The sequence below is a fragment of the Primulina eburnea genome, chromosome 2, assembly GCF_022965805.1.
Source record: "Primulina eburnea isolate SZY01 chromosome 2, ASM2296580v1, whole genome shotgun sequence".
Taxonomy (NCBI): domain Eukaryota; kingdom Viridiplantae; phylum Streptophyta; class Magnoliopsida; order Lamiales; family Gesneriaceae; genus Primulina; species Primulina eburnea.
Window position 1 is genome coordinate 42,391,188 of NC_133102.1, and position 140,250 is coordinate 42,531,437.

General features: G+C 34.4%; 18 protein-coding genes, 1 long non-coding RNA gene and 1 pseudogene across 35 annotated transcripts; 10 read left to right on the forward strand and 10 right to left on the reverse strand.

Annotated features, from left to right (window-relative positions):
* Positions 1-5,387: 5,387 nt before the first annotated feature.
* Positions 5,388-7,406, reverse strand: LOC140823322 (gibberellin receptor GID1B-like). Its single transcript, XM_073184602.1, has 2 exons — positions 7,088-7,406; positions 5,388-6,627 (listed from the first exon to the last, which is right to left on the reverse strand). Exons 1-2 carry the CDS (start codon positions 7,124-7,126, stop codon positions 5,635-5,637), a joined length of 1,032 nt encoding a protein of 343 aa, XP_073040703.1. The 5' UTR covers positions 7,127-7,406; the 3' UTR covers positions 5,388-5,634.
* A 5,955-nt stretch (positions 7,407-13,361) lies between these two features.
* LOC140823323 (histone H2AX-like) lies at positions 13,362-14,113 on the forward strand. Its single transcript, XM_073184603.1, has 2 exons — positions 13,362-13,715; positions 13,789-14,113. Exons 1-2 carry the CDS (start codon positions 13,512-13,514, stop codon positions 14,014-14,016), a joined length of 432 nt encoding a protein of 143 aa, XP_073040704.1. The 5' UTR covers positions 13,362-13,511; the 3' UTR covers positions 14,017-14,113.
* An 827-nt stretch (positions 14,114-14,940) lies between these two features.
* Positions 14,941-15,721, reverse strand: LOC140823324 (uncharacterized). Its single transcript, XM_073184604.1, has 2 exons — positions 15,356-15,721; positions 14,941-15,275 (listed from the first exon to the last, which is right to left on the reverse strand). The coding sequence occupies exons 1-2, from the start codon at positions 15,461-15,463 to the stop codon at positions 15,015-15,017; spliced, it is 369 nt and encodes a 122-aa protein (XP_073040705.1). The 5' UTR covers positions 15,464-15,721; the 3' UTR covers positions 14,941-15,014.
* A 10,573-nt stretch (positions 15,722-26,294) lies between these two features.
* LOC140823326 (protein TRANSPORT INHIBITOR RESPONSE 1-like) lies at positions 26,295-29,866 on the forward strand. Its single transcript, XM_073184605.1, has 3 exons — positions 26,295-26,858; positions 28,021-28,513; positions 28,774-29,866. Exons 1-3 carry the CDS (start codon positions 26,404-26,406, stop codon positions 29,584-29,586), a joined length of 1,761 nt encoding a protein of 586 aa, XP_073040706.1. The 5' UTR covers positions 26,295-26,403; the 3' UTR covers positions 29,587-29,866.
* Positions 29,867-32,217: 2,351 nt separating this feature from the next.
* Positions 32,218-35,027, reverse strand: LOC140823327 (zinc finger protein CONSTANS-LIKE 13). The gene is made up of 4 exons (XM_073184606.1): positions 34,302-35,027; positions 33,297-33,512; positions 32,912-33,195; positions 32,218-32,610 (listed from the first exon to the last, which is right to left on the reverse strand). The coding sequence occupies exons 1-4, from the start codon at positions 34,836-34,838 to the stop codon at positions 32,520-32,522; spliced, it is 1,128 nt and encodes a 375-aa protein (XP_073040707.1). The 5' UTR covers positions 34,839-35,027; the 3' UTR covers positions 32,218-32,519.
* A 3,855-nt stretch (positions 35,028-38,882) lies between these two features.
* On the reverse strand, positions 38,883-41,196 carry LOC140824732 (membrane-anchored ubiquitin-fold protein 3-like). 2 transcript variants are annotated; one of them, XM_073186277.1, is made up of 4 exons: positions 41,039-41,196; positions 40,127-40,347; positions 39,426-39,590; positions 38,883-39,214 (listed from the first exon to the last, which is right to left on the reverse strand). In XM_073186277.1, the coding sequence occupies exons 2-4, from the start codon at positions 40,257-40,259 to the stop codon at positions 39,180-39,182; spliced, it is 333 nt and encodes a 110-aa protein (XP_073042378.1). In that variant the 5' UTR covers positions 40,260-40,347; positions 41,039-41,196; the 3' UTR covers positions 38,883-39,179. The 2 variants fall into 2 exon arrangements, with proteins under 2 accessions (XP_073042378.1, XP_073042377.1); XM_073186276.1 differs by having other exon boundaries at positions 38,883-39,218.
* A 1,463-nt stretch (positions 41,197-42,659) lies between these two features.
* Positions 42,660-43,487, reverse strand: LOC140824733 (monothiol glutaredoxin-S11-like). Its single transcript, XM_073186278.1, has one exon. It carries the CDS (start codon positions 43,359-43,361, stop codon positions 43,047-43,049), a length of 315 nt encoding a protein of 104 aa, XP_073042379.1. The 5' UTR covers positions 43,362-43,487; the 3' UTR covers positions 42,660-43,046.
* Positions 43,488-53,854: 10,367 nt separating this feature from the next.
* LOC140823328 (zinc finger CCCH domain-containing protein 32) lies at positions 53,855-57,217 on the forward strand. Its single transcript, XM_073184607.1, is given in 9 exon segments — positions 53,855-54,298; positions 54,426-54,571; positions 54,868-54,915; positions 55,076-55,195; positions 55,313-55,519; positions 55,522-55,611; positions 55,736-56,041; positions 56,749-56,869; positions 56,945-57,217. Coding segments are annotated over 9 exon segments (1,110 nt in total). The 5' UTR covers positions 53,855-54,231; the 3' UTR covers positions 56,950-57,217.
* A 680-nt stretch (positions 57,218-57,897) lies between these two features.
* LOC140823329 (homeobox protein LUMINIDEPENDENS-like) lies at positions 57,898-66,919 on the forward strand. Of its 2 annotated transcripts, XM_073184609.1 has the most exons (14): positions 57,898-58,320; positions 58,477-58,504; positions 58,835-58,965; positions 59,255-59,461; positions 59,552-59,604; positions 59,695-59,788; positions 59,873-59,966; positions 60,308-60,437; positions 60,513-60,564; positions 60,647-60,690; positions 60,762-60,844; positions 62,632-63,036; positions 64,488-65,023; positions 65,607-66,919. In XM_073184609.1, exons 1-14 carry the CDS (start codon positions 58,144-58,146, stop codon positions 66,348-66,350), a joined length of 2,778 nt encoding a protein of 925 aa, XP_073040710.1. In that variant the 5' UTR covers positions 57,898-58,143; the 3' UTR covers positions 66,351-66,919. The 2 variants fall into 2 exon arrangements, with proteins under 2 accessions (XP_073040710.1, XP_073040709.1); XM_073184608.1 differs by having other exon boundaries at positions 57,899-58,320; positions 59,255-59,604; positions 65,607-66,916.
* A 4,336-nt stretch (positions 66,920-71,255) lies between these two features.
* Positions 71,256-72,429, forward strand: LOC140823330 (glutathione S-transferase-like). The gene is made up of 3 exons (XM_073184610.1): positions 71,256-71,524; positions 71,672-71,720; positions 71,811-72,429. Exons 1-3 carry the CDS (start codon positions 71,378-71,380, stop codon positions 72,251-72,253), a joined length of 639 nt encoding a protein of 212 aa, XP_073040711.1. The 5' UTR covers positions 71,256-71,377; the 3' UTR covers positions 72,254-72,429.
* Positions 72,430-73,409: 980 nt separating this feature from the next.
* LOC140823332 (glutathione S-transferase PARB-like) lies at positions 73,410-74,863 on the forward strand. Its single transcript, XM_073184611.1, has 3 exons — positions 73,410-73,844; positions 73,941-73,989; positions 74,253-74,863. The coding sequence occupies exons 1-3, from the start codon at positions 73,698-73,700 to the stop codon at positions 74,699-74,701; spliced, it is 645 nt and encodes a 214-aa protein (XP_073040712.1). The 5' UTR covers positions 73,410-73,697; the 3' UTR covers positions 74,702-74,863.
* A 493-nt stretch (positions 74,864-75,356) lies between these two features.
* Positions 75,357-76,983, reverse strand: LOC140823331 (pentatricopeptide repeat-containing protein At5g66520-like; annotated as a pseudogene).
* A 330-nt stretch (positions 76,984-77,313) lies between these two features.
* Positions 77,314-78,270, forward strand: LOC140824734 (translocator protein homolog). The gene has a single exon (XM_073186280.1). It carries the CDS (start codon positions 77,519-77,521, stop codon positions 78,104-78,106), a length of 588 nt encoding a protein of 195 aa, XP_073042381.1. The 5' UTR covers positions 77,314-77,518; the 3' UTR covers positions 78,107-78,270.
* A 6,321-nt stretch (positions 78,271-84,591) lies between these two features.
* LOC140823333 (uncharacterized) lies at positions 84,592-93,812 on the forward strand. The gene is made up of 28 exons (XM_073184612.1): positions 84,592-84,726; positions 84,837-84,929; positions 85,065-85,248; positions 85,653-85,777; positions 86,772-86,894; positions 87,010-87,153; positions 87,338-87,993; positions 88,544-88,665; positions 88,739-88,830; positions 88,949-89,165; positions 89,255-89,318; positions 89,678-89,826; positions 89,923-89,993; positions 90,093-90,266; positions 90,349-90,420; positions 90,816-90,917; positions 90,997-91,086; positions 91,400-91,475; positions 91,565-91,661; positions 91,801-91,870; positions 91,970-92,149; positions 92,268-92,390; positions 92,481-92,564; positions 92,648-92,832; positions 92,942-93,080; positions 93,186-93,245; positions 93,387-93,491; positions 93,595-93,812. The coding sequence occupies exons 2-28, from the start codon at positions 84,846-84,848 to the stop codon at positions 93,706-93,708; spliced, it is 3,702 nt and encodes a 1,233-aa protein (XP_073040713.1). The 5' UTR covers positions 84,592-84,726; positions 84,837-84,845; the 3' UTR covers positions 93,709-93,812.
* Positions 93,813-94,175: 363 nt separating this feature from the next.
* Positions 94,176-96,197, forward strand: LOC140823334 (thiamine pyrophosphokinase 1-like). 3 transcript variants are annotated; one of them, XM_073184615.1, is made up of 6 exons: positions 94,183-94,396; positions 94,484-94,580; positions 94,698-94,804; positions 95,070-95,168; positions 95,445-95,694; positions 95,819-96,197. In XM_073184615.1, exons 3-6 carry the CDS (start codon positions 94,760-94,762, stop codon positions 95,935-95,937), a joined length of 513 nt encoding a protein of 170 aa, XP_073040716.1. In that variant the 5' UTR covers positions 94,183-94,396; positions 94,484-94,580; positions 94,698-94,759; the 3' UTR covers positions 95,938-96,197. The 3 variants fall into 3 exon arrangements, with proteins under 3 accessions (XP_073040715.1, XP_073040716.1, XP_073040714.1); XM_073184613.1 differs by having other exon boundaries at positions 94,732-94,804; XM_073184614.1 differs by lacking the exon at positions 95,070-95,168 and having other exon boundaries at positions 94,176-94,396; positions 94,732-94,804.
* Positions 96,198-98,241: 2,044 nt separating this feature from the next.
* Positions 98,242-103,808, reverse strand: LOC140823337 (serine/arginine-rich splicing factor SR30-like). 8 transcript variants are annotated; one of them, XR_012116191.1, is made up of 16 exons: positions 103,702-103,808; positions 103,252-103,349; positions 102,666-102,731; positions 102,518-102,592; positions 102,334-102,442; positions 102,209-102,255; positions 102,052-102,109; positions 101,429-101,478; positions 101,288-101,344; positions 101,069-101,196; positions 100,874-100,972; positions 99,945-100,581; positions 99,402-99,491; positions 98,860-99,325; positions 98,638-98,714; positions 98,242-98,552 (listed from the first exon to the last, which is right to left on the reverse strand). XR_012116191.1 is itself a non-coding variant. In XM_073184622.1 (14 exons), exons 2-14 carry the CDS (start codon positions 103,342-103,344, stop codon positions 98,549-98,551), a joined length of 897 nt encoding a protein of 298 aa, XP_073040723.1. In that variant the 5' UTR covers positions 103,345-103,349; positions 103,702-103,808; the 3' UTR covers positions 98,242-98,548. The 8 variants fall into 8 exon arrangements, 3 of the variants coding, with proteins under 3 accessions (XP_073040723.1, XP_073040722.1, XP_073040721.1); XR_012116187.1 differs by lacking the exon at positions 99,945-100,581; XR_012116188.1 differs by lacking the exon at positions 99,945-100,581 and having other exon boundaries at positions 98,638-98,726.
* Positions 103,809-105,056: 1,248 nt separating this feature from the next.
* On the reverse strand, positions 105,057-109,292 carry LOC140823336 (caffeoylshikimate esterase-like). Of its 3 annotated transcripts, none has more exons than XM_073184617.1 (9): positions 109,057-109,292; positions 108,290-108,411; positions 107,993-108,083; positions 107,808-107,840; positions 106,561-106,707; positions 106,077-106,207; positions 105,838-105,975; positions 105,654-105,752; positions 105,057-105,551 (listed from the first exon to the last, which is right to left on the reverse strand). In XM_073184617.1, exons 2-9 carry the CDS (start codon positions 108,308-108,310, stop codon positions 105,156-105,158), a joined length of 1,056 nt encoding a protein of 351 aa, XP_073040718.1. In that variant the 5' UTR covers positions 108,311-108,411; positions 109,057-109,292; the 3' UTR covers positions 105,057-105,155. The 3 variants fall into 3 exon arrangements, with proteins under 3 accessions (XP_073040718.1, XP_073040719.1, XP_073040717.1); XM_073184618.1 differs by lacking the exon at positions 109,057-109,292 and adding an exon at positions 108,530-108,981; XM_073184616.1 differs by lacking the exon at positions 109,057-109,292 and having other exon boundaries at positions 108,290-108,981.
* A 4,281-nt stretch (positions 109,293-113,573) lies between these two features.
* On the reverse strand, positions 113,574-115,681 carry LOC140823338 (outer envelope pore protein 16-4, chloroplastic). 2 transcript variants are annotated; one of them, XM_073184624.1, is made up of 7 exons: positions 115,483-115,681; positions 115,348-115,399; positions 115,221-115,252; positions 115,084-115,117; positions 114,891-114,958; positions 114,019-114,176; positions 113,574-113,643 (listed from the first exon to the last, which is right to left on the reverse strand). In XM_073184624.1, the coding sequence occupies exons 1-6, from the start codon at positions 115,552-115,554 to the stop codon at positions 114,042-114,044; spliced, it is 393 nt and encodes a 130-aa protein (XP_073040725.1). In that variant the 5' UTR covers positions 115,555-115,681; the 3' UTR covers positions 113,574-113,643; positions 114,019-114,041. The 2 variants fall into 2 exon arrangements, with proteins under 2 accessions (XP_073040725.1, XP_073040724.1); XM_073184623.1 differs by having other exon boundaries at positions 113,574-113,894; positions 115,483-115,679.
* Positions 115,682-130,501: 14,820 nt separating this feature from the next.
* Positions 130,502-131,932, forward strand: LOC140823340 (uncharacterized). Its single transcript, XR_012116193.1, has 2 exons — positions 130,502-130,687; positions 131,626-131,932. It is a non-coding gene; the product is annotated as an uncharacterized lncRNA (long non-coding RNA).
* On the reverse strand, positions 131,539-138,534 carry LOC140823339 (gamma-tubulin complex component 4 homolog). Of its 3 annotated transcripts, XM_073184625.1 has the most exons (17): positions 138,392-138,534; positions 137,923-138,190; positions 137,509-137,800; positions 136,846-136,982; positions 136,477-136,575; positions 136,275-136,392; positions 135,676-135,954; positions 135,364-135,444; positions 135,211-135,294; positions 134,137-134,223; positions 133,567-133,622; positions 133,291-133,479; positions 132,865-133,087; positions 132,615-132,703; positions 132,330-132,483; positions 132,012-132,134; positions 131,539-131,930 (listed from the first exon to the last, which is right to left on the reverse strand). In XM_073184625.1, the coding sequence occupies exons 2-17, from the start codon at positions 138,090-138,092 to the stop codon at positions 131,865-131,867; spliced, it is 2,247 nt and encodes a 748-aa protein (XP_073040726.1). In that variant the 5' UTR covers positions 138,093-138,190; positions 138,392-138,534; the 3' UTR covers positions 131,539-131,864. The 3 variants fall into 3 exon arrangements, with proteins under 3 accessions (XP_073040726.1, XP_073040727.1, XP_073040728.1); XM_073184626.1 differs by lacking the exon at positions 138,392-138,534 and having other exon boundaries at positions 137,509-137,590; positions 137,656-138,065; XM_073184627.1 differs by lacking the exons at positions 137,509-137,800; positions 137,923-138,190; positions 138,392-138,534 and adding an exon at positions 137,137-137,500.
* Between the last annotated feature and the right edge of the window lie 1,716 nt (positions 138,535-140,250).

Consider the following 140,250-nt stretch of genomic DNA (forward strand, 5'->3'; position numbering starts at 1 on the left):
CGCCAAGTAAGTATGTTGACGTGCAAGAAAATATTTCAAGTTTTTGAGGTATGCTAAATGTCTTGTGACCAAATTATGTTTAGGATTGGAAAGCGTTAAATTATGAATGGGGACCAATCCGCCCGTTAAATTATGAACGGGTTAGATCATGGTTGGAAAGCGTTAAATTATGAACGGGGACCAACCAGCCCGTTAAATTATGAACGGGGATCTTATGTATGTGGCAGTGGATACGTCCCTGTCAGCCCAGTACTGTGGTGTGTCTGATCAGGCGTTTATTATGTTATGGGTCACTTGCTTTGAAACATCCTCTACGCAAAATGATGAAGTTATGTATGTTCAAGTATGCAGTATGTTTATGAAAGTTTATGTTGATGGCACGTCTAGTTATGTACGTACGTATGTTCAAGTTTATTATGCAAGTTCAAGTTTCAAGCTATGTATGTCCTATTTTAAAGTTGCATGTGATTTTATTATGTACTACTCGTTACTACCAGTTTATACGTGTTGAGTCTTTAGACTCACTAGACTTGATCAATGCAGGTGAGTATGTTGATGAGGAGACAGGAGGTGGCGACCAAGGGGCAGGCTTGGACTGAGCGGGAGGCTAACCCGAGGACCGCAAAGTTTATGTTTTTACGCAAATGTTAATTAACTCTGATTTCTTGGTTCGAGGGAAATACTTTGAGCAAAACTTTTGTGAGCAAATTTTATTGTAGTACTTTGAACCACCATGTCTTATGGGGGACTTGGTTGGGATATTTTTATGGCAAACTTTGAATGTTATTTTATGTCTAAGAAAATTTTTAATTTTTCCGCAAATTTTTAAGTATGAAAATACGGTACGTTACAGTTGGTATCAGAGCGGTGTTCTTGTAAAGGGTTATGCCTACTGCCAGTCGCAAGAAGCTCACGAAGTCACACCTCAAGTCTGTAAGTTTTAAAGTTTTGCATTATGTTATGTAGTAAGCATTAAGTCATGATTTTTGCATGTGCATGTTTTAATGCTATACATCACCTGTGTGTCTACATGACATACGTTTTACAGTACATGGTTACCTAATTAAAGTGCATCTAATACTAAGTAATAGATGAAATTAATTAAAGTGGTGAAATGATTTATTATAAAGCTATTAGTTATTTTATTTAAATGAAAATAAAATAAATAATTGAAGTGACAGTGAGACCCATAAATATTTGATTGGTGAGATATTTGATTGTGAAATATGAAATATTTGAGTAGTGAAATATTTGATTGTTGATGTGAACTATGAGACCCATAAACATTTGGAAGAAATACATTTACTATTGTGGATGATCTAAGGGTGTGTTTGGTTGGGTGGATTAAATAAGGATAGATTAATAGTCCAATATTTATCGTTAGAATTTTAAGATGTTTTAATAATCATTTTGACCCGGTTTAAGATCCAATTTCATTAATCAAATAGTTATCCATAAAATTGGATCTTAAACCGGGTCAAAATGATTATTAAAACAACTTAAAATTTTAACGATAAATATTGGACTATTAATCTATCCTTATTTAATCCACCCAACCAAACACACCCTAAGAGTATTACTTTTTATTGTGAATATGGATAGGGTTGACCCGTCTCACAACTACGACCCATGAGACAGTCTCACACAAGTTTTTGTCTATATGTATATACACACGCATTGTCTGTTAACATACACTATAGTTTTTTTTAAAATAGAGAATTATTTTTGAAAGAATCATATTTTAAAAGAGAAACGGTAAAACAAGAGATTTTAAAATGATAGAGTTGGTGATTAAAACAATTTTTTAATTATTAAAAAAAAAATCACCAACATAGCAAATATTAGTTACTTTATAATAAAACATGAAGTAAATTCGCTTAAATTTATCGATTTTGACCATTTATGCAAATGTCCATTTTAGGAGACAAATTTTGAATATATATTTTTTATTTTATGATAAATCAACTTTTTATTAGGAAAGAATAAATTTCCGCCCAAGCAACATCATCTTTTATGTTGGTTACAGAGTCAACAACAATAATCGTGTGGTTGAAATTTTACACGAAGAAAATTAAAAATGATCATGATTTTAAAAAAAAAAAAGAAACAAAACAAAATTTTTTATTCTCTTAGGGTGTGTTTGGTTGAGTGGATTAAATAAGGATAGATTAATAGTCCAATATTTATCGTTAAAATTTTAAGTTGTTTTAATAATCATTTTGACCCAGTTTAAGATCCAATTTTATTAATCAAATAGTTATCCATAAAATTGGATCTTAAACCGGGTCAAAATCATTATTAAAACAACTTAAAATTTTAACGATAAATATTGGACTATTAATCTATCCTTATTTAATCCACTCAACCAAACACACCCTTAGTTTATATATTTTAAAATTTTATGAATGGCAACCTTATTAATAATTATATACGATGTTGCTAAAATCTGTCATTGTAAGGTGAAGCTGACTTAGATGGTGATTGGGACCTAATAATGATCTGAAATCATAAATAAGTAGAGTTGTCAAATTAAGTCATGTATGTCGGCCGACCCGTTTTATTATAAAAATTGAGCAGGTTGAATTGATAAAATAGCAGCTTGTTTGGATGCGGGCCAAAAAAGCTGAGCCCGTTTAGGTTGCAGGCCAAGATGGGACGGGCCTAAACGGAGCGAACTGACTCGTCAAATTAAGGTAAAATTTTATATTTTTAAGCTTCCTTATTTTTCTCTTACGCCTTGCCTCCGTCACTCTGTAAAATCTGAATTTCTGTGCTTCTTTTTTTTTTTGAAGATGTTATGCCCTCCTCTTTTTTCTGTAATGTTTAACTCGAATTAATCCAGTCAATCAAATAGTTATTGGTTTTTAATGCATAGTTAATGACATAAATGCTAGAAATAAGAATATAATAGTTTGGAAATGTTTTGTATGATTTATGACATTTAAACACTCATATTCGATCGGTTGCTCATTGACTAAGATCAAACTAATTTTTTTGTTTACCTGACTAATTTGACTACGTTAGCGGATCAACTTGGTCTGCTGGTTTGACCAGCTTGGTCTGGTTCGAGCTGGTCCAAATCAAGCTAGTCTTTTATCTTGATTACAAATCTTGTTTCATCGATTTCTACGCAAATTAATGCACATGAAAGTTGAATCACGAAAAAGAAAGCTTATAAAAAGTCGAAAGGCTCGGTATTTGTAGAAATAATTTATATCTATAAAATGAAATTTTTTATTAATCAATTATATAGTTTTCAATCTAATTTATATTTTTCATAAATTTATCCATACATGTAAACAAAATTAGAAAAAATCTTAAATATATACAAACTTAGCCCAAATACGAAGTGAAAAGGTAAATATTAAAAGCTTTTTTTTCATGTTTGGGCCTGAAAAAGGTTTGGGCTAGAGTTAGGCCATGCATCACTTCTTAATTTATCCAATATAAAATATTTGGTCCACGGTGAAAATCGCAGAATCCCAAGCATCAAGCCATGCTCTTCTTCAATTCTCATTCCAACTTCAATCTTGCATTTTATCTGCTGCATCGTGTTTCATCTAATATTTTGCCTCACTTTCTCTTCTTCACACAACTCCAACACATGAGATAACAAGGAGCCATGCTTCTTTAATCGTGCTCCCTCGTTTCTTCTTCCTCATCTTTTTCGGCGAATGACACTATCATGACGGTAAGCGACGTCGAGCTATCGAAATTAATTAAATACTTTTAATTTTATAGGTTTTTTGTGCCACTTGCTCGATTACACCTATGTGCCCATAAATGTTGATTAAAGTGTTACGGAAGTCCGTTTAATTAAAATCATCACACACCGAAAGATACGAGCAAAATTTGAAATTGTCATTGTTAGATGAAAATATTATATATTTATTCAATAAAAAGATGTTTATCAATTTCATTGTAGCACAGTCCTACTCCGTTCAACTCGGTCGATAATCTGGTCGTATCGATATCATGTTTTAATCTGTTTCATTTTCAACCAGCATCGAAAAAGTTTTTCGATATAGTCAATCGGACGTCGAAGTTTACAAAAAAGGAATTTCATAACGTCTAAACTAATTTTAAAACCTGAAGGTTATGAACTCAGCTATATATCTTCTTTGATGAAATTTCATTGTTTTTTTTTCACGCCATGTACTGCCAACGTGGTATGGCAATTTGAGGTTGATTCTCGAACTTTGTTTGCGACTCAAAAAATACAATGATTATTAATTGTTGTCTGTTGTGAAAAGTCAACACGACCCTTTTGAAATCGTGACGAAAGACCACAAAATAGATATTTTATAATAATGGTAACTATTTTTATCTATTATTGTGAGAACAAACTTTGGCAGCTGTCGACCGTGGACGAGTTCTAGCCATTGGTTTTGTCGCTCGGAATTCATAATTTTCAAACATGGAACCTCAAAAACAGCTAATCCCACCAAGGACGACACCATAATAAGACATAGAAAAAGAAATATAAAAATCCAGTGTATTATTTAATCAATGCCAAAAAAGGCACCGGTTAGGTTAGTAGACAACGAAAAAACGACACCGCTTAATAGACGTGGGTAGTGAATGCAAGTAATAAGCAAAAATTTGTATGAAACAATCTCACGGATCGTATTATGTGATACAATATCTTATTTAGGTCATCCATTAAAAAATATTACTTTATGCTAAGAGTATTATTTTTTATTGTGAATATCGGTAGGACTGACCCGTCTCACAGATAAAGATTCGTGAGACCGTCCCAAGAAACCTACTCCTCGAATATATATATATATATATATAGACACACACACAAAGAAAGTTGTGAGGGTGGACAATAATAGATGAACTTTGAATAAATGAAAGGAAACAATATTAGTTTTGTTGGCTTTAAGGTTGCTAATTAGGACAATAAATCCTTAATGGGGATACATGGGAATTTTTTATTTTTATTTTTTAGGACTTGGGATGATTCATGGTAATGGTATAAATTGAGAAAGTTATATTTTACTAATTAGGTGCATCAAAGAGTGATAGGTTTTGCCTTTTGAAAGAACAATAACTAAAGATAATTTTTTTAATATAATTGTTTGATTAAAAAGTAAAGAGACTGCATTCATGTTTCTCAAATTTTAAGAATTGCAAAAAATAACAAAAAGAATTAAAATAATCTGTCCTAATATATGACCCACATAGTCATCACACACACTCCTCAATGAGATACCAATTTTTGTGACAAACTCTGCAGCTAATGGTCAAAGTTTAAATTGGTCGCTTGTTTCCGCAACATGTGATGAGGAAAAGTCACAGAAACTCTACGTGCTGGGGAGATTCAGATAATGGGTTCGAGTCATATTAAAAAAAATACTTGGATTAACGTAAAATGAGTAATATAAATGCAAAATATTCTGCTATATATTGAGTAACAGATACAAGATCTCGATGTATTGGGATTAGATTTATTACAGCAATCTAACGGGAAAACAACTGATGAGAAAAGTGAAGTACTAAATATGATGTCAACTTACTCAAAAGGAGTAATCCCTACATGATAATATATATATATAAACTATAAGGTGGGGGGTTGGGGAAAAAGAACCCAGCCTGCTGTTATATGTGACAGCCAAGTTATATTAACAGTTAAGAATGAATGAAAGTTTTGATCTCATCCATAAGGGAGCGGAAGTGTTCGTTGTTAGGCAAGAAATAGAACCCTATCGTCGCCTTTTCGAGGTAAAGGAGCTTCACTTCTTGGTCATATTTCTTGAGTCCTTCCACATAAGCCAGTTGCCAATCTTGGAGAATATCTAATCCCGCCACGACGACGAGGCTTTTCGGGAGTTTAAGACCCTCTAAGCTTCGGCTCCTCGGGCCAAATACATTGCAAGCCGGATGGTCCCTATCTTCACCTTCTGGTAAATAAGCTCTCCAATACCAATCCCTGTCTTGAACCTTCACAAAGTACTTCCCATCCAATCTTTGTTCCGATTCCGTCCTCTCCTCCCCACCAAACAGTGGGTGTAAAAGTACATTACCCAATACTTCCACGCACTCTTCCTCCGACGCACGGACTGCAACATAATGGGCTATATTACCACCCGAACTATCGCCCGCTAAAAAGACGTGAACTTTCGATTCTTTCCCACTTCTAAGCCATGATCTTGATTGAACCCACTTAAGAGCCGTCCATCCATCATCACAGGCACAAGGGTATCTGTGTTCTGGAGATCTCCGATAATCCACCGATACCACAGCCGCCTTGCAATTGCTGACAATCCGTCGACAGAACGTATCGTATATAGCACTATTGGCCGATGAATGAACAAAGCTTCCACCATGGAAGAACACGATCACGGGAACTATTTCTGTATAATTCAATGGCTTTTCGAGTTCTATGATCCCCCGCTGAGGCTCATTTTCACCGGCAGGCAAATAAACTCGGTTAAGGAGACTCGTGGCACGATCAATTACATCAAAAGAGTAAACCCCATCAACAGGGATCGCATTCGCAGGAACTTTTCGATCGAGAAACTCGTTTAAATCGCGATTAAAGGTTCCGTCCGGCCGGCGAAGCATGTTGTAAGCAAGCTTGAAATTGGATATGAGGATCCAAGTGTTGAGCGGAACAACCCTCTGCACAAAAAACAGTCATGGCACAATTACGGTAAGGTTAGCAATATATTTAGCACAAAATTCGAGAATATTTTAAACGGAGAAAATTTTGATCCATCATCCACAAGCATCCAAATTCAGAAGAAAAAGAGAAATCCCGGATATTGATCTTATCCATTAAAAAAAACAGATTAAGAAAAATACGAGAAACCAACTGTAACATAATGAGAAGCCGAAAATCGCTTCATGGGTTGGTTCATCGTGTAAGGAAATAGCTCGGAGCCCAGACCCAGAAGAAAAGGTAAAGATTCAGCTGTTTCACAACAAATCAAACCATTTCCCTCGAAATAAATCCATCATTCTTGAATAAAAACTTCAAAAAGTGAATTAAATCTGTGAAAACGAAGCAGTCTCAACTCAAGTAGCCCGTATTATAGTTCAAGAAGAAATTCCACCTCAAGCAACAAGTATAATGAATTACCTGCGATTCATTTGCATTCACTTCGTTACTGCCTGCCATGAAAGACTTCTTTTCTTCAATAAACACTCGGTGTCCCGCTCAAAGAAGTTCCAACTTCTGGTATATATTCCTTTTGCCCTTTGATTCCTCCTGTCTTCAGCTTCTCTCCCAGCAACGGAGAAAGGGCTTCAGTTTACTTTTCTCACTCTACAGATCACCCACAAATAAGAGCTATAAAGATCAACAACTCGCCAAAGAACGAAAGGATCATAGACCAAAAGAAATTGAAAATAATATGTCCAATTTCTGCATAAAATAAGTGAAATATAGATACAGATGCCAATATATAAATGTGTTGTGTGTGTGATGAAATAAATTGGAAGCCAAGGAAACGACGGAAAGAAAGCGGTGACGACAGAAACGACAACTTGGGGAGTCCGCTTTGCGAAAAATATTTAAGTGGGTCCCATATTTTTAATTTATTAGATAATATATATATGTAAATATTATAAAATTTTGAGGGAGTATCATGTGAGACCGTCTCGTGGATCTTAATCTGTGAGACGGGTCAACCTTACCTTTATTTACAATAAAAAGTAATACTCTTATCATAAAAAATAATAATTTTTCATGGATGACCCAAATAAGAGATCTGTCTCACAACTACGACCCGTGAAACCGTCTCACATAAATTTTTGTCTAAAATTTTACATGGAATACATTTTACTAATAATTTCACTAAATTAACTTACAACGAAAATATATTTCAAAATAAAAATGATTTATTCTGGAAAAATGTAAAATAATTCATTTTCAACTTACATTTTCGATAATAAATTATGAGTAGATTTCTTGTGAGACGGTCTCGCGAATCTTTATCTATCAGACATGTCAAACATACTGATATTCACAATAAAAGGTAATATGCTTAACATAAAAGTAATATTTTTCCATGGATAACCCAAATAAGATATATATCTCACAAAATATGACCCGTGAGACCGTCTCACACAAACTTTTTTCATAAATCATTTTAATTTGAAATGATGAGTCGTATTAGATTTGAATTGAAATATATTAGTAATATTATATATATATATATATATATATATATATATATAATTGAAGTATATATTTGAGACAATATAAAAATTACAAATAAAATAATTTGAAGGATAAAAGTACTGAAAATTTAAACTCGTCCTTTCTTTAATTTAGTTGAAGTAATTTTCAGATTAATATTCTTGAATTTGAAAAGGCTAGCTCCAAACCCATTTTGATAATTCCAAGGCTGCCAAATCACGACCACCAGTCCATTTGTTAAAATTAGACATTGAGTTCTGGGAGTAGCCAAACGGAGCCCTGTCGGAGAGCCAAATAGACACGACAAAAAGTTCTATTTCCCATTGACTAAAATGCCCCTTCTCTCCATGTTTTGTGGAGTAGTGTAGAACGCGTGACGGCACGTTGTTCGTGGGACCCACTTTCTCCTAATTTTTCTATTCTTTTTTAACAGCCTAATTGTTATGATAAATAAAATATTATAATTTATTTTAAAATTTTAATAATATTTATTCAAATTAAAATATACTAATTTTTCGTTGAGATGTATAATTTTTTTTGAAGGAAAAAAATTTATATTTGAGTGTATCCAAGTTTATTTTTTGAGTGAGTCTCATGTGATACCGTCTCACGGATCATAATCTGTGAGACGGATCAACCCTACCCATATTCACAATAAAAAGTAATACTCTTAGCATAAAAAATAATGTTTTTTCGTTGATGATCCCAAATAAGATATTCGTCTCACAAATACAATCCGTGAGATCAGTCTCACACAAGTTACTTGTCTTGTTTTTTCTACAAAAATGATATAATTTAATTTGATTGTTATTTTCTTGGGAGAATTGTTTGTTTCTAATAAAGGTCGAGAGAAGAGATTGGGCCTACGTAGAAGAGTTTTGGATTTTTGTGTGTTTGGTCAACAAGTGGGAAACAACGTTTTGGCTTCTTCTCGACTATATTCCACCAAATTCCTAATTTAACAAATTCAATTAACAACACTTTCCTCCATACTTTTAAGATTTTAAACTTCCAAAAATCGTCTCCATACCATAATAGGTCTATACGACCTTTGTTCTATGATTTGTCTTTTTTACAAAAAAAAATATTTAATCCAATTTTTATAAAATCGCGTATGATATGATATTGTATATCACCGACGTTGTTTATATGTTACTATAACTAATTAGAAAACAAAAAATATGCATTCACGAATTCGAATAACATACAAGGTTCTTAGTTATTATTTCTTGGAGATACTCAGTATACTTGTACTTTAACTTTTTTATTAAAAGAATGTTTACTTCATTTATAAAAAAAAAAAAACAAAGAAGGTTGATGCGTCCATTCGATTTAAATAATTTTTACCGACAGTGGAAAGCGTAACCTATATTTGAATAATGATCGATCTATAAACTTAATTTAATTTAATTTTTAGTGGTAGTCGGTAAAGTTCATTTTTATATTTCGGTTTTTTTTCTTCCTTTGATTAGCATTTAACCTTCGATATGCATTCGTTTTCTTCTCTCATTTTAGGATACAAGTCTCACTTTAGGCCAATTAATATATAAAAATTCATCTCAATATTTAAAAAAAATTGAAAGACGTGGTGTTATATAAAATTTTTATTTTTATTTAATGTGATAGAGTGTTATGATAATTAAATATATAAAAATAATACAAAACTCAAAAGCATAACCGAAAATTAAATGAGATATTATTGCAAATGTAGACAGTTAAATATAGTATATATTTTCAAGTCAATGTGGACATTTAAATTTTTTATATCTATTTATTTAACTTTTTTATATATATAATATATAATATATAAAATTAGGTAAAAATAAATAAATCATGCAAGCACTGTCGGCGCATAAACAGATAAGAAATATGAACTCAAGAAACAAATTTGAAATCATAAAATTTATTATGATAAGGTTAATTTTATCATTACAATATAATACATAAATTTAATCACTCTTATTAAAATCATACCAAACATTAAATATATATCATACATCTTATTTATCCTTGACAGTATATTATATATCACATGCTTATCCTATCATATGTAACAAACTATGCCTTAAAGTCTTGTGTACATTCAAGAGACATCAGCTATAAGTGAGGAGTGTAAACAAATTGAGCCACCGACTCGAAAAATATATGTTTCAAAATCGAAATCATCGGAAAAATATCATGTGGCTTGACTATCTATTGCCCTAAATTTTTCTCTCGATTTTCTATTTCATAACATATTCGAGTATATTTCAATTTATTTATTCACGAAAGCATGTCACAAAATCTCCTCAATGATACTAATAAAATTACTTTATCCAAAAAATAAATTAACTAAAAGTTTGTTTGGTTGAAGAAATCAATTGATTAAAAAGATTTGAAAAGGTCGGATTTATTTAAATAATTTGTTTAAACTACAACTTTTTTACATCCAAATTCGTCCAAAATAAAATAATTTTATGGATTGATACGCATGTCGTGATCAGACTATGGTCGGAAAGGAATCTTAAGTTCGAACACTTCAATTATATATCTTGAATTTTCTTGGAAATTCTATTTGATTATATTATAAGGTTCCAAAATCGGATTTTCTACACACACAGACACGTACTTGAAAAGCCAAACAAACATTATTGCTAAGACATTTTTTATGACCAAATTAAAACCCATTTTGAAAAAAAACAATATATGACTCATCTCCTTAAAAGCAAAAACTCGTGTGATATGGTCTCACGAATCGTATTTTATGAGACAGATCATTTCTTTGGGTCATCCATTCTCACACATCTTTATCTATGAGACGGGTCAACCCTACTGACATTTACAATAAAAAATAATATTCTCAGCATGAAAAGTAATATTTTTCATGGATGACCAAAATAAGATATCGTCTTACAAAATACTATCCATGACACCGTCTCACATAAGTTTTTACCTTACTTTTTATGGTAAGAGCAATACTTTTTATTGTGAATATCGATAGGGATCGATCTGTCTCACAGATAAAAATTCATGTGATCATATAATAAGAAAGACTTACTCATCCTTAAAAGTGTTGCCTGATTAAACTCCAGTTATAACATTAAATTTGATTGTTTTTATTAGGTAATAAAGAATAGAGTGTACGACAAATATTTTTTTAAAAAAAACACACACAAAGTTAGTACAATGTATGAAGACCTGTGTGTGTTTTTTCCCTGGTAAACAAGGAGCATCTTCCCTTGGATGATATCATGTCTTGTTACAGTGAATTAAAAGTCAGCCATCCATATCAAATTAGGCTTGACTCTACCATTGTTGTCTCTTGGGGGAATTAATTCGGACAAAAATTAATGGATTTACATTTTGTTTTTTAGCTAGGATTAATTTTATTTTTGGTGGTTATGTGTTCATTTAATGATTAGACTTTCCTTAATCTATCTTATCTTATTGTTTTTATTTTAGCTACCTTGTCTTCATGAGATAATATTCTAAAAATCACGAAACACGATGAAAGGTCGAAGTCGTGATTGAAGTTTTACAAACTTAAACGGGTTTTATGCGTGAAAAAACATTTTTATTTTATCAAATTAATTAAAACATATCAACATACAAAACATATGAATAGAATCTTATAAATTTTAACAATCAACAATTAAAAAAAAAATTAGCTAGAAAAATTCTAATTATCAAACAATATTCATAACCATGATAGAACAGATGGAGTAAGAGGTTAGCAAAATGATTTCGCGTGTATTTTTTTGTTTAATAATATAATAAATTCTATTTATTTATCTTTTTCTTAGTAGATATTTTATTATTATTTTATATAGAAAGCAAATCGATTTTCCAATTACATCTCTTAGCTCGTGTTTTGGATCGAATCCCTTTGAGCATAAAACCAATCCAACATACCCATTTAATGTACGGAAGCTTCTTTATCTCATATAAGCTTTCACCGTTGTATGTCAAATCTATCTCATATATTTAGTACGAGTCATACATAATTGATAATTGGCGAAAAGTTGTGTGAGACGATTTCACGTGTCGTATTTTGTGAGACGAATATCTTATTTAGATCATCAATGAAAAATTATTATTTTTTATTCTAAGAGTATTATTTTTAGAGTGAATATCGGTAGGTTGACCCGTCTCACAGATAAAGATTTGTGATACCGTCTCACGAGAAGCCTACTCATTAATATCTGCATGGTTATGGTAATTTTTTATTTAGTATTAATTCCATGATATAAGTTTGAAGGGAAAAAGAGAGCTAATTACATCTATTTTTGGAAAAATGTTTTCTTCAATGACCATGAAACTGGTGGGGTGCGGATTGGGTAAACTCCTAAGTTAATAAAGATAAAAACTTGTGTAATACGGTCTCACGGGTCGTATTTTGTGAGATAGATCTCTTATTTGAGTCATCCATGAAAAAATATTAATTTTTATTGTTAATATCAGTAGGGTTGACCGTCTCACGGATAAAGATTTGTGAAATCGTCTCATAAGAGACGTACTCATTAATAAAATAGTCTTTAAATCATTTTAGTCAAGTAAATTGTATCAAACACTATATAACATACTTGTCTCAAAAAATATTTGCAAAGATAACTCAATTAATGGACAATTTTATCCTACTCCGGGAGATTTACTCTCTGTCACTAAATAATATCTACATGTATAGCATTTAAAAATAGCTACGATAATTTTATTAGCGTTTATAAATGAGTAGAACATAGAATTTTTTATAATAATTAAATTTTAAGATATTGATTTTTTACATTTCATATGATTCTACCACAAAAATAAGAATAATAGAAATGAAAATCTCAAACCTCAAACCTAAAAGTTTTACTATCAAAAAAATTTGACGTAATTTTTAAATATAAAATATTAAGTTTTAAATTTTGAGAATAATAATAATAATATAATGATATAACACATGTTATATATATTAAACGAAATTAGTTTAATGATTAGTTCGGTTGATTTTGGTTAAAGTAGTGTGAAATGTAATAATAATAATAAAAAAAAAAGACACGCGTAAGAAAAAAAAGTAAAAGGGAGTACCTCACCTGATGTAGGATAGAATTGGCCTCAATTAATCTTAGAGTTTGAATTAGTTGACTAAATTAAATATATCTACGACGGCCCATTTAGAAATTTTATAGTTGGGCCTTGACCATGCCCACTAAATGGGGAATAAATATTTCGGAAATTTTAAAAAATCCACGATGGCAATCCGCGTGAAAATTATCCACCAATCAGAAGAAACGTCCGAACACTATATACATCTCGATTCTCGCTGGTTACTCTGCTCAGTGGCTCGCAATTCAAATTTTCAAATCCCTCCAAAAATTTCTGCCGATTTCTTAGCACAAGCATGAACCCAATCAGCACACCATCCAAGTCCACCGGCGGCCGTGGCAAGCCGAAATCGAAGGCAGTTTCTCGATCAACAAAGGCAGGACTCCAGTTTCCCGTCGGTCGAATCGCACGTTTCCTGAAGAAGGGACGCTATGCTCTTCGCGTCGGATCCGGTTCGCCTGTCTACCTCTCCGCGGTTCTTGAATACCTCGCTGCTGAGGTAGGCACATGATTACTACACAACTTATATTCGTGATTTTCATTTGTTTTCATTTGAATGCTATTAACATCAGGTGTTGGAGCTTGCCGGAAATGCCGCTAGAGACAACAAGAAGAACAGGATTATTCCGAGGCACATCCAGTTAGCTGTTAGGAATGATGAGGAATTGAGCAAGCTTCTGGGGTCCGTTACTATTGCCAGCGGCGGTGTTCTGCCTAAGATACACCAAAATTTGCTTCCTAACAAGAATGCGGCTGGCCCACGCAAGGGAGAAATGGGGTCGGTTTCTCAGGAATTTTAGGTGTTTCAGTATGCTAGTCTTTAGCATTCGTTTTTTTCGTTGTAAATTTGTTTTTAAACCAGTGGTGTTGTTCTTGGAATACCAGAAGAATTGTTAACATTCTCGACTTACATTTATGACTCACATAAATCGAATCATCCAGGCAGTTTTAAATACACAGAAGACATTTGGAAATCACCAAGATTGAACGTATATGTAAAATGTTCCTAATATGTTTATTCAATACATAAAATAGCAGTGTGAAACATTTTAAAAAAGTTAAGATTTTCTTTAGATGAGAATCATGTTTAAGCTTTACATCTTTAATGCGCCAAAAATAATTTCCCAAGAGCAAAATTGAAAATCCTCTGGACACTGTTAGTCTGCTTACATGGCTCTGTATTTCAACCCCTTCAAAATTTCGCCGAGTTTGAAAGTTGGACGAGTCCACTATGGGCAGCCGAGATGAGCCCAAGTCCTCAGATTTGTTAAGCCTGAATGAAACCTTCTGATTCAGGTTTTGCGGCTTGGCAAGAACGTGGTTAGGGATAACGAGGAAGTTAAGCTGAGGCACGTACAGAGAAGAGTTGAGCAAGCTTTTTGAAGCGTCCCATTGCTTATGGTGGTGTATCGCTGCCCATTTCCCACACATTCTTCTGCCCAATAACTCTGGAGGAAGGGATAAAGAGATCGGATCCGCATCCGAGTAATTCTTGTGCTTATGTTACGCTGGTCAGGTTTTCCATATCTGCATCCATTTGTGAATTGGTTTTGTCGAATTCACAAATCTCGGTGACAATATATAAAATCTATGTTTTTACTGCCTACCCGATTGAGTTTTTTGTAGATAGTAGTTTAGGTTGTTATGACAAATGAAAACCTGCATAGAGATTTTTTCGGAATCGAATTCAGTAGCTTATTCGCATCTAACAACAATACTTGTGATATTTGGAAAATACTAGGTCAATTGGATATCTGAGAATGGTGGAACTAACACAAGAAAACTGAAAACCATATTCTCAGGTTTGTAATATCCGTTGAATGATTAGATTCACGGCGGCATTTGCTGACGAGAAAGCTCCATGAAAGCTCTCTTGGTAAGATATCGATTCCAGTTCGACAGCCATTTTCAACAGAATCTCCCCCAGATCGTCTCGCTTTTCCAGCAGCGATCTGTTGAAAGAAGACGCAGCCACCTTGCTTATTTCTATGTTAGTCTCCTCCGGACAATATTCGTCGTCCAACCATTTGTTCAGTGTCGCTCTTAGCCACTCCGATTCCTGCCAAAACCACACTTGACCAATATATCTCCAGCGTACCATAATTCGAAGTACCCAACACGCAAATTCAATCAGTTTACCTCAGAGGCTTTCGCTGGATCCAACCAGTGCTTCGGAACCCTAAGTTCTTCGATAAAATTCTGAGGATCTTGATCTTCTCTCCCATTGCTCGGTAGGTTCTGGGTCATAATAAATCCTCGATGATTTGATAATTCGAACCGGAAGTCGGCGAAATCGAAAGTTGAGGAGGTTCTCCCCCTTGATCACTTCGCCGAATTTACCCAAACTGGTTCGGCTGATTATCGTGCGAGCCAGCATTGGATTGTTGAAAATTAAAGATCCCATTTTTCGCAGCAGCCTCGCAATCTTCCTTCAGTAGCGAAATTTTGAGGTGAAGCTCAATTCCTGGAGATGTGGATAAGATATCTAAATCACAGTATTTGACCCAACCCATCATCATCTTCATCTCTCTTTGTTGGCTTAATTAATTTTTTTAAACCATTTTTTTTCCATAAATTAATTTTTGAGATAAATATTTTATTTAAATTATTAATAAAAAAATATTATTTATTATTACAAATATTGATATTGTTGACTCATTTAAAAATGACAAAATTTTATGTGAAATGGTTTCACGGGTTGTATTTTGTGAGACAAACATTTTATTTGGGTCATCCATGAACAAATATTACTTTTATGCTAAGAATATTATTTTTTAGGCAAAAACTTTGCGTGAGACGGTCTCACGTATCGTATTTGTGAGACGAGTCTCTTATCTGGGTAGTCAATGAAAAAGTATTACTTTTTATGTTAAGAGTATTACTTTTTATTGTAAATATCCGTAGGGTTGACCCGTCTCACATATTAAGATCCGTGACACGGTCTCACATGAGACACACTCTATTTTTTATTGTGAATATCAGTAGATTTGACACGTCTTACAAATAAAGATTTATGAGACTGTCTCACAAGAGACATACTCTTTAAAAATTTGTAAAATTGTCCTATAAAAAAACTTATTATTTGTTTTATACACGTTTTGATGAAATATGACTAATATTTATCTATAAAGTATTTTATATGCCGTACCTATTTACAAAGTACAAGTCTTTGAGTCGATCACTAATAATAATAAAATTGGATTAAGAGAGATCAATTATATTGTAATTACTAAAGTAAAATGATAGATATATAATATTTTATTTACTTTAACTGATTATGATTAAGATTGATATTAAATTAAATGATGACTTTTAATTCATCTCTTTAATCATTATAGTTAATAAAATTAAATAGTAATTATTTATATATTTAATTTTCTTTGTTTTAAACAGTTTATGATTAATATATTTATTATGTTTTTAAATTTTTTAAACATAATAATTTTAATTCAAAATAAACACATGTTTATTTTTTAAAAAAATTCCTTAATATTTTCTATAATATTGCCTTGTCTCAAATGACAATATAAGACCAAACAATTTTTTAGTACATTATTTAAAAATTATATATATACATATATATTATTTATTCTATTTCTTCTATTTTCTATATAAAAAAAATCTTGTAGATATTTCTTTTCACGCTTCAAGAATCATAAATGTAACTATTTAATTTGGCTAAATGTAAATTATAAAATGCTTTTATAAATAATGTAGTTAATAATTTATATTAATATATGAAATTTAATACTGATACGAAAAATTCAAATGTAGGTGAGATGAGTAACTTTGTTTGTTTGAGCTGAATTAGATGGTGAGATAAAATATCATACCAATTAAATTGGATTAAAAATAATTCATTAATAATAATTAAAAAGGGTCCATGTATTTATTATAATCGGTAATTTTTTATTAAAAACTTGATAAAATATGATAATTAATTGATCAAACTCTCTTTAAGTTGTGTAGACACAATCTTAGTACCAAAGTAAAAAATTTGTGTGAGACGGTCTCATAAGTCATATTTTGTGAGAATGATCTCTTATTTGGGTAATCAATGAAAACTTATTAATTTTTATGCTAAGAATATTATTATTTTATTTTGAATATTGGTAGGGTTGACCCGTTTCACAGATAAAGATTCGTGATACTGTCTCACAAGATGCCTGCTATAGTACCAAAATCTTAAGTTTTAGTACGAAATATGAAGTTTAAAATGAAGTTATGACGATTTTTTTTAAAATGATTTTTAAAATGTTTTAGATATATTATAAATGCCCGCAATATATTTGCCTTATTAAATTAGCGGACAAATATGACACATTCATCATTTCAAGGTTCCCAAGCAGTTTTAAAATTGAAATAAAAATATATATTTCATCAAAATAATAAATTCAAATACTTTATTTTAATTTCGAACTAAATTAATACATTGAATTTATGATATACCTTTGAAATCAAATCCGATTAAATATTTGAATATGTTTTTAAAATGACAAAAACTTGTGTGAGACGATTTCACGGATCATATTTTGTGAGACAAATCTTTATTTGGATAATCAATGAAAAAGTATTACTTTTTATGCTAAAAGTATTGCTTTTTATTGAGAATATGGGTAAAGGTGACCCGTCTCACAGATTGTTGAAACGACCTCAAATGAGATCCATGAAACGACCTCAAATGAGATCCACTCTTTTAAAATGGAGCATAACTAACCTTTTTGGACCATTATTATTTAAAAACTAAAAGAAAGGTCCATTTTAGTGTTGGACTTATGCAGACTAATCATTTTGGGTTGAAAGTCGTGGATTTTGAGTCAGGACCACCCACCATTTAAAATCAGAAAGGAAATATTACATCAAATAATATGTCATACAAAACTAAAACATTAAATATATGTATAAATGATCGAGATTATAACAAAAATATACAAAACTTAGGTCTCGTCTTAATCAAATAAGGTTTATCATTGTAATTTTTAGGTATGAAATTTAAATATTTTTCGAGACAGTAAGCTATATGTTGTTGAAAATAAATACAAATATATTATTTCACTTATCGAGTACCGGGCGACGTAAATTAAGTATTGATGAACTTAAATTGAACATATTCAATATATTATTTGAAATTTTAAGTTCAAGGAATTGAAACGAAATACTATCAGATCAGAGAGTTAAAACTAAATTTTTTGATACAGAAACTGAATCTTAACTCATATTTGAATTTAGGTACCTGTCCTGATCTCAGTTGACCCATGTTTCTATGTATAAGATGACGAGTAGATGATAGAGGCAGCACCAATTATAATCATTTTTATTTTTCTTTCAAAATAGTCGTGATTCATTGTTATGTATTATTTCAGTCACCGATAATAATCAAATAAGATTGAGATAATTATATTTTCGATATTGATATCACGAGATGTACCGGGTCATAGATAATGCCCGGGATGTTCCGGGCCCCGGAGCCGGTCTATGGGTAATGCCCGAGATTTGATGTGTTGTTAATCTGAAATGATTCGTTGATTAATTGATGTGATTATAGATGGAACGAATTAGACCGGGATAGGCGGAAAGAGGATTGGAAATATGTGTGATGATGAACTCCCACGCATATGCGCGAACCAGCCGGGCGCATATGCGCGAGATAGGCAGAAAGCCTCGCGCATATACGCGGAGGGTGTGCGCGCATATGCGCGAGCTGTGCGATGGTTCAAAGTCATTTCCAGAGAACCTCGCGCATATGTGCGAGCTGTCGAAGATATCATTGCCGAGACCAGTAGGTCTCGCGCATATGCTCCGGTTGAGGTCGCGCATATGCGCGAGACGCGTTGGGCAAAAATGAAGCCACTTGCCCCTTATCATGCATTGATATATATAAGCAACGTTATTCCTTCAGAACTCAGAAAGGAAAAGAGGAAAACAAGAAAGGGTCAGAAGAATTGTGTGAAAAATCCTTACGCCTTTATATTTCGATCCGTCCGTCTATTTTCGATCCGATTTCGGTACTGTGTTCCTATCGACACAGGCTTCAACTGTACGTAAGTTTTACTAAGTTTTGATATGTCTTGAAATTATGATATTGCCAAGACCAGATATGATTCATATATGATGTTCTTGACATATTAGACGTCGTATAATTGAAAACGGATTGAAGAACGGATATCGTATGAAATTCATTCGAACGAGTTTCGTTTTTCGATGTATATATTCGAATGAGTTTCATTATAATTGAATCCTTAATTCATATTAGACGTCGTATAATTGAATCCTTAATTCATTTCGTTTTTCGATGTATATATTCGAATGAGTTTCATTATGTTCCACATTTGACATTTGTATATATAAAAAAAATTAGACCATGTTTATTATAATTGAATTAAATATTCCCACAGACGATTAAAAAATAAATTAGCGTTCGGGTCCCCAAAGCCCGGGTCGAGGGTTGGGATATTCCCGGGTAGATAAGACAACGATGTGATTAGAAATCCAGGCCTCAACTGTCCGGGACACTCAGAATAGGACTTGTCAGGGGAGAGACCAGTCAGTCAAGAGGCCGGGCCGTTGGAGCACCCGGGACATAGCCCCCCCAAGACGTTGTATGCCCGGGCCCTCATAAAAAATCCCTAGAAGCATTTTACTCGGGCCACTTCGGTATGAGTGCTTCATTTAATAATGCCGACAAAGTAGGGTACGCGGCCGACCTATCTCTGACACTAGTGCAAGAGGCTGATAAAATCAGGGAGACTGGATGCAATTAATATGAGATTTGACGTGTCAGAACAATAGAGTATATCAGCCACCCTACTATAATTAATGATCAGCACAAGGAACGAGATCATCATTACATCCTCTACTATAAATATCAGGTTATCTCCTTGCATTTATTCTCTATTCACATATTGAATGCTCTCATTTATTGTTCATTTACTATTCACCTTTCGCACCAATCTCACAACCATCACTTGGTTGCATTGGTTTCTTGCTTGAGTTCTTCACTGACTGAAGCATCGGAGTGGTCACGTCGGACACCCTTTCGACATTCAGTCACGTGGTTATTCTTGGTTGCAGATCTTTATATCTATTGCGGGAAGCAAGCTCTTGATCCAGACATCCTGCTCTTATTTTTCCCAACATCTTGATATTAGATTCGATGAAACACTCGACCCGGCTCGTTCATTTTCACCCGGATCACATCAGATATATAATTGATACTTTTTCTATTTTTGCTCCTACTAATGTTTACATGGATTTTTAGAAGACAACTTTGGTACATATAATGATTTTTTTATAATATCATTCGAAAGTAAAATTGACGGATTCGTGTAAAAAAAAGATCAAAAACGAAAAAAAATGCAATTTACATGATTATAATTGTAAATGCACAGTTAACACGATAGAAAATGAAACAAACAGACAAATTAAATGATCAAAAATACAAATTTTCCAATAAAATGAGATTTTTTGCTGGTAAATGTGTATGTGAGAATAAAATAAAAAGCCTTTTTCCGCTTTCCCATTGTGACCAAAATTGCATGATTGATTATGGCCATATCATAATTGCACTTTAATTATTCTGATTGAAAAGTCTCGGTCCGAGAATAAGTATGCGGATTACAATATCTGACCATTCATTTCACTATGTTACTTGTATGTAATTATCACGTTTCAAATCATGTCTATCACCATTTTTTCAAATTCCCAATTCCTTTTTCTTCGACGTCGTTTGTTGTGTAGTGACATAAAAATATTTAATTAAGAAAAAAATTTAAATTCGATAACATGTGATAACAAAAAATATCATATAACGAATTTAGATTAGCCATGAAAAAATATTACTTTTTATGCTAAGAGTATTATTTTTTATTGTGAATATCGATAGGGTTGACTCATCTCTCAGATTATGATCCGTGAGACGGTCTGACATGAGACTCACTCTATATATTTATATATATATATATATTTTTATAAAATACCAATATGATTTTGAACTCGTTTCCTTTGCGTGGAAACAAAATTCAAAATTTATATCTACAAGATCTTAGTTTTTGTCCTCTAAAATATATTTCTACCTGTTGCTTGGAAAAATGAATTTAGGCCAAGAAAACCAAAGCTTTGGAATCTATACCCTCACACCTAAATTTCAATGGATTGAACAGTCTCAAAGTTGAATTGTTGAACATAGTCACATCCAAAATACATCTTAACTAATCTTAAATAATCAGACACTATTCAAATTCAAGAAAGAACGATAAAAAAAAAAAATCAGTTGTAACAAGACGATAATTAGGCATGGTTAACGGATTCCAACGATCCGGAATGATTTAAAATCGAATCGAGTTCTCTCAAAATTTTAATCTGATCCGTTTGAGTCCAATATCGGAATTAGTCAAAGACCGGTTTCATACAACTACAATTATTATTGAGTGGGTCTCATGTGAGACCGTCTCACGGATCATAATCTGTGAGACGGGTCGACCCTGCTCATATTCACAATAAAAAGTAGTACTAATAGCATAAAAAATAATACATTTTCATGGGTGACTCAAATAAGAGATCCGTCTCACAAATACGACCCGTGAGACCGTCTCACACAAGTTTTTTCCATTATTATTAAATAAATTAAAATTTGACATGTCTCAAAATGAATCTAAAAAAGTTGGTTTCAATTTGGTCTCAACCGGGTTTGATCAGATTTCAATTACCCAGCAATCCGGAACCGGTCTGATTCGATCTCGTAACATGCCTAGCGGTAATTTCAACAAAAAAATTTTATTGAAATTTTAATATATAATTTATTTGATTTTAATTTTTCGACTAATTAAATTTTTTTGGTGTATCTGGGAATAAAAAGACATGAAAGTGAGGATAGATATGTCAGCAGATTAGGTTTGGAGACGCAAGTTGCATGGTGATTGCTTTGGATGTGTGTTTGTCGGTGACCCCCCAATGTAATGAGGAAATGAGGATGCCACAAACTTTTGAAAAGTTTGTCACTTACATATATTTATGGCCTCATAATAAAAAAGAATCATCATATTCCTAACTATGAAAAGAAAGTTTGATTGCAATATTGATGCTTATCCATTTTTTTCAATTTGCTTGACTTTAGAGTAATGTATTTAGATCCCTTTACACGATAATAATTAGAAATTAGACATCTTTGGGAAGCTTAATAATTGAATCAACTCATAATATCACAAGCAAACTTTATGTGGATGTGTACCAACCAAATTATGGTGGTATGTTGGAGATGACCAATCTTTTGGAAAATTCTCGTGCATCAACTTGTTGATGTTGCGCATTTGATCTGGTTGGTTAGATGAGCCGTAAAAGAGTGACGTTATATTTTAATGGGTAGTATTGTATATGCTGAGAATAGAGCTGATGATAGATGAATGGTAAGACTGATAACTAATATATATGAGATAGCAACAAGAGATGTATACACGCATCTCCTTGGACTCATAAGCATAACAGTCCAACTCATTAACACCCAAGTAGGTGTACTCTGTACTGTCATAAGTATAAGGGAATAAAGTTTCGTCTTTGGTAACAACTATAACGTTTGACGTTTTGGTGAGCGCTTAATCCTAGTAATTGATATCAAAGCGAGGACATTAGTTCAAGTTTCCAGTAAGCATATTTATATACTTCTTAGGGTGAATGTTGGGTTAAATGCTGCTGACGTTGCGCTAATTGCTCTGGTTGACTAGGTTAGTCATAAAAGAGTGACGACAAGTCTTAACGAGTAATATTGTATTTATTGGGGATAAGAACATCAATAAGAAAATGGTAAAAGACCGATTTGTAAAATATATTAAACAAAATCAACAGATAGACACGCACTTCCTAGAACTCATATGCTTAACAGTCCGACTCATTAGCAGCCAAATAGGTGCGCTTTACGCTGACACATTTATAAAAAAATAAAGTTGCATATTGGCTAACATCTATAACTTTTGGTCTAGTGGTAAGCGTCTGAGCTTTACACAATATTTTTGTTAATAATACAATAAATATCTCTGTTGGATAAGACAATTGAAACATGACGCTTGAATTTTTGTATGATTTAAAATAATTTGAGAGTCATCGTTACCACCAACTAATTTTTTTGGTAAAACGGCAAACGATCGATCATATAACACCTAAGGTGGTTTGAACTCAACTACGAACGATGGTAGTAGGTGTCAACCTTTTCTTCTTTGCTATATCATATGTATGCGTTTTTAAATCAATATATGTTCGTCCCATCGGAAAACGATTATTTTTAAATTATGGAAACATTTAAAATATTTGTCAATTTTTATTTTTTATTTTATATACATACACATGAATTAATAATCAAATTACTAAAACTTGTGACTGCTTTGCATAATTTTGACATGATTAGTAGGTCCAAAGTTATTAGTCCGGTGGGACTTAGCATTTATTCATTATTAGGGTGGCCATCACTCCATTTATGCAACTCATTTCCCTGTCTCATTTATTTTGTATGCTCTTTTATCTGCCAACATCAATATTGTTTTGATTCGATAAATCTTGATTCTGAATAACTTTTTTCCCTTGTAAATTTCAAATTTAAATTAAATTTTATTTGAGTAGATCTCTTGTGAGACGGTCTCTCGAATCTTTATCAGTGAGACGAGTCAACCCTACCGATATTCACAATAAAAAGTAATACTCTTATCATAAATAATAATATTTTTCATAAATGACTCAAATGAGAGATTCTTCTCACAAAATACGATCCGTGAGACCACACAAGTTTTTACCCAAATTTTTAGCCCCGGATTTATCAATCATTTTTACACATACAACATATGTGCTTCGGCCGTTGGTAATAAATAATTAGCACAGCAAATCTATCCTTTAATTAACCCATAATTTTCAAAATATTAGGTGGACAAGTACGTACGATAATCATTTAATTTATTAACTTCATTGAAAGTAATCAAAACTAATATTTGGAATCACGTGTTCCCACTAATTTTAATATTGTATATAATAATTTAAAAAATAATATAAATGCGCAGAATCAATGGTTTACAGTTGGATTAATGCAGTTGGCATAATTAAACTAAAAGATTATGATGCTAATGGTGCCATTACCCACCCTTAATTTGTCGTTAACCAATGCTAATTTTTTCAAACAATACAGTGTTTATTGGTGCGCATCTGCAATTTGCGTAAACATTTTAAACTCCACTTTGAAATATAAAAATGGAACGACTTATTATTATTTCACCGAATCCATTATTAAGTTGGTATCACTGTTATTAAAAATAAAAATAAATTGGTCCGTTCAAATAAATTATTCTCGATCGTCCAAATTTCAAGAACCGAATTATTGTAGTTTAATATTTGCTTTAATCGATCGTAACAAAATTTTCGCTTTTTGTTATTATTATATTATTAATATTGAGAGTTGTGGACCGACAATTAATTTTGATGTCATAATCTTCAATATTTTTAAAAAAAATCAAAATAAGTGTATTTAGTACAATTATTTTAACTAATTATAATTTATGAAATAAAGAAAAATATATTATTAAAAAATCACTATAACCAAGTATAAATAAATTTGCCAAAACAACAAAATTCACACCCGGAATTAATTTTAATATAAATCGTCAATAATATATTTTGATAACTTCAAAGTGTAACACGGTTTGGAGGATCGTGTGATAAAATTTTTGGCAAAAACTTGTGTGAGACGGTCTCACGGGTCGTATTTGTGAGACGGATATCTTATTTGGGTCACCCATGAAAAAATAATACTTTTTCATGCTAAAAGTATTACTTTTTATTGTGAATATGGGTAGGGGGTTGACCCGTCTCACATCTCACATGAAACCCACTCAAAGATTTTTGTCCATTCATATATAATTAATCAAATTTTAGATTTTAATTTACGACTATTTAATTCTGTATTTTTTGTTAAAAAATGGCAATTCCAACAAGAATTGATTTTGTGGAACTCGCTTACAAATGGTAAGAGGTACTAATTCACTAAAAATATAAAATAATACACGATTATTTAAAATTTAAAGAAAAAACTGTACTTCTGAATTCGATAAGTTCTCGAATAAATGTATGTCATGTTTGTAGACAATATTTCTTGTAAGATGATTTTTCAAATCTATTTATGTTAAACACAAATTATTAAAAATTCAGTACATTAAACACAATAGATGAAAAAATACAATTAATTATTGATAAAATATTTGATTCATCTATTTTTTTAAAAAAAAATCGATGTCCCAAGTACGATAAATGATTAAAACAATATATTGATGATTTAATGTCTCAATCGCAATGAATGATGGAAACAAAATGTTGATGATTTTTAAATTTTAAATTGTGTTGAACACATTTTGTTTTTAACCATTTGTGTAAACGAGACTACTTTGAGCAAAAGTAGCTCGGTTTAGAACACCAAATGCATCAGAAGATTTCATATCAGTACGCAGTAGACTACAAACAACACTAATAAGATAAACAACATTTGACAAAATCATGTGTAGCAAGATCTTCCGATAAAGTGTTGGTAGAAAATCAATAATAAATGTTAGAGAGTTTTTAATTGATGGATCTAAAATTCATCAAAACATGTAGACTGTATTTAAATTGAGGATTTAAAATAAAAAAATACGCTTGGATCGAAAAATATAAAATATTTTAACCTGTTTGAATAAATATTCAAAGAATTTCAATATTAACTGTATTCGATTTTAAATATCCCCAAAATTATGTCAATTGAAACACAATGCTTAAAATAAGATATTTTCTTCAAAATGAAATGAATCAATCCAAATGCAACGTAAATTCTTAAAATAAATTATCTCAATTTAAGATAAATTATTACCAAAAAAACCAAAATTTGAATCCAGTTTGGATTACATTACATTACAATGTTCTAAAATTGGATTCACAAGTATAATGAGATCCGCCGTCAAATCTAACGGCTAGATCGACCTTGTGTTCTTGTCCTGCCGTTTATTTGAACCCCGGTTAAATCCTGACCAGACCGCAGTTGAGATGGAACCCTTGAATAATATAAAAACACTGAAAAAACCTTATCTGCTTTGTAATAAGCCTCTCATCCCAGGTCATTCGTAGCATCTCTGCTGACTCTCTCTCTCTCCGAAACCTTCAGATCTAGGGCTCGTAACACAGCGATTTCTATGGCGTACGCGTTCCCGGAGGAGGTTCTGGAGAACGTTTTCTCGTTCCTGAGCTCTGATAAGGATCGGAATGCGGTCTCGTTGGTGTGCAAGTCGTGGTTCGAGATCGAGAGGTGGTGCCGGAGGAGGATTTTCATTGGAAATTGCTACGCCGTGACGCCGAAGATCGTGATCCGGAGGTTCCCAGATGTGCGGGCGCTGGAGCTGAAGGGGAAGCCGCACTTCGCGGATTACAACCTCGTGCCGGAGGGTTGGGGGGGTTACGTTTACCCGTGGATCGTCGCCATGTCCAGTTCTTATCCCTTTCTGGAGGAGATCAAGCTTAAGAGGATGGTAGTTAGTGATGAGAGCCTGGAGATGATCTCGAAATCGTTTAAGAATTTCAAGGTGTTGGTGCTCTCTTCATGCGAAGGTTTCACCACCGAAGGTCTAGCTTCTATCGCCGCAAATTGCAGGTGATATGTTCGTTGATGCATTGTAGTAAACCTTTTTTAGTTTTCTTTTTATTTTTTTCGTTCGAGATTGTTTTAATTCTTTTCTTGTTTGTTTTCTGACTGCACGTTGAATGTATCTTGTTTGTTTTAAAGCAGATTGCGTGGTAATGCTGACAAATGTTTGGTTTGTTGTGTTGAGTTGGATTGGAAACTTTAGGTGTTCTGCTAAGTCGCTCGCTGTTTTGGTAGCGGGAGGTTGATAAATTTGAGATTTGTGATTGTTTAACATTTTACATGGTTGAGAAACTGAACAACGCATCGTTCAAGTAAAGGTTTAATTTTTTGTTCATCTAGCTTTGACGAGTAAATTTTTTTTTTAAAATTATACTCTAGGTCTGTTTCACGATTCGTTTGGTTTGTTTGTTTCAACTCTCGTGTTGGTTTCCTGTCCTGGAGAATGCACGAGCCAGCGCTAAAACTATGTTTCACGCCTTTGGGTGGTGCCCCTTTATGGTCAATCTTCTTTAATTGCTTGTTTGATGGGTTTTCTTTTTGCCAATTTTAAGGTGTAAATTGATTTAAAAAGTTCCTCTTTTTCTTCATTTGATCTATTTACTCGAGTTTCTTCTGGCAGAAAAGTTTTTCCTGTATTATTTTTTTTATCTTAGTAACATATATGACCTGTCTAACGTCTCTGGTTCTTTATATCTTTTTTGTATGGTATTGTGTGAACAAGTACAACACGTACGTTCACTAACATTTTCAGTTAATTTCCTTCTATTTTTGGTTGTCTATTCCAATATGAGTTTAGCTCTGCAAAGTTGTACATTTAACATGTTTGTTCTTGGGAGTAGTAATTGTGCTTGCTCTGGAAATGTGATGTATGAGTTGTGTGATTTAAGTTACTTGAGTTGCATAATTAACTGTAGTAATATATTTTGAAATTGCAACAAGCATTAATGTCGTATATTTGATTTACACAAGTTAAAGTTGGTTCAATTATTATGATGGAGATTGTTTGAGAACAGTATTATCCTTGACAAGACTCAAGAGATTGGTTGAAGCTTGTTGTTTAGGTTACCAATGAAAGCTTTTGGTATAGTGGCAAGTGTTCGCTCCTATGTCTTGTGAATAATTTTATTACTATTCAATTATATAGCCATTGATGTTTTACAAAATGCAGGAATCTCCGAGAATTAGACTTGGGGGAGAGTGAAGTGGAGGACTTGAGTAGTCATTGGCTAACCCATTTTCCGGACAGTTATTCTTCACTAGAGTCTCTTAATATATCTTGCTTGGGGTCAGAGGTGAATTTTTCTGTGTTGGAGCGATTGGTTGTCCGATGCCCAAATCTGAAAACACTTAGGCTAAACCGTGCTGTACCCCTTGAGAAGCTACCGATTCTACTTCAGCATGCACCCCAGTTGTCTGATCTAGGTACTGGTGCCTATTTTGCTGAAATTCGCCCGGATATCTTCTCAAACTTGGCAGATGCCTTTTCACTTTGCAAGCAACTCAAAAGCTTGTCTGGTTTTTGGGACGTGGTTCCCGCATATGTTCCAGCAATGTATTGTGTTTGCTCTAGAATTACTTCCTTGAATTTGAGTTATGCCACTATTCAGAGCATGGATCTCATCAAGCTTGTTAGCCAATGTCGGAACTTACAGCGACTATGGGTGAGTTATCTAATGTACTTTGTTGTTGGAGTTTCAGATGATGATATGTGACGGTATTGTTTGATATTAGAGCATTTGTGGTGGAAAAATGTTGATGTTACCATGTATAGGGACTCTTATGGTTTATGCTACATGCCTCTTGTTTCTAGACATATTTTATAGTTTCCTTACCTTCCCTTCGTATTTGCAACCTTCAATCTATCATGCATGTCACCTTTGCCTATTACATTTGTTAAGTTATTGAAGAACTGATTATACAGGTTCTGGATTACATAGAAGATATTGGTCTTGAAGCTATTGCTGCATCTTGCAAGGACCTGCAAGAGCTTCGTGTATTTCCTTCAGATCCTTTTGTAAATGAACCAAATGTATCTTTGACAGAACAAGGGCTTGTTGCTATATCAGAGGGCTGCCCCAAACTTCAGTCTGTTTTATATTTCTGCCGGCAGATGTCAAATGCTGCATTACTTGCAATAGCAAAAAATCGCCCGAATTTGATCCGCTTCCGATTGTGTATTCTTGAGCCTCGATCCCCTGATTACTTAAACCTTGAACCACTTGACAACGGTTTTGGGGCTATTGTAGAAAACTGCAAGGAACTGCGTCGCCTCTCTCTCTCTGGCCTCCTCACAGATAAAGTATTTGAATATATTGGGACACATGCTAAGAAATTGGAGATGCTCTCTATAGCTTTTGCTGGGGATAGCGACTTGGGCCTACATCATGTGTTGTCGGGGTGTGAAAGTCTTCGAAAATTGGAGATCAGAGACTGCCCATTTGGGGATCAGGCACTCTTGGCCAATGCTGGGAAGCTGGAGACAATGCGATCCCTTTGGATGTCTTCTTGCTCTGTTACTTTTGAAGCATGCAAGCTACTCGGTCAGAAGATACCTCGACTCAATGTTGAAGTTATAGACGAGAATGGTCTCCTAGATTCTAGGCCCGAAAGCTGCCCTGCTGAGAAACTTTATGTTTACAGGACGGTTGCAGGACAAAGGGTGGATATGCCTGGTTTTGTTTGGACAATGGATGCAGATGGGGTTTTTGTGAAACACAAACTCTTAGGCCATTAGTTCGACACTTGGCTATTGCTAGGAATGGGGCGGGTCTTGATAATTGTCGGGCCCAATTGTTCAAACCTATTTGGTAGCAGCTATGTGCAATATTTAGGTTCAGATTCATATTCGATTAAACAGATACCTGTGTATCTTTATTTTGTTCCATAATCCATCATCAGATGGTTCTGGGAAATAAACAGTGGAGAATGTTTCAACTTTGAACTGTATCCATTGCAGACCTGATGGTTTTCGAAGATCTTGGTAGCAAATTTCACGCCGGCAACATATTTGTTTCTACACGCATTGTGGCTTTTAACATATCTGGAGTTGTACATAGCTCCAAAACTACATAGTTGTAGACAGACATCAACAAATTGGTCAGGAAATCATGAATTCTTGAGCGGCAACTGTGAGTACCAACTTCTGATACTATTAACTAACAATAAGAGAAGTGCATACAATCTTTAATCTTTACAGGTGACCCAAATACTACTTTAACGACAATGTCACGATCTAGCAAGTCCAACATTTTCATTCCACAATATTTTTTTCTTATTTGGAGTTCTGTAATCTTGTATCTAAATTTATATTAAATAGAAAGATAATAAAGAGTATTTCGTATATATTTATAACAAGTCAAATTGTAATATATCCTTGCAGTGGATTAATATGAGACGACATGTATCAGTAGTAATATATTCTTACAAAAATGTGTGAAATGTAGTGGCTGTTCAGAACTCTGAAGTAAATATTGTGAGTTAAAGAGGTGGCTCTCGGTGTGGCATTTTTTCACACGTACTCAAGTAGAATATGTACAATTGATCATCTACGAGACAAAATGAACTTAGATTTACGAACGAAGTCACATTGTTAAGATGAATCATATACTCGAGTCGATTACCCGTTATTCATCGAACTAGCTTTTCGAACAGAAGCCGCATTGTCCAGTGGACTAGCAAACTGGTACTTTGATCGTTGTCCAAGGTTCCGCTCATTCATTCGTTCAGTCATTCAGTCGTTCAATCAATAGCTGATTGCAGTCAAAAATTAATAATTCCAAAAATATATAGAAAAATATGAACAACAAAATGTGAAATACACAAAATGATACAATAAATATGAATAAATCACCGGTTTATGAAATTTTACTATAAATTCCGAGCCGAATGCCAAAAGACAATAATTGAAGAAAAATTGATAGCGAACTCACGATAAAAACTTCACCTCAGTAGCTTATTTTTTCGTATCGATTTTCAATCCCAAGCCAAGATAATTTTTTTTTTTATAAATATAATTTGAGTGATTTTACCTCAAATAGAACTGATAGCGAGTGATAAAACTTTTAAAATCATTTTCATGACAAACTTGTGCCGATTAATTTTGTTTAAAACTTTAGAATTTATATAAATTAAAATACAAGTAAAAAAATTACCAAAATTTCAAAAAATAGTGCAAAAATATTCGGCTGTTGAGAAAATCAAGAAACGCCATAGCGCATGTGCCACTTCACCGGCTCGTGGCCAAGCTCCGGCCGTGTGTTTTCAGTGAACTCTTATTGGTCTCCTCTACGACTTTTGTGTAGAAAACATTTTCTAAATTTTGAACTGAATTCGCCTAGATTTTGAAAAACTTGAATGATGATCTGACTTTATTTGGCCATCCAAATAGTGTTTTCAGCTTACATTTTGGATGATCGGCTGACATATGTGTATACTAAGAAACATTTTTAACAACTTTTGTATTCAAACATTCGGTTGAAAACTTTTGGAACATGGTGAAATCGAAGCTCCAAAACTCTATCTTGAAGTTGTTTTCCCCTTCTTCACGGTTTCGAATTTTCTGGACATATTCCATTTGTGATCTTGTTACACCTCCAACGTGGTTTCTAGATAAAAAAAAGAGGTTTTTTTTAAATTCCTAGATTGTTGCACAAGTTTTGGAATTTTCCACCTTAAATTTTTCTCTATTCTTGTCATTTTCTCTACTTAATTTCTTCTCTACAAAATTTGAGTGGAGTGACTCATGAATGCCATGACACTTATTTTAGCCCCAACTTCGACAAATGTCATGCATATTTAAACACAACTTGACAAATGTCATATTTGAAAATTAGTATTAAATTATTACTACTATTATTATTAATATTATTTTTATTAAAACTGAATAAACCATACTAACATTGAAATGTTATTGTGACACCAAAATTTATTTGAGTAGATTTTTTGTGAGACAATTTCACGAATCTTTATCTATGAAATATGTCAACCCTACCAATATTTACAATAAAAAATAATACTCTTAACATAAAAAAGTAATATTTTTTCATAGATTATTCAAATAAGAGATCCGTCTCACAAAATACAACCTATAAGACCATCTCACACAAGTTTTTATCAATTTATTTACACTTTGATCGATCAAAAAATTTGTTAACTATCTTTGCTGATGTGTGTTTATTAGTAATTTTTGTATAACTATCTTTTTTCGATTTTTTCTCCAACTTATTTCAAATTTATCCAAGTTAATCTTATCTAATCTTAATAAAATAATATATACATTTTACACAATTTATCAAATACAAAAAAATTTAAAGTGTATCACGGTAAGCTAGTTATTATTATTATTATTATTATTATTATTCAAATGTATTAATTAAATTTTGACTAAACACGGTAACATTATACATCTCAAACTATGATGAATATACAACAACTGTATGTTTGTGTGCATAAAGTAGAGAGAGGATGAAACGAAACCAATGTTTCATGATTATCATGGACTGGCCGGTAAACTAAACACAAACTTCTTCCCATACAACCCCAGGGATGCAAATTCACCTTGGTTCATACGAAGGGAGACACCAAGTGTATACGTTTAGTCGGGTTAAGTTTCTTGACGTCTTGTCGATCAAAATCTCAGCGAAACGTGCCCTGTTCTTTTGTTTCGTTTTAGCGATCCATCTTTGCAAAACGGCCCTTAATTCTTGTCCTACCTTCTGCGCGCACCTTCCTCGATTCATATCTGATCTGCTTATTATACCTTTCAACAGATCATGCAAAAGAATTAATCATACGGACCTTCAATATTATGGTCATGATCAGGATGAAAAGCCTAAACCATGGGAAACCATTACTTCAGAAGATGTAAAGATGGGGAGTTTTGAATTATTAATACTCCCCATTTTATTTTAACCTGCAACTCAATCATTGGTCGGTTGATCATGTTTTAACAAGGGTGAAGCTCGTTTTTTTTTAAAAAGAACCAACTAGCAGTATGAGCTTGCACAAATTATTTGTTGAAGATGCACATAATTACAATATGAGAAATTATAAGTTTCTACCTTCGAGTTTTCCTTTTCTCTTTGTACCGTGAGATTGCAGTCTCTCTTTCCTGGCTGTTCATTTCCCGCACACCACCTTTAGAAATCACTTTAAGCATTTTGGAATCCGCAAGAACTTGGGGCTGCATTTCGAGGAAGCCATCTGCAGTACCCAAATTGTGGCCAACGTCTGAATCTTTGTCTGTTACTAAATGGTTTATTTCAATGAAGTTACTCGAAACGGGAGGATGAAAGCCTTGATCTCGAATTACACCAGTATAATCACACTGCTCATGTGCACTTGTCTGCAAACAAAGAGCAAAATCACGTCTTCCCTATCACTGTTTCAAAGAAGACTATCATCGATTATTTGATTATCTCGCCCAAGAAAGGAGAGTATTATTACCTCGTATGAAGTAACAAATGTTGGCACTGTGTTATTATCCATGCCTGGACTGTTGTACTTGTCCATCAACTGACACTTTTCGGGTGCTTGTGGTATAAATTCATCATGAGAGTCAATACATTCCAGGCAACTGCTGTAGTTGGGTTCTGCCTTCGCCATCTCACGAAGTTGGCAAAGTATTTCTTCTTTATATTTACCACATGTCGCATTTCGATTCTAATCAAGCAACAGTACCCAAAGAGAGGTCAAGTTTACTAAAGGCAAGATAACAATGACAACAAGATATTATTAGAAATGTATGAATGGAATATATTGAGCTAAATGTAGAGTGAACGTACCATGACAATCATGCAATCTCCAATTCTTAGTTTATATACATAATTCAAACAATAGACCTACAACTACAAGCACGCCCAAAAAATCCTACAAACTGCTAAGTCGCCGAAAAGATCAAAGAAATCACTCTCATATGTCAGATGCACAAAAACTAAGTCATCAAGTAGCACCTTGCAATAATGAAAGACTTCGTAAACTCGAAGTGATGGACATGGTCAACGTTTCAATTAGATAAAACAATGTTTTCTTTGCAGGGAAATCCAGAAGAAAGAATCAAAAGCAAGACCAATTTATCTGGGGGAAAACAGGTTTCCAGCCACAAGTGGTATCACCTTCTGCTCTACTGGATGCCACACGATCTTCTACATTCTACACTAATTTCATGTCTCATCACTAACCTAAGCTTCAATGGCAGCTAATTAGTGATTAAGAACGCGATAATATCTTGCACTCATCCTTGATAGACAACACTACTAGGGAAAACTAGTACAGTGCAACAACGCAGATCCTCCTCCTAATCCAGAAACAAATAATATAATATAATATAACAGTAGAGTTTCAGCTTCTGACTCAGTTAAACCCACAAACTTCTCCTTGTATTGAACAAAATCAAAACAACATGATAAAAACGTTAATAAAAGGAAGTGAATAATCGGGCAAGGAGAAGACCTTAGGCAGAGGTGGCACCCCCATGGCCTGAAATCTATGTCCAGAATCGGAGGAGTCATTCGACACGATCAAATCATCGATACTCACTATCGAAGGTGTTTCCCACACCAACAGATCCGACCACTCCTCATCATTTCCATCACCAAGATCCAAACTTTTCTTCCCCAACTCTTCAAACCCAAGAATATTCAGCAGCTCACTCACAGAAGGGCATCCGTTAAACCATTCAAGCGGGCGACGATCATGAATACACCTCACATCTTTGTGGGTCTCCCAATCACAGTTCTGGCAAAGAACTACAGATTCTGAGCAGCAAAATATCGACGCCGGAGAAGAGTCGCACGAATCGCAGAGGAGACACCTGCTATGTTTGGCGAAAAGCTGGTTCGTGGAGTGCACCTCACGATCGCAATTCAAGCAGAGCTTTGCTGAGTCAGCCCGACAATACAGAAGGGCCGTTGATTCGTTGCAGAAATCGCACAGACGGATTTCATAATCACAAAAGGCGTTACTTTCTTGGTCCACCATACTTCTCATACTGTGAAATTTCAAGGTCCGCCAATTCTCGGAGCCGGGTTCACAAGTTCCTTGGAAAAGAAACAAGATTTGGCCAACTGTTTGCAGTAGACGATGAATAATTCTTCAGAAGCAGTGTGGGTTCCTGTGAGAAGAAGAGAAAAGAACCTTATCGCTTTTTTCTTTTTCACGTGTGACCTAGACAAAGATTGGTCAAAACTCGTGATCTTTTTAACTTCTTTTTTTTTTAACTGTTTACAAATTCTTGTTATTGTTCATTAACAATAAATAGATTTGTTGAAAATAAAACATTGGTGTTAAAAATAAGAGTTGAAAATATTTAAATCAATGTGTGATGATTTATGTAATGATTTATTTATTTTTAGATTATTTTCAAAGAAATTTTATAAATAGTTCTCTCAATTTGCGAAAAAAACACGGCTGAGTGGAGAAAAATTTATAAAAGGGTGTAGGTTAATATATTTTGTGAGTTTGACATTTAGACTTATTACTGTAAATTTTTATTTTTAACACGTTATCAGCACGATACTCGAAGCATTTTCATATTTTTCCAAGCTCCAAAACACAAAAAAAAGGTAATAATATTTAAAACGAAAATATTTATTTTATTGTTTAATAATGTTTATTGTATATATATTTAATATATAATATCATTTTATTATATAAAAAGAGTATGTGATACTTCATTATAATAACGTGATATGATTATATTATTATACTGCTTATATAATTTTATTGTGTTACTGTTCATTTATTATATATTATATATATTTGAATCATGTTATTATATAAAAAGATTTTATGACACCTCATTACAATAACATGATATGATTATTTCTATTATATAAAAGGAGTATTTGACACGTCATTATAATATTGTGATGTAATATACATAATTATTTAAACATGATTAATTTTATATACATCATATTATTACCATAAAATTTAAATATACATAAATTTATTTTTTATGATTTTGTAACGGTCATAAACGACTAGTTTTTACCCTAAAAATATGATTTCACTAACATATTCAATAACTCCAAACTTACTCTTCTTCCCTAAAAACTTTTTTAGTCAAAATTTTCGAAAAAGAAGATGATGATTCTTTCAAAGTTATTTGGTATAATTATTTTGGTTATTATACTCACTAGTAGGGGTGTTCAAACTTCGGATAAAACCGAAAAAACCGAAAATCCAAACCAAAAAACCGAACACTAAACCGAACCGAAAACCGAATTTTATAATTCGGATATAAATGTTAAAACCGAAATTAATTTGGTTCAGTTTCGGATTATAAATGTCAAAACCAAACCGACCCAAAAAACCGAAATTTAATTAAATTAATAATGTTATTTTTATTTAATATTATTTATTGAGATGATATCAGTGAACGAAGAATTATTTTCAATAATACTTAGTTGATTATTGTTTATGTAATTCATTTGTACTTTATATGTAAATATTTTACTAAGAAATCATTTAAAAAGATAACATATTATATTTTATAATATCTTTATATTGTTAATTTAAATAATGTATCAAACCGAAATAACCGACCGAAATAATCGAACCATTTCGGTAGAAAACCAAACCGAACCGAAGAAAAATGGTTCGGATATCGGATTATATATTTGTAAAACCGAAAACCGAAAAAACCGAAATAAAAAACCGAAAACCGAACCGAACCGACCGATGAACACCCCTACTCACTAGTTTTGTATTTATCGAATAATATCTACCTCACATTTTTTCTTTATTTTTAAGAATGTTTGTACTTATAATTTATCCGTTATTTTTTATTGTCAATAGATTTAGAACTTAGTTAATAAAATATAGGCAAAAACTTGTGTGAGACGATCTCACGGGTCATATTTGTGAGACGGATCTCTTATTTAGGTTATCCATTGAAAGGTATTATTTTTATGCTAAGAGTATTACCTTTTATTGTGAATATGGGTAGGATTGGCCCGTCTCACAGATTAAGATCCGTGAGACGGTCTCACATGAGACCCACTCTAAAATGTAATGTTATTTTTCTAGTACCACCATGTCAAATTTGGCAAAGCTTGAATTTGTCACGCTGGACATTACGACAAAAAATTATATTTCATGGACTCTCGATGTAGATATATGCATCTTGAGTCATTGGACCTAAGTGAGACCAATAAAAAAAATGATATTCTCATAATCACAATATAAAGCAAAATCTATAATATTTTTGTGTTGATATCTTGATAAAAGATTAAAATGTGACAATCTCATTGAAAAATATCTCATGGCTTTATCAAAATGACTAAAAGAAATATTTGAACGTAGAAGGGAAGTTATGCTTCCGACCGTCCGTGATGAATGAAATACGTTAAGATCCCGAGATTTGAAGAGAGTCAGTTATTATAATTCAGCGATGTATAGAATAAATCGCAATTAAAATTTTGTGGACATGATGATACAGAATCAGAAATGCTTGAAAAAACATTTTTCACTTTTCAAGTATCAAATATAACTCTACAAAAATAATATAGAGTGTGTGGCTTAGCGAGATATTATGAACTTATCACATATCTTCTTGACGCGGAAAAGAACAAGGAGCTGCTAGGTATCTACGGGGAACGACAGACTTGAAAATTTTGTATTCAAAAAATATTAATCAAAGTATAATTGGTAATGCTGATGCTGAGTATTTATCTTATCCACAGAAGACACGTTACCAAACCAGATATGTATTTACCCGTGGAGGCACTGCAATTTCTTGACGTTCACAGAAACAATCGCTCGTAAAAACTTTATCAAATCACGCCGAGATTATTGCATTACGTGAAGCAAGCCATGAATGTGTGTGGCTAAAATCAATGATCGAACATATCCAAATCTCATGCGGATTATCATTCGACAAGAAGCATTTGTCACTATATGAAGATAACGCTGCAAGTGTTACTCAAATGAAAGAATGATACATAAAAAGCGACGGAACTAAACATATCCCCCCTAAGTTCTTCTCATTTATCCAAAAACTTGAGAAGAATAAAGATATTGATGTTCGTCACAATCAGTCAAGTGAAAACTCATCAGATCTTCTCACAAACACACTTCATAAGACAATATTCAGAAATCATATATATGATATTGGGATGCGCAATCTACAAAATTTGTGAAGAACCGTTCGTGTTAACATGAGTGAGAGTTTACGTGGCTGCACTATTTTTCCCTTACTATGGTTTTATCTCAATTAGTTTTTCCTAGTAAGGTTTTTAAGTAGACAATATAAAAACACGTAATGAAGACAATCATTGTATCATGATCATCGTCACAAAGAGAGTGTTGAAAATAAAAGATTGAGTGTTAAAAATAAGAGTTGTAAATATTGAAAAGTAGTGTGCGATGATGTATATAATGATGTATTTATTTTTGGATTATTTCCAAATAAATTCTATAAATATTTTTCTCAATTTTTTGGATTATTTCCAAAGAAGTTCTATAAATAGGTCTCTCAATTTGTGGAAAAAAACACAATTGAGTGGAGAAAATTTTATAAAAGTGTGTAGTTTAATATATCTTGTAAGTTTGAAATTTTTACCTTTTACCGTAAATTTTTACTTTTAACAAGATTAAATTTGTTGATGTTCAAGATGATAATTTACATTTTAACGGTCACTTTGCTTTACAAATACTCATATCATTATATTCTCTTGTAACATAATAAAAATAAAGTAGATATTTTGTGATATGATTTCACCGATGGATCTAATCTATATCTAAAATAAAAAAAAAAATCATATTGATATAGATAGCATCAAAATATTAAATATTTACTTTTCAACCAAAAAAAAAAGGGTAATGGAATCGAACAGAGTCCTAGACTTTGTGTAGGACTTGTAATATAGTCTTAAAAGATTCTTTTCACACAGAGGCACCCAATGAAATAAGAAGGCAAAAGGCATTTTGGAACCAGGAAAGAAGAGTGGCACATCATTTTCGTACTGAGTCCCAAGCAAGTTTTGATATTTATGTTTAAAGGACCCACAGACAGTACAACTCCTCCAACAACTGTATTGTAATCACCCTTTTTTCATTTCTAGCAGATTCTCAAACATCCAACTTGGTTCATGTGCTGTGGGTCATACATCTTTATTTTGGAACTATACAGAAGAATTAATAGGAAACCAACCACAATTCAAAGAAAATGTTCCCTGTTCTTTTGTTTTAAATCTTGAGATTAATTTTCCTTTGATCATTCAATCTATCTATAAAAAAAGAATATATTTCTAATCTTCGAAACTACTGTTGGAGTCGTCTACCTTCCATTCGGCGCATGCATCAAGTATATATTTGGGTTCTGTTCTAAAGCACGGGGCAACAACGTGGACCCTGATTTTCTGCCTTGCACCAAAAAAGAAGGCGGCATAAACACCAATCAGCTACTAGAGTAGCATTTCATGTGCCACCAAAGAATGAAATTAAGAGATGAATTTACTGACATATATTGATATGGAATGTGTTTGATACAATATATAGGCTCAAAATACGTAGCATCAAAAAAATATCATATGAAAACTTTTGTAATTAAATGGAGGGAACGGCACATACCTGTCCTTCGTCTAGCATCAGGAGGTTGTACAACTACATGCATTGTAACAACTTCCCCAAGAATGACGCATAATCTAGACTCAGCAAGTGTCTTTCCGTCCTCGAGAATTTCCCCAGCATGTATTATTTTCATGTCATCCACGGAAGTTGGTATGGTTGATTTATCTAAAAGAAACATAAATTTTGAACTTTAAGCGACCATAACTTAATTATAAGCAGTCAAATGGAAGTGTCATGCTCGGAACCAAACTGAAAGCCATAAAAAAGTTCAAGATATGTTTAGCACAGTGCACACAACAGAACTTGATCAAATGGCCCAAAGAACTTCCACACTGATACACATAAGATAGGTTTTGACCAACTCTAACCATGAACTTGTTCTTTGAAGCCTCTAGGCATATGCAACTAAATAATTATGCATCCAGAAAAAAAGTACAAAATATCCAAACCCATATGTCGACTTAGAGAGGCTGAGAGAATCACAGCACCTTGTATCTATTGAAAAAATAAAATTACACAAGCCACATTGCAGGATCACATTTCCATGACGCATCGATCAGTCAATAGTTCATTCACTCTCTTCAGTAAGAAACTATAAGGCACATAATACTGTTAGCAACAAACTAGACACTACAGTGAGTGTACTAAGATTCTTTTTTGCCTCAAGAATTTATAGAAATTTAGAGCAGAAGAATCACAACCTTGAGGCCACTCTGACATAAGCCTTTCTTTTATAGTATCAGTATTAGTTGACAATGGGTAGTTTCCCTGACATATATCTGTTCCATCAGAAATTCTGAACCTAAGTTCAAGTTGTTGCACTCCCTCAGCCATAGTAGACCTTCCTTACTATATTTTCCAAATCCCAATGCGACACGGACTACTGCTCTTCGAGTAAACAAAATGAACTCACAAAACGTACCTGTCAACAATAATTTCAGAGCAATGTTTTATGCATATAGATAAATGCCACGGACTATGAAATTAAGGTTCGAATTTGTCGAGAGGAGGTGTCATTCTCTGCATTTTTTTAAAACTTAGCATCACAGCATTTCGAAACAAACATGATGGAAACTGACGAGCAATATTCAATCATACATACAAATTCAAATTCGGAGGTTCAAATTCAATCAAAATTTACACGCCTCAGTCAATTCGCAAGAAACATCAAGAACATAAACAGAAACTGTGCATTTGTTTCACCAATTAGAGGGCAAGAAAGCACTTCATATGATTCAAAAGTTTCTGCTAACGAAGAAAACTCAAAGAAAGCTCTGCATTACGGAAACCATAGACTCCTACTGTAAGACAAGAAAACGACGAACAAATCATCTCTATAATAAACCGAACAAGTACAAAAACCCCCCATGTTCATCAAATTACATCTCCAAACCCCCTCATTCTTCAGAAGATATTCAAGATGAAATAAAAACTCGGAAACCCGAGTAACTGCAACTTGAGACTGAATTACACAAATCATTTACTTTCTACTTCAAAGAAAGACAAATTTCCATTAATTTTCTTTTAACAAAGACAGAAAAGCATCAAAAGAAATAAAAGTTCGAAAAACAAAATTTGAAGGGAAAAAAAGGCGGGGAGCGCAACCATTTTACCTGATCAAAGACACCAATCCAGTGGGAGATCAAAACGATTCGTAAGGTTGGAAATAACTCTCCGGCTGGAGATGGAATGGAGATTATCTGAATAATCTCCGGTCCGATCAACGGCAAGGATGGGGAGAATTCGAGTTACGGCCGGGTTTGACTATGTGAGTTTTGGTTATCAGCTCCCCGTCACTTTCTGTATTTGTACTTCTCCTTTGCGCCTATGGCTAACAAAACACGTGTCATACGGGTCGTACACAAAGAAATCGGGCTAAGAAAAACTGAACCGGGTTAAGATGAATATGATTTGGGCCTTTGAATTTTGATCTCATGACAATGTAAAAGAATATATATAGTTTTGATATTCTGCACATCTATCGTGCATATTTTTGTGAGCATCGATGATGTGTCACTCATCTATTGAATGTGTAATTTTTTTATATTTCATCACATCCAATAATAGGTGAGTGACACCTCATCGATGCTCATAAAAGTGTGCAGGATATATATATATATATATATATATATATATATATATATATATATATATATATATATATATATATAATGGCAAATGTACAAATAATTCGTTCAAAAAAAAAATAGTCACGAAAATATACATGATACATTCAGAATCCAAATATTAAAAATTGGTCACATTACACGTGGAAAAACGACGCAGATGTAGCATAGAAAAACACGTAATTTCTCCCGAAATAACCCATAATTCATGATGATAGCACAAGGAACAAAACACTATCAACTCAATTTCATAATTCAACATAATCTTTACTTTCATGAATAAATAAATATATATATATATATATATATATATATATATATATTATTTATCAAACATTTCCTCAAAAAAGTATCATAATTGGACTTTTATTTGTTATTCGAATATTCCGAGTATATGATCAATTTATCAATGAATTATTATTTATTTTATGTTATTTGATATATGTAACAAAATATCAGGATTCGAATTAAAAAAGGGAGCATTGTAAATAGAAAAGGCAAGAGGAATTGGATCCCTCCCTATCTTTCTTTCCTTGTCGAAGATAAAGCGAGTGAATCTGCATGTCTTCTTATTCAAAAGTGGGAACATTATTTTGATGTGTCCCCTTCAACCAAATTTTTAATTTAATTAAATTCTTGAAACCATTCTTTTTTTTTTCTCTAGAAATTCTTGTATATACTTTTCTAGGTTGGCTACGTGTTAGTTAATTCTCACATCTTCGAAGCCACAAGGTAACGTGCTTTAATTAGTTGCACTAAATGCAAAAGTACTTAATTTGAATGTCAAATCATTTTAAATTACATTTAATTGTTACCCAACTTCTAAAGGGAAAATTTAATCATGCAGAACTTTTAAGTATACAATGAACGATAAGGGAAATGCATCCAAGATGCGAAAAGTATTGAGCAACGTAGATGGAGAGATTATTTGTAATATATTCCAATTACGGAGAAGGAACACAACTTTCTGGATACGAACGCAACCTTATGTGATAAGCCAATTGACACAATGTTTCCGAATGGGCACAATGGGATACAATGTCTTCGAATGAGGGCAATCTTTATTTCCAAGTTAAAAATTATTTTCCAACTAAATTTCGTCCAAAAATATTAATACAGTCAATAGACCACACCACACTACATCGCACCGCATGCATCCTAGAGATGTGCGACAACTTCATTTATTTCAATATTCCAACAATACATTAATTTAACGATCTACGTAGTTATAAATCATATCGACATATCATAGCTAAACTTGTAAACAACATGCCCATGCTAAGTTAATTACACAAAACCTACTGCATTATCTATGATTAAAACACGTACGTACACTAGCTAAGCTAACAGTCATGCAAGAAGTAAATCTTATTTATTCTGCTACTATATATATATATATATATATATATATATATATATATATATATATATATATATATATATATATATATATATATATATATATATATATATATATATATATATATAAGACACATTAATTAGCCTGGTAATAAGGTTTGAGCAGTGGAATCAAGGAGCCACTCAAGTGGAGAGACATGACTTCATTAGTTGAACCGACCATCTTTCCGTTGATGAAAACTGCAGGTATAGGCCCGCTGAATCCCATCCTCATCAAGGCCTTCTCGATTTCCTTCCCCTCGGGGTCGCGGTCTATTTCGTAGATGTTAGGTTTTACGTGGAGTTCTTGGAACAGTATCTGCACCGCGTAGCACAAGCAGCAACTGCTCTTGCTGAAGATCATGATACCGTTTTCTGATGCCAGTTTTAGTATCTTCTCGGCCATATTCATTTCTTGAATCCGATCCGACGTAGATTATTTATGTGTGATGGGAATTCAAAACTGAAACAAGAGCTACAAAATTTGATAAAATCAATGCATGAGACTTGAGAAGTTTGCTGCGCTCTATTTATAAAGGAATTAAGACCGTGTTAGAGTGGAGTGCTTTTTCCCTTGAAAAGAAGGTAAATGGTCTCTGCTAACTGGATCGGATGCCCCAAAAACATCTTTAAAGGCACTTTTTCAAGAAAGACACTAAAGTTATGTTTAGATACTGGATTCCAATTTCTAGAGTGGAACCATATTGGCGATCAAATCTCACTACAAATAAGCATATTTTTTTAAATAAGTTTTGAATTTCGAGTTTTGCATTTCTACATTTACCAGACTAGTGTTTATATGTCTCAATAACATTGCTACGTCCATTTCGCACGTTTTCGACTATAGGAAAAAGCCTGCATGCACCATGAAAACTTATGTTTTTTTGCTTGAAATTTTTTTTTTTCCAGCCTTTTCTTTTCCGAACTAATTGTTAATTAATACTGGATCCGAACTAAGCATTTTACATGAACAGTTTATTGAAGTTGCTATCTTTTTCACCTCTTTTGAATAGATTCTGTTGTAATGGAAACATTCTTGACCGTGCATGCAGCTAGCCATTCAGTGTCATCTCCAAAAACTTTTGCTACTGATAAATTTAATAAAAAAATACATGTATGTCAAGATCAATCACTGAAAAGAATCGGAGTGGTGATTTTTGAAACCACGTTGCACGCCTACTCACCTTACAGTTAAACAAATCATTCTGCAAATGAGAAAATAAATGTCACCATTAATATTGCACCGAATTAAAAAGAACACGGTTTTCAAAAGGGCTTCTGTCAAATCCGTGAATTTTAATATTTTCCACCATCCCTTTCCAGTTGATGTAGAATATATATTCTCCTATCACTGCTATATATCGAAGAACCAGAATATCTGAGAGTGCTTTCGGTGGTGAATCTTGGTAATAGTTGCACTCATATGATGGACTGAACAATGGCAATTTTCTTGAATTGTTTCTATTTTTATATGTTTTAAATGTAATTTTTTTTATGAATACATGCTCTTTTCCTCCTTATAATTGACATGAGAAAATGTGTGAGAGCTGGAATTTATAGCAGCAGCTAGCATTTTGCAGCAGCTAGCAGTATTCAGCATCAATGCAAAAATTCCAGCAGAAGTTAACAATTACAGGAGCAACTAATATTTCAGAAGCTGATAATTTTCCAGCAGATAAAATCCAGCAGGAGTTCAGTAGCACGAGATTCCAGCAGACAGTTACTGATTCAGCTTATGACTTGTAAATTTGAGAGCAATGCCAGTGTCGACAAACCCGGTTCCTGGGACGTGACAAAATGAGATAGATGGGTCACCCGAATTTTATTTAATATACAAAACTAAAATTGTAGTTTTCCCTAACATTTTATTAATATCAATATATTGCATGTGTATATCATGAAAATGAGTTCTATCGATCTTCAAAAGTTTTTGGAATTTTATCCCATCCTCTCAGGAATGGCGTGCAAGATAATAATGAAAATTATGGAGACAATTTTTTATTCTTTTTTAATGACGATAGAAGTCATGGAACCTGCATCTACAGTCATTCGATGCTTATGATAACATTTGAGTTAGTGCAATAGCTTGCAAATAACACAAATTAAACCAGATGAACTATACCAGAGCCTGAGAAGCTACGATGTTGGTGTAAGAGGAATAGAACTCTCGACTATTCGTCACCTATTCAACCAATTCGGACATCAGTTAAGAAAATTATTTTCCATTCCTACTTGATATCATAGAGTTCTTATCAGCATGTAACTTCTATCTACTTGATTTAGATCTTTACAAAAATAGAGATCTTCCCAATTAGGTAACTAAATATATCTCATTACTTTCAAACCATAATCTAAATAAATAAATTTCTTTATTTTCATTATGAGCCAACGAGCTCGAGCTCATTATTACAATATATACCGGCCAGTTTTATTTTCTGGACTTTGCGAAAAGGAAACAGACTCAAGTGCAAACAGGATGCCAATGGGGTTCGACAGGGCGTGTTTGCCATCCTCATCCTCGTCCCTGATTTCCATTCTCACTCCCATACTCGCTCTGATCCTCGTTTCTAAATATTAATGTGACAAGATATGAGTGGGTTCAAGGATTTTTTTCAAATTAAAACTTATTATTATCTATTATTATTAGTATTAATACTAATAATAATATATTTTATTAGTTATTAATACTAATAATAATATTATTTTATTATTAGTATTACTTTCAGGGCATGTTCGGAGATGAGATAATAATCTCATACCTATCTCGAACTACTTCGGAGATTTTAAAAAAATCACCGAGCCCGAATCCAAAAAATCGGAGATCTCCGTCCCTATTTCGAGCTTTTCCCACGGGACCCCAAACCCGTGAGAAAAGTTGTACATCCCGTGCAATGGTCATTTTACTACGATTTTCTAGTCCTTACCAATTAGCGCCACCATCAATCAATCAATTAAACTTGATGGTTGATATTAATGTTGGTTTGACAAACTGAATTACGATTATCACAGAGTAACCTTGAATTTCAATCCCTGCCAACAAATTAATAGCGTCTACAAAAACCTCCAATTACGATAAGCAAATATTACGATATTTCAGCTCATATATATCGAGTAAGTTTACCTTGCCCACCTCATGGCGCCCGCTCACATGACGGGATCGGAGAGCTGGTACGTTTAAGAAGATGTTCACATGAATATCTTGGAAGCATTTAATGCAACATGTTTCTCAAAAAAAAATGTGTGAGGAGACGACCGATGTGATATTTCACAATTATGTTCTCATTTGAGGTGTCCTGCAAGATGTACCAATTATTATGTTTAATTGTTCAAACGAAATTTGGTACTTGCCCGCTGGTTGAATCACACTGTCTACAGATTATTATTTTATGATCTACACTTACATTTTAGTCAAGACTATTGGAAAAGGAAAGCACATCTGTCGTCGTAATATTAAGACGATATTGTAAGTCTATTCGATTTATACTTAGAGCGAAAAATAATACTTTTAAAACAATAAAAAAAATATTTTTATCTTATAAAATGACTTAGAACGTTCTCATCGAAAATTTTGTGTATAATATTATATTATATAAACAAAATGCCGAACATGTATAAATGTTCCTATTTAAGGTTAAAAGACCCACAAATAGAAAACCATGAACGAATATTTACTTTTTCATAAATCATAAATATAAATTGTACATCTTTTCAAATATAATACGAGTATGTTTTCTGTGATCAGCATTATTAATTTATATCTGTGAGATGTGTTGACTCAATCATAATTATTATGACAAATAATATTTTCAGCATAAAAAAAGTAATATTTTTTTCATGATATGTGTCGAGTTAAATATCTATCTCATTAAATTAATATGTGAAACGATTTCACAAAAGTTTTTATTAATATATATATATATATATATATATATATATATATATATATATATATATATATATATATATATATATATATATATATATATATATATATATATATATATAAGACACACACACACACGATTGTGCTCGGGAACACTAACTCACATACATTTAAATATTTATGATTATGATTTATTTATATTAGACGCATAAAATATAGCTAAATTGTCATAATCTCTATTAGTGTAACTACCTAGATCTCTCCTATTAGAACGTGAAAAAGGAAAAAGAAAAAAAAATCCCCATTGTAATAAAAAAAATAAAACATTATATATAATCTAAATGAAACAAAAAATTTAAAGAATAATTTTACGCAATAGAGAATCATATAAATGAACCTAGATGTTCAATGGTGAAAATAGGACGATCGATGAGCCATCATTAAGGTATTGCCCGAGTATCGTTTTTTCACACATAAAATGCAATAAAAGTTTAGAAAATTTTAGATTTGATTTTCAAAACATGACTTGGACGTGATTAAATCCGCGTAAGATAGCTTAGAGTTATTTATCTTTGCGTTCTAAACGTTAAACACCAAACAATTCTGGGATTAACAGAGATAATTTTTCTCATAAGTCTCTATTAACAATCAACCAGAAGTCTTTCTTCAATCCTTAATCAATTTCATGATCTAATACCATATTCTTCTTCTAATTTGCACTAGAGAGAATATAAAATTATAACTTTAAATTGAAATCAAGTCGGAAGACGGTAGGACTCAGGCTGAACCAAGACGGCACAACGACGGACATGTGGTGGTGTCACGGACGAGCGGTGTTTTGTCAAACAATGATTGGCGAAAACTTTGAGTGTTTTGGGGAAAGAGAAAAATTATAGCATTTAAATATGACATGTATTGTTATATTTATAATTTTTATGGATTAATTAGTATCGTACTAGAAATCATTAATTAAAATTCTACTAGGACTCTAACTTGAGAGATTTCACTTTGTCGAAAAACTCCAATAGATTTTATTGTCTAACTATGATTCCTACTAGTTAGATTTGTAATAGGATTTTCCAATCCTATTAATCAAATAATTCATGTTTGAATCGTGACGCTACTAGAACTCTTCTAGATCAAGTTTTTTCTCTTTTGTTAAATATCTCATGTAGTATTTTCAACTTTTGGCAACACATGATATATTCAAATAAATATTATTTAATTAATTAATTCTAGACTCTTCTAGAATATTTCTTGATAATTTTACACACTAGTCAAAACTACTTAATTAATACCTAATCGGCATGTTCTAAATTTACTAATTAAATAATTATGACTATTATAATCTCGGTCAATGATTAGACAATGTCGATGTGACGAGTTAAATCTCGTTATTATAAATAAAACTGAAAATTCAAAAGATCAGAATTTTTCATTGCCTTGTTTTTTGCTGGTGTCTATTATGAAAATCTTCCTAAATTAGGCCATTACAAACTCCTCACTAAATTCACACTCAAGCTAGATTTCACAACTTACAAATATGGAATACACATATAAAGACTTTTATAAGCTGTGTTTGATCTCTATCAAACTTTATCATCAAATCCAACTCTTTGAATTAAACTATCTCAACGGGAACACAAAATTCAATACTTGCATGATCATAAATGATTTAGGGATACAACAAGCCATGAGTTCACAACTTCATGTAATTCAGGACAAAATTGTGCTTACCCTAGTTAGCATCATTATTTGCATCAACCGCTTGATCAAAAACATCAGAACTCAGGTCTGATTTCACCCATCAGATAATAGTAAAAGCGTCTAATATCATCATTTAATCATCCCTTAGGTATCATTGATAGTCCCTGAAAGAACCACTATGTTATAGTTAGCATACAGTACAATCTCTTCAACTTTTATATACGGATCAAATATGCAAACACTGGTATATCGAGAATTGCAAATGAATTCGATAACGATATGATGTATCTTGAGTATTCATAATGACATTGCTCGTCCAACTAAGAAAAAAAATTTCCTCAAAGCACAATTCATATTATGACCAGAGATTTCTTGCTCTATGAACTCATTATATCATATAAGATATCTACACCCGTAAGTGAGTGATGAATCCTTACTACAATGCATCATCTACGTATGTCGAAACTACACTCAATCTCGCCACTTGATGACCTCATGGAATCGGTAAACGAGTCAAAGTACAATACTAGCATGTTGAGTCTCTATTTTGTCCCGGGTAAAAAGACTAATAATGTACAATTATAACCACGTAATAATTCACTTGATAAGTGATAATACTTGAAAAGTATAAGAGAGAGTTGTTCATTGCAATCATCATATTATTATCCATTTGTATGATTGAACATTTTCATTTCATATTAATGAAACATGACGTTAACATCACAAATGTTAGTCTCGAGCTTAAGAGACATTTGTCTTTATTTTAGGCCGCTGAATCGAATAAGAACAAATTTGGAATATACAGTACACATCTTAATGGATTTAGTGATATACGTTACAAGATAGACCTCATTGTACCATAGTATATTCAAGGACTTTATCTGTGAAGCTTGCATTAGTATACGATTAAAGTAAATGTCATAATTAGATGAAATCGTAAAATATTATTAAAATAATGATTATTTTTACGTAAGAGTCAATCAAACTCAAGTCACAAGTTAGCTTGTTAGACTCTTACTCTAAAGCCTTACTATTTCTCTTTAAACTTAGGATTGTCATCAGTTTTTCCAAAAAAAAAAAAAAATTGTCATCACTTTACTCTTTACGCCTTGAATTAGACCTAGTTGTATAGTTGTTCATTATCAAATTTCATCATTTCGCCTTGGAAGTTGAATCTCATCCACACTAAGGAATGTTTTCAATCAGTAAAGAAAAGTTGATTATCAGCTTTTGGCTTAAAAAAGTCAGTTTGTTTAATTGAGCATGCTTCATGTAATGCCCGAGATTATATCACTGTAATTAAATATTGATTAATGAACAGAATTGAGATTTCAGGAGCGAAAGTAAGATACGAGTGGAGAAGCCGAGCGCCAGTGTGCAACAAGTTTAGTAATCAGACAGAATGTTCGGCGCCCAAGCGGTAGAATTAACCGCCCGAGCGGTAGAAATAACCGCCCGAGCGCCAGTGTATAACAAGATGAATGCTCGGACAGAACGTTCCGTGCCCGAGCAGTAATTCGTGACCGCCCGAGCACCGCCCTATATGTGAGAAAAATAAATAAGACACGTAGCTGAATCATGCAAGTTGATATATATAAACCAATTCCATTTTACCTAATAGAATTCTGATTTTGCAAGATCCAGCCGTTAGAATTTCAATACGACTTCAGTACCGTGCTCCTCTCGTTACAGGCTTCACACAGACGTAATTTTTCTTATGTTTTGATATGATTTGAAAATATGATATTGAAGGAATCAGATATGATTCATATATGGTGTTCTTGTGATACTAGACATCATATAATCGAAATCAGATTGAATAACAGATATCATATGAAATTGTTATGACTTTCGAAATGGATTTGATTGAGATTTGATATCAAATTTGTATTGTTATTGATTATGAGTGTGGGAATTGATATTTGTTGATTTGTATTGCTGGGTATATTGAGATTGTGCAGTTATGCCGTTTAACAGAATGAGATCGAGTTCTGATTATATCTGATATTGATTGGGGTATATGTTGATATTGTATTCGTCGAATATGTTATGCCAGATTTGTATCGAAGATTTCAAAGACAGAACAGAGCTGAAACCCAACGAAAGAAAGGTATAAATCAATGTTAACCGAGAGACCGACTCGAGTTAGACTTGACTTGAGTTTCCCTAAACCACATACTTGTTTGTTATTGTTTTAATATCTTTGTATCATTTGAATGTATATGCTTATTCTATTGATTTATAGAATAGCAGAGAAAATAAGATAGATTACGAAAACGAGTCATTGGCAGATGTGTCAAGTCTGTGGCAAAGGTGCCTAAACATTGGATGATTGGTTTATATCGATGTTGCTTAGAAGTAGATATACTTCTATTGTTGAGATTCGATATATGTGCCAACGTCCGGGAACCGGGATCCCTAGACTAGACTAAATCATAGTCGAGTCAGAGATATGAGTTTGAGTTACAGTTTTATATCATTTCATGTTTCAGATTGATACATGTTATTGATGATTGTTATGCTTTCTTATATGTTTTTATATGATTGCATGTATACGTTGTTTATAATGGAAATATTATTCTCACCGGAGTTATCCGACTATTGTTGTGTTTGTATGTGTGCATGAAAACAGGTGGGATATGATCAGGATCAAGACGAGGATGAAAGATTATATTTTAGCATCAGAGATATGAGTTTGAGTTACAGTAATAGCTATTGTTGTATGTCTGTATGTATGTTTTCATTAGTGGATATGTAGTGAAAGAACAGTAGTTTGTTATGACATACTTTAGTACAAGACTTGTACTTTATTTTAAATATGTATATCAGACTGATTCCATTACGTTCTGCATTTGTATAAAAAAAATTTATACTCAGTTTATTTAATTGATCCAATTATTCTCAAGAATGATTAAGAAATGAATTAGCGTCCGGGTCCCCACACTTCAAAACGAATTTAACAAGTCGGTCCTAAATGCAGAAGTCGAGGGTAAACTATAATAGGTTGATAAGAGCATTGTCTCTGATCGAATTATATGTTATTTATATATTTATACTCAGTTATAGTTTGTACTGCAAAAGCTTATCCTTAGTCTATTGAGAAACTACTGAGTTCTCAAACGAAGAGTTTTTGAGTACATGACTATATAATTGGAGTAGAAGATTCAAGTACCCCTAGCATAATAGTTAAGTCAAGGATCATCATTAAATGAGTCAGCCCAAACAAAAATTGAAGCTTCAAATCCTTATCTCGATCCTTCAAGTCAACCATTCATATCGTGAAGTGAAGTGAGAGAAAGAGATCAATCTTAGACCTCAAACAGATAAGGAAAATCTAATTTTGATACTAATGAGTTTTTAGTTTCTCCTTTTGAAGTATATCAGCAGAATTGAGAGAAATTTAAAAGTATAATATAAATTAAACCAGTTATAGCTTGGGTTGACACATAAAAAAATTTTCCAATGATATGGATAAAAAAACTATGCCTATCATAAGGAAGTCAATACATGGTATGAGTTTGGAGCTCTGACCTTAGTATATACCACAACACCCAATTTCTTAGAAATATTTGTACTATCAAAATAAATTCAGGAAAATGTTCATGAAACATAGACAAATAACAATTATTTGTCTATAGTATACATTCTAAGCAATACTTCTTTTGTGCATGAAAAAAATCGGTTGGGAAAGGACACAAAGCTTCACATTTTGTCAAGCTTAGGAGTCTAGATATGAGTATAAAAAAATTCATCAAAGATCCTCCAGTAAATGAAACACCTCTTGTGTCTTGACTTACTAAATATGACATATCTACCAGAAGAGCATGATGGATATGGGTCTATCTCACAAAGATGTACAAAATCAAGTTTCAATTTTTTTTAGTCAAAATTCAGTTAACTGTTATTTCCTATTAAATACAATGACATGAAAATTATAGGATTTATAGAAGAAATATTTGAAAAAAATAAGAAATCTTCCATGGAACAACGAAGTATCGAGAAGTAAAGAATCTCACCAGAAATTTTGCAATATGACTCACATTGGAAGATTCTCACAAAAAATATATTCGGAATGCGCGAACCAGAATTCGAGAATGATCTTCAAGTCATCTTTTTCTCGAAGACCACTAAAAAGTAAAAGATTCGTCGACCAAGTTAAAGAAGACATATGACAGGTCACCACAAAAAGATAGGTCCACAAATTAATGAATTAAATGACCACTAAATAATAGAAGATCAGACCACCCACTACAAGACATTGTCGGTACCAACTGACAAGCAGTAATGAATAAAGTTATCTACAAGTCTGAAATTCGAATTTGAAATATGGAGAAGACTTCTATAAATAAAATTACAGAAGAAAGTTTAAGATATCGATTATCCCCTTCAATTTTTTTCTCAATAAATATTGTAATATTGTATTTCACTTTACGTGTGTTATAATTCCAGCTACTGTAAGTAGCTAAACAAATAATCTTCTTCTCTAGAAGAGGTTACTAATGTAATAACATTTAGTATGTTTGAATAAAATAATCAGATTTTTTCTCCTCTCACGTAGTAATTTAATTTAAATATATTATTATACATATTGATGTAAGAAACGAAATAAAGTTGTACTAACTGTTACTGAAGAAATTTGCGTCAAAAACCATAAATTACTGACTATATGGTTAGATTATAAGGAGCCGTTTATGAAATCCGGTGGTTGTAAATTGTCTAACTGACAAAGAAAAGAGCCGTGGTCTACCATGCAATAAATGCTTATGCACCGAACCTACTATCACTTTCAATTTTTCAAGCATCACTCACATAAAAGACACAAGACAAGATAAAACATATTTATTTATCAAAATGATGAAAAATAAATCATCTTAACCAAAGAAATAAGATTTTGGGCCCAAATATCTAGTTCAATGAAACGATCATCGCCAAATCTAAGTAATGTGTAGGATAATTCTTAGCAAGGTAAAAAAAATTAGAATTATTCTAATTAGACGAAAAAAAAATATATATATATATTATATATATATATATATTTTTTTTTCGTCTAATTAGAATAATTCTAATTTTTTTTACCCATATATATATATATATCTATATATATATATATATAAAATAGAAAAATGACAAATGATTGGATGCAATTTCGAGAAATAGGTAAATTGAAGAGAGAAATAGAGTGTCGGTCAAGGCTGATATAATACTATTGCGTTTTTAAGCCAATTTGGAGAGGAAAAACAAAAAACGCGCTTGAGCATTAAATGCTGAACCCGCTTTCTTTCACACATTTGGCGGGTACGCGAACGGACGAAAAAGTTGTAGAGAAAATACCGATGAGTGGGGGAGAGAGCGAACCCCAAAAAGCGAAAGGAAAAATCGTAAGCGGGGGAGAGCGACCGCATAAATACGATCGTACGAACCAAGACTATTATACTATACTTTCAATTCAAGAATCACACTGTGGGAATAATAATAATAATAGAAAGCAAAAAGAAAACCAAGAACTCACTCTCCACTGTTTGGGGATTTCTTTAGTACAAGACGCGAAGGCCTCCTCCTCGTACGTAGTAAAGATAGCGGGCGATTGTGAGATTGAGGCGTCATTGTAGGATAAGAGGATAGAACTTTTTGTAGGAGAGGATTCTTGGTTGCCCTTTTGCCCTTTTTTGATTGAGTGGAGTTAAGAAGAGGAATGGAGCTGTACGGGTCGCAGTCGGGTCAGCCGCAGGGGGAGTGGGGTCAAGATACTGGCGTGAGAGGTGGGTTCGGTCCGGATTTCGTGTTTCTTTCTTGTGTTTCTTTAACTTGGAATGTGGTTTTTTTTAGGGTTTTGTCGTGAAAGAAGGATTTCTTGATCATGTGGTTATCTTTTTTTTACCAATGTAGAATCAATGCGGAGGTTGAATTTGTGGGAGAGTGAAGTGTACCCGGATAGACCGGGTCAGCCCGACTGTGCGTATTATATGCGGACCGGGTCGTGTGGGTACGGTGCCAAGTGCCGGTTTCATCACCCCCGGGATCGTGGCAGCGATGTACGCCCCTGATCACACAACTCTGGTTTTAACCTTCGTTAATCTTATGTCGGTGCTTCTTGCATTGATTCAGGGGTTTTGATGCGCTATTTTTTTTATGGGTGCTTCCCCTTTTTTAATCTAAGTTCAGTATTTGGAAGCTCTTGAAAAAAGATCTCATATTTTGTTAACCTCGTTCTTGGTTCAGCCAAGCGGATGGGCGTCTTGTTTTTGATATACTGACTTTAGTTTATGGTTTACCGATAATTTATAAAGTCGCTGTAAATTCTTTAAGCTGTTTAATTCATTTTCAACAGTTTGGAGTTGGAGAGTATCCGGAGCGAGTAGGGGAGCCAGCATGTCAGGTACCCCCTGCTGTCTGTGTTTGAGCGATTGATTGAGCTAAGCTTATTTAGTTTTTTTATATTGTGTTTGGATTGTTTAATGATCTAATAAATGTGGATGACTGCACCATTCATTGTATTATACACACTCCTTACTGATTTGCTCTGGCGAAATCTGCAGTATTATTTACGAACAGGGACCTGTAAATTTGGTGTGTCCTGCAAGTTTAATCACCCCAAAAATGCGGGTGGATCATTGACCAATGTACCTCTAAATGTTTTTGGATATCCGTTACGACCGGTAATAATTCCTTGTATATATATATATACACACACACACACATGACAGTATGTGTATTTCTTGTTAAAAAAGGAGTTTTTGTACTTTTAATTTCTAAGGATCATTATCCTCTGACAGGGGGAGAAAGAGTGTTCCTACTATTTGAAATCGGGGCAATGCAAATTTGGCACAACATGTAAATTCGATCATCCTCAACCAGCTGGTTCAGCTGTGCCTGCATCTGCACGTCCATTTTATGCGAACGTGCAGTCTCTTTCTTCTGTGTCTCCTGAGCAGTATGATAGCTCATCGAGCAGCTATAGAGTTGCGAGGCCCCCTATAGTGCCTGGTTGCCTGGTTCTTACGTTGCTGGTGCTTATGGCCCCATGCTGCTTCAACATGGAGTGGTTCCCATTTCAAATTGGAATCCATACTCGGTAGCTTCTTCTTCTTGTTTTTTTTTTAATAAAAATGGAGAACTTATAGATTTTGTAATCTTATAATGTAAGTTGTTTATCCTTATCAAGTAATGCTCACATGTAGACGGTTTTGCTGGTCCAGGGAGCAGTAAGCCCTACACCATCACCTGGTGCTCAACCCTCAGTGGGGGCACCTTCTATTTACGGGATGTCACAGCTAGGTTCTTCTGCACCTGCCATTACAGGAGTTTATCCCCAGTTACCTTCTTCGAGCAACATAAATAAGGAACTTCAGTTTCCAGAAAGACCTGGACAGCCGAACTGCAACTATTACATGAGAACTGGGGATTGTAAATATGGATCATCTTGTAGGTATAACCATCCACCAGATTGGCTCTTGTCGAAAACTAATTGTGCTCTTAGCCCCATGGGGCTTCCTCTACGCCCGGTAAGTTTGGTCCCTTTTGTACGACCTGATTGATTCGAATAAAACGAAAGAACATGATTGCTGTTGCTAGTTATCTGTTTATGTGTACGCATATTTTACCTTTTATTGCCTTTATCTTTGTATTTACATATTTGTTTAGAACTTCTGATTTGTGCCTTCCTTAGTTTCACCTAACCTGCATTGGAGGGGCTCAAGTCCAATCCCAGGGAACACTGTGACGATTAGTTTTTGTCATGGTTTGTTTTGTACTGTGGACATTTTTAATTTCTCGATGAAGTGGGTATTTAGCTTTGTAGTTTTTAAGACATGGTTGGACTGGTCTTGGCTTTTAGTGGCATGAATTCTGCATTTGTATTTGAATGAATCATCTTTGGCTGGATCGCGAGTTTAGCTGGTAAAGTGGCAATTTTATGATTCTTGTCGGTGATCTCTCTCTCTCTTTTTGTTTTTTTGTTTTTTTGGGGCTACCTTATCGACATGTATATAAAATTCAGTATTTGAATTTCAAATAATTGATGAAAGGTTCTCAAGTGTTAAAAACTTTCTACCAACAAAATTGATCAAAAAACCAGAACCAGGGATGTTTCGCGCCGAATTGCTAGATAATGCTAAGTTAGATAGTCGTAAAACAGTTCTCCTACTTGACCAATTGGTGAACTAACCGTGTTTACACAATATAGTTGATTCTTGTGACTTGGGATAAACAGGGGATGCAAGCCTGCAGTTTTTATTTGCAGAATGGACACTGCAAGTTTGGGCGTACATGCAAATTCGATCATCCGCCAACTGTAAAATACAGCCCGTCTTCTTCTTATTCTGAAATGCCAGGTACTCCTTTCGGTACACGCCCGTTAGCATACCACCTCGTACCAACTTATTATTCATTTTGATTGATCACTGCAGGATAAATACAAACGCTTCCCGCGGTTCATTTGTCGACTCTTCTTCTATTCAATTGTGAATATAATAAAACCAGAAGAACAGATGATGAATGTACTCAATTTCTGTATTACCCTTTTAATTTTTATGTCTGCAACACCCTCTTTAGTAGGGGATTTGTGTAAAACTTGTTTGAACAACAATATCTTGGGTGGTTGGGATTTGGCATGTAAAGAGTTGAAACTTCATACATTATTTAATCGTTTAAGAGGAGATCTGTGCCGTGGTTGTTTTGTCTATTTAGTGCCATGTTTATGTTTCATCGGACATATAAATTATATGATTACATGCAATTATTCCACTGCTGGTGCTAGCTCCTGGGCAATCTCATCGTGTAAACAAATCGAGTTGGTTTCATTTTATATCGGAAGTTATCAAATCTTAGTCAAATCCAAATTTTTTCCAATTGTTTTTAGTCCAAATTATTTTGGTGGATGATCCGATAATTTTAATCTTCTCTTAATATAATATAATTATATTAATAAATATATTTCAAACATTTTAATTTATATTTTCAAACAATAATTTAAATAGCTAGCTAAAGTCTCGAGCTTTCCTTAGAAATATTTCCTTAGAAATAAATCCATTGTCAGATAATTATTTTTTATTGTGAATATTGATATAATTGACAGATTAAGATCCGTGATATGGTCTCATAAGAGATTCACTCATTTATTTATATAAAAAAACTCTCTTAAAATTATCTTAATTTAAAAAAATTGGTAATTCCAAGTATATATATATGTGTGTGTGTGTGTGTGTTATTCATTGATCATGTTCGTTTTCTTTATTTATCAATAAGATGATATTTTGGACGAATAATTTTGATATATTTGATTATATTTTATTTTATTTTTATTTTATTTTATTTTTATAAATGTATATTTACCCTGTTTATTAGTTCATCCGGTATTAGTTTTTACAAATGATCAGTATCTTTAAAACAAGTTTTTCCCAATGTACGAGGGCTGGTTCTCAGACAACTTTCGTTCACCAACCCTAATTTCGAAATCTCCCTCACCCTTTCTCCGTTTCCCTTAACAGTAGCCTGATTCCGCGGAATTGGAACATTCGGGCCCGTGATTGGACGATTTCGATCATTTTTCCTAATTTCAATTTTCAAGCTGGTAGGTATTTTTTACTTCTGCCGTGGAGACAGGGAAATGGAGTCTTCGAAGGACAATCAATTGGAATTGGCCGTGTCGAAGAGGTCCGCGACGTCGTATAAAGAGTTGTTGGAAGCTCAGAACGATCTTTTTCAGACACAGATTGGAAAGCTCCAAAAAATTGTTGCCACCCAATGTAAATTAACTGGCGTTAATCCCCTGTCCCAAGAAATGGTTTGTTCAGTTATCCATTTATTTAATTTCCAAAATTGTTTCTTTTTTGTTTTTGTTTTTGTTTTGTTTTGTGTGTGCGTGTTTTGGATAATTAAATTATTTTCGCATCATTTGCTTATCTTTCCTTTTCTGATCACGCTTAATTAATTCATGCAGGCTGCTGGAGCGTTATCTATTAAAATCGGTGAGTTTTTTTTTTATTATTATAGTCGTGTACCCAATTTGTTTTGGGATTCAATTAGAGGTTTCTATTCAATTATCGATTAATGAATCTATTTGATGTGCTGAAAGATCTCTTCCGCTATTCTCAATGGGAAATTTGTTTCTGATGCGGATATTGTCTGTTGTTTGGATAAATATTATTAGCAAGTTTGGTCGACCGTATGCATGGATCTACACATTCTACAGCTATGAAATCGATTGATTTTATTGTTGGTTTATTTTCTGTCCACTTTTGTTAAAATTATTAGATTTGCTAATCTTTGTTCTACCTGACTGTCATATATTTTCTCAGCAAAACGACCTAGAGATCTGTTGAATCCAAAGGCTGTACAGTACTTGAAGTTTGTATTTTCTATCAAAGATGCAGTTAGCAAGAGGGAAATACGGGAAATCAGTGCTCAGTTTGGGGTTGCGGCTACTCAGGTCTCTTCATCCTCTTTTTGGATTTCTCTGGAGTCTCAACCTGTGGGCTGGCAGTTCCTGCCATCCAGAAGCTCTACAAGCGCCTATAATGCTATTTTACCTTTATCTCATGTGCATATTGAATATAAAATGTAGAACATATACTTGTTAGGATGACGACCAAGTTTATTTAGGGTCTTATCAAAAACTTTTTTCCTTTAAAATGTATGACTGTATGCTGCTGCAGAAATTTGCTTTTGGAGATTCCAAAAAGTTACTGAATACTAACTTTATGTTTCATATCTTATAGGTCCAGGAGTTCTTTGCTGGTCAGCGATCAAGAGTTAGGAACTTTGTCAGATTGTCCGGAGAGAAGGCTGACAGGTCTAGGACCTGTGATGATAGTCATCATGGAACAGCCTCAACTTCATATCCAAACGTGTCTGCAGAACCTGTTCCAATCGACACAGTAGCTCCCAATAGTCATGAAGGATCATCTCGATTGATGCATCCTGAGGTGGTCCCATTAGGCAAAGAAAAGTCGGATATTTATTTTATGGACAATATCTTTCGCTTGATGAGGAGTGAAGAATCTTTCTCTGGACAGGTTAAATTGCTGGAGTGGATTTTACTGATTGAAAAAATCTCAGTACTTCACTGGTACTTTAAGCTTGACCTCGGTGAATCGCAGACTGATAATTTATGCAAAGGTAGTTTTTCCTGCATGATCTAATTTGCCTGCATTTCCAGGTTTTTAGTTGAAGGCGGAGTGATGATATTAGCAACATGGCTGAGTCAAGCGGCTATGGAAGAACAAACGAGTGTTCTTAACATTGTTCTGAAGGTGATTCAGTCTTATTATTAATTTAATGCATTCTTTATTTTTCATAGCCACCAATAGCTTAAAAGGATATTGCTGTATTTGCAGGTGCTTTGTCATTTGCCATTGCGCAAGGCTCTCCCCGTGCATATGTCAGCTATATTGCAAAGTGTTAACAAACTGCGTTTTTATAGGGCATCAGGTGCATGCTTTGTCTACTAATTTTCCCATATATGCATATCTCTGATAGTCTTTTATCTATGCTTTCATGAATGCAGTCAATATCAATCAACTGTCGTCAAATGTCTTTGTAACCAACTTTAGACTGTAAAATGGATGCATGGACATCAAATACAGACTTTTAGGCTTGTAACCTGTACATCATGGATGATTTGTTACTTATTGGCATTTTATCACTAGTGATTAAATTTTCTTTGCATGGATGGTTTATTGCATGGTTTACTTTCTATTTTTTTACCAGTGAAACTATTTCCCGGAATTGTTTTGGCTACTTGTCTAATTTTTTCCTGATTTGAAGACCAGACATCTCGAACAGGGCAAGAATTTTACTATCTACGTGGAGCAAAATGTTTGCAAGCAGCCAATCTTCAAACAAACTCAACGGTAACAAATCTGTTGGTGATGCACAGGATGAGATGCTATTGAAGCAAAGGCAAGTCCATTTAACTTGTATTCATAGATAGTGTTGTTTCAAGTATTTTGAAAATTAGTTTGTCGTGGCTTGCAGCATTAAAGAAGTCATGGGCAATGAAACTTGGGATTCAAATGCTAATTACTCGGTAAGTGTTCCCGTAACTTAAGAATCTTTCAAAACATGTTAACTTTGATAAAGTTGCTCACTGGTCATTCTTAATACTACAGGAAGCAGATCTGAGAATAACAAATGGAAATGCAAACAGCTTCAGGTATCTACTGACATCAATTTGTTTGCAAACTTTTTTCGGGGATTTATTTTTAGCCTGAATATCTTTCCCAGGAAGTTGGAATCTCCACAGAAATCGAAGCTGCTTACATCATCATCAGAGGAATCTAATAAAAGGAGAGGTGTCATGTCGTCTCGTATCCTTCTTATCGCCTATGAACTAAATGGAGAACTAAACTTGATTTTCTTTTCAGGACTATGTGGGAGCAGTTGGTTGGGGATTGACGTGCATTAATATTTTTATACTTAGTAATTTATAGAAAAAAATTCCCGTGCCATTGTCTCACCTTGATAGATAAAATATTATACTTGATTTTTATATAAAAATAAATTAATCATTCAATTATTTTGTGCGGCTAACCAAATTAGACAGTTATTTTCTCAGTAAAATATAAATAATCAATCTGGAATAAGAAATTCTTAAACATTGGCTAAATTATTCGAAGAGTCGTGTAAAACAATGACCTCACAATGTACCTGCTGTGGTGGTTGATATTTCACCAGAGCGTTCGTTGGGCAAGGTAGAACTATTGGATTTTATAAAGTGATAAACCACGACTTATACAATGATAATGAGAGAGGGAAAAAAGGAATTTCTGGAAAGAAAAACTGGTGGCAAAGCTGGAACATCATGGATAAGTAAGATGATCTCGGTGGACGGCCAGCTGAATTTTTTATTTATTTTTGCTTTGGGTTTTCGTGTATTGCCTCAGCTTCCTCCATGGACTGTGTTTAACCCATTTGTAGGATTAATGCAGCTTCTGGGGTGGGATGCATGGCAATTTCTTGTCTGTCTAGTTATTTATAATGGTTTGACTGTTCAGTTATCAATATCAAATATTTTAGAGTTTATACCAAATTTCTTGAAACTCTTAGTCAGGGTTCAATCACTTTTCATTGAAATTCTAGTCCCCCGGCGACAAAGCTACATAATCAAATATCAACCTTGTACTTAACTATTAAATTAAGAAAATCATTGCTTTCACAAGTTGGTTCTTGTTGTGGCTGATTAAAAAGCTATCATTTGACAGTTTATTGACGATTTAAAGCTTTGTGATAACTGATAAATAATCTTCTGTTGTATCTATAGAATACGGAAAATATGACTTAATATGTCTCTGTTTCGCTTCCATGAATTGATAGTCTTCAGTTTTACATCATTCTATCATCATTTTTCTGGATCATTCCTCTGTTATTTGTATTGTTGAGAAATCTGAGAGAAACGGAAGAAACTAATCTGCAACCTTTTCTAACATCCATTAGGCACGTCAAGTTTTCACCCATTGTGATGAAAGCCAATTTGACCCAGACGTTTCTGACTATTTATTGCAAACTAAAAAAGTTTCGATTTTTACTCCGTTAGAATTTGAGTGTGTATATTAATTATGTACATAATGTCGGCAAACGTGGAAACGGCAACATCTTACAGTCCTCTAGGGAAGGTGAGGTCTGTTAGCAACATAGTAGGAATTAGTTTGAGTGTAGTATGGATAAAAATTTAGTCATAGTTTACAAAGTAATGTATTGCACGATTAAAAATGTTGAGATCGCATAAATGATATAACTCATCCGGATATCTCACATTGTTATGCAAAAGAAATACGCCAAAAACGAAAAAAAATTGACATGTAGCTGTACACTGAGTCAAAATCATGAGCTCATGAGCATTGATATTTAATGCTGTCTAACATTTACTAATGATTTATGGTTGTGATCAGTTGCGAGAGCAATACCACCAAGCATTCATTCTCCCATTTGTTGGTATCCGGTTGATATCTTAATGTCTTTATGTGTGGTGTAAATGTACTTTTGAAATTATTTATCTTACTTTGCTTTTTTATGATAATTGCTTCCAAGGCATTCAGAGTGTCCTTTCCCTTTATTCTTCTTTGTTCTCTATATACTATGCCTTAACTAGTCACAGAAATGCGAGAGCGAAGAAGGGTTAAGATGGTTGATCCCCCTGGCCAAAGAATAGTTGCCAATAGCCCACATATTGTGAAATCCACACCTGCAACTCACAGCAGGCCACTTTCAGCTGACGATATACAGAAAGCGAAAATGCGTACCCAATTTATGCAAAGTAAATATACAAAGAATGACGATAATTCCCAATTGAGGTCTGATAGTCCACACAATTGTAGCACACCCCATTCCAATGTCCCACCATCAATACCTAAATCTGTTCTGGCGGATCTTGATGAGAGGAGGGAACTTGATAATGCCACATCCAAAGTTTCTAACATACGGGTAACTACTCGTTCAAATTTGGAGGAACCTCCATGGAAAAAGATCAAGAGAATCCCGTTCACATGGCGGACACCCCGAGGTACATTTGCCTTTTGCTCTCATTTTTGTGGTCCTTGTTTTCCTCTGATTGTTCAAGTTACAATCTATGATTAGGCCTTACTTCCAGAATTGTTTGAATATTTGGAGAGATTACTACTAACTGACTGAAATAAGAATTTTCCCTGACACCGTTGTTCTTGGTTATGCGTTTTTCTTTTAATTTTCTCTAGACTAATATTGTATTAGGAAGTTATGAGTCACTTGAGGTTTTAAATAGAGTTACTAAATTCATAGGCAGATGACCTGGCCTTTATATGGTTTATTAAGTGATTTAATCTTGGTTTTGCCAAGGACGTATGCATTTGGTGAACTTGCTGATGAAGGTTGGCACATTTTCGGTCTTTTTGTATGGATTATGGGTTTGCCATTGTTAGACCCCTATTAATTGGCACCATTTTGTATTAACTCTGTTGCACGCGTTTCTCAATCAATGAAACTAATAATTTGATTGAAAATGAAATGGGATTATATACCATCTTAATTATAGGAGGAATTGCAATACAACAATGTGCTGTTGTTTTGATGGAATACCATCCATATGTATGTAATTTCTCATACTTCTAAAATGTAACAGAACTCAGAAGAAAAGAAAGGGAAGTGCGGTGGAGCTTTTTCAGCATAAATACTGTGTTATTTTTGTTCCCGTGTTATGACTCGTCCACAGTTGCTTTGTGTCAGTTGTACAAGTATTATGTTATTTTTCTTCTCGTTTTATGCCTTATCCACTGTTGTTTCACCTCATTCATGACGTGCTATGTGTGGTTATTCCTCGTCTCATTTCTCCAGCCTTTTGTTCCTGATGTTTGCATTTTCCCTTCTGCCAAATCACGTGTGCTCTTATTTGGGATGGTGGATGTCATATGGTAACAATCGAAGTACTGCAAAAGAAGTCTCTTTTGCTCTGAGCTAAATAACCATTCGTTCCCCTCATTGATATTGAATTGCAACGAGAATCAGACTTCAAACATTTGAGAACTTGATCATGATGATACGATTATTAAAGGATCAAGGATGTGCATTATTAACTTCCACATAAAGCTTGTTCTTCGTGTTCAAGCCAGAAAAGAATTACCACTGCATTTTAAAGTATTCCATGAACAAGTTAATCTAACTACACCTTTCCAACAAATGCAATGTGTTCGTTTGATTGCTCCATATATCAAAGAAGCAATATGAATAACACGAAAATGGAGGATTTAAGCAGTGATTTGAACATGAACATCATTTCAATAGATTGACCTTAAATATCGCCAACTTAACCCTTCCTTTATTGTTGTCTTCCTTCTGTACAATTTTACTTTCCGAACTACCATACCAGAAACTTCAAGAAAAGAATTTTACTGGCGATAATATGTCCTGTGTTACTAGTTGCTATATCCTAGTTTTTTGAGTAAGCGTTTCTCATTCCGGGCATCTGTTTGTTTCGCGCAGAAGTGAAAATTGAGGAATCATGGCTTGTCGGCACTGGTGAAAGCAGCAAAGAAGTTGAAGTTCAGAAAAATAGAATAAGGCGTGAGAGGGAAATAATTTATAGGACAATTCAAGAAATTCCAACAAACCCAAGAGAACCTTGGGACAGAGAAATGGACCATGATGACACATTAACTCCCGAAATTCCTATAGAGCAGTTACCAGATGTTGAACCACTCGAAACACCACAAGTTTCTGTTAATGACTGCGAGGGAAGTGCAGCTGCGGTCTCAACAACATTGAGCGGTGCTGGTGGGAGTGTACCTGAACCAGATCTTGAACTGCTAGCTGAGTTGCTTAAAAACCCGGAATTAGTTTATGCATTGACTTCGGGCCAGGCTGGTGATTTATCGAGTCCTGAGACTGTCAAGCTTCTTGATATGATTAAGGTTAATGGGGTGACCTCTTTCAGTAATTTTGCTGGTTTAGGCGCAAAAGATGACCACAAAGTTGAGGTTTCTCTGCCCTCACCAACTCCATCAAGCGACCTTGTGCCGGTGCGTAATTTAAGCAAATTGTGTACACTACTTTTGAGATTTAATAGAATTTTATTCTTAACTATACTTTAATACATTAATCTCCCCTGGTTTTACGTGTCTACCACGCTCCCTCAAATTATATATATAATGAAAGTGTTCCAATACGCAGTAGTTTCTCAAGAACATAAATTATACAGCATATTTTTCCCTCCATTTTTTAAAATTCAATGTTAAAAACTTTGCTGTCCCATAAAGTTTTTCTTGAGTCGAGCTCAAAAAATATGTATATGTACACACTTTTAGCTCACGTAAATTTAAATCGAACCAGAGATACTTCCGATTTTTATCCTGAATTTTTCGTTTTAATTAGAAGGGTAGCGTAGGGGTCGATGGAGTATGCGTTAAAGAATGTCCTGTAGAGTTTTGAGGAACACAAGTTTCCTAACATTAACTGAACCTTGAGTAGACCATTTAACGGTGATCATGGGATGATGAAAAGCTTCTCGCGTTGGTTAATTTTCTCTTGCATTTTCATATGGTTATGGTTTCAAGTTAGTGATTATGGTAATCGTTTTTTTTTTTCTTTTTTTGGTTACTGCAGAATGGAGTGAAGCGCGACTTAACGAGAAACCCATTTTCACGGCAGCACATAACTGAGAAAGGCGGTGTATTTCAAGCCCCGGAAACTGCTCATATTCCAGGGGCCCCTGTTTTTGTCTCTCACCCCCCGCCAGTATCGACTCTGCCATCCACTATTCAGTCGCAGCCGCGTACTCATATTCCTATGCATAACAAATCCTCCAATGTACACTATCTGGCACCAGAGATGGTGCTAAACCCGAATACTGCAATCAACTCTAATCGCGCCTCACCTAGTTTACTCCGGGTCGAAAACTTTGGCAATATCGATATGTCAGCAGCATCTCTGGGCATTTCATCATCCAGGCTCTTACCAACTCCCACATCTGCACCATTACATCCACAGCTTCCTTACACACGCGAGTGTACTGTTCCCCGTTCATTAAGTACTAGACCGGGTTATGAGAAAATTAATTACCATCAAAAGAATCCAGCTATAAACAATGTTCGCACTGGGGCCCCTGTAAATGCTGCAGTGCCTACAGAGACCTGGGAGAGAAATGAACGTGCAGGAAGGCACGGATTTGAATCATGGAGCCCAGAAAATAGCTCACATAGGCGTTATGAACTCACTCCAGGCCGAAATTATCCCCAACCAAGAGTGAATATAAGAGACGGGAGAGAGAGGCAGACACATCGGAATTCAGTGCAGTCTTCTGGTTTCCGGGACCAGAGAACGGGTGGGGTACGTGACTATAGAAGATAGCTCTGAAACAAGCTCTTGTTTTGCCTACAGTTCTTTGGTTGCTCAAAGAAGTGTTGTATTTGATGTACAAAAGAGGTGTTAGCTGTCTTAACTGGACAAATATCATCTGATTATAATGTTCTTTAATTTTTCAGCAAGGAAAGACATTTCTGATCGGGGTAAAGTTTTAAGGAGTTAAATTGCCATCCTACCCTTCTTGGCCAAAGCGGTATTACCTCTTCTTAATGGTCAGGTTATGTCCACATTCCTTTAGTAGGGAATGATGATGACAGCATCCCTTAAACATGTTGATCATATATGATGATCTCTTGGCTCGAGTATTCGTCGATCTTTCTCTTTATCGCCTCCTGTCGTTCTCGCCTTCTTGTTTTTATGACAGCAAGTTTTTCTTGGGAATTCTTCCAACCGGGGCTCTATTTTGATGTTAGCGCTAGTTTGATGCTTGGGAATTCTTCCAACCGGGGACGCAGAACCAGAGGAAAAAGTTGTTCCTCCTTTCCAAAAAGAGTAATTAGGCATAAAAGACTTGATTGAATGGCCCATCCATTTGCTTCAAATTTGGCGCAAATGAAACCCTTGCTTCAAATTTTGACGCTAGACACTTTTATTTTATTTTAATTTTTTAATTTGTTTATTTGTTTAATGTTTTTAAATAATAAAATAGATTGATTAATTTAGTAAATAATATATTTAATAATGAAATATAATTTCTTAATATATAAAGATATTTTAAATCATTTAATTAATATATTAATTAAAAAATATTTTGTTAATATTATAATAATTTACAAATATTTGATTAATATATTAATTCATAAAAATAATTAGTTAGTGTAATTAATTAATGCAAATAACATAATTTATAATTATCAAACACAAAAAATTATTGAATAATATTTATAACATTCAAACACATAGTTAAAATAAAAATATGAATTCGAATTCAGATAATTTAAATGCAAATATAATAAAAGATAAACAAAACTAAATCATCAATAATTTGAAAAATCCAAAATCACCAAAATATTTTCCAAATGCGCTGCCTCTTATGTTGACGACATTCTTCATCTATTTTTTGTGTAATTCTTGCTCGTTCGTTTTGAACAATTTGACGTATTTCTGGATCGCTAATTGTGCTTAGATCCATGTACAAAACTTTATTATTCATCTTGAATTATAGCCAATGCTATTAGTTGTTGGCGAATTTCTATTCTTTTTTGATCATTTTGCAATGTTTACAGCTTAATATCATAATTTTGTTGCATATCGATAAATACCTTTGTAATACATTGATAAGCTCGCGATGTCCTTCCTTATCGTAGAAATTAATTCAAAACATGTTCTTCTCTTTTTTTCTTTAATTTGGATTTTTTCACTCCAAGAAGTCGTTGAGATGGAGTTCCACCTACATTCTCATCACTGCTTAAATTAATTGAAAATGAATTTATTGCAGGGGAACCTGATATTGGAGAGCTATGGTTCTTGAGTATTCGACTGTGATGAATCTAACTTTGTGACATGTTGTTTGGATACTGGCATTGGTGCACTGTCGTTGGTCGAAAATTTCTCCATATCTTTCATTATAGGCCAAACATGATCAAACTTGAAACTTTTAATGAAATTTTTATCTTGCATTATTAAACCTCTTTGCCATGTTCAACTGCACAGAAATATCTAACTCGTATAAAAAATAGACTTAGAGTATTCATGTAAATATAATAATAAATACTTATAATATCTTGTTAAGATGCGCCACTCGGCTTCAGCTTTTCAACTATACTAACACATTTACATAATTTTCTAACAGCACGGAGGATAACTCGCATGCGACATTACAATGATATGATATTGTGTACTTTCATGTTATTCGATTTGCATGCATTGAAATCTTCTTCAATACGACTCCAACATCGATCTTTGGATTGGTTTATACCAGTGATAGGATTTTGCGAAACGTCAAGATAAACATGACACATGAGTTTATCTTCTCAATAGCGTAATTAGTTGTTCGGAAAGTGGAGTCCATTGAATTTCTTTGAACAATGAGATTATTTGGTTGTAGATTGTAATGTTTATGTTTTAATCAACCAACAAGAGGTTTATTTATAGTAAGAATGTGACCTACCAGTCAAAAACGCATCTACTAGTATAAATACATATACCAAACTCATCTACCGGTTAAAAATGAATATATCAAAATCACACACATCTACCAAACTCATATACTAGTCAAAACCGTATCTATCAGTCCAAACCCACCTACCAGTCAAAAACACATCTATCAATCTAAAATGCATCTACCAAAATCACACACATCTACCAAACTCATATACTAGTAAAAATATATTTACCAATCCAAACTCATCTACCAGTAAAAAACACATATATCAAACTGATCTATCAGTCCAAAAATGCATCTACCAAAATCACACTCATCTACCAATCAAAGACACATCTATATAATGTAAGTAAAGTATCATAATTTCTTACAAATATTAGCTTCTTTCTAAATTAAAAATGAATTTGTATTCTCTATTTGATGCAAAGTCATCTAGCTCATCTTCATTGTCAGACAATGAAGATGATATTCAATTTGTTAAAAACTTTGAAAATAGAAGAGGAGCAATACTGTCAACTATAGCTCGAGAACAAGATTTAGTTGTTGTCTATATCATCTAACAAGAACAAGAAGTCACACACAGAGGGTCACTCTCATGTCACATAGTCATCCGACGCGAATGTGAAATTACTGATCATAAGTTATTTAACGACTATTTTGCTGAGAATCCGGTCTATAATGAAGCAATGTTCCAGAAATCTTCTCTTTCAGATAGTAGATGTAAAGAATCACGATGTTTATTTAATATAAAAAAGTGATAGTTTGGGATGGATCGGGTTATCAAATAATCTAAAAACAACTGATGCATTGAGAATGCTAGTATACGGCATACCTGCGGATGCTATTGACGAGCAGACGAAGGAGCCGAATCTACTGCAATTCAGTGTATGCAACGCTTTTGTCGAGTTGTAGTGGAAATTTTTGCGGAGCAGTACTTGAGATCACATATGGCCAAGATGTTGCTAGACTTCTCTATATTGGCAAACAATGCGGTTTTCCTCGGATGTTGGGAAGTCTCAGACTATGAGTATTGGAGGTGGAAAAATTGCTCCACGGCTTGGGCGAAACAATATGCAGGTCGTAGTGGTTCTCCAACAATCATTTTAGAAGCTGTAGCTGATTATGAATTTTGGATATGACATGCATATTTTAGTATGCCTAGAACCAATAATGACACAATATTTTAGAGTCTTCCAGCTTATTTTCCAATCTTGCACAAGGAATTGCTCCTCCAGCTCATGATATTATTGGAAAAAAAGAATATGACACTGTATATTATTTAGCTGATAGTATTGTGCAAACTTGCCATGATCCGCATGGTGCAAAGAAGCAGTATTTTGCAATGAAACAAGAGTCATGCAGGAAAGATGTGGAGTATGCATTTGATACTTTTCAATCATGATTTGCGATTGTGGCATCTCCAGCACGTGGTTGAAAGAAAATCATTTGAATGATATAATGAAAGCATGTATTATAATGAACAATATGATAACCGAAGATGAACGTAGGTCTTAGCGCATCAATTCAATGATGCTAGGAAGTACCGAATCCAATGGTAGAAATGATTATCAATGGGCATATCAGATTTTGGAATTTATCGCTCGATATAAACAAAATAAAAGAAAAAGACGCTCATTATGCATTATGAAATACTTTAATTGATCATTTATGTGATTAGTATGGTCGTTCAAATATTTAAAGTTATATTGGTAATATCTTATTTAATTTAATGTCACGCATCGATTTTATTTCACCAATTTTAATAGTTTTTATTTCAATTCGTATAATATTGATTTCAATAATATATTTAAAATAATTAAATTAATCATTTTAGTGATATTATCGCAATTATTAATAATATAATATTATTATATCAAATATAAAATGGAATTATAATTATATCATTAAATTTAAAAATAGACATTTAATAAATAATAAGAAATATTTTAAATAAATCAAACAAAACAGAATATTTCGAGAATATTTTTTTAGATTAAGATTTGAAATAGATGGGTTGGAAATGAATATTATATTTGGTGCAGAAATTACATTATTTTAAAATAGAAGAAATAGATGAGTTGGAAATGATATTATATTTGGTGCAGAAATTACATTATTTTAAAATAAAATTGTTTTAAAATAAAGTTTTTGGTTGGATATAACTAAGAAGATTTTTGCTCAATAAAAATAGGGGAAATGTGAAGAAATGCATGCATATGCTGTATTGCTTTTTGATCACATCTAAATGTCTAATCCGTCTTTGTCCTAATTATAATCTCCTATTTCCATAATCTCACGATAAGATTTTAAAAGTCATTACGTTCTTACCTGAGTATAAGTACAGAGAAACCTTCTAATCTACCAGCCATTTGTTTATCAAATAAAAAGTTCTAAAACGAATCTTGATGATGACATAAAATCAAGAAACTACAGAAAAATATCTTCAAATTCGTTCTGTATTTTCACATACAGCGTTTGACTCGATCTTGGAAATGCACCAACCTACCTACTCTTAAAGAAAAAAAAAAGTGAGCCTACCTAATCATATATGTTCCGAAAGAAATTTCTAGGAAATTCGAAATGGCCTGCCCCCTTTGCCGTAGGAGAGATCTGATGGCCGTGATACATCCTGGAAATGCGCCATTATTGATCACTTTTTCAATTATAATAAATATAATAAATAAATGCATAAAAAAATACAACTTGCCAGAGACTCACGTGGCAAACATTTCTTTCCTTTGAGCTGCAATCATGCAACCAATTTTGTTACTTTAATGGCCAAGTGGGAGAAAATTATTGGAGAAATATCATTGTCTATCAAGATAAATACCCATTCATCTTCTTGCTCATCCACCCTAAAATCATAGACTCTTTGCTTGTTGTGGTGTTTGATTAGGTGATTTTGATCATGACAATCAAGATTCATGGACACCCTATTTCTCCAGCATCACAGAGAGTTATTGCCTGCCTTGAGGAGAAAGGGGTTGAATTTGAACCTGTTCTGGTCGATCTACTAACTGGCCAGCAGAAGAAGGAGCCTTTCCTTTCCATCAACGTAAGCCATAAATCCCAAGAGACCTTTGTTGGTTCTCTGTGTATGTTGATTGAACTTTGAAAATGTTTTAGATCTTGCTTTTCTTGTGGGTGGGATATTAATCATTGATTTGACACTGTTAACTTCCATTCTACCCAATTGGTGCAGCCATTTGGTCAAGTGCCAGGTTTTGAAGATGGAGACTTGAAGCTCTTTGGTAATATTCCCTGGCTATAGATCTTATTCTTGAAGTAATTTTAATTTACTACCACCCCATTTGATTGACATATGGAAATCTCGAATACAGAGTCAAGAGCAATCACTAAATACATTGCACATACATATGCTGACAAGGGAACTCCACTCTTGTTCGAAGATCCCAAGAAACTGGGAACCTTGTTTTTATGGCTTGAAGTCGAAGTTCATCAATTTGATGCGTCAGCACAAAAGCTCGCCTTTGAGATCTTGATCAAGCCAATGAAGGGCTTGACTACAGATGAAGCTGCAGTTGAGCAATTGCAAGTCCAATTATCTAAAGTTCTCGACGTGTACGAGGCCCGATTGTCTAAATCGAAATACTTAGCAGGAGACAGCTTCACATTGGCTGATCTGCATCATCTCCCAGTTGTCAATAACTTGTTGAAAACAAAGGTTAAAGCTTTGTTTGATGCACGACCCCATTTCAGTGCTTGGTGCGCTGATATCTTGGCCAGGCCGGCTTGGAAGAAGACTCTTGAAGTGAAGTACTGATATATATAATATGCTGCTTTGTATTTCACCCGAATAAAAGGCATCTTTATGTGTTTGCAGATTTGAGTTCGAACTTACATTCGTGAGTGTCTGACTGGTTTTAAGGATTGTATCGATGTAATGAAAACAAAATTAACAGCCTGTAGAGCTGTGTTATGGATATCCTCTTTTGTAATCCATTTTGGGCTTACTGCATGCACAGACTCTCTGAATTTTTTTATCAGCACAATGTCGAACATATCTTATACACAGATCTGAGTCGGAGTGCTTATAGGACGTGCTACTTAGCTGAGAAATAAAGAGAGAAAAGAACACATGTATCTGCTGTTATGATTGTTGGATGTCTTTTGGATACCATAGGATGGATTTCTTCTCTTAGGTCCTAAGAGACTGAATATAAGGATTTGAATCTGAACTATGAATTTGAAATGAACACGAATATTTGGTATATTTCAGATATATCATAATCACACAATTGTGTGTATTTATATAAGTTAAAAGGCAAGGGATTGACTCTAAATCCACAACACATAAATTCATTCAAAAAAATCAAATAGATTAGAATTTCATAGTTTCAAGTTCTTAAATCCAAGATCAATCATAGGTTGTATTTGCTTGAATTGATAGATTTGATTTAGAATTACATAATTGATTTGAGTAAGGATGTAATAGATTAATTTCAAATGACGCTCATTGTTAACATTTCATAACTTTGTATGAAATATATATGAAATATATATGAAATCTACTTGAATTTTGTCTATCCAATTAAGTCAAAAGATTTGAAATCTAGCGAGACGATCTGAATCACAATGTTTCTGAAACTGAGAGTAAATATCATTTGGGGCAAAGACTTGTGTGAGACGGTCTCATGGGTCGTATTTGTGAGACGGATCTCTTATTTGGATCACCCATGAAAATGTATTACTTTTTATGCTAAGAGTATTACTTTTTATTGTGAAAATAGGTAGGGTTGACCCGTCTCACAGAATATGATCCATGAGACGGTCTTACATGAGACATACTAATCATTTGGTTAGAATCACAATATGACATGGAGATACTATGAATAAAGATGCATTAAAAGAGAGAAGAAAACACAAAAGGAAATATTGATTGGGAAGAGTCGGGGTCAACTTGACAATATAAAGCTGTGTATCAATTTTGATTGCATGCACAATACATTTTTTTTTATAGTTTCTCAAAACAGGTCGATGAAGTGAGCAGAGACGTCATATTCCCGACAATTACATGTGCCCATATGTAATAATCCCATAAAGAAACTTCAAACTCGCAAGACTCTGTCGTATCAGTGACATTCATAGGCAAACATTTCTCAAAATTCTCTGCTATAAATAAACACCTGCACACTGTCTTTCTACATGATCATCACATAATCAAATCCATTTCACATAATCAAATCCATTGTTTTATTTAAAAAAAAATGGCGATCAAGGTTCACGGGGCAACCTTATCAACTGCAACGATGAAAGTTTGTGTGTGCCTCAATGAGAAAGGACTCGATTACGAGTTCGTTCGGGTTAACATGAGGGTCGGAGAGCACAAAAAGGATCCTTTCCTATCCCTCCAGGTAAGCTCTTTAAACTTCGAAGCCTTCATTCTTAAATCTTCAGACGTACACGACTTTCGGAATCGTTGCTCATCTTGATCAACTTATCTGATGCAGCCATTTGGTCAAGTGCCTGCCTTTGAAGATGGAGACCTTAAGCTTTTTGGTAAGTTCCGTTAATGAAATCTCACAATATAACTGAAGAAACACAAGAAATTTAACCTTCAGAACCCCTCATCCTTGTAAGCACAGACAGATCCGACAGCAGACATTAATTTTTTATTTTTTATTTTTGAGATTTTATGTATTATCGGGCCAAAAAATACTGTAGATCGGACCACCTTCACCTAACCCCTCGCTCGGTTCCTAGGTCCGCCTGTGCAGTAAGAGAACAAGATATTTGACTTTTTATCATAAATTTTTATGCAGAATCAAGGGCAATTAATCAATATATTGCATACACTTATGCTGACAAGGGAACCCCACTGGTATTCCAGAACCCAAAGGAGATGGCAAAAGCGTTGGTATGGATGGAAGTGGAGGCTCAAAAGTATGACCTTCCAGCATCAAAGTTAACATGGGAACTCAGCTTTAAGCCGATGATGGGGAAGCCTGTGGATGATGCTGTCGTTGAAGAATATGTTTCCCAGCTGTCTAAAGTTCTTGATGTGTATGAAGCACGATTGGCACAATCCAAGTACTTGGCAGGAAACAGCTTCAGTCTAGCAGATCTCAATCATCTCCCAACATTGAGCTACCTGATGGGGACAAGTGTCAAAGCAGTTTTTGATTCACGTCCTCATGTCAGAGCTTGGTGTGAGGATATCTTGGAAAGAGCCGCTTGGAAAAAGGTTGTTGACATGAAAAACAACCAGTGAGCTATAGGGTCTTCACCTCCATATTAAGTCATTGTGGCTTCTCATCCTATTACCTATACACTCTGTTTTGCTTCCAATTTCTTGTTTTGAATCTTCCATAAGAATGTTGTGGAAAGAATCTGCCAATAATATAATGTTTAGCTTACAACTCTTTTTCTGAAATTTTAATAAGGATCTTGATTCATAAATTCATGTTCTGATTTTTCATATCTAGAAATGGAAGTCATGTTTCGTTTAATGCAAGAAAATACATAAATGATGAAAATATTAACGGCGGCATTGCCCAAGACTCCTCTACCCCTTTTCCTTCACATGTCCAAAACAGGAAAAATCATATGAAAAGTGGGAGTTACCTTGTGCATTCAAGCATTACTCCTCTCTAGAGTAACAGTTCCAACCAACCAACCAGATATATAAATTATAATGAGTTGAATTTTCTAAAAAGGCCAACTTTTTTTATGACAAAAGGAATAAACATTTCCTAGGCTGACTACCATTCACCTTCTTATCGTTGTGCCGTGGCATCAAAATTCATAATGTGGTACAAGCACGAACACAAGGTCCATGCACCCTGACGCATATACGCAATGAAGTTCCAATCACATGCCTTCAATCAAATTAATGAAAATGTTTGTTTACCACATAAAAAACTGGATACAGCAAAAAGCTGATTCTATTGTCCATAATATCCTATTCCAATGAATACAGAAATAATGCATTATATCAGACTGTTGAAATTTTGGACACATATTATCTTTTGTCCTATTGTATCGAACCAGAAAACAAAAAGGATGACCAACACCGAAGAAGGTTGTCTCTCTTTCCCAAACAGCAGAGAACGGAAACATGTCAGGCCAACCGCTGAAGACCGAATCCCTCGTGTTCATGTTCAACTGAGCTGCTACCCACGCACTTCTTTAGTGCCCTCACCCTCACTTACATCAAGCTCCTAACTTTCTCAACATCGCTCCATCTTTCCATTGCAGCATACAAGGCGACACAACATAATAAGCACTATTCTCAGGCTCCGACTCCACAAGTTTACAAGCAGCGATCTCACTTAGTTCCAGGTCAGTTCGAGCTCTACAACCAGAAAGTAGAGCTCCCGAAATACTCACAGTAGGCTCAAAAGGCATCTAAATGATCATCCTATGAGCCTCTTCCAAGAACCCAGAACGTGCTAAAACATCGACCATACAAGCGTAATGTCTAACATCTGGTGAAAACCCATACTTCCCAGTTTCCATCAACCAATGAAGAAAATATTTGCCACCGCATATGTAAAACACCCGAATGCACACAAGTGCACATCACCGCAATTAAAGTGACCTCATCAAGCTTAAAACCTTCTTGTTCCATCCTCAAAAACCACGTAACAGCTTCCTTACCATTCTTAGCTAGAGCTAGCCCTTTAATAAACATGTTCCATGTGAACACATTCTTCTCACTCATCTGGCCAAACACACACAAACCCTCGTCGATTTTGCCACACTTCATGTACATATCAATTAAAGAAATACCTAAAAATCACATCCAATTCCCATTTACTTCCCTTTACAAGCTCAGGTAACCAAACTCAAATATCCTGCGCACGGAAATCAGCACATGCAGCCAAAACATTCACCACGGTCACTTGATTAGGCATCACACCTCGCTTTTCATCCTCACAAAAGCAATCAAATCGTCATCCAACTTCCCAGCTTCCCTAAATCCAGAAATCATAACCGTCCACGACACGTCGTCTATCTGTGGCATTTCATCAAACACGTTCCCGCACAAACCCATTTCCCCAACCGCATCATACAAATTGATCAAAGCATTCCCAACATAAGTATCACCCAAAAAACTCAACTTGATCACCTGGGCATGCACCAAAGTTCCTTCTTTCACCAACTTCAAGTCCGCCAATGCCTTGAGCACAAATGGTAAAGTGTATCGTTGACAAGTTGTGGTGGAATGAGAAAACAGTCTCAGAAGGGTGTTGCAAATGAAAGTGTGCGATCTTGAGAGGTTGCTGGTGTAGAGGGGCAAGACGTGGGAGTCGAGGAGGTTTAAGGGGTGGCAGGCGGTGATGAAGCGGTGAGCGACGGTGGTGTTGATGTGAAGACGAGAGAGGATGAGCTGAGCTTGAATTTGTCGGTGGTGTGAAGGAGTGGAGCCAGGATCCAACAGGTGGATGATTCTGGTTACCGTTGGTTTCAAATTTAGTGGGTTCATTTGTTCTTGATCATCTCTTTTGCTTTATCGAAACAGAGCCAAGAATAATCAAAACACAGTCGAAGTTATTTGATCATCCAGCATGCATATTCATATATATTTTTAAGTATACACATTATTATTTTTTAATATAAAAGAGAATTAAAAATAATAATAGAGTTTGTATTAAATAATATATGAAATAATCCATAATTAAATTTTATTTTAGTTGTTTCTGATAATTTTTAACTTGATTTATGTTATAAAAAAAATTTAATTTGAGAGTACCATCATGACATTGTTCTAAATTACAAAAATATAATATAATTATTCGTACAAGTTTAGTGGTAAAATGACATGTATTTTTTTGAGGTAAAGTAACTAGAAGATTGTCGACGGCCCAAAGTGGGTAAAATAAAATGGGCAGCGCCACAGCATTGCGCCCACGTGTCCCGCTTCTCGCCATTTCGCGCCACCTCGCGTAGCCACGCAGCTCTCTCCTAATACAAAATCTTACAAGATAAACTTCTTCCCCATCGATAAAAGCCCTCCACCTGAATCTATCTAACGCATCGCATCAATTCGTTTCTCCATTCTACAAGCTTCCATCTATCCATTGCAATGGCTTCCCGCGATCTCAAACAACGAACGACTGAAAAAGAAGAGTCGCAAACCCCTAACGTCATCGACGCCACCGCGCCTTCCGATGTCAACTCCAGGAAAGGGAAGAGATCAAAAGGTGTGGCTAGGCGCGGCTTCCGCTCCTTGGCCATAGTCCTCGCCTTCCCTCTCTCCCTCGCTGTCCTCGTCATCTACCTCTTCGGCTCCACCACTCGTTTCCGCAACATAGAGAAACCATTCTACATCCCTCCCCTCTGGGCACTCCACCTCGCCTGTCTGACTTCTTCCTTCTTTTCCGGCCTCTCGGCTTGGATTGTCTGGGCCGACGGCGGTTTCCACCGCCGCCCGGTGGCGCTGACTTTATACATGGCTCAGCTGGGGCTCAGCCTCGGATGGTACCCGATCGTGTTCGGCACGGGGGCTGTAAGAGTTGGGTTGGCACTGTGCGCAGCGCTGTTTGGGTTGCTGGTCGGGAGTTGGTGGACCTTCAAGAGTCTGAATCCGATCGCCGGTGATCTGTTCGTGCCGTGTCTGGTGGCGGCGCTGCTTCCAGCTGCTGTGAATTTCCGGCTGTTGTATAGTCAGTGAGCAAGAAAGGGTGATTTGTATTGGGATGGTTTACTTTTTTTCCAACTCGTGTTTGAACATGAATTTGTGTTGTACAATAAAGAGTGTCGGACTACCTACCATGTTTTGCCGTAAGTTTTTACTTATCCTACTGGTTTATATATTTTAAAATATCTTTATGTGTATCTGGCAGTCTACACATATATTGTGTAATTAAATACACAAATAATTAGTATTTTTTGTTTCGAATTGAACATTTTTAAATTATCTTTTTTTAATTACATGATATTTTGTTGTTAAATTGATGATAAAAACTTGTGTGAGACGGTATCACGGGTCGAATTTGTGAGACGGATATCTTATTTGGGTTATCAATGAAAAAATATAATTTTTTATGTTAAGAATATTATTTTTTATTGTGAATATAGGTAAGGTTAATCTGTCTCACAGATTAGTATATATCCGTGAGACGGTCTTACACGAGATAAGTTCAAAATTGTTATGAGATCGTCTCATATACTGAGAGTCCATTTCAATCTAATTTTAAATTTATGAGAGTCTATTTCAATCTAATTTTAAAAATTTAAAATAGAACAACTCTCATAAATCACATTTCATTTCCATCTATTGTTTGAAATATTATCGCAAGTTTTGATTTTATACGATTTTGAGGTAAAATTTGACAATATCGAATATGTATATGTAATTATTTGATTTTTATAATATTAATTAACGATGTTTCAAGTTTGGATTTCTACAACTTTTGGAAATAATATTAATCAATTAGTTGAAATATTTGAGGAATATTGAAATTGTGATTATTATTGAGTTTGTATAGTTATTTTTTGATGTAGGATAACCGAAAATTGAATAATTATTGAGATTTGGAAAAAAAAATTATTTGTGGAAAAATTTTGGGATGATTATAATTTTAGTTAAGTCATTAATTCGAAAATGATGGGAAAAAAATTATTTAGTTTTTTTTTTTGAAAAGAAAAAAAAACAAAATAACTTATGTCTATCATCATAGTTAAAAATGAGTAAAATATAGATTTCAATTGAAATTGTCAATCAAACTAAATTAATTTAAAATATGGATGTGTTTTTATTCAAAATTTAGGTTTTATTTTTGAGTAGGTCTCATGTGAGACCGTCTCACGGATCTTAATCCGTGAGACGGGTTAACCCTACCCATATTCACAATAAAAAGTAATACTCTTAGCATAAAAAGTAATACTTATTCATGAATGACTCAAATAAGAGATCCGTCTCACAAATATGACCCGTGAGATCGTTTCACACAAGTTTTTACTTTTATTTTTGGAATATCAGTTAGTTCAATTTAATTTTTAATATAAAATTTTGGTTAACCAACCATCTAAAAATTTATTAAAAATAATTTAATAATATTAAATTTTCAGAAAAAATATATTAGGATATAGATATAATTATAATAAATTTTTAATAAACCTTTATGGGACAAGAAAACTAAACTTGAAAATATATATTTTTTAATAAATAAAATTTAAAGTTATTTAATCCATTTTATATATCACATTTTTTAATCAAAACTTTATTTTTTAAAAAAAATAGGTTCGATTATTGGTTCATTATGTTTTGCAGTGAAGTTCTGTGTATTCAATTTAGTTTGTCAATAATTAAAGTTTGGTTCGATTTTAGTCAAATGTTCATCTTAATTATTAGTTAACACGGGATAGAGTCAGTCTCAAGTAGTTTTGAATTCTGGTTCTATTTATATATGTGATCTCGTCTTACAAGAAATATTCTTTATAATTTTGTTGATAGTAATTATGTCTACAATTATAAAAGCTTCGGAGTATTTTTTTTCACATCAAAATGTAAGGGACATACGTAGGTCCCATATTACAGAAGTTTAAAAGTTTTGGAAAAAAATTGGGAACAGAACTCTGAGAGGAAATTTCTTCTGTTCTTATTTTGAAAAATTTTATCTTCTAATTAGTGTTCTTTGTTTATTTGTTTGTTTGTTTTTTTTTAATGATACAAACAGCTACCTATTTTTCGGTACAAACGGCAATTTTTTTTCCTCCCAACGAGCCATTTTTTTCAAAAAAAATCCTCCTAATGTTGCATTTTTTCCTTTTTGAATTAGTATTTCCGTAGACAAAACTACATATTAAGTGAACATTATAATTAAATTGAGATAATTATTATATAAACAAAACGTTTTTAGTACCATTCATGTCATTAAATTACTGATGGTGTAGATTACAATTGTTGCTAAATTAGCGACGGTTTCTTAAAAAACCGTCGTTAATTAGCGATGGTTGTTTTTATTTTTCATCGCTAATTGTTTCGTTTTTATTTAAAAACATGTTGTTTTATAATTTCTTTAAATAAAATTTATTTATACAAATATTTAAATAATCTACTCAACTCATTTAAATTAATGATTTTTACATTTATAAATAATGTATGAAACAATTAAATATTCCAATAATAAGTAAACAACAAAATTGCTTGAGAGAGAAAAATATACTACGTAGATGAAGATGTGTGATAAAATGGATCGGAATGACCAAATTTATAGACAATTTGCGACGGTATTTTTGAAAAACCGTCGCTTTCTCTGAAAATAAACCGTCGCTTTCTCTGAAAATTGTCGCCAATAGCGACGCGTCTCTGAGTTAAATCGACGACGATTCATAAAACTGTCACTATTAACGACATGTTTTGCAAAAATGTTGCTAATTATAGCGACAGTTCTTAAAACTATCGTTAATTAGCGATAGTTTCAGCAAAATCGTCGCTACAACCGTCGCTAATTAGCGACGGTTGTACTAGCGACAGTTCTTAAAACTATCGTTAATTAGCGATAGTTTCAGCAAAATCGTCGCTACAACCGTCGCTAATTAGCGACGGTTGTACTAGCGACAGGTCTCGACAGGTCTCGACTATGTCGCTAATGAGCAACAGTTTAAAATCAGTGATGTTTTATATATTGTCGCTAATACTTGCGCCGGTTGTAATAAAACCGTCGCAAATATTTTATTTGCGATGATTTTGCAAGAAGTGCAATTATTGATAAATTAGCAAACATTCAGTTTTACAATCGATATTAGAGTCAATGTCACGAGTTCGATTCACATGGTTTGCAAGAAGTGCAATTATTGTAAAATAGATTGTTGAGATACAATAATTGTCTCTGCTAGAAAAATGATCGAACCGTAGTGCATGAGTAGTTGTATACTTTAAAATATTTGAATTACACAATTATTACATAGTATACATTTTGATAAAATGGTTTGTGTTCGTCCTATATTATCATTTGCATGGAATTTGATTTAGCCTGAGTTTGATACTGCCTTCGATTTATTTTTAGTTGCAAAAGTTATACTATTATAATTTATTTAATTTGAATCAGTCCACACCATCACAATTATCATTCATTGATCTAACCTATATTAAAAAAATTTAACATATTAGTAATTATCTATGTGGAAATGACTTGGGCTCGCTTTAATATATAATTTGTTGGGTTGAGAAACAAAAACAATCTTGATTCTGATGATAACAAAACTTGTTATTGTGTTTCTAACATATTTACTCAAGTGTGTAGTTGATAGCTCAAATTGGAAGCTGGAACTCGAATATAGGCAAAAACTTGTCGAACTTCATTATTTTGATGATATTTCTCATCTCGGTAATGCAAATGACAAACCACCAAAGTTAATGAACAGAAAACTTAATTTGGGACAAGTCGTATTTTGCGTCAATTTGGCTAAATCAAATGTAATCTAGGAAAACTGATGGTTGCAAAACCAAATTGAATTATTAGTTTAGCTGAAGATCCCAACTGAATGATCAGTCTAGCTGAAGAGCCCAGTTGAACAAAAATATCAAAATCAGTTAGGCTCAGAAAAATGTTCAGCAAGGTGGATTTGATTGTTTTCATGTGATAAACTTTCCAGAAGCTTCCCAAACAGTCATTTTTTTTGTGTTCAATGTATATATCATTGTTGGAGCCTATATATACAACACCTTAAATATCAAATACAAGCTTCTGAATATGATTCAAAGCATGAACAACATACATGAAGAAATTAGCTAAATGAAAGCAAACACAATGTGTGATAATACAATTGAGATATAGATACATTGTAAATGATTAAATGATAGATACATTGTAAATGATTAAATGATCACATATATTCATGAGAGTTGAATTTCAAAGTTTAGTAGAGTGAATCTTCATACAAAAATATTAAAAATTGTGTTTGTAGTCCTGACATAAGAGAAGCGAAACATTATGCAGATTGTGAGATTTTGACCAATAATCGAGTTGTTAAAAAATGATGATGCAGAAGTTGTTTCCGAACATCTCTAAACAAATCTGTATCTGTTTATTTATCGTATTTACTTATCATTACTATTGTTTTAAAATGTATTGTTGAAACATTTTATATATATTTCAAATATCAAAATATTACATACCAAGTGTTTGATATAATATTACAACTAAAAAAGTTTTAACACATTCAATTTGCATATATTTTAAATGTTTCGCCAAAATACTTATTCAGTTTCTACAAAAATTATTTTGAGCATATTCCGTTTGGTTTGAAAATCAAGTTCGATTTAATTTATCGGTGCTCAGCATTTCAAAAATCGAACTATTGCTACTTAAAGAAATCCATCCTATCATTATAACTTAACACAATCCACTTGCTAGTTTAATCTGAAACGAAATCGATCCGTCAATATACATATATTTTATAAATACGTTAGATTTCCTTTGACTTTTTTATGTTACTAAAAAGTAAGCAATTTTAACTTTAATTTTATTCTATGTATACTATTTCTCGGTTGCTGCCTCATTATATATATATAATATTAAATTTATCCAATAACATAATACTTTTCACTTAAAATGATAAATACACGAATATATAGGCAAAAAACTAAAAGTAGGGATACGTATGTGACAATTATTGTTATTTCTTAATTTATTTATTTGATCAGCATGAACTGTAATCCTTGTGTCTTTGCCAAGTTGGGTGGCCCAAGCTAGTACACAAACTAAAAAGTACAAGGCGGAGAAATCTTTCAAGTTCAATTCTCGTGGAAGTGATTTGTATAAATAATGGTCACACCTAAATATCGAACAAATTCACCAAGTAAAATTGTATAATAATAACCATTTTCAATTTAGATACACATATTTATATATCTACGTCACTAAAAATAATGTTAAAATAGTCATTTACGTATGTAATAAATACCGTCACTACTTATCTTCAAATTCTTCGCATTCAAAATCTTTTCAATTTATCTCCTAATAATTCACATTCTTCTTTTGGAAAATTAATGAATGTGCAATATATATACTTGTATATTTATCTCAAAATCATATCATGTCAAGGAGTATGTCTTTTGTGAGACGGTCTCATGAATCTTTATCTATGTGACGGATCAACCATATTGGTATTCACAAAAAAAGTAAAACTCTTAGCGTAAAAAATAATATTTTTTTCATGGATAACCCAAATAAGATATCTATCTCACAAAATACGACCTGTGAGACCGTCTCACACAAATTTTTGTCCTTGTTAAAAGGTTTTAAATTAGAGTATACTTGCATATATTACTAGTTAGATAGAAATTTTGCCCATTTTGAAACAAATAAGTCGTTTTACTTTATATTTGATTAATATCACGAATTATCGAATTTGGATTCGAGTCCACATTATTTTGTTCAATATTTAATGAGACATTCGAAAGTTTAATATTTTATTAATATAATATAATTATATATATCAAAAAGTATTTATTTTTTAGTATTTGTTCAAATAACTCGCAAACATGTTCGAAGTTTTTGAGTCGAAATCAAACTCGAACTTTTTAATTCGAACTGAATTTGAACAAAACATTTTACACTATTAGAATTTTGAATTGAGCTCTAGCATATCTAATTTAGATTCCACCCTTCTAAAAGGATCCGAAGGAGCTCGACCTCCTATCATGGGAGGTCGAGCTTCCGAAGTTCGAGTTTCAGCAATCACCATCATCTCATTTCCGCGAAGCATAAAAATCTTCTTCATTTTCATTTCAATTCGATTTAGTTCGTCCCCAATAGATAATAAATATTTCCGAATTTCAATCTTAGATATAATCCTTAATACCAAAAATTATCTAGAGGAAGTTGAGTACAATACAATTATACAAACGTCTTACCAAATCGTTCTACTTAATTTTACAAGATTTCTTTCTATAAATTCTAAAGAAATAATCCACACTAATGTTGTATGTAAAAACTTTTAAGTATATTTTTCCCATACAACAAAAAAGATCACTTTTAGATTATTATGAAATATTTTAAAATAATAATATTGATAAGAAAATCAGATATTTAAAAGCGCACTGCGACCAAACCCCGCTTATTCCTCACGAATCGAACTACCACTGTAACTTCCAAAATTAAATAAAATAGTTAAAAATTATAATTTTACTTAATTAAAAAAATATGTGAAGACACCGAAAGCCAAAAGGTCAAAGCTGTGTGTGTACTATATATATGACCCAACCTCCGAGTGCGGGCTCCGTCTTCCTCCCCTCACTGCATATCTTCTGTGTTTCGGACTAAAGAACAATAATAGATTCATGTATATACATATCTGTTTATTGTAATTCTTGTTCATATTCGTTCGATAGCGTTCTCTATGTGTTTTCTCTCTGAAAGTTGTAATCTTTTGTGCTTTTTTTGTAAGATTAGATCAGAAACATGGTTGAGACGAGGCGGAGCTCTTCTTCTAAACGTCCTCTTTCTTCTCCATCGTCTTCTCTGGTTAACGGGAAGCGATCCAAGGTTTGGTTTTTATTGTTAAGAGGTTTCTTGGCTTCTTTAGCTTTTGGGTTTGGGTGGAATGCTTTTTTGGGTTTCTTTGTTCTTGTTTTTGGTTCGCGGTGGTTTTGAATTTTGGGGGGTTTTGTCTGTGTACAGGCGTCAGAGGCGTCTTCTTCGTCGACCAACGATTCTCCGTCCGCGAACGAAGTGGTAGATGAAGCGGTGGTGACGAAAGAATCGACTAGAGATGAGGCTGGATCTGCTGATCTGGCCAATAGTGGCAGCGTAAAGCAACCAGATGCTGTGGCGGTAACAAAACAGCCAGGAGTGGCTGTGGAAGGTGATGTTTCTGTTTCTTCGATTATATTATTGATCTTATGCCCTGCGTATGTTCTGATTTCATTATTATTGTTTCCGGACGATCTTTTGTAAATTCTTGCTCCATGTTTGTTTTTATTTTTTATTTTAAATGTTTTGGGCTAGTGGTTTGAATAAATTATTCTGTCGAATGAATTTATTTGATGAAAAGGTAGGTTCGGAATTATGTTTTGAGCTTTTCTGGGCATGCCCAAATGCAAGATTTTATCTTATGAGTACTATTAAGCTGTGTTTGATGTGATGGTTGTATAAATTATGATAAAGTGTGGTTTACACTAGGGAGAAAATGGGTTTCAAAGAGTGAAATCAATCATTGTATTGATTTTCTTCTTTTAACATCTTGAATTTTTTCTATTGTTGATGCAGGTAATTCTTCAATGGATGTGGAAAAAGGGAAGCCCAGTGGACTGTTAGTCAATCGAGGGAAGAAACGGCAAGTTAAATACAATGAAGGGGTTGCATGGGGAAAACTTCTGTCTCAGTGCTCCCAGGTAGGCTGATACCTTTATACTCAATTTCGTGTATTCTTTGTTTACAAAGGTCTGTAATGCACAAGTTATCCTTATGAGGAGTTGAAATCCTTAAACTAAGAGATACTTGTAGAATGATTTATTTTATTGGTTCATGATGGTGTAATGTGACCTTTCCATTTTAAATATTAAATAATCCCAGTGGAGTCTCCATGTTCTGGAGGCGGGGCGTGTTTGTGCGTCTTTGTAAACGAGTTTGTGACAGTGACAAAAATCATCTCCTTACTGTGACTGCCCGAATGCCTGCAGAAGTGCATGGTCGACAGAGTAAATTTTGAAGCTTTGGCTGGTGTTTTTTGGTGGTCCATCATTGACCTTTGTCAATTAAGCATATGATTTATGACTCCAAAAAGTTTATTTTCCTTAAAAAGCCCAAAGTCTACTACAATGAATAAACTACTCTCAAGGAGATTCTGCAAAATTTAGATATCCTTGATATGGAGCAAAGTGTTCTTATGTTGACATAAATTCACTGTCTAAGCTTGTGTACATGCTATTAAAGCTAAAAAAAGGAAATATGAGTGTAATACCAAAAGGAGTAGATTGAGAATTCTGCGCCCGCGCCGTGGTTTGCCTACAGTTTTATTAATCTTTATGGAGTAAAGTCCCAACTCCCTAGTATTTACGAGGCCATGCTTATCTATCCATAGGTTTATCGTGGCACCATACAGTTCATAACTATCACAAATGATCTGCTGCATCTAGCTGCTTGAAGTCTTTGATAACAACATAAATGTTTGATCAATATCGTAAATTTATTCAGTATGTAATTTTTCAAACCTAATAACTCTATAAGTTCTGTCCAAAAACACATTATTTTGGTTTGAAAAGTGTATTATTCAAAATTTAGATTTATTTGTTTGTATGTGTACCAAGTCCACTTTTGCTTGTCTTTGAGAGATGTCTATTAACCTGTCTATTTCCATGCCTGTTAACTGTGTCGGGTGTGCTGCAGAGCCCACATATTGTCATGCAGCAGACCACTTTCACTGTTGGTCAAGGTCATCAATGCGACTTGTGCGTGGGAGATGCCGAAGTTAGTAAATCCTTTTGTAGTCTGAAGCACATTGAATCCGAGGTAAATGTTGATTTTTTTCCTTTTTTTGTCTTACTGCCATGATTCTAGGTTTCAGATTTTCATCGATTTCATTACTTTATGAATCTTCAGTCTTCACTTTATTTGTTATTTCCAGGGAGGAGTGTCGGTTACATTGCTTGAAATAACTGGAAATGAAGGGGCTGTTCAAGTGAATGGCAAGGTTTATTCCAAAGATTCCAGTATTCATCTAAATGAAGGAGATGAAGTGGTTTTTAACTCGTCTGGTAAACATGCTTATGTATCCTTGTTACAGAAGCATTGATAGTACTGCATTTTTTCCTTTATTTTTGTGAGTTGAAATTTTTTGTTTATAGCTATTAGAGTCATCCTCGTATTCTAGTTTTCTTCACACAGATAAACTTGAGAAGTATACCTTTTCAAATTGTACCAGACAATAGTGTGTTTCCTTGACACACTATTAGATTTTTCAACAACTCACCAATAACGGTGATGCTACAGTGGGTGTGCCACATTCAATCAACTTGTTAGAACATCACAGTGAACCAGTAAAAGGGTTACATACAGAAGCAATATCAGAAGACCGTTGTACCATTGCCTCAACTCTTGCATCACTATCCAATCTTCGTAAAGAATTATCCCTTCTCCCTCCATCTCAAAATGATGAAGATACACGACACGGTTCTGAATTGCCAGCATTACCTTCTGCTTGTGAAGAGTTAGACAACCATGTGGAGGATGCTGAAATGAAGGATACCTCTGATCAAGAGGATGACATTCCTATATCAATTCTTGCAAAGACTCTCGCTCCATCTCCTGATGTTACCAATGGAAATTCAAATGTTGATGCAGAGAGTAGGAAGATTGTTGCGGAAAGCAATGACTTGAGGCCATTTTTGCAGATTCTAGCTGGTTCTACATCTCCCGAGTTTGATATAAGTCGCAGCATATCTAGAATCCTTGATGAGCATAGGGGGGCATTCAGAGATCAGCGGAAGGAATCAGATGTTCCTGTTTCGATATCATTAAGGCACCAGGCGTTTAAAGATGGTTTACAACAAGGACTACTTGATTGCAAAAATAGTGACATTTCATTTGAAAACTTTCCATATTATCTGAGGTAAAATAATCAAATTTTGTTGTATGCATCCTTGTCTATGTACATCTTTCATTATGGTTCACTTACCACTACTGATAACTTCTATTAAATATAGTGACAACAATTATTGAAATGGATCTAAATATACGTCGAATATGTCCTTTAATCATTTGCTTTTAGAAAGACTGAAGCATATGTTATGTGTCGGCAGCCAAGTAAAAAACATGTGTGCTCAAACACTGTTATATCTAGAACCATCTTGTTATTCTCAATTAAAAGCAGTTGTTTGTTTTGTTGTGCCATTGAACTGAATTTTGATCAATATACCTGTGTGTCTGTATGTATCAATTTGTAAATGAGCATTTATTCATTTGTTTGGTGCACATTGTTCAGTCCTATCTGTGTGCGTGAAATGAGGGATTTGTGCTTGCCAGTCCTCTGATTTCAATACTCTCTCTCTGTTAATGGACTTGAGCTATTGACTGTTACTTTGTTTCGTATTATTAAGTCTATGCTATTCATTCTTTCTTCCTTGACATAGTTATTTTTTGCAATTTGTTTTTGCTGACAGTGAAACCACGAAGAATGTTCTTATAGCATCAACGTTCATACATTTCAAATGTAGCAAACTTGCAAAATATGTTTCAGCTCTCCCTACATTGTGTCCGAGAATTTTATTATCAGGACCTGCAGGTTGTAGCTCATCCTTTTTATCTTGTGTTATGGCATATTACTTTTGCTTCCTTCTTAGTCTTCTTCCTTTTAGGTTCGGAGATATATCAGGAAACCTTGACTAAGGCACTAGCGAAATATTTTAGTGCGAGAATCCTCATAGTTGATTCTATTATACTGCCTGGTGTAAGCATCCTCACCTGCTTTCCTTTAATGTGTTCCTGGTTTCCTTGATGAAGTTGTTCGTTATTGTATCTAAAATCATGTGGTGTATAATGATTGAAAGTTAGAAAAATGTATCCAGGGAACATCATCAAAGGAACCTGATTCTGTGAAAGAAACTTCAAAGCCTGAGAGAACAAGTGTGTTTACTAAACGGGCTGCAGCCACTACATTGCAGCTAAAGAAACCTGCCTCAAGCGTAGAGGCTGACATTACCGGTGGTTCTACCATAAGCTCGCAAGCCCAGCCTAAGCAGGAGGCATCCACTGCTTCATCAAAAAACTATGTTTTCAAATACGGTAAACTCAATTTTTTTTCTTGTTGATATTCTATATTTTGCGTTGATAGCATGTACTTTGTTGGTTGAAATTCTTTGTTGTTTTGGCAGGTGACCGAGTGAAGTATGTGGGTTTGTTACCATCTGGGTTTTCTCCTACTCAAACTCCAATAAGGTAATTGTCCTACCGAGTTGATTTAGTTTCCTAGATAACAAGTTTTGGATGGTTTTCCTGATTCTTTTTCTAAACTTATGTTTATTGATAGAGTTGACCATTAGCTGTTGGTCTCCTGATAACAACTAAACTGCTGTATTCACTGGTTACACTTTCTACTGTGTGTACTTTCAGGCTTTTAGTTTCAGTTATGTTTTTGTGTACATGTTTGTGAGGAATTATGCTAGTTTTTTTTTAATACATAAGCAGGAATATGAGAGTAAAAACCACACCCATTTCTGGGACTTGATAACGGATTATCTATTTTGGGATTCATTCTTTTATTATGTAGGTGGTGTTGTAACATGTTTTATGTGCAGGGGTCCAACATATGGTTACAGAGGCAAGGTGGTACTCGCTTTTGAGAAAAATGATTCTTCTAAAATTGGGGTTAGATTTGATAGGACAATTCCAGATGGTACTGATCTTGGGGGCAACTGTGATATAGATCATGGGTTCTTTTGTGCTGGTAACTATTTATTATCTATCTATTTTCTTTCAATTAATACCTGTTATCAAACATAATTTTCCTTAATTCAGTGGTGGCTGTTTTCTTTCTATACAGCTGACTCATTACGTCTTGATAGTTCTAATGCTGATGACACAGACAAGCTTGTCATCAATGAACTTTTTGAGGTGAGTACCTTAAATAGAATTATGTTTGCTATTCTCAGAATAATTTGTCATGCTCTGTATTTGTGTTCTTACTAGAGGCAAATACTGTAATTTCTGTAGGTTGCTTCCCTAGAAAGTAAGACTTGCCCATTAATTTTGTTTGTGAAAGACGTTGAGAAATGCTTGGTGGGAAATCCCGAAGCATATGCAGCTTTTAAAAATAAACTCGAAAATTTACCAGAGAATGTTGTTGTAATAGCTTCTCATACTCACACAGACAACCGGAAAGAGAAGGTTAGTTTAGCGTTATTTTCCTTATCAAGTTGTCCCTGCATCTTTTAGGACTTACACTACTTGTGCTTGCTGCATATTCCAGTCTCATCCTGGTGGATTATTGTTCACAAAATTTGGGAGCAACCAAACTGCACTGCTTGACCTTACCTTCCCGGTATGCCAAAGAACATCTTTATTTGTCCTCTTTCCTTTCCTTTTTTTTATTTTATTATGTAAGTGATTCATTTGTTATTATTTACATGGAACTTCCTAGTTGTATGTTCAATTTTTCTTGGCCCTTTAATTTGTGCTACAATAGTTTTCGTCTATTTCAAATGATTCAAGGGGTGAGGGAACTCTACTAACTGTTTCGTCTATTTCAAATGATTCAAGGGGTGAGGGAACTCTACTAACTGAGAACACACTGAAAAGACACGTGACTATGTATCTTTTCTTCGTTGGATTCATGCATACTTGTCATTGGTGATATTTGTGCATGCATATGTGCTCTCCTGTTTGTGTTCGTGCAGAGTATCTGAACTACGGTTGCACTTCATTTTCTTTATCAAGGATAATTTTGGTAGATTGAATGATAGAAGTAAGGAAACTCCAAAAACAATGAAGCAGCTTACCCGTCTTTTCCCAAACAAAGTGACGATACAGGCTCCTCAGGTAAAAAAGTTGATTTCTAATATTGTGGTTGTCTGTATTTAGTTGGAAGCAGGCTGTAAAAGTTGTTTCACTTTTACAGGACGAAAAAGTTATATCAGACTGGAAACAACACCTGGATCGTGATATTGAGACAATGAAATCACAGTCAAACATTGCTAGCGTTGATTCGGTCAGTCACATCTGTCAACTGACCCATATGTACATATATGAAATTGCATCTAGTTTACATGATTCGCTTGGTTATATGAGTGGATTATATTTGGTTATTTCCTTGGAAAGCTTTTTTAACTTGATCACCAGTAGTGAGAAAGTGTGGCAATGACGACATTATTAGTAAACTTAGAATGGAAATGTTACGAAACTATGTCATGAACTATTTTATTCAAACATTTCTTACTGGTTTGACTCAAATGTTTACCGTATGATTTTAATCTTTGAATGATTTTACACATTTTCTTTCTATTTATTAATATGAATTTCAGGTTCTAAATCGAATTGGCCTTTGTTGCCCTGATCTGGAAACTTTATGCATCAAAGATCAAGCTTTGACTACTGAAAGTTAGTATATTTATACGATTTTTAAAAGCTTCAACTTTGATACAATGTACTTAAATCAACTGGTAATGTCGTTGGACTCATGGTGACAGGTGTTGAAAAGATTGTTGGCTGGGCTATAAGCCATCACTTTATGCATTGTTCAGAGGCTTCAAGCAAAGAGTTAAAACTTGTCATTTCAAGTCAGAGGTGAACTTTATTTGTATATTTCTGTCAACAATATCAACAGATTGAGACTAAAAGATAACTGGAGATGCAGCATAGGAAAAATGCCTAGCTCATTTTGGTTCACGTTCTTATAGTTTTCCCTTCTGGCCTCGTCTTGCAGTATCAGTTATGGGCTCAACATTCTGCAGGGACTTCAAAACGAAAACAAGAATTTGAAGAAATCTCTCAAGGTGAATCAGTGTCTCTGTTACTCGTAGTTAAGTTTGCTTCATGGTTTCCCAATGTTTCTTGCAATCCGGAGTAAGAGAATGACCCTGCTTGAGTTTCAGGATGTAGTTACAGAAAATGAATTTGAGAAAAGGCTGCTCGGTGAGGTTATTCCACCCGATGATATAGGAGTTACTTTTGATGACGTTGGTGCTTTGGAAAATGTGAAGGAGACTTTGAAGGAACTGGTGATGCTACCGCTGCAGAGGCCAGAATTGTTCAGCAAAGGGCAGCTAACAAAGGCAAGTGAATTTCAGCTGTTGTACATTTTTAGAAGTATAATCAGTCATCATTTATAGATGTATAGTAGGTTAGGTCATATATTTGGTTTTTTGTTTCTGACTCTGTCGCTCGTGGCAGCCATGTAAGGGAATATTGCTATTTGGACCTCCTGGTACTGGCAAAACTATGCTTGCAAAAGCTGTTGCAACTGAAGCTGGTGCAAACTTCATCAACATATCAATGTCAAGCATAACATCGAAAGTAAAGTTCTTGATTAGCCGTCAAGTGGTTTCATTTATTGCACAGGTCTTTTGCTGTTTAAAAATTAACATGGCCTATTTGTTCGAATAGTGGTTTGGTGAAGGAGAAAAATATGTGAAAGCTGTCTTCACTTTGGCTAGCAAAATTGCCCCTAGTGTTGTTTTTGTTGACGAGGTTGGTGTACTACCGTGATAATCCTCTACTTTTTTCTTCTTGGCACTCTTCTACTCATTTTTTTTTTACCTTTGTTGCCACAGGTTGATAGCATGCTAGGGAGACGGGAAAACCCTGGTGAGCATGAAGCAATGCGCAAAATGAAGAATGAATTTATGGTGAACTGGGATGGCTTGCGTACCAAGGATAAGGAACGTGTGCTAGTACTTGCTGCTACAAATAGACCTTTTGATCTTGATGAGGCTGTTATTAGGAGGCTTCCAAGGAGGTCTATTGTTGCTAAACCTAGTAACTTGTTTTTTTCTTCCAAAGAAAAGCTTTTAGTGCACGCAAGCGAGACCACAACTCTGAAATACTATTATATATATTTTACGCAGGCTGATGGTCAACTTGCCAGATGCTCAAAACAGAGAGAAAATATTGAGCGTGATGTTAGCCAAGGAAGAATTGGTCCCGTCAATTGATTTCCAGGCTATTGCTAGCATGACGGAAGGGTATTCAGGAAGTGATCTAAAGGTTTGTGTAGTATGCTGCATTTTATTATATGTCATCTCAACTTGGTTTCCTTTTTTGTATTTGGGATTCTAGCCATGGTTTAAATCAAGTTTTCCTCTTTTCCAGAATCTCTGCGTGACAGCTGCACATCGTCCTATAAGAGAAATTTTGGAGAAGGAGAAAAAGGTTCGTATGTGTGAGTGTGCTTGTGCTATAGTACATCCAGAATCTTGCTGTCTCGTAGCTGTTACTGGCATTCACTCTCATTCTAATCTGTAAAACTATTTATAAAGATATATGGCATGCTAATACGTCGTAAATTTATAGGAGAAAGCGTTGGCGGAAGCAGAGAAGAAACCATTACCTGCATTATACAGCAGTGCTGATATACGGCCGCTGAGTATGGAGGACTTCAGATATGCACACGAACAGGTGCGTTTATTTCTGTCGATTCATCCCTTTTCAAACTCTCTCTCTTCTCTCTCTGTCTCTCTGGGTTATAAAAACAACTTTGCTTTGCATAAAAAACCAACAGGTCTGTGCAAGTGTATCATCAGAGTCACAGAACACGAACGAGCTTCTCCAATGGAACGATCTCTATGGAGAAGGCGGATCAAGAAAGAAGACGTCGCTTAGCTACTTCATGTAGAAGAAGATCTTGTACAGATTGTCCATGTTCAGTTTTTGTTCACCTGCAAGTTTGTTTCATGTATCATATGTTTATTAGTCTATCCTCTCCTATTTTTTGCTTTACGGTTTCACCAACCAAGACTTATTTTTATGCTTTCTTTTGATTTTAAATAAAAATAAAATAAGAAGTTTGCGAAAAAAAATACATTATTATATAAATAATTAAAGTTGAAGTTTTTGTAAATAAAGGTAAAATAAGAAGCTTGAATATTATACATTAGTATTATATAATTAAAGTTGAAGTTTTTGTATAAATTTTTAATTTTTTTAATCATGTTTTTATCTATATTTATATTTATTTATATAAATTTATACGAAAAATTAATTAGTTTGAAGATTATAAAATATGTTTAAATAATTAATTCAATCATATAAAAACTTTGAAGATGGATCTTTTATTATAAAATAAGATAAATCTTTGACCATAAAAAAGAAAGTTGTAGAAGAATATTCTCGACATGTAACTGAAATTACATATTATTTATTTATTTTGACTTTTATGAAAATCGCGATGGAGTTCGCAGAATCAATGATGATCCACTCTTCTGCATTCCTCCTGCCGAATCTTTCTTCTGGTAGTAGCGATTACGCTCTGGTTTTGCTCAATCAACGTTTGCCTCGATTTACTCCTCTTCTCTGGAAGCACTGTAATTGTCATGCATCCAAATCTCGACATTGTGTTTTTTTTTTGTTTCGTTCAAATTATTCTGAGATCTGGTTTTTTGGGTTTTCAGCACAATTTCGTGTATGTGCGGACGGTGGAGCGAACAGGGTATATGACGAGTTACCGTTTATGTTCCCTGAAGCGGAGCCGTTGGATATTCGCAAAAGGTTTGTAGTTTGATTCAATGTTTCTGGAATCAATGAGATTGTGAAATGAGAGATATTGTTATAATAAGAAGATATCTTTTGATAAATTGAACTGAAAATGGTGGTGGTGATTTGCAGCATTTGCTTCTTAAGGATTTTGTGTGTGGTCCAGGTATAAGCCAGATGTGATCAAAGGAGACATGGATTCAATCAGAGCAGAAGTTTTGGAGTTCTACAAAAATGCAGTTAGTTAATTATTTGCTTTTCGCTTGAACAGTCATTTGGACATCTGATTTAACCAAAAAATGATATTTATGGATCCTAAATTGGTTTCTTCGTTTCCGAATGATTCACGTATAGCTTTATGAAAGTTGCTTTCTTTTTTCGAAAAAAGTCACCTTGACATATTTTTTATGATCGTGTTGAAATCGGCATCTTGTATCTTTCTCTAGATTTAGCTTTACATATAATACTCTGATTCTTTGGCATTTCCAAATATCTATTTTCCAGGGGACTGAAATAGTTGATGCTTCCCATGATCAGGACACCACAGATTTACACAAATGTGTGGCATATATTCGAGATTTACCAGATCGACTTAATCAAAATGTATTTTCTCATGCTCAAAATCTTGATTTTGTGGGTATTTGTTTGCTGTATATTAATTATTTCACCACCTCAAAATTGAAAACCATCAAGAACCAGGGAAGGATTTCATTTCTGATTGTTTTTCTTAATAATATGATATCTATTTTGATGGGAATATGATAGAGTTTTAATTGAAAGATCTTTGATCTCTCTTCTCTCCTTTATTGTTCTTTTTCAGTTTCACATTTCTATATCTATTTAAGCTTGCACTCGGTTATAATTGAATGTTTCTTTCAGCTATGCATTCTTGTTGCTGGTGCACTTGGCGGAAGGTTTGACCACGAGGTTGGGAATATCAATGTTATATGCCATTTCTCAAGCACAAGGATAGTTCTTCTATCTGATGATTGCCTCATCCAACTTCTTCCACATAGTCATAATCATGAGATTCATATCCAACCAAGCGTCGAGGGTCCACATTGTGGCCTCGTCCCTATTGGTGCACCCTCTAAAAGCACCTCAACCACAGGGCTCGAGTGGAATCTTAGTAAGTTTTGCTAAACTAAATACATTTTACACTGTCAAGAGTACTGCCCGAGCTCTAATTTGTTGGCGTGTGCTATATTTATTTCTGAGGTTGATCTGTTGTTTGTTAATGCATTGTGTTTCAGCCAATACGGAAATGAGATTCGGTGGTCTCGTTAGCACATCCAATATTGTTAAAGATGATATAATAACCGTGAGATCCGACTCCGACCTTCTTTGGACTATTTCCATAAGAAAGGCATGATGATTAAGGCAGCAGCACAACCAGTTTGAAGACATTCATTAGGTCCGAGTGAATAAGTAAAGGTCGGTTGTGTTTTTCATTAAGATGCTGTCGCATTGTATAGTTTCAAGATTCTTGCCTCTCGGCATTTATTGCTGGAAAGATGAAATAATTTAATAACTTGTTTGAATGTCTTTTCTATACCATATGTGTGGAATATAGCATTGGACCGTGATTAATATATTATTATTGTATAAATGAAAAATTGTTGGTTTGTTGGACTGAAGCTACTGTTAGCCATTGGATTGTGCTGTCCGTCGACCAACTTCTTCCTCGTAGATTCTCCCTTTGCATCATCTGCCTCACCTTCCAGGGTCTCCAATTGCCTTGACAAAACACAAAATGAGAGGGATTCCAAAAAGAGTTCCGGTATGAGACTGTGCAGTTGAAGAGTGATTAAAAAATTTGATAAATATTTACTCATATAAAAAAGATAATCTTCTTTTCGGCAACTTATAACATAAGAATTTTAAATTTAAACGTATTTGACTTGAGCCAATTCTGGAATCAGTGATCTTCTGAGAAATTTATAGGGTGCATGTAAGTGACATAAACATGTTGGAAAGATTCGTCTTGTTACAGCAGAGACACTCGTCGAATCTAGGACGTTACACAAACGATCAATAAATTTTCATTCCAATAGTTAAATACATTTTCATTTCCTGTCTTATGGATTCTTTTTGTGTAGACTTTGACTAATCAAAAAATATATATGCACTCTCATAAGATTTGACAGAAACTGAATACACATTTAACATTTAGCTATGTTGTTGAGAATTTAAAAGCAAGAGTCCCACATCTCAAATAAACAAATACCCGTTCAAAAATGGAATAGAAGTATGACATAAAATTTCGAATACAAACTAAAAACTGAAATATTAGTCGAATATTATTATATATTTTTTACACACGTCACTATCTATGTTATACCGTATTAACAACCATAAGTTCTAATATTAAATAATTTGATGTCATGATTCTATTATCATAAACTACTGCCAAACAAAATTATCTCGATTTCATCCTAATTTTATAAGTATCATGATAAAATATCATAAAATATATAATTTTTATTAATTTTAACATAATCTTTAAATTTTTTTGCACAAAAAATTAATATATGTGTGTGCAAATCGCATGTCAATAGACATCGTCTCACATCGATCGTGAGCTTGGATCAAAATGGGGTCCGACGGAATATAGTCTCACCCGCTCATCTGTTTACGGAACATCAAATTTACTGAGAGGGTCGTAGGAAGATCATCTGCTAGGCGTTATACGTAGAATCAATGACATTTACTGGACAAGCACGACCATTCATCTATCCTGCAGATTTGAAATGATGCTCTCGTTTTCTTTGTTTCTGCAGCTCTCTTTTACGCTAAAAAGGAATCCATCCCTTGTCGCTTTTTAGTTGATTTGAGGATTAGTGGCCATCAGTATTTCATCAATGAAAATATTATTGTGTATACTGTTTACTGCATCATACCATTATACTGTCTATGTACGCAGGGGTGGAGCCACGTGAGCCGGGTGGCCCAATTTTTTTCTAATTTTGAATAATATGATATTAGTTCAGATAGATCAATTTAAAATATTTAAAGATTTTAGATTTTAAAATTCTAGGTCAGACAAAATCACATTATTTGCTCCGCCACTGTATGTACGAAAGGACGATGGACAGAGGTAAAGACCAGAGCCTCGTTATGATCGATCACAATGGTATAGAGGGACCCCGAATATTCAACACCAGCCTCGAATCAACCAGTGACTAATAGAACGAGACATTTCGGGTAAGTACCTAAAATGACTCGCAGCAAGGAGAAGCGATGTGGCTATATCAGAAGCTGGGTCATGGGAGACCAAATACTTGTTCGCTTAAAACCAATCGAGCGCACAATTTATACCAATTAACAATAAAAGAAAAGAAGAATTTCAAGCCCTTCATCACCAAGAGTAGGTTTTATCACCATAGATGGTGAACATCGGCTGTCATAAATAATTTCTCCAGCACTGAAAATATTCAAGGACCTAACTGGAATGAAGCTCAATTGATTATCACGGGACAATTGAGTCAAAAGTTTGAATCGAAAAAAATTATCACCATCAAAATAGGCAATATCCAACATATTACATTGCGTGTTTTTTAGTCGAAAATCATTTTAAAAAAAGAAATTAACAAAGACCAGCTTAAAAACTGACCCCTGATGACCCACATCCAAGAATTCACCACTCCCAAAAATTTAAATAACAAAAAAAAAGCACTAAGCTTAAAATTGCAGCACTCTGCACGATTAATACAAGTATGAAACCACAAATGTCACAAACAATCTCAATATCAGGTGGGGGTGAACAAGTAGAAGATAGCAGTCTTCAAGTATTGGAGCTTCTCATTGCGCTTAGAACTACAAAACGGGAAATAAAACGGACGAACATTTCTTAACACACCGACATACTTCTGCAAGAATTGCAACAATTTGTCCACAGATTATAATAGATAACTCAGTTCATCTCGAACCATGATTAATTGACCAAGATAACAGCATCAACGTTCATCAGATCAGCCAATCTTTCATCTGTTGAAATAAATTAGGAAACGTATTCAACACCCAGGTAAATTAATATGTTACTGCAATGTATGGACAACACAAAGATGAGAACCTAGAAAGACTCCTGCTACTACTCTGACTGGGGCTCCTGCTTGGACTGCGTCCTTTTGGACTCTTACTTGCTAGTTTCTGGTGCTGAAACTTGTCAGAAATAAACAGGGAAAAGCAAATACAAAGAATGTGGTGGCAGAAAAGCACCAAGCGCTCAAAAACAATCCAACTGTAAACATAACCAAGGAAGACAAACATTAACCAGACTTGAGGATAAACTTACAGATGGTTTTGGAGATCTGGATCTTGATGGAGATCTGCAAAAGTTCCAGAAACAACCTAATTTAATATCCTGACTGAGCCTCTTAACAAGTTTGATCCAAGTTCCTTGATGTCACTTCCATGTCAGTGTGACCATGACCAACATAGACAGGAAGCTCAAAAATATTTAGCAAACAGTATGACAAAAAACTTGACAGAACAGAAGAAACAAAGCCCACCTAAGCAAGCAACCTACCTAACGAAAAAGAAACGAGACCTTGACACACAGCCAACAAAAGCTCTTTGAAAGACCAATACGAAAGATATCAAAGGAATGAATAAACAATCTGATAGAATGCTTTGGTAGCTTAGCAGCGTTGTAGACGGTTTATACATTTCCACTGCATAAAGGTGATCCCTTAATCAAATGGCAATTAGTTCACTGTCCAGCTTCATAATTGTAATCCATAGTCTTCATTGTTTCCAATCTATGGACATTGTGATGCTCATTAGATTAGAGTCATCATGAAGGGTTCTTAAGTTACCATCTATATAACAGCATACCTCCACAAAGAAAAGAATTGCAGCCAACTGAATCAATATCACCCAATCAGATCCTAATATGCAATCCCCACATAGCGCAAATATCCATATCTAAAAAGACAAAAAGGCAATCCCATGTTCACAAACAAAGAATTAGAAACATGTTGTTTGAGAGTGGGCACATTTCTTAACACTCAGATAAAAAAATCAAGAAGGGCAAGGTATATTATTCTTTTCAGTGTAGGTTGGGGTGGGGGTTGTAAGAAGACACTTTTTACCATGTCCAGTTTGGGCCACAAAAAACGTGAAGGACTCGTGATTCACTCAATTAAATAGGTTCAGATATTTTGAATTGGCATTTTCTAAATTATTCCCATAGTTAGTTAATCCCAGGATCCAGCTTGAACCTAGTACTTCACTTGTTCCAAAAAAAAAATTTGCCATTATCCAGCATTAAGGTCCTTGAAAATTACTGAAAAACATAAATACAACTAAAAAAAGTGGCATGTTTCATACATACAACAATTTCATGTTAACAACTGCAGATGCCTGCATCAATTTTACCTCTTACTAAATCACAGTTGCGCCCCACCCCTCAAGAGGCTACTCCCACAAGCATCAAGATAGTATATGCATGAATCACTATTGCTAGTAAAAACTCTCTTGAACCAAGTGCAGGAAGATTCAAAAGTGACTGGTGGGACTGTAGTAATAATTGTTCAAATAAAGTTTCACTGAAATACTTTTTCACATTATTAAAACAGGAATCAATAAAACTTCCCGATCTGCCAATCATAAAAGAAGCATCCTCGATAATAAAACCAGCCTTCCGGCATCTGTCTAGTCTGTTTACACCACATCGAAACATTTCTTATTTCTAAAACTTACTTACAAATGAATCAGTTAAAATATCCCATTGAAGCAATCTGAAACGAGAAAGCATCAATAGAAACCCATACATGACAGAAAGCCGATCTGAAACTTCCAACTTTATAGGAACAGGAAACAGGCTTAGAACAAAATTTGAATCAAACAAAGATACACCTCAAATACATTTATTTTAGGTCCCTTCATCATCAGGAAATTCTTTACCAGACCAACAACAGTAAGATTCCAACTCTAGAGATTACCAACCCAAGTCACCACAAATATATACCAGGACAGCTTCTTCCATCGATAGAAAATTTCCTATGTTTGAGATCTACAAGGATGAAAATATACAAAATGTATCTATCATCATAACATTTGGTCGAGAGTAGCGAAATCAGACTATGCTGGCAAAAGAATTGACATCTAAGTATCTAACCAAATGAGCATAAAAATTATTCAAATGAACCATAAAGATGCATCAACCAAAGAAATCGAAACTAGTAGTAAATGAGATTTACAATGTATAAAGTCACACATATAGTATCAAAGCGAAGAAAGGGTGTGCCTTCTCTAAAGAGACATCTGTTACTAGCACTAAAAAATAATCATAGAAAAAGGTTTACCTTGACACAGAGCGTGCTTTTGACCCAGAACGCGACCGAGAAGAGACAGACTTTGAACGACTTCTTGAGCGGCGTGATGTTTTTCTTTTTGGTGACTTGCTGTAACGAGAAACAATGAGTAGATAGATTTACCATAACTGTTGAAGCCACCAGACCAAGAAGCAAAAAAGAAATCACATGGCAACAAAATTCAACCTTTTACTCCTGCTGTGGTTCAGACTAGCGCTCCGGCCGCGACCATTGCTCTTTCCTTTTGAATAAGAAGGGCTGTGGCTGCGGCTGCGGCTGCGGCTTCTGGAACGGGTTGAATCATATTCCTTTACCTTTGCACATGAATAAAGGATATTGTGAGACTGCTTGTAATCATAGTACATAAAAAAACACCACCAACGCAACACTTAGACATCATCATACATGAATTCTAGCCCTAGAAAAGGCATTCCGAAATTCAGAGTCGTCGAGTTTCTTGATCTGCATGAGAGAAAAAAACAATTGAAGGACTTTCAAATGGATTTCTGCAGATTCAACAGCAAGAATCATATAATTTTATCTCACAGCATATTTCATGTCATCGTAATTTGTGTAGTCTGCTATCCCCGTTTTGCCTGCAGGACAAAGTAAAGAATGATTTAAGAATACTCCAAAAAAACATGATTCCAGCTTCAAGGAACCAGCACAGATTATCAGAAAAAGTAGGAACCAAATGCTCGCAGCAAAAAAAATGTAATGACTAGCATAATCGCCTTAAACAGATAAGAGCAAAAGTTTTATGCCCGGTAAAGTTGCGGCCTCAAAAAAGTCCAAGAGACAACAATAACACTTTAACAGCGAGTACGTAGGAGTCCATTCAGAAGCCACATGTTTTTCAGCTATCTGAAAGGCCCGGAACACAAAAAAGAAGCCCCAACAAAACTTATTCTTAGAGGAAGTGCAAAGCTCAGGAAAATATTCGCGATCGAATAATAGAACCCTCTCATAATTTTCTAGAGCCGTCGATTGTCGTCCTAATCAAGGATAAGGATGAACTTCCTCTCCATCCCCAACCCCATGCCCAACCAAACTATCCCAGCACCACAGGTGTAGCAACACAAAAAACATTTACTTACTCGTACTTTCAAACACCAAAATAAAATGAAACCCCGAATTATCATATGATTATGCAAGGTTAATCATCTTACCGCTTCCCTCATTGAAAACTTGGGAAAAGCAAACATCACCAGCTCGACGCATGTGATCCTAAACATGAAATGCACAAGACAACCATTATACAACAAATTAGAGTAATATGAATAATGTAGCTGGTCGTAGTAAAATAACATAGAGAATAACGCTTACTTTGAGGTCTTGCCATGATGCAGAATGGGGCAGTCCAGTGATCAAAACTGAACAACAAAGCAGGTGAGAGAATATCAGAAAAATCGTAACATCCTGAAACATTCACAAGAGGATAATACACCAACCTCTGTAGTCAGAGCGCCTTGAAACTCCACCACGAGGACCCCTACTACTGCTATGGCTACTATGACGATCTGTTGATGAATTGCCACGGCCACCATGTGCAAGTTCAACCTGTGTAGATATAAATCACAGGTAACTTAAGCAAATAAATGAAAAGCAAAATAAGTAAGTCATAACACAACTAACCCGTAGACGATGTCCATCAAAATCATATCCATCACGTCCTCGAATGGCATCTTCAGCATCACGAACATCTTCGAACTATCGATGCATGGTGTAGGTTAGAAAAAGTCTATGCACTGAAAAAATGGCACCAAAGGCAACCTACACTTACCTCAACAAAGGCATAGCCAGGAGGCCTTGGAGGAACCTTCAATTCGATATGCACAATAGATCCATACTGCAACAATAATCCCAATCATAAGATGTTGGGCAAAACGTAAAGTTTAAAAAGTTTTCATGTTTAACTGAGACAACATAAAAAATACCATGTAAATAGTAAGCCGGATTTATATATCGTCAAAAAAAGAAAACTATGACGATTGCAACTTTTGCTAAATGTATGTCCTTTTCTCCCAGTGAGTCCTTTACCTTGGAGGACAAAGAAAAGGGTAGCAGAAGCTTGAAGTTTAAAGTAACTCCAACTACAATAACATTTAAACAAGTTATTCTGCAAATGCAGAAGTTATGTTAGCTTATCTATTCAATGTAGATTGTTCACAGGAGGTCCAAGTTCGCTTGAGTTAGTAGGGTCACATGAATGCATATCCAAGTAAATTCGGACAATTTGGGATATAGAAATTTGATTAAACCATATTTCTGGAAAGAATTCAGGCTCCACAAACCCCCGTTCTCTAAAATTCATCCAACTTATCTCTATTGAATTTCTTCTTCTGTTTATCACGAAATAAAATAACTACCTTGTAAAATAAATCTTCCACATCTCGCTCGCGAATGTCACCAGGAAGGTTACCAACATAGAGAGTTCGATCACTTCTGCTTGTGCGACTCATTCTTCCTGTTGAAATTTAAGCAACCGGTCCACAAATCAGACGAATGACATATATATAAATTACTAGAGCATACAAACACCAAAATGGTTCAGGAGTACATGTATGTGCACCATTAAAAAAACCAGGAAAAACTTAATACTTATAACATGCCGTTGAAATTGAATTACAATCAATAAATCAACATAATTAAAAAAAAAAAACTCAACGCTGAATCAAGAAACTCTTCAAAAAAAGAAAAAAAAAACCGTCGGTAACGATTTCCATCTCGACATTAATTACAAATACACAAGCGCATAAACAGCGGGTCAAACTCAAACAAAATCACCAAAAGGCGGCTGGAATGGAGAATTTACTCACCGGCAGCAGTAGACAACCGAGACACAAGCGGATGGAAAGGACTAAACTTAGAAAAGATTAGGGCTTCCAGGGCAATATAGGAATTTATAATATAAATTACTTGTTTATAAATATAAGAGGAAATTGCGCGGTGTTTTGTTTTCTTAAAATAAATATAATTTATTAGGTTCAATATAGTTTCAATAAATCTATAAAAGTAATATAAATACTATAATTAAGCTTGGAATTTTATAGAATTTTTACAAAAATATGAACTTTAATATTAAAATTATTGTTTTCAATGCTACATTATATATATTTATATATTATGTGTGTCCTTAATTATAATTTGTATAATTTCAAAGTACTATATATTTTTTTTGATAAATGTATAAGAGTAGGTCTCTTGTGAGACGATATCACAAATCTTTATCTGTAAAACGGATCAATTCTACCAATATTCACAATAAATAGTAATACTCTTGACATAAAAAATAATATTTTTTCATGGATGACCCAAATAAGATATATATCTCACAAAATACGATCCGTGAGACCGTCTCACGCACGTTTTTGCAAATATAATTACAGAAATACAACAAAGTAAGTAAATATAATTTTTCTACATTACATTGAACAACAACCACATTCTCGTGCCAAATTTATTGAAGTTGGAACTGAGCTGTTAGGTATGGAAACATGTACTAGAGCCTAGCCCACAACTTTGTTAAATGGCAATGGCATGGCTCCAACTTAATCAACAATATCATCCATGGTATGAATCGAAATCTATATTGGAATACAAATGTGTTTGCCGATTTACAAGAAGCGTTTGAATTTATACAATCGATTTTATAACAATTTGGTTTAATCATTTTCAGAGTGATAGTTAGACATAACACATTGTGTGATTGCATTTATGATAACTTAGTCCTTCTAAGTACGTGTGTGACATTTTACTTCAAAATTTCGAAATTTTTTTAATAAGGGGATGCCATAATTAAATAAGCGGAGTGACATCGTACTCAAAAAATGACACCCTAAATCTATAAAATAAGAAGGAGAGATGATTATATTTTCACAAAATTGACCGTTAGATTAATAAAAAAAGAAGAAGTTATTATCATTTTTACAAAATATCTATGAGCCAATCTCATGCATTAATTTCTTGAGACAGATTTTCAATCCAATCTTATTAATGAAACATATTATTTTGTATGTTTCATTTTAAATATGAAACGAGTTGACACGTCTTACGAAAATAGCTTCTGATGAAACCGTCTCAGGAACGACCTACTCATAATTTTTCTGGTTCTCAACGTGTTTTATCTTGACATCATGAACTAATTTAATTAGATTAAGGCCATCTTTATCACCTTGATAACATATTTATTTTTCTAAATTATGCCAGAATACAGAAGACAGAAACTTGGAACAAAAGTAACATGTATGTCGTTCCAACAAAGGTAATAATGCTACATTGCTGAGTGAGCGTGCGTGCTACGGCCTTTCCAACCACATATTATATATTTCACATGGGAACGCTTTCTGTTCTTCTTCTCCCTGATTACGGTTGTTCGCGATGCCATGGTTTTTAAATTATCAGATATCATGCTATAACTAAAATCCTGGATCGATCTCGTGTCTCGAGTGTTGTCGTTTGTGGATCGTTTGTCAAGCCAGGATATGATGTCCAAGAAAACAATCTCAATGTTGTCATCTGGTTCGCCTGATGTTAAGCCATGCCACATCCCGGGATACAGTTTTATGGTCTTGTCTTTGCTGCTGGATTGTTCATACAGCACCCTGCTTACATCTGGATCGGTAACGATGTCTGCTTCACCGTGTAAAACGAAAAATGGTAGGGTCACCTATCAGCAAGATGCAGTTAAACAGGTTAATAATTAATACACAATGTATTTCTGAAAAGAAAACTTGTACCGGAGTCGTGAACCGTAGCGTGTATTATTTACCTCGTTCAGACTGCTCTCAAGGTTCATGCTAGTTCTCAGCATTTCCAGCGCGGTTTTCAGTCTAGGCTTCTCTTGATATATCAGTTTGTTGCCACGAATCTGCAGGCGAACTCGCGATTTTCATATTGAAAGAAAATGAACAGAAAATGAGAGGATTGGAATAGCACAAAAAGGAAAAACTCACCTCTTCTCGTTTGATAGGGTCCTTGAAGGCTGAATCAATAACATCCTTGGTTGGAACTATCTTCCATTTGGGTATCACATCTTCAATCTGAGTTAAGAGACTTATAACTACAGGATGTGGCTTCACCTTCTCGGAGATCTAATGCCAATGATAAACGAAGGATTCGAATAATTTCAAACATGAAAATTACACACCAGACTAAATTTGATTTGCGCGTATCAAAATCGAGTCACTACGACCTTACACATCGGGGCAACTAGGACAGCACCATGCCAGAAACTAGGATCTTTCTTGTGGATTAATAGAGCCACTGCGCCTCCCATTGACTCTCCATATAAGAACCTTTTCTTTCCCATGTACTCTTCACGGGCTGAAATTCAAGAAAATATAGAAATAAAAAGGTGGGCTATCAGCAAAGTTTTAGTATGATTCCACGACAGTTTCAACTTTCAAGAATGATAGTTTCGTCTCATGACTATTTTAAACACAAAAGAACTGCCTTGTTCGGTTTTTGTTTTCAGGAAAAGAACCATTCAGAGTTATAGATTGGGCACTCTGTTGCCATGGTTTTGCCTTCACTGTCGAGAACAGTTTTGGCTTTTTTCCATTAAATATTTCCATATATTTATAAGTTTTTTACTTTTATTTTAAAAAAGAATCACGACAGCCGCCACGACCATTTCAGCAAATGTCCATGCTTGCTGGGCGAGTTTGTCAACTTACCGGAAATTGACTTGAAATGATTGTTACAGTCGTCCACAATGTTGTCAAACCTTTTGATGTAACAGCGAGAACCCATTGACCATCCGTGCCCTTCATAATCGATCCCAAACACAGCATATCCATGACTAGCTAGATTGACTCCCACACCTAATCACATATAAATGTATGAAACGCCTTGTTTTCGTGCATTTTCAGTGTTTGCCAGTAAAAACCAGTACAAGAATCGGCAAAAAGACAACACATAATCCATCCGTCTCACATTGGACTTGGACTCCAATAACAACTTGAGCTAATCATTTCTGTATGTTAAATACAAAATAATTGCTAGTGGATCCCATTACGCTCAGCCCCGCTTGATTGCACAGTCATATTCAAATTTTTTGAATAAACAAGTTCACCCTCAAAAATAAATTAAGCCGTTTCCTAAGACGAAAATGATGGGTGGGCCTAGAGACCATAATACTAAATGACTCAACAAACCAGTTCTCTCCACTGTTCTTGTCCGTGAGTTGTAGGGACAAACAAGTAGTTGCTTGCTAACCTAATCAAGCTAACAAGTCACCAAACCTTTTTTTCCTCAGAATTCAACATTTGACTTCAGACCAAGATTTCTTACATGTAGAAAAGAATGAAATAATACATAAATTATAGGTTGAGATACTTTCTATCATATTTAATTTAATTCAAGTTTTTAAAAGTATGAAGACAAAGAAGTCCCCCACCCCAGAAAATGAAACAACAATAGTTAAATGAATAAATAATAGGTGTCAGAGTATGGCCTCACACAACAGCACAAGCTTTATCGGTTGGGATAAAAAATTTATTGACTCAGTGGATAGTTGAGTGTTCAAATGTAATAAAGGAAGGGAAAGGTGCAACAAGAAACGGGCATACAGCATACTGCGCCTGCCCTCAGCTTTAATGATATACCATTTAAAGGCTAATGCTAGAGTTCTTGTTTCCGTTTACTCTACCTTATCATTGTTTTTAAACAAAGAATATGGGAAAATGTAGCAACTTTCCATAGCAGCCAAGATTTTAAATACTAGGTTGGCAATGTGGGCCAACAAGATTTTAATGGCCGAATCAATGCTTTCAACAGTACAAAAATAAAAGACACAAAGTTCATAGATCTATGTTTTTATTTAATCCGGGAGTTAGATTACAGATTACACAATACCATAATGAGTTTATAATCTCAAACAGCAAGAAGCAAAATAGAAAAATGTGTGGTTAGAAAATGGTACCTCTCATGAAATTACTGCATTCCATGCCATAACCTGCAACCGCAGTAATCAATGCCATTTAATTGAAAGACAGAGGTGGGGTGGAAAAACTTTATAGAACGCGGTCCCAAATAGTGAAAAATGCAAAATTTTATTGTTTTTTCAGTAATTTCCATATTCTGAGAGGTGGGAAACAAAAGAGAGACCGTGGCAAAGGAAAACCAGAGCTTTTGGAGAAGAAGAAGGCAGCCATCTGCAGGTGAACAGCTGCACCCCTCTGGAATTTTTAACATACGCCTGAACATTACCAAAACCGAGTTGAAAAAAAAATAAAAATCCTTTGTTCCAACTTCCAAGAATGAGAACCAAAGTTTTCATAAATCCCAGAAAAAGGAAAGCAACAACGCAGTAGCACGCTACTCCAAGAGGTAACCAAAAAAGGAAAAAGGAACGAAAACGAAATAATAATTTTATTTAAAAAAAAAAAGAAGAAGCAAACCTACCTCTTGATATGCAAAATCCATGCTTGATTCGAAGGAGGTAATGAATCAACCAGACCAAACAGTGAGGATACACATCACAAAAACGTCCTCACTTGAACAAAAAAAAACTCGTGACGGCAGATCTGCAATTAAAAATGCCAACGAGCACAGTGAAGAAAAATGGGAAATAATGGCTAAAACAGAGACAAGACTGATATTTATTTTCTCAAGAATGGGACGATTGCCATCTCTGCTTCTTACATTCGTCTTTTTCAAAAAGATCCAAACTTTGCTGAGGTCTATTTTCAGAGTTCAGACTATGCCAATAACCAAGGACTGTAGATAAGAGTCACAGATATAGATAGATAAATAGATACACACAATGCCTGCAAAACAAACACAATCCCACTTTTTTCTATGAAAAAGATGCAAGTCCCGTGAATAGTTAATCTGATAATAATGATGACAATGCCCTTAGGAGAACGCAATACACAGAACTTTCAGGAAGTTACTCCTGTTTCGACCCTTTCTCATTATGTCCCTCAATCCTTATCAAGAATCTCGGTATTTATAATCTCAGCTAATGTTCCATCTTCCCTTCTCTTTTTTTTTTTTTTCGTGTGTATATCTTTTGGGTCCTCTGCTGTCACTGGTGCAACCATTTTTTTCATTAAATATATGTATAGTAGCTGAAATGGGAGGTGGGATACATCATACATCATCTACAAGAAAAGTAAACTCATGCTGCATGGCGTCGCAAGATTTAAAAAGAAAAAAAAAAAGAATACCTCCATCTTCTTTTCTTCTGGATCAAGAAAATATCGTCCAATCTAAAGATTAGTAGGGAGAAAAACTTAAAGACAACATGAACGTCACAAGTGTAGATGAACAAGCGAGAAACTGGATCATCGTCCTACCCGGAAGAAAAACTTATTATCTTGATCACCCAAAATAAATAAATTAATCAAGTTGGTGTGGCCTAGCTATTTCCATTCACCATCTCCCCACGTCTAATCGGAATGGAAGCTTGTGTTTTGAAAAATGGAGGAGTTGTTAACCTATAATTTTTAACTAGAGGATGCATGTGTGTGTGACTAGGACTTGTCGTTGTGTTTTCCCGGGCATGGCGTGCGTGACCCGACCCGATCAGGTCGGGTATTTTTTTGGGGTTTGATTATGACACGAACCCTAAATAATTAATTTTGGGTTGGTACCGGTTTTTCCGTACCTAACAATTTTTTATTTAGTACCTCACTTATTAATAATTAAATACGAGATCTTTAGTCTATATCTATGTAATTTAATCTATATAATATATATATATATATAGAAGGCAAAAACACAAAAACTTGTGTGAGACGGTCTCACGGGTCATATTTTGTGAGACGGATCTTTATTTGGGTAATCCATGAAAAAGTATTACTTTTTATGCTAAGAGTATTACTTTTTATGGTGAATATAGGTAGGGTTGACCCGTCTCACAGATTGAGATCCGTGAGACGATCTCACATGAGACCCACTCTATATAAAATTGTCTAGTAAAATTATGCCAAATTGCATTTACTTAAAAATATTATATCATATAAGTACTCGTATAATGTATTGAATATTAGCAATTAAATACTTAATTACATGTGAAGTCATTTTAATTTATTTTATAAAATTTAAATTTGAATGGAATTTGTTTGAAAATATAAACTACATTTAAATATCTGCATTAATTGTATCATTTCATATAATTTTGATAAAAATTTTGGATTTTGTGCTGCTTTATAGGTAAATTGCCTTTAAATTTTGATTAGTCTCTGTCCTGAAAAAATATTTTGCACTCTGTTATCTATAGAAAATTGTTTTTCACTTCTCGAACTCATGTGTTATTTTATATATGAAAATATGTACAAAACATTGAAAATTGGTACAAAACAATTTACCGTACTTTTATATATTTATTTATGTTTGATAAACAAAATAATAGATGATTTTAAAATATCTTTTTATAGTATTTTTTTATTATTAATTTTTTTCGACCAAAATATCGAATACAATGATAAATAAATCAATTTGACTTCAAAAAATTGTTATCTTTCTTCTAGGGTTAAATTGACTATGTATTAACCACGTTAAATTTAATACTCCACTTTTAATCACAAGGTTTTTTTGTGGAGGATTTTTATTTTGTTTCTATACCTAAAATTTTTGGGTAACCGACATTACCTGAAATTTTTTCGAGTCAAGTTCGGATAGACCGATTTTTTCGGTTACCCAAACCCAAAAAACCCGAACAGAAGAAACCCAACCGATGTCCATCTCTGCTTATCAAAGGAAACGTTTTATCGCTACATAAAAAGACAGGGAAGAATTGTAATGAAAAATTCAACACATTGGGATGATTTTGATTACTCAAATTTGGTGAACAGTTTTGGAAGAAAAAAATTATTTTCTCCCTTTGATGGAAGAAAAATAAGCATAAGAAGAAGTTAGTTTATGCTACATCAAGAGTGTTTCTCCTTTATTTCAATATCATTAGATCAGGTGAGCTCCTCGACATTTTCATATATATATTGATAATCCAAAAGCTAACATTTGACCACAAAATAAGGAGAGAAATACTTAGGGCCTAGGGATGTCAATTTGGGCGGGATGAACAATAATACTATTAAAAAATTGCTTAATCCGAGCCCAATCGAACATGAACCCGAGTCAACTCGAACTTGAACTCGCTCAATCCGTATAACCTGATTTTGAATTTTTTATAATTTTTTTCAAGAAAATTCAAAAAAATAATATTAATTTTAATTTAAACACATAATAATAAAATCTCCCTCGTATATATGATTTAAATTTGAAAATCTAGTTGTAGAAAAATAAATTATATTTACTAAATCAAAAAAAAACAATTGTTTAAAAAATAAAAAAAATTCAAAATAAATATTAAATTATGAAAATTATGACATAAATAAAGTATATTTATTAAATCAAATAAATAATTGTTTAAAAAATTAAAAAATATTTAAAATAAATATTAAATTATGAAAATTTATCATATAAATATACAATAAATAATTTTTCAAACATACAATATATAAAAATGTAGGCAATATTTATTAATTATATTTTCTAAAAAAATTAAAATTTTCGGGTCAACTCGAACCCAACACAACCCGATCATATTTTGCGGGTCAGCTATCGAGCCCAACCCAAACCCGAAAACCCCAAACCTTATTTTTTCGGGTTGAATCGTATCAAGTTGATGGGTTGTGTCTGATTTTGACACTCTCAGAAATACTCCAGATATAGCAAAGAATAATCCCATGAGAAGCTTCCATTTCCAGCTATACAGTGTGTCTACGATATAAGAATAGAGGTAAATTTTGGACAATATTCAGATGTAACGTGTAGGACCGAGAGCTTGCCGCTTTACCAAAAGCTATAGCTAGTAGTAATGGTGCAACTCAAATCTTTTAAACCGCACAACAGCTCAAGCACCACGATTCGATCGCTCTACCAAGCAGGGATAATTATTGCACCCAACAATCTCCCTCCCAATAATTTCACTCCTTGCGATCAATGGGAATCGAACCCGTGACCTTGGCTCTGATACCAATTGTAGGACCGAGTGCTTGCCGCTTTACCAAAAACTATAGCTAGTAGTGATGGTGCAACTCAAATCTTTTAAACTGCACATCAGCTTAAGCACCACGGTTCGATCGCTCTACCAAGCAGGGACAATTATTGCACCCAACAATCTCCCTCCCAATAATTGTAGGAATGGTGCAACTCAAATCTTTTAAACTGCACAGCAGCTCAAGCACCACGGTTCGATCGCTCTACCAAGCAGGGACAATTATTGATACCAATTGTAGGACCGAGCGCTTGTCGCTTTACCAAAAGCTATAGCTAGTAGTAATGGTGCAACTCAAATCTTTTAAACCGCACAGCAGCTCAAGCACCACGATTCGATCGCTCTACCAAGCAAGGACCCAACAATCTCCCTCTCAATAATTGCACTTCTTGCAATCAATGGGAATCGAACATGTGACCTTGGCTCTGATACCACTTGTAGGACCGAGCGCTTGCCGCTTTACCAAAAGCTATAGCTATTAGTAATGGTACAATTCAAATCTTTTAAACAGCACAGCAGCTCAAGCACCACGATTCGATCGCTCTACCAAGCAGGGATAATTATTGCACCCAACATAACGTATGCATGAAATATGTATGGCATCCCATATTTAAAAAATACTTCTAAAAACACATAATGCGATAGTTTCACTATGCTATTTTAACCAGGGGCATGCCATCTGGTTATAGGGTATATGTACTAATTTCATGTGCATTGAATATGAAAAATTAAAACTTTGGTCATTTATGTTAGCATATATTGGATTTTAATCATGTAATTTATCAAATTTTAATTTTTATCGACTATAATTTTTGTGGGTTTTTTTGTTCCAAAATCATTAAATATAACGAATATTGTTTATTTGATATTAATGTTTCCAATGTGGCTCTTATGAGGATATTAAAATATATATTAGATATATAAAAATCTACCCAAGCAAAACGGAAAAAATTCCTCCTATTTTAAAATATTAAGTGTCGTATTGTTTTTTTCTCAGATAAATTTTAATGTATGTAACATGATTTTGTTTGCGTCATATGTGCTGTGTAGGAGAGAATTGGTGCTGAATAAGTATATCAATTGGGTTTAGTGATTTCGAAAAAAAAATACAACTAGATGAAAACCAAAAAATGATAAATTATATGACTAAAATCTAAAATAGACCAACTTAGAAATCTACAATTATAATTTTTCCATTCAAATATTTTTTAAAAAAATTAGGCATGCTTAAAAAAAAAAATAGAGATATTTTTTTCAAATACATGTTATTTATTTTAAAATCATTTATCATTAATTAAATATTTAATGAGCTTGGTTAATATTACTAGTATATACTTACAAGCATAGCCTATGTACGTACGTTTTTACATGCAAACATATAGCAGTGTTAGTTTTTTTTATTAAAAAAAATATGATAGCGTTTGTGTTGTGTGACCATGCATGTGTTTCGTTTCGAACAAAGAAGCTTTTGAAAATGCAGTTTTTTCCACTGTCAACTATCCGGAAAAAGGAAATGATCACTATTGAGCAAGGTGCAACTTATGCTTGAAGTAATCAAGAATTGCAACAACACATGCATATACAAAATCATAGATTGAGTCAAATTTATTTCGTGTCGGGTTATTTGCCTCGAATTCGAGCCTTTGGTTCTTGCCCCTCCTCAAAATACAAAATCAGAAACTCAAGAAATGTCTCCATCAGTATATTCAGGAACTGGTTGAAAGAAACATAGCATGGGAGGCCAACCATATCCCTACCAAAGTGATGAACAAGTTAAAATTGCAGTAACTTCTTGATGGAACAAAAAATATTCAGTTCAGTGTACGCTATACTATACCGGGAGAAACACTTTCAGTATCCCGGCATATATAAACTTTTTGTAACCGCATATACTATTCCAAGGGCTTGATATCATTAGAAAGGAAATGCAGATAGTACTGCATTCTTCTAGCAATCTTAAACCTCATTTCCCGCATAGAAATCAGCAGAACAAGGAGAAAATAACTGAAATGAACAACAATATAAACTTGATTATCTTTCAATTTTTATTTTTATTTTTTTAAAAAAGCGAACAAAAACGAAGTCCTGGAAATTCTAATGAGAGCAAGGATTGGAATTGTTGACTCACCTGCAGACTTATGATACGATGTATCAAACAGATTTGGAGTTGTTGGCAAACTGGAACATTGTACAATAAAGACCTGTGATACCGGCAATTTGTTTCCATTTCCGGGTTCCAGCACCATAAGCTGCCCCGGCAACAGCACCCGCAGCTAAGGTATTAACCTACATAAAAAAGTAGTGTAACTACTTATCCATGCATTCTCACAGCAATATTATTGTACTTCATAACTTGGCAAAACAAATTAGGCGTCTATTAAACAACATATTTGCAATCTCTCAAATGTCCATTCAAACAAAAATATACCATATCATTCACGGAAAAATAGTACTAACAAATTAAATAAAGTATGAAACCTTATTTCCCATCCATGATCAATTATAGCAACTATGACAACTTCAGTACTAAATTCATTCAGATTTTTTTTATTTATTTTTTGACATTTCGATAAGTGCCACGAGGGTGAAAATCATTCAGGTTAACCAAGATATCGTGAAAGTCCAGAAAAATACTCATAAGAACTTCTTTGGAGAATCTTAAAAATGAGTGTGGATCGTAAGCATGGGGATTGGGGAATAGTTTTTTCCTACTAAACAATTCACTTATACAGATAATCAATGACTAGTTCGCGAAAAGAAACACAAATTTACCACAAAACCGAGGCCTTTTTTAGTTTGTATTTTAAGATTATATTCTTATATTTCTTCTTACTTGAACAGCAGAATCCCACAAATGGTAAATCTGTACACTATTTGACTTCCCATAGAAGAGGCACTCAAGCCAAACATGAATCAGACAATCAAAATGGAGTTGAATGTTTGGATTTCTGAAGGTGTCATCTTAATTTTTCACAAAGCCGCTGAAAACAATTTACTAACCCAATCTTTCCGTCTCCGGTATCTTTGAATTCCACAGTGAGCAAAAGAGAAAATAGCAGCAAACAGCCCTGGAGAATCCAAAAAAAGGACGAAAAATAAATAACCATGGTTTCAAAATCAGAGATTTATTGACAAAATGAGTTCAAAATCAATATGTTAGTCGGTAAACAAATTTATGCACGCAATATATTACCCCACTGAAATCCGTGCTGGCCAATGGACTTAGCCTGCAATCAATTATCAGAACGCAAAAACTATCAACTTCATTTACTGAAACCCAAAAATTAAGAAAAAAGAAGAAAGAACAATTAGAACGATCGAACGACTTACTATAAACCTCGCTCGAGCCATGCCCGAGAGACCTAAATGATTTGACAAAATCAAACGAATTACTCGGTGGTTTTAGCTCAAAAATGATAACTCGAAATACATAATTAACTGAAAGCAAAGATTTTACCTAAACTTCTAGCATCAAAGGGACCAACACAAGAACCCCAGATCACTCCCGCCTGCATTGCAATTAATTACCAAGTTTTTTTTTACATCAGTGGCCGTCGTGAAAATAGGTATTTTCTAAAACGGCGAGGCTTACCGAGCTGACGCGTATCACTGAATTGACAGCTATGGAGGAGCAGGGAACGGAGTCCGACAAATCACCCTCCATTAAATTTATTTGAAGGGTTTCGTTTTCCGCCGCGATGATGAATATTGGCCGTCTTCTCCTCCGCAACCGCTGCAAACCCCGAGTAAATGGGCTTGGGCTGAAACTTGATGGTTCGGTTCTATTTTATTAAATTTAGTAGGGTAAAAATGGTTACGCGGCTTTGAAATAGTGAACCAACTTTTGACTAACTAAACTATAAACTGGATCAAGGAATACATATTCCTTTGGTATTTTATTAAATTATTTTAATAAATCGTCGTTAAGTAGAATTTTTTTTTAGTGGCTTGAGTGTGAGATCCTAGATCGTGAACTGATCATAAAAAAAACTTACAACCATCTCAGTTTGTGCGATGAAAGAAGTCACAAAAAACAAGTTGAATTTAAATTCCGGGACAAACAAAATGTCTAGTAGATTCAAATGGTCATTTACCCTGACATCCACACATAAGTTGACTACATTATGTGTATGGTTTGGCAAGGTGAGCAGAGAATTCTACATAGGCCTAATGGAAATGAAATCCATAACATTTGGGCAGATGTGTTGTGATGCTCTTTGATACCCTGTAAGGATCCGGATCACATCAACTCGGCTTATTATATGGATAGTCCGGATCAGAGCCAATATACCGGATACTTTCCTCGAAGACCCCGACACTTCTTCTCTTCTCAGGAGATCACTATATAGTCCGGGCCCTCAAACATATGCCTGCGTATCTTACTACTCGGACCACTTCGAGAATTGCATCACACTCGAGTGTGATTGATACATGTCGTCTAATCTGTCAGAACCACTTGGGCTTAGAGCGTCCTAGAAATCATCAGAAACTAGAGTATGGACAACTGACTTGCCATACTTAGTAGGTGGCACTGGAATCAAGGTACCTACCCCATTTTTTTACCATAAATAGCAGGTATTCATGTCATTTACTGATTATGAAATCTTTGAACTCTCAAGCACTGACATATTTTCTCTCAAAAATTGCTTGTGTTCATTTGAAAATTTGCTGACTTTAGCATCGGAGTGGCTATGCCGGACACCCCTCCGACGCCCATTCACGAGTTCTTTTCATTGTTTGCAGATGCTATCGCAACCATTAATTTCACTCAAATTCCCAAACACTAAAAATTATTGATTTGATTCATTGAAACTCCTTACACGGCTCATCCATCTCAGCGTGATCACATCACTCTTGAATACAAATCCAATCGTGAAGACAACATAGAGAAGCATGTACATGTGGAATGTCATGGAGCAGAACCCTCGTAGGATCTTTTCATGTTAGACATGTGATTGGAAAACATAGTCATCAACTGAGCATATTGGTTCTTATCCAAACTCTGAAAGAAGTCTCCATTATTGTTGGTAACAACATTGCTGTAATTTTCTGCTGAATGCAACTTACTAGAGACTTAATTGAGTTTGGTAGATTGATTTTGAACTTTAGGTTGAGGCTTTGACTTGTAAGAGTAGATGCCCTGCAAGCCAACGGTTGGCTAGGGAATTTATTGACTCAAGTGAAATAAACAATCTTTATTTTAATATAATTTACTTTTTAATGGTTTCGTTATACTTTATCTGTATACCCATGCAAGCAGCATGGATAAAGTCCTTGATTATGCTTTAATACAAATGAATCGTAATTCGATATTGAAACTCATTTGTAAACACTGCATATTCTAAATTCGTTCCTAGTCAATTCAGTCGCCTAAAACATGGATAAAGGTCGCTTGAGCTTGAGACTAGCATCTGTGATGTTGTGTACTGCGTTTCTTGGTAAGGGCATAGAGATGTCCAAACATACAGATGGGTAGTCATATGATGATTATACCGAACAACCCTCCCTCGGACTTTCCAAGTGGTTATCATTCATCGAGAGGATAAGTTCGTGGTTATGATTGTACACCATTAGTCCTTACGACCCGGGACAACACTGAGGCTCTATATGCTAGGGCTGTGCTTTGACTCGTTTACCGGCTCCAGGAGAGTCATCAGGTGGCGAGGTTGGGTACAGTTGCGACACATATAGGAGCCAGTGCATTGTAGTCGGGGATTCACCGCTCACCTACGGGTGTGGATATCCTATGTGATCTAATGAAACAATAGTGCATGGAATCTCTGGCCAGAGTATGAGATGTATGTTGGAGAAGGAGTTCTCCAATAGTACACGCGATGCCACTATTATAGTGATCACATAGTTATCGAATTAATATGCAACCCTCGATGAACCAATGGTTGCAGATTCGATCGGGATATATGAGATGAAGAGACCGTACTGTACGTTAATCATAATCGACTGGTTCTTGCAGGCACTATCAGTGATACCTAGGGGATCATGGGGCGATGCTACTAGACGCTCTTACCATGATCCGATGGGTGCAATCAGAAATGAGTTCTGACATTCTTGATCAAGGTGTTGATGAAAAGAATGGGGCTAACTAGGGTAAGCCCGAATAAATGATTATGTCCTGAATCACAAAGAGTTGTGAACCCACGGCTAGCTGTATCCCTGAACCATTGAGGGTCACACAAGCACTGGATCGTTTGTTCTCGTTGAGAGAATAAATTCAAGGAGTTGAATTTATATTATAATATAGTAAATTCAAAGAGTTGAATTTATATTATGATAATTAAATTTTGAGAAAATAAATTCAAGGAGTTGAATTTATGATATAGTAAATTCAAGAAGTTGAATTTATGAAATTTGGAGAGAATAAATTCAAAGAGTTGAATTTATAAAATTTGAGGATTTAATTTATTAAACTCAAATGTTAGGTTTATTAAATATTAAATTTTGGAGGTGATAAAAATTCAAGGAGTTGAATTTATAATTTAAATAATATATTCAAATGTTGAATTTATAATGTAGTTAATTTATTAAGCTCAAAAGTTGAGTTGATTAATTAATAAATTAAATATGGTGGATAATATGTTTAATGGGCTTGTAGGGGTACAAGTCCAACATATTAAAATAATTAAAGTTTTAATGGACTTTGATTAAATTAATTAAACTAGTTGGACTAGCCCAATTAATTAAATCAAGCCCATTAATATTAATTATGTAATTAGGTTATAATCTAATTATAAATAAAGGGTTGAAAAGTCAAACTCTAGCCTCCACCACCTCTCCCTAAAGTGATTCACGTAAATCACTTTAGAACTCCCCCAAAATTTTGGCAATTTTTCCAAAGAAAAGAATTTTGAGTCCTCTCTCAAAATTTTGATCTCAACGTAAAAACTTCTTTCAAATATTCTAGTGCCATTTGAAAGAGGAACAAATCTTCTGGTCGTAGACCTGATTAGAAGAAAGGAGTCTCTTGAAGAAAGTTCGTAGGGATTCATCAAGAGCTACGTCCGCTAATACCGGTGTAGTTGGAGCCACGTGATTTATTCACCAAAGGTATAACATTCTTTACATCCTATGAATGTTTGATAAAATCATACGAGCGTCCAAACATATTTTGATTGTCAAAATAAATAAAAATTTTAAAACTTCCGCTGCGTTTGGGCGTGTAGAAAACCGGAATCCAACAGTGGTATCAGAGCCAGGTTCTCTATATCGTATGATTTTAAATCATATAGAATAATTTATTTCTAACCACACAAGAAAATTTTTCAGAAAATTTAGCACCACGAAAATTTATTTTTCAGATTTTCGAAAAAAAAAAATAAAAAAAATAAATCTGCCCGGAACTGTTCCGGGCAGTCCGTGCGCGCAGCGTGCGCGCAGGCGCCGGACGCCTGCGCACCCCGCGCTAGCGCACGCGTCCGACGCCTGCGCGCCGCGCGCTAGCGCAGGCGTCCGACGCCTGCGCGGGGCGTCGGCGCGCCTGCGCGCACAGGGCCGCTGCCGCTGCCCGAAACATTCGGGTCGCGGGCGGGCAGTGGGCGGGCGGCTGCCCGGGAGCGTCTCGGGAAGCGCGCTGAATAATGGGCTTGAATTGTTTGGGCCTAGGGTGCGATTTTCTGATTTTTCAAATTTTTGGGTAAAATTAATATTTTTGAAAATTGGTTCAATTTTTATTTTGAAAATTAATTTTTGTAAAATTAATAATTTTCTTGTGAAATAAATAATTAGAATATGATTTTAATTATTTATGGTAAAAATGAGTTTTTTTACAAGAAATCAATTATTATTGATTTAATTGGAAATTAAATAAAGGGGTTTATTTAATTTATTAAATTCTTTAATAATTATGGTGGTTTGTGATAAGTTATTAGATATATGATTTATCAATTAATTAAATTGTTTAATTAAATTGATGTTAATATTTGATATTAAATGCATGAAGGATGATCGAGAGCCTTGACCAATGTGTTAGGTGTATGTTAGGATATTTTACTGTTTTTATTCATTTTTATAATATTTGATATTTTTAAAGTGGGCCTAGTTTATGGCCCGTTCCCACCCCCATGAGATGTATCCCTTATGTGCCATGGCTATTCAAATGTAATTATTAGAAATAGTGGGAGATCAAGACTGGAAGATGGTGGACCCGATGATCAAGATGAAGACATGTAAAATATTGGAAGCTCTTGTAATAGTTGCATTTACATCCCTGCATTCACCTAGGTTTGGACCTGGATCCATGTATGGCTCACTTGGATCTAATAGTGTTGGCGATCGACCATCCTTATTTATTGTTGAATGTAATATTATGATATATGCGATATATAGTAGTATACATGTATGTATATTATTAGATAATATAGTTGCATGAATCCGGCAAACATACAAACTCGTGGCACGTGATTTTAAATTAAAATGATGAGACAATTTTAAAATTAAAATCCCTCATTTTGAATATGATTCAAAATTTATATCAAACCGGAAAAGTAAAAATTAAAAGAGTTTAATTTTTCCTTGCCTTCCATCAACCGTGGTTGCATGTTGATCGCTACCTACGGACAGTGTCTGGCTCATATTATTGGGGAGGCATGTACGCCGGAAAGCTGTGACTTCCAGCGGACATATGATGTGAATTGAGTGGAACTCCCATGACTTCGGCCCATATTATTGGGGGAACTCGTGGCGACCGTCTACTACAATTCAATATTGATGGGTCGGTTTGACACGCGAAAATAAACGGCGTCATATTATTGGGTCCTTATTAAACGTGAGGCAAAACACGCGGAGGTTGCATAGGGATGCAATTGAATTCTACCTTTTAGAAATTATAATTGGCTGATATTATTCGGGATTATAATTGGCTAATTGGACTCTACGTGCCCACTAAAGAAATACGATTTCTCTTTTTTCATCAGAGGGTGGTGGAAATGTCAAAATAGTGGGAGGGAGATTTATAAAATAAAATCCATATTTTATATCTTAAAATTATTTTAAAATAATCAGCAACCATTACTTTGTTTCCGTATCAGTATATTTTCGATTTCGTCACGTAATACATTTCTGTTATTAACTAGCTAACCGAATCTAATTTTCAAGACTGGTTGGGAAAATTGTTCTGAATTCAGAGAAAATGATATACACACTAATGTCAGTCCCGTTGAACTAACAAAGCATGCAAGATGGTAGGACCATAGTATGCAAGCTAAAGCGTAACATGCTCGCTTTTAAATCAAATGAACTGTAGGGACAGTTTGAGGAAAATTTTGAATGCTGCTGACATTCGAATGCTCGTGCAAGAGTTGCATGGTGCATGAAACTATGCAGACCACTTTCAATGAGCTCGTGACTACACGCACGCAAGACAGGGCTTTGGCTCATGAGCATGGTGTACGTATGACTGGGCTTGCTAAGAATGTGGTGTCTCTGGAATATGTGATTCCTAACGAGTTCCTATATAACATCAATTTGTTATATTTCTCTTCCTCATTTGACGTGGTTATGGTGAATTGAATAAGATAGATGATAGCCTTGAAGAGCTAGTCAATACGCTTATAATTTATGAGATCACCATAAAATATAGAATTGTTGTTTTTCTTATGGCCCTCTCGTCAGACGAAAATGGTCCACAAGATAAGGGAAAGAAATGTTCTGCCCGTCACAAGAAAAACAATCCCAATAAGAAGCAAACTCTGAAAGACATTTAAAAGGCCTACGAAGCCCGATAAGTTAGAACATATTTATTTCACTGCAAGAAGTCCGGACATAAAAAAATTATATGCGCCAGAATTGTTCTGGAAATGATAAGTGAATGTCCGAGTAAACATGATTTCAACAACAAACAAAAGAAAGTTAGATGATCCAAATCCCACACAAATATGGCACGCTAGACTATGTCACATTTCCTAAAGAAGGATGCACAAACTAGTGGGAGAAGGCATGTTTGACTTGTCAGACATAAATTCTCTACTTGCTTGTAAATCCTGTCTAAAAGGAAAAATGACTAAGACTCCATTCAATGGAAACGTGGAACGTGCACATGGTCTGCTGGATTTGATCCACACAGACGTTTGCGGCCCGCTAAGTGTTAGCACAGGATATGGGCAATCCTACTTCATTACCTTTACTGATGACCATTCGAGGTATGGGTGTGTTTATTTGATAAAACACAAATATGAAGCATTTGAAAAGTTCAAAGAATTCAGATCTGAAGTAGAAAATCAGCAAGAAAGAAGTATTAAGGCACTTCGATTTGATCGAGGTGGAGAATACTTAAGTGCTGAATTTTTGGGTTATCTAAAAGAGAAAGAGATTCTCTCACAGTGACTCCACCAGCAACACCACAATTGAATGGTGTTTCTGAACATTGTAGGCAAACCTTGTTGGACATGGTTCGATCAATGATGTGATTCATTGAATTGCCTACATCGTTTTGGGGCTTTGCGCTTGGAACTGCGGCAATGTTGTTGAATAATGTCCATACTAAAGCAGTGGATAAAACATCATATGAGATATGGATGGGGAAACCTCCCAAGTATTCTTACTTGAGAATATGGAGATGTCTTGCTTACGTGAAGCAGACAGTGGGAAACAAATTGGATAGTAGATCCACTTTGTGCTACTTTGTAGGATATCCAAAGAATTCTGTTGGATATTATTTCTATCATCCCAATGAAGCAAAAGTGTTTGTTTCAAGAAATGCCACCTTTTTAGAAAAAGGAATTTCTATTAGATAGAAAAGGCAAGATGATAGAACTTGAAGAAATTCAAGATACTCCCTCAACTATAGTAGTTGAACCTAATTCCCAACAACCAGTAGTTGAAGTACAAGCTCCTAGAAGGTCTGATAGGGTTATTAGACCACCTGCAAGATATACGCTTCTTCATGAACAAGGCCATGATGAGTCTTGTGTTGGATGTGATCCAATGAATTTCAAAGAAGTAATATCTGATACTGATTCGACCAAATGGCTTGAAGCCATGCAGTCAGAAATGGACTCTATGTATTCGAACCAAGTCTGGAAATTAGTGGATCAACCTGAGGGAATCGTTCCTATAGGATGCAAATGGATCTACAAAAGAAAGCTTGGGGCGAATGGAAGGCACCAGTTGCTATGTTTAAGTCCATTAGATTACTACTAGCCATAGCATCATGGTATGACTATGAGATATGGAAAATGAATGTAAAGACTGCATTCCTCAATGGAGACATCAAAAAGAAATTTATATGTCTCAACCTGAGGGATACACATCAGTAGGAAGTGAGCATAATGTATGCAAACTTCAGAGATCAATAGATGGTCTCAAGCAGGAATCAAGGAGTTGGAACCTTAGATTTGATAGCACTATCAAAGAGTTTGGTTTTGCTAAGAATCCTGAGGAACCATGTGTGTACAAGAAATTTAGTGGGAGTGTAGTGACAATCCTAGTACTTTATGTTGATGATATCCTACTCATTGGGAATGATGTGGGATTATTGCAATCAACTAAAGTATGGTTAGCCAATAAATTCTCCATGAAAGACGTGGGTGGAGCATCCCATGTATTGGGAATACAAATCTATAGAGATAGATCAAAGAGGATGCTGGGACTCACCCAAGTCACTTATATCGATATTATTTTGAAACGATTCTCTATGGAAGAGTCCAAGAGAAGATACTTACCAATATGTCATGGTATTACTCTATCTATAGTTATGTGTCCCAAAACTGATGAAGAGATAGAGATGATGACACGTATTCCATATGCGTCAGCTATTGGTAGTATCATGTATGGTATGATATCGACACGTCCTGATGTTGCTTACGCTTTGAGTGTTACAAGCAGATATCAGGCGAACCCTGGTCCAATGCATGGGAAGGCCATGAAAGATATTCTTAAGTGCTTGAGAAGGACTAAGAATTTGTTCATGGTCTATGGGTGGAGAATTGAAATTGGAAGACTACACGGATTCTAGCTTCCAATATGACGTAGATGAGTCGAAATTGACCTCTGATTTTGTATTCATGCTATATGGTGCGGCTGTATCTTGGAAAAGTTCCAAGTAAGACACCGTTGCGGATTCCACCACTGAAGCTGAATACTTTGTTGCATCTGATGCAGCAAAAGAGGTAGTTTGGATGAGGAATTTTGTCCAAGAGTTGGGCGTTATTCTTAATGGAGTTGATCCAGTCCCGTTGTACTGGGACAACACTGGTGAAAGAAACCAAGGTCTCATCAGCGATCCAAACATGTACTGAGGAAGTTCCACATCATACGGGAGATTGTGGGAAGATGAGACATATCAGTCGAGAGAGTCCCCTCTGCAGATAATGTTGCTGATCCACTTACAAAGCCTTTGCCAGGACCATTGTTTGAAAAGCATCGCGAAGCAATGGGATTAAGGGTAGTTGGCTCTAGGGCAAGTGGGAGATTGTAAGAGTAGATGCCCTGCAAGCCAACGGTTGGCTAGGGAATTTATTGACTCAAGTGAAATAAACAATCTTTATTTTAATATAATTTACTTTTTAATGGTTTCGTTATACTTTATCTGTATACCCATGCAAGCAGCATAGATAAAGTCCTTGATTATGCTTTAATACAAATGAATCGTAATTCGATATTGAAACTCATTTGTAAACACTGCATATTCTAAATTCGTTCCTAGTCAATTCAGCCGCCTAAAACATGGATAAAGGTCGCTTGAGCTTGAGACTAGCATCTGTGATGTTGTGTACTGCGTTTCTTGGTAAGGGCATAGAGATGTCCAAACATACAGATGGGTAGTCATATGATGATTATACCGAACAACCCTCCCTCGGACTTTCCAAGTGGTTATCATTCATCGAGAGGATAAGTTCGTGGTTATGATTGTACACCATTAGTCCTTACGACCCGGGACAACACTGAGACTCTATCACTACAAAAAAAAGAAGCTATTAGAACGGTTTATTTGTTCTGTAGGTGCGGTTTGCCACCGCTCCTATAAATATTGCAACGGTTGCCCAAGCGCACTTGTTGCCACCGTTGCTAGGACCAATTAAAGCGGAAGAATAAACCGGTGGTAAATGTTGTCATCACCGCTCTAATAAGTACGTTGTTGCCCCGGTTCGCCACCGCAGTAACATATGTTCTGTTAGTGCGGATGTCTAAACCGATCCGAATGTGTTATACCAGGTACGGGCAATACCCGATCTTGCAAATGAGGATGTTGAATCGGTTGACAACCGATTTTGAAACATGGATATTGCCACGATGTTCAAGCCGATGCAAAAGGTGAATCCTAGGAGCAGTTTTTGAAACCGCTTCTGTTTGCAGGTATCAGGCACAGATTGTAACCACTCCTCAACGCGGGCTTCAAGAGCGCTTCTCTTCACCGATTCTATATGTTTGCATAGGGAGCGGTTTCAAAACGGCTCTTGAAAATCATACTTCGAAGCGGTTTTTTTGACCACATTTAAATGTTATAATTTAGGAATGGTTAAACATTCGTTCCTACAAATCACGAGTCTTAACCAACCGACCACTGCATTAGCTTTCAATTCAACACATTGATTATTTTCTGTTACAAAAATTTTATAATCAATACTTTTGATTTTTCATCCAATCCACTCGACAGCGCAAATAGATTTTTATTTAAAAAAAAAAAACCAATAATATTCCTTCTAAAAGAAATCATTCCATAACTCAGCATAATAAATAGATAAAATAAGTAATGTAATTTCATCATTAAAAAAAACAATATATAAAATCTTTACGAACAATCATTATCAACCAAACTAACATATCATTCAACTAAAAATATATATTATTTATTTCCAACCCTAATATAAATCCAAATTTCCCATTCCAAAATTCTAATTGCTACTATTCGGTTTCTCTCGTGGAGGAGATCTACGGATATTTTCTTGAGCATTTGAATGAATACTCATATTTTGTTGCATGATTTCTGACAGCACACCTGCCATCTACAAAAGAAAACATATTTTATGTCATGTCATAATACAAGTAATTTAAGCGAGAAATTACCTTCAAAAAATAAATAGAAAATTAATTACGTCCAAAACGATACGGTAGTCTAGGATAGTCACCCAAAATAACCAGAGTGAAACCAACCTTGCAATGTTCTCCAATCCCTGAGAAGTATTTGTACAAGGAGTAAGCGATATATATCACTAGCTACATTAGATAGGCAGGTTTTGGAATCAAAAGCGGGAATTGTGAAAAGGATTAGAAAAATAATGCGGGGACTTAAAAAAAAAGGGAGCCATCTTCTGTTGCCGATAAAGATGATATTTTATTGTTGATTTTGTGATAAGAATTGTACTGAACCAAATCTCATTATTAAATTGTTGGGATGCATCCCAACAAAAATTGTGCAGGCCAATTGGATTTTAATGAGTGGAAGCGAGAAATTACCTTCAAGAACCAAACCCAGTTGCAATGTTCGCGAGAAATTACCTTCAAGAACCAAACGCAGTTGCAATGTTCTCCGATCCCGAGAAGTATCTGTACAAGGAGACTAAGCGATATATATCAATAGCTACATTAGATAGGCGGGTTCTGGAATTAAAAGCGGGAATTGTGAAAAGGATTAGAAACTAATGCGGGGACTTCAAAAAAAAAAGGGAGCCAGCTTTGCCGATAAACATGCTATTTTATTGTTAATTTTGGTAAAATTTTGTGATAAGAATAATTTCGTTATTAAAATTGTGCAGGCCAATTGGTTTTTAACGAGTGGCAAAATTTGGAAATTATTTAGGATCCAATGTGAAATCCATTATTTGCAACAGAATATTTTAATTTCCACGATTATATATAGTCGGTTTATAATTTTTTTATTTTGAATTTCCAAGATTATGGTCGGTTTATATTTTGTGAGAAAAAAATTATTTATCATTTAATAATAATAAGTGTTTGAAAATATCATTTAATAATAATAATAATAACGCTTTATTATGCTTAACAATATATTAAACTAAATTATTTAAAAATAATTTACATTGATTAAAAATTTGCATAAACTATTTGTTTATTTAGACAATATTTAAAAAAAAAACGATTTATTAACTGATTTTACTCAATATTATCAAAACCAGACCGGTAATCGAACCGGTCAATATTTCAAAAATGGTTCAACCGGTCCGAACGACTACAATATTTTAAAAGAATGATTTATTAACTAATTTTACTCAATATTTTCAAAACCAGACCGGTAATCGAACCTAGGGGTGGGCATCGGTCGATTCGGTCCGATTTTTCTCTATAACGGTTCGGTTTTTCGATTTTCGATTTTGAATTTATTTGGTCCAAAACCAAACCATTTTATTACGGTTCTGTCCGGTTTTTTGTAGTACAGTTCGTTTATATGGTCGGTTATATATGATTTTATAATATTTTGTTAAGAAATAAAATTATACATCACTTGATACTTGATGGATGCAACACATATAAAAGAAACAATGACAGTAGATGAGTAGAATATATATGATTACAATACACTTATGACTAAACAATCTAATTAAGCTTCAATAACAATTTGAAATACAATTTCAAATAGTGGCTCTTCAATAAAAAGATACACAATCATTAAATTTCAATTCTCAGACTCCAAAACGCACATAGATTTTGTATCTCAAATCTCAATACATATAACAATATGAGGTTCAATAACAATTTGAACTTCCAATTGTCAAACTCCAAAATCTTGTTTTTCAAAACAAAAAACAAAATTGACATTAAATTAATCACAATAATGATTATGAATCACAATCTTGAAGCATATTCTGTTCGGAAACGCCTCAAATTTCACGCCTATAAGAGCGGTTGTGGATAACCGGCACTACATCTCATTACGGTACGAGCGGTGTTGGTGAACCGTTGCTGCAAGTGCTCCATCGAAGCGGTTACACACACGCTCCTACATTCGAACCCATTACAAACGGTTTTGTGACACCGCTTCAGTTGCTACACTTATTTGGAGCGGTAACGAAAACGCTCCTGGAAAACCGATCGTAATACATTGTTTTTTTTGTAGTGTATATGCTAGGGCTGTGCTTTGACTCGTTTACCGGCTCCAGGAGAGTCATCAGGTGGCGAGGTTGGGTACAGTTGCGACACATATAGGAGCCAGTGCATTGTAGTCGGGGATTCACCGCTCACCTACGGGTGTGGATATCCTATGTGATCTAATGAAACAATAGTGCATGGAATCTCTGGCCAGAGTATGAGATGTATGTTGGAGAAGGAGTTCTCCAATAGTACACGCGATGCCACTATTATAGTTATCACATATTTATCGAATTAATATGCAACCCTCGATGAACCAATGGTTGCAGATTCGATCGGGATATATGAGATGAAGGGACCGTACTGTACGTTAATCATAATCGACTGGTTCTTGCAGGCACTATCAGTGATACCTAAGGGATCATGGGGCGATGCTACTAGACGCTCTTACCATGATCCGATGGGTGCAATCAGAAATGAGTTCTGACATTCTTGATCAAGGTGTTGATGAAAAGAATGGGGATCAAGGTGTTGATGAAAAGAATGGGGCTAACTAGGGTAAGCCCGAATAAAGGATTATGTCCTGAATCACAAAGAGTTGTGAACCCACGGCTAGCTGTATCCCTGAACCATTGAGGGTCACACAAGCACTGGATCGTTTGTTCCCGTTGAGAGAATAAATTCAAGGAGTTGAATTTATATTATAATATAGTAAATTCAAAGAGTTGAATTTATATTATGATAATTAAATTTTGAGAAAATAAATTCAAGGAGTTGAATTTATGATATAGTAAATTCAAGAAGTTGAATTTATGAAATTTGGAGAGAATAAATTCAAGGAGTTGAATTTATAAAATTTGAGGATTTAATTTATTAAACTCAAATGTTGGGTTTATTAAATATTAAATTTTGGAGGTGATAAAAATTCAAGGAGTTGAATTTATAATTTAAATAATATATTCAAATGTTGAATTTATAATGTAGTTAATTTATTAAGCTCAAAAGTTGAGTTGATTAATTAATAAATTAAATATGGTGGATAATATGTTTAATGGGCTTGTAGGGGTACAAGTCCAACATATTAAAATAATTAAAGTTTTAATGGACTTTGATTAAATTAATTAAACTAGTTGGACTAGCCCAATTAATTAAATCAAGCCCATTAATATTAATTATGTAATTAGGTTATAATCTAATTATAAATAAAGGGTTGAAAAGTCAAACTCTAGCCTCCACCACCTCTCCCTAAAGTGATTCACGTAAATCACTTTAGAACTCCCCCAAAATTTTGGCAATTTTTCCAAAGAAAAGAATTTTGAGTCCTCTCTCAAAATTTTGATCTCAACGTAAAAACTTCTTTCAAATATTCTAGTGCCATTTGAAAGAGGAACAAATCTTCTGGTCGTGGACCTGATTAGAAGAAAGGAGTCTCTTGAAGAAAGTTCGTAGGGATTCATCAAGAGCTACGTCCGCTAATACCGGTGTAGTTGGAGCCACGTGATTTATTCATCAAAGGTATAACATTCTTTACATCCTATGAATGTTTGATAAAATAATACGAGCGTCCAAACATATTTTGATTGTCAAAATAAATAAAAATTTTAAAACTTTCGCTGCGTTTGGGCGTGTAGAAAACCGGAATCCAACATGACTTATATCCAGATGGATAACATTTAACCTGTAGCAAGTGTCCACAGTATGTCCATGGATGGTGCACTCGACACAATAAGGTTGTTCCCTCTGATGGTTCTTGGGATTACAACAAGGCTTGTTGTTGGAAGATCTGTGATGTTCACCTCGGGCTGCTTCAGGTGGAAATTTTTTGGTTCACTTCTGACTGTAAAGGACATCCCATTGGGTGGATATGTAGGAGCACTTCGGTCGTTGCCTCTCCGCTTGAATATCATATAGAACACTTTGTTGATTGATGGAATGGGATCAAGTAAGAAATAAAATGATATGTTCGCTTTGTGTGGTCATGGGTTGTCGACAATTCTTAATAATGCGGTAGATCATAGATTGTTCAGGGGTATCAAGATTGCCAATGGTAGTCCTTTGGTGTCCCATCTCTTCTTTGCTGACGATACTTTTATTTTCTTTTGGGCCACTCTACATGATTGCTTCTAGGTTGAAAAGTGCATTTAGCTTTATGAAGAGGCATCGGGGCAAGCAGTCAACTATGAAAAATCTGTCATTGCATTCTGTCCTAGCACTACGTGGATGATCATTGATGAAATCCAAACTGTTTTTGGAATGCCGATTGTTAGGGAATTCAGTGAGGGGAAATGGGTTAAATGATTGCAAAGTGGCTGAATTCATAAACTTGATTGGTCAATGGGATGAGCAAAGTTACTCACAGTATTTCCCGGATTTGAGGTAGAGGAAATCCTGAATATTCCACTCACTCATAGTAGCGGTGTAGACAAGAGATTTTGGAAATTGGATACGGTCTCACGGGTCTTATTTGTGAGACAGATCTTTTATTAGGGTCACCCATGAAAAAAATATTATTTTTTATTGTGAATATGGGTAGGGTTGACCCGTCTCACGTATTATGATCCGTGAGACGGTCTCACATGAGACCCACTCATGGGATAAAAGAGGAAGATATTCGGTGAAGTCGGGGTATCAATTGGAGATGGGGTTCCTTCATCCTCCATTACACAGTTGTTCTCTTTATTCTTGGTGGGATAAAATCTCAAAATCCCATCCAAAGTGAGGATTTTCATTTGGCGAGCTATTCTCAATTATATTCCCACGGAATTAGATTTGGCTATTCATCATGTCCCTCCCTATTCGAGGTATGTGCTCTTGTGTAATTCACAGTTGGCTTCTACTTGTGATTCCTTGTTTTTTTACGAGGTTAGTTGACTGGTTTGGAAAGATTGTATTTTTGGGCCCTTTGTTCGTCTCTGTGGGGAGGGTGAGTTCTTGGATATGTGGGACGTCAGATTTAGGAAAGCTAGCGCGGTTCATCCAAACTTTAAAAATACATAGTTCATCGTCACCTGCATCACAAACAAAATTTTAAAAACGTCGGAGATTATTCAACGAAAATTTTCTGACACTCAAGTCGGCATTTCCCAAAACCAAGAAATGAAAAGATTTTTAAGAGCTGATAATTTAACCTTGTAGCTTATTCCATATGATCATTTCTATTAATTTTGATATATACTTTTATAAAAGTGAACTATTACATGAGAATTAAAAAAAATTATTTATTTCAAAATAAAATAAAGTTTGCATCTCCACGCTTCATATTCTTATTTCCTAGCTAGAACGGCAAGGGTCAAGTAATACGTTGAAAATAGATAGAATTTTTTCAGTAAAGAATTTTCATTCTATTTTAGTTGGGAATTCATTAATAGTAAAACTTGTAATAAAAAAGGTGTGAAGTAAGTTCTTGGGACAAAAATATTTTAACGTAATTAACTTTAATTTAATCTACAATTTTAAATATTGAAAACAGATTTATCAAAATTTATCTTCTAACTTTAAATAATTAGTTAGTAAGAAAATATTTTTGTTTATGTCAGTTTTTTTTTTGAATTGGTACTATGATTATTTCTTCAAACTCCATTCGATGAGTTTATCTTTATTTGATATATCTGCATTTTGAGTTGACCAATATTTATGATGAACACAAACTATATTATAAACTGAAAAATCAATTGATTAAAATCACAGGCCTTTTTCTAACTTTGACCCCATTCATGATAATTTAAAACTAAACAAACAGGAAAATAATACAGAGGAGATCGGAAAACATCAGAATCAGGAGACACACTAATCATCATATAGCCAGGAATTAAGCTGTACAACATTCTTTCAATTTGATTAAGCAGAAGATCATCAGGCATAGGAACATGGCATTCATCACTCCGGAAATAACTTACAAGTGGCAATAAGCATCCTAGCAACATATCATCACCCTTGGTAACTCGAGTGCGAGGTATATTTAGGAAACATGATCAACACTCATTGCAGAACTCCTCCAAGTGCTGGCCGTGGTCTCACAACATTCAGCACTCCCCTTGCAGTTGCCTGTCAATGTAAATATTATGCAAATTATATCGTGATCATACAGATGGTCAAATTAAGTTCTTTCCAGTTAGATGTTTTGACCTCAAAAAAGGAGTTGAAGTTAAGGCGCAGAAGAAAGCGTCTGAGGAATGGTGCCCTTTGACTCCCAGCTATTCTGCTGCTGCGGAGGATGGTGTATAATGAATTTGATTTCTTGTTGAACTCCTGCAGAGATATAGACATCCAACGACTGCTAGTTGAGCCACTTAAGAGCCGATAAATGGGCTACAGTATCCATTCAATTCACAATACTTCATAACCAGATGAGTTCAATGTAATGCAAAAGTCAGATTGAATCCCATTTGGTCAATACACTAATAAAGTACAGAGAATAACGTTGCCTGTATGCTCTAGTAGTACCTCAGCTATGAACTCCAGTTCGGCCGTACTTTCACTGTTTTCATAGGTTTCAATATTCCAGCAAAATTGCAAGCAAACTTTCATTATTCCATCCAGAATGCGTGATACAGAACCAATGTCCAAGAAAGATTGAGAAATTAGTGTGGATAAATACCTGCAGAGACATAATTTATTAATGCCAGACTTCTACAATTCATCCACCATTGCAACAAAAAACAAACCAGACTAGATATTTTATGGGCACAATCACCTGCAATTCTTTAAGCTAAAAACTACTACACTTACTCTTGATGGTAGCCCACCAGTTCTGTGAAATCGCGAGAACTTTGAATATGAGCTTGTAAAACATTCCATTGAGATTCAACCACATCCACCTGGCAAAATTAAAGATGCTTGTAATAACAAATAAATCTCTTAAACGAGAATTAAAGAAATTAAGCTGTATGCATTTAACATGTAAATTATTCTATTATACTAACAGAGAAGTATTTACTGGCAGTACATCACCACTGAGCACAAGGGCATTGCAAGTTACCTGGATATAGAACTGAAGATTTCTTATTAAGAAGGCCATATGTTCTCTGATACGCCACATTGGTTTACAACGTCGTCGCTGTTGAGATATTGAACTCTTCGAACGGTCATTATGGCGTTTGGCAAAATCGGAATGATCTTCATGCATCGCAGAAGCCCAGGATTTTTCCAATTCCATCTGTGTCCTCTTTAATCGGAATAAATACTGGAAGATCCTCAGATACCTGTGACAATGGTTGATAGAAAAGGGTAGTCAGCAGCAGCCATAAAATTTGATGCTGCAGAGAAAACCAAGCAGGTGGATTCCACATTCTTGACAATAAAATTCCGGAATGAAGTAATATATATATATATATGTGTGTGTGTGTGTGTGTGTGAAGTTATGCACCAAAAAGGAAAAAACCATTGACCCCAACCAATAACTTACTTAGAGAGAACCTCCTGCGTAAAGAACAACTGTAAGGGCCAGTCAACAGAATATTCAAGAGCAATGCCATCCCAACCATCAATGGATGTTTCTAAGGAGGTACCTGACTGGATACGTGAGTCTCCAACAGAACATGTTTTTTCTTTTGGAAACTCAATCTGTGAGGTCTTAACTATGATTCCTGACATTCTGAAAAAATTAAATTAGGACAGAAGTTAATATAAAAAGTGATAGTACATCTTAATTGAGATTAGGAGACAAAAAAGAGTGTAAAACCTCAGAGACACTCTAGAGAAGTATTTGTCTTCTTCGCCAATGGTCTTTATTGCAGCCTGGATCATAGATATGATTGTTACAGCATAGTAGGATTGCCATAGATATTCATTTTCAGGGCAGATTAATATGAGCCCCGTGGGGCTTCATGTCTCACTGAGCTCTCTGAATTTACAAAAACCCAATCTGAATTGGAAAAGACTTGTGTTGAAGTCATTTATTTGCCTTAATTGGACTTTGTTTAGTTTATCGATTCCTTTGAAGTTCACTTACATCTTATATTAATAATTACTTTACGAAAAGATAGAGTCACGTAATTTTAAATTTAGAAAATTATCAAGTATATTTCACCCATATTGATTAAATAAACTTTGAACAAAAGGAGGGAGAAAGTAAAACGATATATGAATTTTCTTCGGTGAGGACGAGACAGCTTTTAAAGAAACTAGAACATATTCAGCATTGAATTCAAAATCGTGATGTAAATAAATCGCAGGCGAAATTAACTGATGCAAGGATAAGGAAAAGTAGTATGTCTTCCTAACCATGATGACTGTCCTAATTAAAACTAACCAATTGAAAAGGAACCATGAGATCAGCTTCAGCAGTTGATTGACGAGGTGGTAATCGCATCAGCTGGCGACTTTCTTCAAGAAAACTCTAATTGCAAAAAAAAAATCACCATTACTACATGCAAAAAGAAAGACAAAAACAGAAAAAAGGATGAATATTGAGGAAGGAAGAAAGATTTTCTCCATTCCACAAATTTCTATTGAAACTATTGCAATTGGACTCCTAGATTTTGAAGAGCTTGGGGAAGCTTTAAAAAAAAAAGTGGGAGGGGATTGCTGAAGATAAATGGCCGTATTTGTTTTCAAATGGAGTTCTCCACACTCAAAAGTGGAGATATTTGGTCAAATTTCTAATACTTCTGAAACATGTTTCCTGGAAATGTATATAAATATATTAATTAAATTGGAGAATGTGATGTATTTTTTATTAGATTTTTAGATATATTTTCTATTGTAGATGCCTTATCATATTGACATGTGTTGAGCTTTCGGATTTTTATTAATAAGTGAGATATTTAAATTTTTCAAAATATAGTACTTTTTATTAAAATATAATAGAAGAACAGAAAAATTGTTGAAATTGATGAAAACCATAATTAAAATAGTTAATGTATTGGGAAATATGAAAATGTGATGAAAATATAATTTTGGGAAAGGATTGTAAAATAATGTGGATGTGTTTAGTTGTGTTCCAGAAAACAAAAATATTTCCCGACCGTTTTGCCTGAGTAGCTACCAGTTTCATCAATTTCCAAAATCAAGTCTCTCACAATCACTAAACCAACAAAAATATACATCCCACAAACAAATTTTCCATAAAAGAAGAAATCAAACACAAATCCAATTTATTTTTTAAAAAAAACATTGTACAAACTTCAATTTTTTTTTCACTGTACACAATTCAACATTTATTTTAAAACTGCTTTCGAAACTTTTAAGCTAAAAGATTAATGATAATCCGATCAAATGACATCAAAATTATCCAACAGATGAGTTCTTTATTTGGATATCCAAATCCTGATCCAGAAAAATTAACAAAAAAATCATAAACAGATGCAATCGCCTCTAATCAAACCTGGAAAAAATCGCCTTTCGCTAAAAGGAAATAATCTTTAAGAGCCTTCAAATGACCATTCAAGTCAGCGCGCACAACAACAAGCTGCATACATGAAAAAAATATTAATTAATTTCTTTGAGGCCACATAACAATAACGTCTGCAATCAGCACCTGCCAAAGGTGACTTGCTGCAATTGCTTTGATTGAGTTGACCACGGTCTCAAATGATCTCTTATGGAATTCAGAAGACTCCTGAGGAAATAATAGAATATCTCAATAGAGAAAATTCAAACATATGCTAATATCCAAATTATATAAGCACAGGATGTTTAGAGTTTCAATCACAAGAAAAAGACCAAGATGTATGATAACTACAATGGGAACATCACATCATGTTGTGTTAGAAATAGTTTGTTATGATCTAAAACTGATAGACTTGAGCAATAACCAAATTTCATCTGTATGTTAAAAATATGCGGAAACCTTTAAATCTTGCAGCATAGCCTCAATTTTGTCTGCCTCAGACTGAGGAAGCAATTCTTCTCCAATCAAAATGCTCTTAACAGAAGAGTCCTTCTGAAGAGAAAACTTCCCAGGAAACCCTTGTAGTTGTCCCCTTTGTGAGCCTTTGGATATCTGCTGCTGTGATGATGCATCCGGGTATTGAACAGTCGGATGTGGATTTCGTAGAACCTTGATAGCTTTTCCAGCAAATAGTACAGATTCAGCAACATTCATAGGAATGTACTCAGGAAGCATATCCTGCAATATATATGAAAATGGGCAATTGTTTTTGAAACAAGAAGATACTGAAGCAAAAAAAAGGTCAAAAAAATGAGTAACTATGGCACTGTTCCATAAGAAAAACGATCAATTAAAAATAGCAATCCTTTCAAAACATCATAGCCGATAATTCACACATTTTACTTTATTTTTTCTACATTTATTGAGATAAATAAGCATACAACACCCACAATCCTTTTCCAGGTATGCCATGAAGATTACCAACAGTTGTGTGCAAATATATTTACGTAAGAGCATCAAGAACGAGGACAAACAAACATCATTGATGAAAAAAGTACCAGATAAACATGGAAGCCCAGATGCCAATCAGCCAATGACGCGTCGTTAACTGACAAGTGTGCCAACTTCTCGAGAGTATTTGGAGGTGATTCATGTTCGGGATCCCTATCCTCTTGCCTGAAAAGGAGGGAATCCATTTAAGCAATGTTTTTAAGCTAATGTATCAAAGGTAAGTAATAAAGCTACTAGGAAATCTCATACCTTCTAACAAAAAATTCTCCATATTGGTCATGCAGTATGCCATACACCATCCATGAAGCCAGTTGATTGTACATGACCTGATGCCCATGCCATAATAGCCTGTCTGACACAATTATTACACAATCCATCATACAAAGTCAATGAAGAGTGTACGCGTAGAAATTGCATTTTAAAACCATTGATCTACAGCTTCCATTAGCCCTTCGTATATACAGCTGGAAACTTATACATACCTGCTATGTAAAACAATATTCTAAAGACAAGTTGTTGCTGTTCTAGACTTCAGAATGATACGGACTGAAGCAACCGCCTAAGAAAACTAAGCTTAAAAAATTTTGATACAAGCAGATCTCAACAAGTAGTTCGCACCTCTGAATGCAAGTCTGCAGCTCAGGAACTCCGCAGTGGCATCTTTTGTGTAGAAGGTTGAGAAGTTCCCCTCCACAAATGTTATCACGCTCAATCTCCAAAATTATCCCATAAAGAGGTGGCAACAAAATCAAGAACTGTGAAGGAAACTCGAAAGTAAGCATTCATAGAAATGAAAGAAAGCAAATTTGGAATGAATAAAGAAATAAGCTTCAAATACAAAAAAAATACAATTTCATATCATTAAACTGCTCAACATAAAGATATTTCTAAAAGTGATTTCACATTAACCTTATATGAGTACACCATGCATATTGCCAATGCCACATAGCCCCACAAACCGTGCGGAAAAAAAAAACATAAAACATGATAATATAAGCAAAGCCTGCATGAATAAATTCTCAGGTTCCAAGAAACTATTATACAACAAGCTCAAAGGACAAAGATATTCAAATGGGAAAACGGCAAATAAATCGAGCCCATTTCTAGTGCAATTTCCAATCATATATTGAGAAAATCATAACATGTTTCAGTTATCAATTCACGGTACTTGCAAACAGCCCTAATGAACAAAGAACACAACCAGAGTCATAAGCAATATTACAAAGAGTCAGGCTCACAACTTTCAAACAGTAGAGAATAAGTAAATATCTTATATCCTACCTTATTGAGTCCTTGCGTCACTGTTGCCAAAATGGGTAGAGAATCAGATAACATTTTCTGCTCAATGAGTAAAACAGCAGACCTGTAAACAGAGAGCACCTCAACAATGCCGTTCGCAATTGCTCTTCTATACACGCTAGGCTTCACCTTTTTAGCTTTCAATGATTTATTTGCTCTTGATAATGGAGTCCCGTTCGGAGCTCTAATCCAACTCAAGTTCCTAGATTTGGCTGCAAAACGTTCTAGTTCCCGGTAATAAAACCCTAGTGTGATAATCCTTTCTATTACTTCCCTGCAAGCCAAAACCCGAAGCAATATTTATAAACAAAAAACCCTTGCCATACTGAAGAAATCAACTTTTCAAGTCTTAACAGAAGAATTAACAGAAAATAAAGTGAAATATAGTGTGAATACTTATCGCTGGGTTGGATAAAGGATATATCAGGAGCGAGTTTGAAAGTAGGCTCCTCGGCGAGAGGCGCTTCTGGGGATAAGCTAACACGTGGTGATTCATTGTATTCCCTCCCATCGATTATGAGATCTCCAGTGTAACCTACGAGAGCCAACAGCAATTCGTGCAGCATGATTTCACAAATTCACTGGCAAGAGATCGCAGTGTTTCGAAACGTTAAATTAGTTGAAACTGAAGATCTTGCCAGTTTTCTTGTCGCTAAACTCATAACTGCAAATACATGATACAGAGTGGATTTCGTGTCAGTGGATTCTGTAATCCAAAGCTGCCGCAATCGAAATCGAGAATAGAGGCGATACAGTCGCATACTGAGGCAATGTAAACAGGCCAGCAATAAGCAAAATATACGCATATCCATACATACACATACATGAAAATGGCTGCAGAGAGGGAAAGAGAGGTGAAGATAACCTGAAAATAAGCAAGCCTCGGCCAAGCCACATACAATCGGAGTGGGGAGAGTGGGATTACTGCTCATTCCATTCCCTTGCTATTCCAATTCCATTCCCGCCGCATACAAATCTGAAATCTCGGTTGCAGTAATAAATGAAAACATGCCAAGAAAAATACAGGCAAATATTTGAAGACGGGTTTTAGAACTGATAAACTTATTGGGCCCAAAAATGGGTTTCCTTTATGGCCCAGATTGTTTCGATCTTTGAATTTTTCTTCAATTTAATTTTTACCAAAAAGAGATTATTTATTATTTAAAATTATAGTAAAAGTTTAAAATGTGTTTTTTTACTCTTAAACTCGTAGTAATCTTGCTTAAGCTCGAATCTTGATCTACACGCTTCGAGCACTTTGCGTTTTTTAGAACATTTATATAAATATAAATTAAGTTCATTTTAGGCGTTAAAATAAATTATAGAGTAGATATCATCTTATATATATTTGAAAAGTCTAGTATACACACATTTAGTTTTGTGATAAAATAGTGTAGCAAAAATTTGTGTGAGATAGTCTCACGGGTCGTATTTGTGAGACGGATATCTTATTTGGGTCATCCATAAAAAAATATTACTTTTTATTATGAAGATTACTTTTTATTATGAATATAGGTAAGTTGACTCCTCTCACGGATTAAGATCCAATTTTATTAATCAAATATTTATCCATAAAATTGGATCTTAAACCGGCTCAAAATTATTATTAAAACAACTTAAAATTTTAACGATAAATATTGGACTATTAATCTATCCTTATTTAATCCGCTCAACCAAACATTAGGGCTATGTTTATTAATCTTTAAACATCTTACTAAATATTTAAAATAGAGACAACTATACTAACAAACTTTTAATTTCGTACCACGTAAAGTAAAGAAAAAGAGCAAGTTGGTGTTCCTTTGGATGGAGATAAGAATGAATTTTTTGGTAGACTTCATCAAAAGAAACACGTGATACATTGATTTCAGCAGTTTGTGTGCATCTTTTATTATTTTTTCGAAAAAAAAAGTTAAAAATTACTTTATTCTCGTGTATAATTTTTAAATTGCACGGTACCACGTGATTTCTATGCCATCCAGAGAATATATTTTATGTATCCATCTCGAAGTAAGCAAGTACGTAGCCCGATTAGGTGTTCGTTCGTTCGTTCGTTCGATGGATCGATGTATGCGAAGCCAATATAGATATAATTCATAAATTCATGTGCGCACAAATTAATAAAAAGGTTGATTTTGTGGGATTGTCCACAAAATAACAATATTTTTTGCCCATAAATGATGTCTATCGGAATATTTCACCGGCCGACAACATAATTGAGAGAGCATCATGAGATGCGGACACACAGGGCGCCGCCAAACCAGATTTTTTTGTTTTGCGTCACTAATGCCTCGCAGTTTACGATCATGGATTCCCGCCACTAAACCCGCTTCTTTGTAACCGTAGTACCAATCGAGTTTAGTTTTTTCTTAATTCCCACCCTGATTTTGGAGCTGAATCTCCTTTAATTTACATCGTCCAGTTCCATATATATTCTACACATAAATGAAGAATCTTTTAGTGATATATATATATATATATATATAATGTATATATATACAGAGCAATGATATCCTGCACACCTCTTCGGTAGATGAGATCCTACCTATATGGGCACTACCCACATATTCATTTCAACGGGTAAGATTTTGCCACACATACAATTTCATAAAAAAAAAATGGGTCCTATATATGCATGAGCAAATCTTGACCATTCATCCTATCATGGAGGCAATGCCCACATGGGTAGGATGAAATAAACCCACCTGTTCCCTGCACACCTAT

Coding starts and splice junctions, on each gene's coding strand:
- LOC140823332 (XM_073184611.1), top strand. CDS start 73,698: ATGGCGATCAAGGTTCACGGGGCAACCTTATCAACTGCAACGATGAAA. Junction 73,845..73,940: donor ATCCTTTCCTATCCCTCCAG/GTAAGCTCTTTA, acceptor TATCTGATGCAG/CCATTTGGTCAAGTGCCTGC. Junction 73,990..74,252: donor TGGAGACCTTAAGCTTTTTG/GTAAGTTCCGTT, acceptor ATTTTTATGCAG/AATCAAGGGCAATTAATCAA.
- LOC140823337 (XM_073184620.1), bottom strand. CDS start 103,344: ATGAGTCGCACAAGCAGAAGTGATCGAACTCTCTATGTTGGTAACCTT. Junction 101,345..101,428: donor ACGATGACATGAAATATGCT/GTGAGATAAAAT, acceptor TCTCTCATGCAG/ATCAAGAAACTCGACGACTC. Junction 100,973..101,068: donor AACCACAGCAGGAGTAAAAG/GTTGAATTTTGT, acceptor TTCTCGTTACAG/CAAGTCACCAAAAAGAAAAA.
- LOC140823323 (XM_073184603.1), top strand. CDS start 13,512: ATGAACCCAATCAGCACACCATCCAAGTCCACCGGCGGCCGTGGCAAG. Junction 13,716..13,788: donor TTGAATACCTCGCTGCTGAG/GTAGGCACATGA, acceptor TATTAACATCAG/GTGTTGGAGCTTGCCGGAAA.
- LOC140823330 (XM_073184610.1), top strand. CDS start 71,378: ATGACAATCAAGATTCATGGACACCCTATTTCTCCAGCATCACAGAGA. Junction 71,525..71,671: donor AGCCTTTCCTTTCCATCAAC/GTAAGCCATAAA, acceptor CAATTGGTGCAG/CCATTTGGTCAAGTGCCAGG. Junction 71,721..71,810: donor TGGAGACTTGAAGCTCTTTG/GTAATATTCCCT, acceptor TCTCGAATACAG/AGTCAAGAGCAATCACTAAA.
- LOC140824733 (XM_073186278.1), bottom strand. CDS start 43,361: ATGAATATGGCCGAGAAGATACTAAAACTGGCATCAGAAAACGGTATC.
- LOC140823327 (XM_073184606.1), bottom strand. CDS start 34,838: ATGAGAAGTATGGTGGACCAAGAAAGTAACGCCTTTTGTGATTATGAA. Junction 33,513..34,301: donor GGGTGCCACCTCTGCCTAAG/GTCTTCTCCTTG, acceptor TTGCTTGATTAG/AATCGAAATGCGACATGTGG. Junction 32,611..32,911: donor GAGAAAAGGAAAACTCGAAG/GTAGAAACTTAT, acceptor ATCTGTTGAAAG/GTATAATAAGCAGATCAGAT.
- LOC140824732 (XM_073186276.1), bottom strand. CDS start 40,259: ATGGCTGAGGGAGTGCAACAACTTGAACTTAGGTTCAGAATTTCTGAT. Junction 39,591..40,126: donor TATGTCAGAGTGGCCTCAAG/GTTGTGATTCTT, acceptor TGTTTCTTTTAG/ATAAATCAACCATACCAACT. Junction 39,219..39,425: donor TGATGCTAGACGAAGGACAG/GTATGTGCCGTT, acceptor TTTTGGTGCAAG/GCAGAAAATCAGGGTCCACG.
- LOC140824734 (XM_073186280.1), top strand. CDS start 77,519: ATGGCTTCCCGCGATCTCAAACAACGAACGACTGAAAAAGAAGAGTCG.
- LOC140823333 (XM_073184612.1), top strand. CDS start 84,846: ATGGTTGAGACGAGGCGGAGCTCTTCTTCTAAACGTCCTCTTTCTTCT. Junction 88,831..88,948: donor ATTCTATTATACTGCCTGGT/GTAAGCATCCTC, acceptor AAATGTATCCAG/GGAACATCATCAAAGGAACC. Junction 89,319..89,677: donor CCTACTCAAACTCCAATAAG/GTAATTGTCCTA, acceptor TTTTATGTGCAG/GGGTCCAACATATGGTTACA.
- LOC140823336 (XM_073184617.1), bottom strand. CDS start 108,310: ATGGATTTTGCATATCAAGAG. Junction 107,841..107,992: donor TCTGGTTTTCCTTTGCCACG/GTCTCTCTTTTG, acceptor CTGCGGTTGCAG/GTTATGGCATGGAATGCAGT. Junction 105,552..105,653: donor TTGAGAGCAGTCTGAACGAG/GTAAATAATACA, acceptor TCTTGCTGATAG/GTGACCCTACCATTTTTCGT.
- LOC140823326 (XM_073184605.1), top strand. CDS start 26,404: ATGGCGTACGCGTTCCCGGAGGAGGTTCTGGAGAACGTTTTCTCGTTC. Junction 26,859..28,020: donor TCTATCGCCGCAAATTGCAG/GTGATATGTTCG, acceptor TACAAAATGCAG/GAATCTCCGAGAATTAGACT. Junction 28,514..28,773: donor GGAACTTACAGCGACTATGG/GTGAGTTATCTA, acceptor CTGATTATACAG/GTTCTGGATTACATAGAAGA.
- LOC140823334 (XM_073184613.1), top strand. CDS start 94,249: ATGAAAATCGCGATGGAGTTCGCAGAATCAATGATGATCCACTCTTCT. Junction 94,397..94,483: donor TCCTCTTCTCTGGAAGCACT/GTAATTGTCATG, acceptor TTGGGTTTTCAG/CACAATTTCGTGTATGTGCG. Junction 95,695..95,818: donor AGGGCTCGAGTGGAATCTTA/GTAAGTTTTGCT, acceptor ATTGTGTTTCAG/CCAATACGGAAATGAGATTC.
- LOC140823329 (XM_073184608.1), top strand. CDS start 58,144: ATGGAGTCTTCGAAGGACAATCAATTGGAATTGGCCGTGTCGAAGAGG. Junction 60,438..60,512: donor GAGATGCTATTGAAGCAAAG/GCAAGTCCATTT, acceptor CGTGGCTTGCAG/CATTAAAGAAGTCATGGGCA. Junction 65,024..65,606: donor CATCAAGCGACCTTGTGCCG/GTGCGTAATTTA, acceptor TGGTTACTGCAG/AATGGAGTGAAGCGCGACTT.
- LOC140823339 (XM_073184625.1), bottom strand. CDS start 138,092: ATGCTGCACGAATTGCTGTTGGCTCTCGTAGGTTACACTGGAGATCTC. Junction 136,983..137,508: donor TGACGCAAGGACTCAATAAG/GTAGGATATAAG, acceptor TTTCCTTCACAG/TTCTTGATTTTGTTGCCACC. Junction 133,623..134,136: donor TCATGGTTCCTTTTCAATTG/GTTAGTTTTAAT, acceptor TCTATGATCCAG/GCTGCAATAAAGACCATTGG.
- LOC140823322 (XM_073184602.1), bottom strand. CDS start 7,126: ATGGCAGGCAGTAACGAAGTGAATGCAAATGAATCGCAG. Junction 6,628..7,087: donor TGAATGCAAATGAATCGCAG/GTAATTCATTAT, acceptor TTTTTTGTGCAG/AGGGTTGTTCCGCTCAACAC.
- LOC140823338 (XM_073184624.1), bottom strand. CDS start 115,554: ATGGAGGGTGATTTGTCGGACTCCGTTCCCTGCTCCTCCATAGCTGTC. Junction 114,959..115,083: donor CCAGCACGGATTTCAGTGGG/GTAATATATTGC, acceptor TGGATTCTCCAG/GGCTGTTTGCTGCTATTTTC. Junction 114,177..114,890: donor ACCGGAGACGGAAAGATTGG/GTTAGTAAATTG, acceptor TTTTTTATGTAG/GTTAATACCTTAGCTGCGGG.
- LOC140823324 (XM_073184604.1), bottom strand. CDS start 15,463: ATGACCCAGAACCTACCGAGCAATGGGAGAGAAGATCAAGATCCTCAG. Junction 15,276..15,355: donor ATCCAGCGAAAGCCTCTGAG/GTAAACTGATTG, acceptor TGGTTTTGGCAG/GAATCGGAGTGGCTAAGAGC.